At 45.3% G+C, this 144,179-nt stretch overlaps 2 protein-coding genes and 1 long non-coding RNA gene across 7 annotated transcripts; 2 read left to right on the top strand and 1 right to left on the bottom strand.

The window, feature by feature from the left end:
* Positions 1–1,375: 1,375 nt before the first annotated feature.
* Positions 1,376–22,871, bottom strand: SAMD4B (sterile alpha motif domain containing 4B). The gene is made up of 13 exons (XM_089479362.1): positions 22,745–22,871; positions 13,671–14,101; positions 11,681–12,163; positions 10,659–10,901; positions 10,212–10,321; positions 8,914–9,000; positions 7,641–7,953; positions 6,557–6,642; positions 6,334–6,452; positions 4,954–5,152; positions 4,199–4,322; positions 2,931–3,014; positions 1,376–2,669 (listed from the first exon to the last, which is right to left on the bottom strand). The coding sequence occupies exons 2-13, from the start codon at positions 13,864–13,866 to the stop codon at positions 2,641–2,643; spliced, it is 2,073 nt and encodes a 690-aa protein (XP_089335488.1). The 5' UTR covers positions 13,867–14,101; positions 22,745–22,871; the 3' UTR covers positions 1,376–2,640.
* A 10,891-nt stretch (positions 22,872–33,762) lies between these two features.
* GMFG (glia maturation factor gamma) lies at positions 33,763–45,680 on the top strand. Of its 4 annotated transcripts, none has more exons than XM_089478429.1 (8): positions 33,763–33,876; positions 35,836–35,960; positions 36,725–36,821; positions 38,350–38,399; positions 41,791–41,840; positions 42,760–42,842; positions 44,052–44,125; positions 45,099–45,680. In XM_089478429.1, exons 2-8 carry the CDS (start codon positions 35,958–35,960, stop codon positions 45,168–45,170), a joined length of 429 nt encoding a protein of 142 aa, XP_089334555.1. In that variant the 5' UTR covers positions 33,763–33,876; positions 35,836–35,957; the 3' UTR covers positions 45,171–45,680. The 4 variants fall into 4 exon arrangements, with proteins under 4 accessions (XP_089334555.1, XP_089334554.1, XP_089334556.1 ...); XM_089478428.1 differs by lacking the exon at positions 33,763–33,876 and adding an exon at positions 33,973–34,056; XM_089478430.1 differs by lacking the exon at positions 33,763–33,876 and adding an exon at positions 34,111–34,347.
* Positions 45,681–53,038: 7,358 nt separating this feature from the next.
* LOC149304657 (uncharacterized) lies at positions 53,039–95,977 on the top strand. 2 transcript variants are annotated; one of them, XR_016271884.1, is made up of 6 exons: positions 53,039–54,151; positions 56,050–56,182; positions 63,765–63,872; positions 66,539–66,703; positions 88,298–88,442; positions 95,827–95,977. It is a non-coding gene; the product is annotated as an uncharacterized LOC149304657 (long non-coding RNA). The 2 variants fall into 2 exon arrangements; XR_016271885.1 differs by lacking the exons at positions 88,298–88,442; positions 95,827–95,977 and adding an exon at positions 78,804–79,181.
* Positions 95,978–144,179: the final 48,202 nt, after the last annotated feature.

A 144,179-nucleotide genomic window follows, 5' to 3' on the forward strand; every position in this document is an offset into this window, starting at 1 on the left:
ATTATTATTATTTTTTTTGTAAAACATTTTGTGTTTTTTTTAAATAACGTATTCATGGTTACCAGCCATAGTCATAACAAAAGTTATTCATAATAAAATGTATCTAAAATAACATTTCTATCTGAAACAGGAACCTTGTATCTCTACTTTTCTTTTTTCTCTTAGAAATAGTTCTCTCTGGTCTTCTGTCCTGGATAATTTTTTTTTGTTTGTTTGTATTTTTTGTATACTTTTTTTGTATTCTTTTTCTGTATTTTTTTGGATGCTACTGTTCAGTATATACTTTGGAAAAGGCCTTTATATTTAAAACAGTTCTGGAGGGAAGAACAGGAGGAGGAGGAGGAGGAAAAAGGAGAAGAAAATTCCTCTGTACCTAACAGCTTGCCAAGGTCAGAATTACCCATCATGTGAAGACAGCGGCTGAGGAAGAGCGCTCACATGCACAAGATTGTGTACAAACACACACGCACACAGACACACACGCACACTAAGTAGATTCAGAGGTAAGAAAGACCCAGCAATCCTCTCTCCATCTAGCCTCTTACAGAAAACCTGACAAGCTTTGGTACCCTGGTTTGGCGACCGCTTTGAACTTCATAGAGATCCCTCGACACCAGCATCAATCCTGGATTTCTGGTGTCAAAAGGCCCGGTGGTCCATGCTTTGCTCAAGATTGCATGGTTTCTGGGTTGGCCTCATGTTAAAAAAAAAAGAAAAGAAGGGAGGGGGGAATAAGCGTGGTTAAATGAAAGCTGCGTTGCCCCCTCTTCTTCCTTTCATAGTTAAAACAGCGGTTCCCAAACTTTGGCACCCAGAATTCCTGACCAACCTGGCCGGGGCATCTGGAAGATGAAGTCCAACACAACCTGGAAGACCAAAGTCTGGGAATCACTGAGTTAAAGTTACATGAAAACTAGGAGTTACAGAATGATATCCCAAATACTTGCTCTAGGATTTGGAAGAAGGGGAAGATGCTAGAACCAAGCATTTATACCCCCACCCACCTGTAGTGTTTGGTTTAAAAGCAAATGCCCGCAAATGTTTTTTTCCCTTGCCCTACATGGATCCATATTGGGGGTGGGATGTCTCCCCTTCCCTCCCTGTTAAAAGGCGATGGGTAATCACTTGGTCCCCCAGTGTCTGTTCATTGGATTCTTCTTACCCAGGACACCAGGTTGCACCTGCCAATTCATTATCGCCACAAAGCCCAAATGCTCAAAGACACCGCTGTGTAAGCTGGACTGAAATTTCTGTAGGGGTCAACCTCATGGAAGTCAGACTTTGCTGGGTCCAGTCTGTCTGTATGCCCCACACCCCCTAATGTTAAGGAAGACAGACAGTCAACTCTGCATGCCCCCCCCCCCCCCCGAAAACCCACCTTTGCTAAAGAACTGTAGAAAATTCATGACTCAGCTTTCAAGATTCACCACAGAACTGCTTATCTTATGCCAGTCTTCTGCAAACCTCCCCCCCAATCTTGCCATTACTGGGGTGAACAGAAAAGAATCTTGCATCTATACAAGGAATCCTAAACCAGCTCAACTGAGAACATTTGCTCCTGAACCCCAAACTGCTGACGGATCCCTAAAAACACTCACTTGAACTGCTTCAACAAAACTACACGGAAAACTCTCCCGACTCAAAAGGCAGCAACCTAAGGAGTTAAAAAGTCACATCCTCACTACTAGGGGTTGGCTGCTAGGGTCCACATCTTGCTCCCCACCCTACCACCCATCAGCTTCTCCTCTCCAGGCCTTCTGAGGGGCTTTCCACAAGCAACGCTTCAGAGAATAAGAAATGAAGCCGAGTCGACACCTGCTAATGTAGGCCACCCACTACACCCCCCCCTCCTGTTTAATCTGCCCCTTGCCAACTGCTTTTGGTAGGAGGAAATATTAGAGGCACTTCTTTTAAACATTGTCAGTTACCTGTATCCCCCCTGCTCCCCACTTCTCCTAAAATACCAGGGAAAGACAGCTAGCAGTTGAGTAAGCCTCAAACCAAACTAGTTTTTGCATGCTCCCCTTTAACTAGGCAGTGATGGCACCTTTGCCAACAATGCCAAGTCTTTCCCTCCCATGTGAATGCCTGGCCTTCTGCTCATCGCCTTGGCTCCCCCTTCCTTCCTTCCTTCCTTCCTCACAAAAAAAATAAAAGGAGGAATGGAAGAGGTGGGTCGGGGCACAGAAGGCTGGGGAAAAGTGAGGAAAGAGAAAGAAAGGGGAGGGGAAAAAAAAACCTTGAAGAGGAAAGGGAATAATTACATGGCCCAAATTCAGCCTTCTCCTGCCCTCGGCAAGTTAAACGTCTGGGAGAAAAATCTGCCAACTCCCATGTACATCAAAATATTAAACCAATAGCTGAAGTTACAATAACAATAATAATAATAATAAAAAGTAGAAAAATATTAGAACACAATAAGATGGTAAGATTGTAGTGACAAGCTTTTTGTCCCCTGTTCCCTCCGTCTGCTAGGGAATGCTGAAGGTGGTTTTGGGGAGGGGTAGCAGGGGGACAAGTGGTTCACCCACCCCCACAGCGACAAGTCCTGAGGGGGAAAGGGGAAACAAGAGGAGGAGGAGGAAAAAAATAAACAGCCACCCTAAAGCTTCTTGGGAACATGAGCAGATCCAGCTTCTTTCAAATGGTGGAAGTTTTGTCGGTGCCATCTGCAGAAAGAGAGAGAGAGCAAGAGAAGGTGAGATGGAACAAAGCAGGTGGACTAAAAAAGGAAGGCTAGAATTTGATAGGGAGGGGTGGCTAATTGTGATTTTCTACAATACCCAGAGGCTTTAGTGTCCTACAGGCTCTTGACCCTGCCATGATGGGTTTGTGTGTGTCTATTTTTGGATCACTTTGCAAGGAATGTAATGATGTGCAACACTTTTTAAGACCTGTGGGTGTGGTCAAACTTAAGCCAGGTTCCTTACCGCCCAGCGCATGCTCTGTCATGCTGAGGCACAGGGACTCCAGCGTGGGGTTGATCTCCAGATCTGTCCCAGGGAGCTGGCAATCTAAAGGTGAGAGGGAAAGGTCACAGGAAAGTCCACTGTATGCAGTCCTTACTCAATCCATTCCATAATCTCTGCTGTATCTGAGAAAGTGCTAGGAAGACTGAAAGGACTCCTCCTCTGTGAGGCTCAGGGGCATCCCTAGTTCCAGTAAGGCCCTATCCTAGCCTTTCTCAGAATGGTGCACTGCAGCGATGTTTTAGGATGACGCTGTGTGTGCACGTGTGTGCCGGGGGGGGGGGAGTAGGGCAAGAAGGCTGCCATTTTCTGCTCATAGGTACTCTGGAGCTCCCCTCCTAAAGAGGTTAGACTGGTGCCCTCCTTGCTATCCAGTTGGTAATGAAAACCATTTTTCTTTAGCAGGCGCTGAGGACTGATTACCCAGGAGGAAAGGGAAAAGGCAGGATATTAAAATCATCACCACCATATGATGGTCTGCTATCTATAATCTACCTATCATCTATTGCTGTTGCTGTGCTCAAATCTTTTTCCAACATATGGAGAACCTAAGGTGAACCTATCATGGGTTTTTCTTGGCAAGATCTGTTTAGAGGAGGTTTGCCTTTGCCATTCTCTAAGGCTAGAGCATGTGACTTGCCCAAGGCCACCCAGTGGTTTTTATCGCTGGACTGGGAATTGAACCCTGGTCTCCAGAGTTGTAGTCTAATGTTCAAACCATTATCCCAGGCTGGTTCCCATAATCCAATGATAGTGAACCTTTTACAGACCGAGTGCCCAAACTGCAACCCAGACCCCGTTTATTTATTGAAAAGTGCCACATCCCTCTGGTTTTCTAGTAAGAAACTCTGGTGCACTCTGTGCTATGGCAACAGCATGTGTGCCCACAGAGTGGGCCCAGAATACCACCTCTGGCATGCGTGCCATAGGTTCGCCATAATCTATCAGACAACATAAATGATCAAATCTCTCTCCTTACACAAATGCACATGCACAATAACTATGCTTACAAACTTGTGGCTTTAATATCACTCTGTCAGGACATCTGAAGTAATGGACTGATATCCACGGAAGCTCAAGCTAAAATAAATTAGTCAGTCTTAAAGGTGCCATCAGATACACTCTCCTGCTCCATTTTCCTTTTTGTGCTCTAACAGACTAACAAGGCTATTTCTTTGAAAACATATACACAGATACAGTTAATAATATGAAGATGTTGGCTTGCTTACCCTGTGGGAACATGAGGATGGCCTGAGGGGATGTGTGGACGGGTAGTGAATGGGTCCGCTGGACAGAACTGCGGCTCTGACCAGGCATGCTGTTGCTGCCTCCAGGATTGGCAAACCACAGGTTCTTAGGGAAAAGAGATGAATAATTTAAATAGGAGACAAACAGGAAAGCCAAAACATCCTCTGAAGGCCCTCCGGGTTTTTTGCATTGGGAGCACACAACAGAAGGGAAGACTTCAGTAATGCGCTGCCTGTCCTTCCAGAAATGGACATGCACTGTCACTTTGCAGTGATACCATGAAGAGGGTTGTTTTAAGGTCTCTAACTTTCTAGGGAAAACATATATGCCTGGTAACCACAACCTGAGAAGCCACTTAAGTCAACATGACACCAGAAGCACCAAGAAGGAATGCATAGCAACTCTTTACCTAGAACAGTTTGATGATAGCAAACACATTTCACCCTACTCTATCCTGACAACTCATTGCAGGTTGCCATATTCCTTTCTCCAAAGGCTCACTTATTCTGCTTTTACTCATCTTCACTCCAACTCAAGCCTCCATAATGTTGCCTTACCCTCTGATACCCCTAAAATGTCTGATCTCTATTGAACCCCCAGTTCCACCTTACCTGACCAACACTCCACAGCTTCCCCTCTCTAAACTGTAAAATCACTATGAAAATTGTATGACACCTCTGAATGTTCAGCTTGAAACTCCCAATATTTTACAAAAGTTCAACATGGGCTTTCTTACTTGCCGTCCTTGGTTCCCCAGGTTTGGGCTGGCGAGCGCATGCCGAGGGGAGACCCCTGCAATCCCCGCAGGACTCAGGATCCCCAGGCGACTTGGAGGGATGGCACGGGGGGGCATCTGGAACTGCCGCTGTCCTCTGCGTGCCACCCCTACCCCCACAGATCCAGCTATGGGGAGAGAGTTGGAACCAAAGGCCCATCTAGAAAAGTACCGGGAGAGGAGGAAAAAGAGATCCATTTGTAAACTATACTTGTGAGATACTGATAGTCTTGCTTGCTGCTGCTATTCTCCTCCTCCTCCTCCCCCCCCCAAAAAAATTGGGAAACAAAGTGGCATACAAATTAAAAGAACAATGCAATTAAAAGCATACAAAAGTGAGCATTAAAGCAGAATTAAACTAGTACGATATTAAAACACAAGAAAAGGACAGGCCCAACGCCATTGGGCCTGAAGAGGAAGAGCCCTCCCCTCCCTCCTTCCAATTGTCATCTTCTGGCCTTAGAGGGAGTGAAAGAACAGACCCAACACCATCGGGCCTGGCCTAGATTAAGAAAAAGAGCCCTCCCTCCGGTCCATCTGCCTTGGTCCAGGCCTCAGAGGGAGAGAAGAATGCTGGACCTGACCCCCCCGCCACCATCCCCTTCTCCTTTTGTGTTGTGTCTTTTTAGATTGTAAGCCTGAGGGCAGGGAACCGTCTATTATCCCCTCTGTTGTAAGCTGCCCGGATTCCCAGTGATTGGGCAGCATATAAATAAATCCTATTATTATTATTATTATTATTATTATTATTATTAAGCATTTTGTGCTGAAAATTCTGCCACCTAAACTAGGTTGTCCATTTATTTGATGCTGTTATGTGCCTTGAAGTCAACTCCATTTATGGTAACTCTCATTCGGTTTTATTGGCAAGATTTCCTCCCCAACGGTTTGCCTTTCTCTTAGTCTGAGAGAATGTGATCTGCCTAGGACATCCGATGAGTTTTTGTGGCTGTGTGGGTATTTTAATTCTGGTCTTCAGTTTTTAATAGGTTGTATCAACCAATAAATGTCTCTTTGAAACTGTTCAGAAACTTAAAATGTACATACTTCACCACCCACAAAGAGATGTTTTGTAGGATCCAGACTGAAGTGATATGTTTCTCTTCAGGATAAAAATTAAACAAATGAAAAAAGCCATTTGTGTGGTTAATCAATAATGTTCCAGTTCTGTTGTGAGTTTTAACTGATGACTTCTGAGAGAGCTCTGAGAGTATTTGGGTTTGATTCCCTTCAGCAAGTATTCTTTAGCTTTCACTTAAATGGCAGGTAGACACACACACACACACACACGCAATGTCACCAAACCTCTGAGCTTAAAACTCTTTGCTCCCAGAGACTCACCCTTTCTGTGGGCGGTAGCCTTGCATGTCTAGTACAGCCTTCCTTGGAAAGGTCCGGAGTAACTTCAGCACCTGCTGCTTCCAAGACAAGAGCCTCTTCTTCTGTGTCTCTGTGAATGCCTGGAGAGACAGGACACAAGACATTGGTAGCCATGATAGTAGAGGAAAGAATCCTCTGCATTCTCAGAGCATTAACCCTTTGGCAAATTCAAACTCACACCCACCTCATGCATCAGGCACTTTTCTATCAGCTGCAGATAACTAGTGATGTTCTCCTCATCTGGCCGTGAGACCAGCAACTGCGTACACACTGCAGGAAAAGTAATAGGGAAGATGGTTATGCAATTGTGCCTAGAGTGAGTGGGAGAAATCAGAGCCCTTAAGATGTTTTAAGAACATGGCATTCCCTTGAAGAATGGATTATTCCTACTCCACGAAGCAGATCTTACTCTGCCACAGGGGTGTGTGCAACTGCAGAGAGAATGGGGGGGGGGGGCATCTTTTATCCCAGTTCCCCACCCCCAGGGCCAAATCAACAGGTTTAAGTGTGTGATAGCACTTTTGACCTACTTAGGGGTCTTAAGCGGTTCTGAGGACAAAATTATCATGCTTGGTGGCAGTTTTGAGCTAGTTTTAGTGATTTGGGGGTACACATTTTAAATTGCTGGGGGCTGTGGAAACTGCAAAATGGGGCCCTGTGGGCTGCATTTTCCCCACCCCTGTTCTACAACTTCCTCCCTTCCATAATGGGCATTGGGTCCATCTGTAACCTTTCAGTGAGAGCTCTTACATACAGAGGGAGAAGAAAGAGACCTAAATTGCCCTCATCTAATGAATGTCCTGATCACCTCCACAGCCTGGCCAAGCAGTTCCAGGGCAGCAGCAGAAGTAGCAACAAGCTCCAGCTACTGGGTGCGCATTTTCCAGGCTTCTCACTCTGGGGAGTGTGCCAATCCTACACTTCTGCCTTGTGAATGTACAAAGAGGATTGGCCACCATGGTCATTATGTTGGAGTCAGTGAGGTATAGTGATTTCAGTGCTACATTAGGACTCTGGGTGAAAAGAGTTGAAATCCTCTCTCAGCCATGGAAACCCACTTTGAGAAGTCACCTTCTCTCTGCCTCAGAGGCAGGCAATGGCAAACCCCCTCTGGAGAAAGCTTGCCAAGACAACTCCATGAGTCAGAGTCAACTTGTAGGCATATCACAACAAGATATAAAGAAGGGGATTGCTATTGTTGAAAGAAGATGTCCCATGGACAACAAAACCAGGCTGTTTCCGGCATGAGCTCAACCCCAAGGCCTCACCTTTGCCCATCACCCGGGTGAATTGCCCTGGGATGTCTCCTTCGGCAATTGGTGCTGCCCCTGACTCTCCATCACAAGGGGAGCCTGTTGCAGGTGGGAAGGTGTCTGGGGTCGGTTCCTTGTCCTCAGGACCACTGCTGCTTTTCTCCAGGCCCAGAGGAGTAGCTCCGCGCTGCTGCTGTTCAGCTGCCAGTTGCTGGCTCTCCTTCGATGCTGCCATGGCCTGCAGGGCGTGGAAGGCTTTGATGGGGGTGATGATGATTTGCTGCAGCTCCTGGAGAGCATTCCACAAATTACCACCTTCCAGGATGTCCTGCCAAAAAAAGAAGAATGCAAAGGTTGGGGGAGAAGAAAGAGAGACACAGAATATGCTTGAATGTGGGTGTCATGTGATAGCCCCTTTCTGGATGTGGGATTGGGATTCTGCGTGCATGCAAAATAGTACTCCACCATCAGCTATGTCCTTCTGGCACCTTTCCTCTTTTGGCAATTTCCTGCTAGGCTACAGTTCAGATAATTTGTATTTTCGATAATTCCCTAAGCCAGGCAAACACAAGAGAGCCTCCACTGGAGACCATACAGGCTGAATTAACAACCCAAGAATTCTCTTCTGCCTCTTAAAACCCAACTCCAAAAGGTTTTAAGAGCAACTGGTGAGGTGGAAAATGGAACCTTGCACTCAAGTTCAAGATGATAAATTAATGGAGAGCCTGGGACAGTAATATTAATATTTTTTTATTTATATACCTCCTTTCCAAAGGATCAATGCAGTTACCTAATTTACCTAAGCAATTACATAAAATACCTAAACAACACTTAACATATGCAAACTAAAATTCCATTCCTCATCCCTTAACTAAAATACAGCCATCAAATTCCAATTTAAATTAATTAAATATTTAAAATAGATAAACCTAAAAAAAGCAAGTTATAATTTAAATTTTAAAATAGGTAGGCATAGGAGGGACATTTGGGGTGAATAGGGATGAACTACATCAATGTAGAATTAATCCAAGTGGTGGATTCCACAGGGTGTATAGGAGGGGGTACTTTCTTTATCAGAACTATGTAAAACTGGCTGTTGCTGAAGTTACAACTGCTTTTTGAATCAAATTTTGCAGCTAACAGTTGGAGCTAACAGAGGCCAGGGGGTCACATGTGGCTCGTGGGCTGCCCTTTATCCATCCCTCTTCTAAACAAAGAGTTCCAGGGTCTAGGTTTAGCCTTTCAGCAGCAATGCCTCTACAAAAGCTCCTTTACAGGGTTCTCTTACCTTCTCCAGAGACTTTAGGACACTTTGCCTTTCCCGCAGCTTCTGGATACTGAGGGCAATTTTGTGCCTTGCTCCTTTGGTCACATTCTAAAGAGAAGAAGTGGACGGGGTAGAGAAAGAGAGGTGACAAATACTCCTGTGAGGTATCAGCTTCCCACTCATTTACAGACAACCACTTCCTCCAAGAATACAAGGCATGCAAAGATATTGCCTCTGTTACAGAACAGCCACACTTGCTCATGACACCTCTGACAGAGAGAGCCAATTAGTGCCCTGGAACCAATCTTCTGAACTGGGACCCTTCAAGGGCTACATGGATTGCCAAAAAAATTAGAAAACCAAAATTGTTGGGGGGAAAAATAGGGGCTTGCTGATGTTAAACAGCATGAAGGGTGAGGGCTTCACCTATTTAAAAGATGAACTGCAGACACGGTTCACTTTTTTTTCTGACCAGGAAATGGATAGTCTAAGGAGTATGGTGAGACCAAGAGTTGGGGGGGGGGCACACTTTCCCCATACTGGTGTGCAACCATGACTGAGCTCTGTCATACAAAGGCATGTACATCCTCAGTTTTCCTTTTTGATAGGGTAGATCTGGGGAGGACATGGCAGTTTCAAAATCCAGATAGCTCAGGTCCAGACTATCAGAAAGCCCATATCTCCCCATATAAGCCTGCTCAAGTCTAACGATCTTAAGGGGATGACTTTCTGTCTACCTTCCAACCTCTCAGACTTGGCTGGTGAGGGCCCTCTCAGTGGCTGCTCCTAAGCTTTGGAACTCCCTGACAAAGAAGGTTCAGTCTGTCCACTCTCTGCAGCCTTTTCATTGGGAGGCAAAGACCTTCTTATTTAAACAGGCTTTCAGAAGCCTTGGCTGACCAGGTTAAAGTGATTCACATTTGGGTGTGCCATGTGTTAATAGGTAGCATGTATTTTTAGTGTCTTAATGGTTAATGTCTTAAAAGTAATGATTTATTTGGATGTGTGGTTTAATGCTTTTTTGTACTCTATATTGCTTTAGAGGTTTTGTTTTAATGTATATTGCAAGCCGCTTTGAGTCCCATTCAGGAAGAAGTTAAATACAAATAAATAAATAAATAAATGAAGGCACGCATGACAAAAGAAAAAACAAAACAAAAAACAGAGTCCCTGCTATGAGTCGTTTCACAACATCAAAAGTCAGCAGCACAACATCAATACTAGGCATACTGCAATGGCCTGCCCCAGCCGAGTCTTCAGTTTGCAAAGGAGGACAATTAAAACTGGAGCTCCTTGCTGCAGGGAGGACTCCTGAGTACCTGAGATTCCAGATGCTGCTCTGTGAGTGTCATCATCTCTTCGTAGGTCATTTGGGAAAAAAGAGCTGCATATTTGTGGAGGCGAAGGCTCTTCAGCCAGGAGGGTACATCTGTAAGGAGAGGTCAGGAGGTTCAGACATCTTTTACGATAAGCAAGGCTCATAATTTGCATCTTTTTGGATCCTATTACATTCCATTCCACTCCTACAACTTCATAAACATACTTCATATCCCAAGGCCTGGACATTCCGAGACAGGCAAGAGAAGTGAAATGTTTCAAAAATCCAAATTAAGTCAAAACACAGCTGAACACAATCTTGAGGCCACCCCAAGCCAGGCAGGTGGCACTTGATTCAGTAGCTACCATTCACTGTCTGTACCAATATCTAAATACAACATGGGAAGCAGCCTCCCTTTCCAGCCGCTCTCGTTTAACCCCTGCAATACCTTTCATGCCACTTCCGTCCTCCTGAAAGGTGTTGCGACTGCCAGACTGTTCCTCTGTCTGCTCGCTGCCTGAAGAGGCCACGCTGCTCTGGGGAGAGAGGGGCGCATGCTCTCCGCCGGAGATGAAAGTTGGCCGGACACCCATTTCGTCCACGCTCATCCACTCGCCGGGGACCTGCTGGCTGGTGGGGATGAGGGACATGGAGCGCTTCAGAGGGCTGGGGTGGATTTGGCAGGGGAATGCTGCAACCAGAGAGAGAGAGAGAGAGGGTTAGGATCTGCTGAGGACAACTTGAGGCTCATGTCATGAAATAATCAACAGGATGGATCCCATTCTTCACAAAGAAAATTTCTACCTGACAAGATAAGACTCCAGGGTAAGAGAATGTATTATAAATTGATTAGTTATATTTTAGAAACTTACTATAAAGACTAGACCATGAGTTTGTCCCACTCAGGACAACAAAAAGGATTTCTGAGCAAGAAAACATTACCTGTGAGCCTAGTTAGCATGTGCAGAACATATTCACTCCACAGACACAAATCATGCCTCCACACACCCACCCACCAGCACCCAAGACTGTTAAATGGCTGTGAAAAGAGAGGTGGAGGGACACTGAAGATTGCCTCTTTCCCCCTGCAGTCCATTATAGGGGCAAGAGGTACATCATTCCTCTGCCTCTTTCTCTGGCAAACTGCAGGGGGATGAGACACACTGCCTGGTCACCTGTCACCCCCTATTTCAATTCAGCAGCAATCCCACATGGCTTGGCAGCTGCCTGAAAATGGATGCTTTCAGACTGGGTGCAAGAGGCTAGTGTATAGCCATTTGTGTACAGCACCTGGTTTCCTACAAGCAAGCCATGCTTCAGAAAGTGTCATTAATAGAGCAAAATCCACCAGAATTTTTTTTCCTTTACAAGGAGGGATTTCTCCTTGTAAAGCTCGCATCCAATCTTCCTTGAGCTTCCTAAGGAATTGGGCTGTGAACAATGCCAACTCAACAGCCCAACCTAACACACCTGTGTTTGTGCTGCTCCCAATGCTGTTGATAGCCGACGGCACGGAGCCAGAAGGGTGGAAGGACATGTGACCATTTTCCCGCGGTGGCTTCTCCTGCCAGCCATGTCCCAGGTCTACCAGGCCTGTGTCCACTGGCCCTTGCCACTCGTCGGAGCCTTGGCGCGAGTGATAGGCTGTGTCAGGTCGTCCCCTTCCTTGGCTGGAGTAGCTGCTGGAAAGGTGTTCTTCAAGGTGGTTGAGCCAGAGGGCCAGGGAGTTGCGGTCGTCCAGCGTAGTTGCTGGGTGGATGAGGGCATAAGAGAGGAGCTGCCTGCTCTCCTCTATGAAGCCGTTGCTCTCGATGGAGTAAGCCAGCACCTTCTGCAAGAGCTTCATGTACTCTGACTTTGCATCTGTGTTGCCAGGCTGGAGAAGAGGCAGGTGGGATAAGAGTAGGGAAACCACCTTTTCTTTTGACTCTTGATGCCACTGACTGATGACAGCTGTCAGAAGGAGTGAAGGAGAGGAATAGAGAGAATGGGGTCAGAGAGGTGTCTAGTATCCTTGAAGGCCAAACAAGAATTTAAAGGTGATTCATAAGGACTCTCTACACTGAAGCTGGTCCCTCACACTAAGTCATCCTTCACAGTTTGGGAAGTGTTTACATGGTGCTAATCCTATACATGGCAACAGCAGACAAAAGAACCAGTGGCATCTTAAAGATAAACACGTTTATTTATTTTTCTATAGTGCTACACTTTAAGATGCAATAGGACAATCTGGCACTGTTTATTACACCTGATATTTCACAGAGTAATACCAGCAACTAAAGAAGAGACTGATCCCTGACTCAAGCTTACAAACCAACAAAGCTTCAGCCTAGCTTTGTTTGACCACTGCCTTTATCATTGGACTGGCATTAGTAGTTCTTTTTGGGCAAATAAGAGCAGTAAACTGCAAGGCCTTTAAAGTCAGACCAAAAAGGCATTTCATATGTTCAAACCTCCACACAGCTCTCTTGTCTTTAAGAGAGCTGGTTCTGAAAATCCCCATCAGATCCATATTTGTTTGCCCCATCCTCTGACTTCTGGGCTTTGCTCTAGTTAGAGAGCTAAAAGAGGTTGCATTTTTTCTTGTTTCAGGAAAAATGGAGAAACAAGGAGCTGTCAGCCCTAAAAGTAGGGATGGCAGCTTGACAGAGGGGGCTGTGAGGAGAACAGAGGTTAACTGAATGGTATGGAGTTCACACAGATTAGTGAGATCCGATTGAACTTGTGAGGACACTTGGGCCTTATTAGTGGCTAACTGAGAGGAGACAGATGCCACATAGTAATCACTGTCAATGTATATGCTTTATATACTCTTGGACCAACATCCTGAAATAAACAAGAGTATGTCCACCTTATGACTATGTATGTCTTTTTCTTTAGGTCGTTGCAGCTCTTGGTATTCTCTTCCACCCTTTGTAATGACCAAAGCCCTCATGCCGGACTCACAACTTTGCTGCAATACCCTCCCTGAACGGCCATCCCATGGCTGGTGGATAGTGTGGGGATGAGAGAAGCATTTGCTATGCCCCATAGCAGATGCAGACCAATGACATGATCTGCTGAGACCCAACAGATTTCCATGGAAGATGTCATGTCTATGTCTGGTTATAGGGCCACAGCAGATGTTTTTTTCAGTCCTCTCTCCTGTTCACCACCAGCCATGGAATGGTTGTTTGTGAGATTATTGTGGCAGACACTCGAGTCCTGGAGTCCTTTTTCTTTTGTATGGGGATGAATAAGGACTGCTACTACCTTCCTGCCCTGTTTGTGGATTTTTTTGGAGGCATGTAAGTGGCCAGTTAGAAAGGGACTGTTGGACTAGAGAAAATTTTAATCTGATCCTGCAAGAATTTCTGACAGAGACCCAGTAATCATTGCCATATGAACAGAATTTTGGCATCTAATTTCCCAGGCATGAGAATGTTAGCCTTAGACTCCAGGAAGCTAAATGTTGGCTTACCTGCATTGTTGGCCTCAGCTTCCAAAACATGGATTTCGGTGCAGTCTGCCAGTGAGTGCTCCAGGCACAGCTGCAGAAAGCGGGCTTGGGTGCGAGAGATGCGTTTGAGGAGGGAGAGCAGAGCCACTGTCTGCTCGCATTCATTCCAGCCTTTGAACCAGCCAGTGAGGATGCCCACCTGGTCCCGGAACATCATGGTTAGCAACAATTTGCCCACCGTGAGGGTCAAGGGAGGCACAGGGGGAGAAAATCCCCTCACATGTTTTCAACTTCAAGTCTTGGGGTTCACCACAAGAGCACAAATCAAAATGCTGATTTCCCTGCTAGTAGACACACAGGATGGCATGGAAAAGCAGGCGTCGTTGATGCAAAGAGCTGGATTTCTGTGGGTTTCTTGCAATTCCTCCTCTTTATCAGGCAGCTTCAGACCCCTTGTAAGAGACAATGAAAGTCAAGGATAAGAATCTTAACATCCCATCCCTCTGCACCCCAAAAAATGTACACTAGGAACATAGTACATAAGGCTTTAATGTCATGGTTCTAGCCCATGGAATCGTAGGATCTGCAGTTTATTGAGGCACTAAAGCAATATGAAAGAGAAGACTAAATAACTCACATAACTACAAATCCCAGAATTCCATGGCATTAAGCCATGGCAGTTAAAGCAGTGTCAAACTGCATTTATTGTGCAGTCTAGATGCAGTGCTGAAAAAATCTAGTATTTACAATGCAGTAACAAGGGATTATTCGAAGCCAGAAACTTAGAATCAAAGACTCTTAGAGCTGGAGTGGACAACAAGGGTCATGTACATACGATATTGTTTAATGTTTTATTGTATTGCATAAGGTTTGATAGCCTACTGTGAATACTACAAAATACAGACATTTCCCCCTCTAATAAAGAGTACTGTCTGAAAAGCATCTAAGCAATTTAGAATCACAGAATCCTAGAGTTGGAAGAGAACCCAAGGGCCATCAAATCCAACCTCCACTCATGCAAGGATACATAACTAAAGCGGTCTTGAAAGATGCCCATCCAACCTCTACTTAAAGAATGTCAAAGATGGAGGGTCCATCACCCTCTATTTCACTCTGTAACAGCTCTTGCAGTCAAGAAGTTATTCCTAATGTTTAGGAAGAATCTCTTTTCTTCCAGTTTGAATCCACTGGTTCATGTTCCAGCTGCTGAAGCAACAGAAAATAAGTTGGCTCCAAACATTTAAAGATGGCACCTCTGTATCTTCTCTCCTCCAAGCTAAACATACCCAGCTCCTGAAGTCATTACTCATAAGGTTTGGTAGGCCACAGAAGAGGTCAGATGGAAGTTAAAGTGGATGGATCTCGATATCTGGAGGACAAATAACAAAATAAATCCAGACTTTTTATTTCTTCATCCAGTCAGGATGTGACTGGAAAGTTGAGAATGAGGGTACTGATCAACTTAGCCAATTCTCTCCAACCCACCGCTGCAACTGAAAGAATCAATAAGGAAAATATTGCTTCCAGGAGGGTATCTCTACCACTACAGCCCTCTGCATAGTATCATAGCCACTGGATCTTTGATGAAGGAGGAAAAAAGCATCCTTTAAAGCTATGTTTCTATTAAAGCTCTTGTACACACACACAGAGAGAATACACATCTGTGTTTTTTTTTTAACTGAGGAAACGGCTGTCTGGGTCCCTCTGTCCTCTGGACACTATAATTAGGGCTAAACTGAAGCAAACATATTCCTCAAAGAAAACAGACAGAAGAAGTCTGCAGGAGAAACCAGGCAGCTGCCCTTAATTATATCTTCAAATGCAGGAGACAACATACGAAAGGCCATCCATGCTGCTAGCATGGGTGAGGGACACACTGCTCTGAAAGCAAAGATGAGAAGCACAAGGAACAACTGTTGGGAGCAAAGAGAAAGAAAGCAAAGCTGAAGACTGGAAAGTAAGATCTGAAGACATTGCTCTACCAATACATTTGCCCTACTCAAGCAGGGCTAGACAAGCACAGCTATGAAACCTGCCAAGTTTTAAAAGATGACAGCAAAACCTGACATTCGGACATTTTCATCGATGTGCCATAAAAGAACCTAAAACTTTGAGACTAGGAATTAGAAGTTTGCCCCAGGGATGGAAAAAAGTTCCAATGACATAAACAAGCCAGAGCTAGAAGCCTGAACATCATATATCATTCCAGTGAGTCAAGTACACAGCAGAAATGTCCTCCTCAAAGAAGCAGAGGTGGCACTGCCAGTCATCTTCCTTTCTTCAGCCCAAAGGCGTGAAGTTAAAACAGTCTGCTCCACTCACAAGTAATTTCGCTGGAGCAGAGGGATGCAGAAGACGGAGCCTATGGATCTGCCTCACCTCACCATCCAGAAACATCCATGACTGTTTCAGTGGAGAATCAAAACCTGGAAAATGTGGCTGCCAAGTGTCACAAACTGGACATGTAAAGCACACAAGCAAGCGGATGTTCCAGTTCACCTCCAGATACCCTCATTCAGAAAGACGCTTGAGGAACCACAAGTGACTCCATAAAGCTACTCTGAACACTAAGGACTACTGACACTGGAGTCCCAGTTCCAGAAGCGGGTGGAGCGTATGTGTCTATGTACCTTCAAGTTGCCTGTCAACCTATGGTGACTCTATCAATTTCACAGGGTTTTCTTAGGCAAGGAATCTTCAGACTTTGCAAGTTCCTTCCTCTGAAATAGGTCCTACAGCACCTGGTATTGGTTGGTGGTCTCCCATCCAAGTACTAACCAATGTTGCCCCTGCTAAGGCAGGTGGAGGTCACCCGTCAAACAGAAGATCTAGGAATGTGCATACTCAAGCTTCTAGCCTGTCAAAACTGTGTCTCTGTGTCAAAACATTTTTGATAAGGGTAGGTCTGTGGAAGACAAGATAGTTGGGCTCAGAATGGAAATTCTCCAGACCCTTTACTATGCATGTGCTTCACTGAAATTGACATAAAGGAATGAGTCAGGTGTAAGAGAAAACAAAACAAGACTCTATAAAGTAAAAGAAAAACAAGGTCCCCTGAACTGTTTGTCCATGTGAACATTACAGGAATGAGGAATGTCTACCCTGCCCCTTCCCGGGGGGAATGTGTACATGTAGTGTAAGAAGCAGAGAAGGCCCTGGAATATTCCACCAGCATCAACTCAAGTTCACAGAGGTTGGTACTCTCTGGAGAAAAATATCAGCTGTTTAGCCTTAGTCTTAAAATCAAACCTTGGGAACCTGCAACATCAAAAATCCAATTTCTATCCTTCCTAGACAGCTTGGCCAATAGCGAGGTATAATGGGAGCAGTAATTCAACTTCAAGAGGGCAAATGTTTTTTCATTGTTGAACAAAATCTATGTGGACAGTACAGGAAACCAAGCAGGGCCACCAGGATGATCCCTAACACTGCTTACGTTCCTTAAAAACAGTGAAGCCAAGGAATACAACTTGCCATGAAGAGACGATTTGCCAAAGTTGCTTGAGGAAACTCTATCAGAGATGCAGCTTGAGTGGCCTTACCCTGTTAGCAGATAATCTCTGTACAAGCCCAGCCCAAATCACACACCAGCTAGTTCTCTCTATGGCACCACATGCAAGCAAACAGCCTCAGCCCTGAGTCTTGTAGAGGAAGTGCAACTGAACAGGCAGCTCAGATGACCAAACTACCTGCTAATCTTGGCCTATCACACTTGCCATCATTCACATAACAGATGCAAAGTGGCTGATGGGATGACAGACTGAGGATCAGCTCCAGCTTCCTCATGCGCTCATCCCAATTCCCCCTACACTGCAGAATTTAGTGAATTTTAAATCTCAGCTGGGTTGTGTGATTTATTTCTCCAGAGCAGTAGGGTCATCATGCAGGCTAAAAGATACACACCTTTAAAACAAAGGGTTAGAGTAGTTTGCCACAGAGAGTTTTGAATGAGACCAATTTGCCCCAATTTAAGGGTAAAAACAGAAAGAATGCATGTCACTAACACTCAAGAGCCACATGCCATCTTTTAACATAACACCACAATTTAAACAGGTCATGTTTTTCACCTATATAATAAGCTACTGGCATGCTCTTGCTTCACTCCAACCATCTTTGACACTGATTATGAGTTTGCATTATTAGTGATATGGAGAATTACTGTAACATAGATGCCTTCTTCCAAGTTTCTTAATCTCCATCAGGTTTCTGATCCCAGTTTCTACACAGGCAGAAGAATGAAGGAATCTCACAATCCTGTTATCTCTGTCCTGTCAAATCTAATTATAGGGTATTAACTACAAGATAGGTAGTCTGAAGGGGGGGGGGCAAATAAGAGAGGACCATAAGGTTCAATCTACAAAGAAGGCAAGAAGCTCCCACAATGTGACTGCCAGCATACATCCCAATCTATGCTCTGCAGAAATAGTTTGTACAGTTACTTCCAAACTGTGGACCAGGTTCCTCCAAGGGATTGTCATTCTTAGACAAAATGGCTTTATGTATAAAATGTGTAAAAGCAAGAATACAGCATGCTTCCAACTTTAAATGTTGTCTATAAACCAGTGCCTTAGTTATCAGGGGTGACAATGGTTTGGTTATTTTGAAAGAAAAGGGATAAGAGAACAGAGAGAACCCAGCTGAGTTAAAACAAGAGCTATGAAAGGAAGAGAAGCAAAGATGGGACTTCTTTAGTACTACGAAGAGCATTACAATGCATAAGCAGCCATGGAAGTTATCCAAGAGGGAAAGTATCTCTAGTTCTGTGATGTAAAGAGACAAATAATTCTCTCTTTTTGCTATCTGAAGAATTACAGTCCAGGTCAAAACCGAAGTCTCCTTTTCCCAAATCTCCATTTGTCTATGACTGTTGAAGGCTGTGAAGCCCACAGGTCTTGGAACCAAGAGGGCATCTCTAGTGGAGCAAAGAGAAAAGCTGATTGATATGGATCACCAGGGAATAATCTGAAGATGCAATTTATTCAGACAGCTTGGTCATAAGATCTGTTCTATTCCCTCTTGAAGACTCCCTTCCAAACTCACAAGAACATTCTGACTAGAGAAGAAGCACCTTCCAAACAGGATCCTTGGACGGAAGGCAGAGGTATCTTAATGAAACAGAATTTGGTCTAGAAAGGAGTGGAGACAAAAACTTGGAGGTTATCTCAAGCTCTTTAAACCTGTGACTCTGGCAGAAGACAAGGGAAGCTGTTTGTGGCGATGGGGAAGTTAAGCGACCATGGAAAGTTCCTTAAGTAAGATTGAGGTAAAGAGCCAGAGAAAAGTCCCTGGATAACTGAGTTAATAGTTAATGCCCCAAACAGAGGACTAGGAAAGGGAGCCTTGATTTAGAGTCATTTATTTTTAACCAGCTGCAGTATATGTGTGAATGGAGGAAAGATGACAGCTAAGAGCAGGAAGCCTTGGGGCTTAAGGGACCAGGAGAAAACTGAAGGAGAAAAGAGTTACCTCCAAAGGGAGGTGTTGATTTCCAGCCAAAGGTGTCCACAATGATGCAAGTGATGGGAGGGGAGAGGAAGAAACATTCGTCTAGGGTTAGGATATAAAGGGATACTCAAGCCTCAGGCCAGAAAGAAGTGGATGGAGTTATTCATGGTCTAGTTTCAGAGGAATAAAAACTACAAACCTAATTTTAAATAGGTTTCAAAATAGGAGATGAGGGCAGCAATGCAAAGGACAGAGAGTGCATCTGATCGGACGCTCCTTTAGCCATCACTTCCCTGCTCCAGGAGCCCAGAAAGATGGGCCTGAACCTAACCCCCCCCCCTGTCCATCCTCCCCAGTGTGTCTCTCTGGGCCTTCAAGTCAGGTGCCGACTTATGGAGTCAACATGAACGGAGCTGACTCCATTATGGAGTTGACACATGAAATGCAGAGTGTTTTCTTAGGCAAGGGATTTTCAGAGGTGGTTTTGCCCAGGCCCTCCTCTGAAATACAGCCTACAGCTATATTCACTGACTGTCTCCCACCCAAGTACTATCCAGGACTGGCCCTGCTTATCTTCCAAGACCAGACAGGATCTGGTGACTTCATCTGTTCCTTGTTGTTGTTCCTCCACTTCAATCCATGGGGAGAGGTGGATAATAAATAAACCCTATTACTATTATATATGGTATTTAGACCAGGAGGATCCTCTCCATTGCCAGTAGCTTATAGGTCGATGCAGACTGCCTGTGAATATGGAGGGATAGGAATCTGCAGCCTAAGACGCAGGCTTAGCTAGACCACTCCAAACCAGAGACTGGACCAAACCTGCCTACTCTGAAGAGGGCCAAGAGCAGCTTTCTTCCTGGCAGTGTGTCTGGATAGATCAGCCGCTGGGGAAGGCAAGTGGGAGATGCTGCTGGGCTCACATCCGGACTCTGGGCTTCCAGTGGCCTCTGATGCAGTGGGCTGCTATGCCTGAAAGCTTATCCCAAACAGAAGCTGTTAATCTTTCAGGTGTCACAAGACGTTCCCTTGTTTTTGCTGCAACAGACTGACAAGGCTGCCCTCCTCTGCCTGGAAATTTCCAGAGGCAACCGGCAGATCAGAGCTTTAGGAGAAGGCTGGCCTGCCTGGGCCTTTGGTCTGGTCCAGCAGGGCTGGGTCTTCTAAAAGGAAACAGCCAGAGAAAGGATTTTATGGGCTGGCTGAGATGGCAGGAAAATGGCAGAGGCTGCCACAATACGGATGCACATCACGTCTCTCAACCATCCGCCTCTGGACTTGGGAGCAGAGCTGAACCAAAAGACAGGAAATCGCTCTGTAACCCAGTTAGACAGATCCCTGATCTCTCTAGGCCTATGCTGTCCATTCTTCTTTGGAGATTTTAAAAGAGAGGCTGGGCTGCTTTGGTTCTGTAGTTCCTGCATGGCAGAATGGGGCTGGACTGGATGGCCCCCGGAGTCTCTTCCATCTCTTCTGATTCTTTCCAACTAGCCCTACAGGGCTGACTGAGCCTGGGACCTTCAGCAAAGGCATATGGGTAGCCGCCTTACTGTATTCCAAACCCATGGGTCCATCTAGACCAGTGCTGCCAGGTGCCAGCAAAGGGCTTAATGGGGCTTCAGGTGGGAGCCTTTACTAGTATCCCTACCTGGCCATACCACTGACACGAACTCAGGACTGTCTGCAGATAAACATGGGCTGATGCCTTAGACCCACGAGTCCAGCTAGACCGGTGCTGCCAATGGCTTACCAGTGCTCAGGTGGCCCTATCTGGCTTTACCTCTGACTAAATCCAGGCCTTCTGCATAGAGGTATGGGCAGCTGCCTTGTCCATCTGGACTTAGATTGCCCACACCGACTGGTTTGCCAGGGCTTCAGAAGACAGAGGCAGCCTTTACTATGACTTGGCTACTAGCCTTACCTGGCAATACTCCCTCTCTCCTGGCCAGGGCTTCAGGTGGGACTCTTTGACCACCAGCCTTACCTGGCCATACCATGAACTCAGGACCATCTGCAGATAAACATGGGCTGATGCCTTTACATGTTTTGGCCCAGGAGTCCAGCTAGACCGGTGCTGCCAATGGCTTCCCAGTGCTTTACCTCTGACTAAACCCAGGGCCTTCTGCATATAGCCTTACCTGGCAATACTCCCTCTCTCCTGGCCAGGGCTTCAGGTGGGACTCTTTGACCACCAGCCTTACCTGGCCATACCATGAACTCAGGACCATCTGCAGATAAACATGGACTGATGCCTTTACATGTTTTGGTCCAGGAGTCCAGCTAGACCAGTGCTACCAATGGCTTCCCAGTGCTTTACCTCTGACTAAACCCAGGGCCTTCTGCATATAGCCTTACCTGGCAATACTCCCTCTCTCCTGGCCAGGGCTTCAGGTGGGAGTCTTTGACCACCAGCCTTACCTGGCCATACCATGAACTCAGGACCATCTGCAGATAAACATAGGCTGATGCCTTTACATGTTTTGGTCCAGGAGTCCAGCTAGACCAGTGCTACCAATGGCTTCCCAGTGCTTTACCTCTGACTAAACCCAGGGCCTTCTGCATATAGCCTTACCTGGCAATACTCCATCTCTCCTGGCCAGGGCTTCAGGTGGGACTCTTTGACCACCAGCCCTACCTGGCCATACCATGAACTCAGGACCATCTGCAGATAAACATGGGCTGATGCCTTTACATGTTTTGGTCCTGGAGTCCAGCTAGACCAGTGCTACCAATGGCTTCCCAGTGCTTTACCTCTGACTAAACCCAGGGCCTTCTGCATATAGCCTTACCTGGCAATACTCCCTCTCTCCTGGCCAGGGCTTCAGGTGGGACTCTTTAACCACCAGCCCTACCTGGCCATACCATGAACTCAGGACCGTCTGGAGATAAACATGGGCTGATGCCTTTACATGTTTTGGTCCAGGAGTCCAGCTAGACCGGTGCTGCCAATGGCTTCCCAGTGCTTTACCTCTGACCCTTTGACCACCAGCCCTACCTGGCCATAGTGAGGCTGAACTGGAGACCTTCTGCAGAGGAATGGGGGCAGCTGGGCCCAGCGAGGCCCTTACCCTCCAACTGGCAGGGGGCTCTTTGCCACCAGCCCTATCTGTCAATGCTCTCTTCCCTCCAGAGAGTTGTGGGGCCACAGGAAAGACTGCAAAGCCCAGGTTTCCCTAGCACTGAGCCAGGCCAGTGGGTTGTTTTTGGCCATGTCTTTTGGGCCTCACCACTGCCACGGCTCAGTGCTATGGAACTCTGGGATTTCTCTGAGGCGTTCAATCACAGCTGTCCCTGGAAGAGAGCTGCGGTGCCACAGGACAAAACTACAACTCCCAGGATTCCACAGCAGTTAAAGCGACGTGGTAGTGGGTCATTCCTGCAGTGTGGGCTGCAGGAAAGGGGCCTTTCCCTCCTGGAGACCCCCAATTCCTAGCCAGGCCCCAAAACCTGAGGAAGGGGCTCTGACTGCGGGGGAGGAGGAAGGGAGCGAGGGGCGTGTCCTCCTTAAGCCCCTCCCCTTGTGGGCGGGACCTGCGCCCCTTCTCCTCCTGAGGGCCCACCGAAGAGGGGGAAAGGCGGAGGCGGCGTCTCGGTTCCCCTCGGGGCCGCTTTCCCTTCCTTCCCTCCCGCCTGGAGGCCTCACTCACCGGACCCTCCAGCTCAGCTCCGGCCGAAGGAGAGAGCGGCGCACACACATACATAGGACCCCCTTCTCACATAGACTCCTCAGGGCGGCGCGGTGACGTCACAACGCACGCCAACGTCACTACGCAAGCACGCACTCCGCGCTGGGCCCGCCCACTTGCTCCCTTCTCGTTGGCTGCGTCGCACTCCTCCCTCTTTCTCCCATTGGCTAACGAGAGATGGACATCTCAACTTGGCCAATGAGAGGGTTCCTAGGGAAACGCCTCCCAATAGCAAACCCCTTTTTCTTAAAGTGCCGCCTCCAACGTCTCTCTGCGCTTTTTCCCCCCACCTCCTGTTTCCCGACCGACCAATGAGAGGGCGGCAAAAGGGGGCGGGCCGAGTGAAGTCATCGCCCCGAGCGGCCAATGAACGTCGTGGAGAGAGGGGGCGTGGCTTGGTTCTTCTCCTCAGAGTCGACCCTCAGGGGCTTGCTTTTTTCCCGCCCAAAGCGCCTCTAATTCGTTAAGTTTTAATTAGTGACGAATCTCCTCAAAAAGTCCTAATTTATACTGTTTTACATATATATATATATATATATATATATGACATGGTTTTGAAGTAAATAAGCAGAGACATACTTTATGGACCTTATAAACAAACAAAGTTATTTTTACCTCAGGTTTCGCTTCTAATCCCACAATAAATGGGTACGTCTACATCTAGTAGTTCCCAAACTGTGCCCTTTAAGAGCTTTTGAACTTCAGCTCCCAGAAGCCTCAGCCATGTCTGGGATTCTGGGAGCTGAAGTCTAAAATCCCTTAAACAGCACAGTTTGGGGACCACTGGTCTACACTGAAGAAAATAAATCAGTTTGACACCGCTTTAACTGCCACCACAAACACGGCTGTATGGAGCTTATAAACAAAATAGAAATAAAGAGTTACATTTACCTCAGGTTTACTGTTCTAAAATCACATAACAAAAGGGTGTGTCTACACTGAAGAAAATAAACCAGTTTGATAGCGCTTTAACAGCCACGGCTCAAAAGCTATGGAATTCTGGGATTTGTAGTTCTTGACCGAAGTCGTTAGGATTATGTTTTAAAATGCATCACTTTCGCATCTATTAAAAAGCTTTTTAAAAGTCCCAGATTTTTTTTTTTGGGGGGGGAGTAAATACAACAACAACAATAATAATAATAATAATATTGTTCTTCCCACCCAAAGTGACCAGACGTCCTCCTTTTCCGGGACATGTCCTACATGTCAGCCTTCTGTCCAAGAGGAGTTCCAAAATGTCCTCCATTTTGATCAGGCCTAATAAGCATGAAAATAAGCATGATAATAATAATAAGCATGAACTAATCATAATTATAATAGTAATTATAAGTAATAATTAATAATAATAATAATAATAATAATAATAAGCATAAGCATGGACTAATCATAATTACAATATAATTATATTATAATAATTATTATAAGTAATAATAATGATAGTTAATAATAATCAGGACTAATAAATATGATGATAATAAGCATGGACTAAGCATAATTATAATATAATTATAATAGTAATTATAAGTAATAATAAAAAATAATAATAAGCATGATGATGATAATAATTAGCATGGACTAATCATAATTAAATTATAATAATTATAAGTAATAATAATAATAATAATCAGGACCAATAAACATGATAATATTCATGATGATAATAATAATAAGCATGGACTAATCACAATTATAATATAATTATAATAGTAATTATAAGTAATATTAATAAATAATAATAATAATCATGATGATAATAAGCATGGACTAATCATAATTATAATATAATTATATTATAATATAATTATAATTATGAATAATAATAATAATAATAATAATAATAAATATTCATCAGGACTAATAAGCATGATATTAAGCATGATAGTCCTTTGAGCATGAATCTATTATATTCATATGAGTGTTTTTAATTTTTATTTGGTCCTACGTTTCTCTGGAATGGCCTACATTTTGCAGTGCATCGTCCTCGTTTGATGTGAGGACATCTGGTCACCCTGGGGTGACCAAAGGTCCTCCTTTTCCAGGACTTGTCCTACATTCCAACCTTCTGTCTTGGAGGAATTGCAAACTGCCCTCCATTTGGAGCATGATTAAGAAGCATGAATTTATATTTACAGTATATGAGTGCTTTTAGCTATTATTTGGTCATGTCTTACATTTTTCTGGAATGGCCTACATTTTGCAGTAGGGTTTAATTTTATAATAAATATGCAGAAGCCGCCCTGATCATACCTATGGAAGGGCGGGGTAGAAATAAAATTTATTATTTATTATATTATTATTATTATTATTATTTTGGAAGAATAGCAAGCTATTAAATCAATCAATCCTGAAAGGAGACGTAAACCCCGCATTGCTCTTTCTTTTGCAGTCAGATTCTCTGGTTGTGTGTGACGTGGATCCAGAGCTGAAGGAGCAACTGAAGAAATTCCGCTTTCGCAAAGAGACAAACAACGCGGCTATCATTAGTGAGTCCGTATCCTGTGTGCCGCTATCCCTAATTGCTCCTTGGATGGGGCCATAACAGTGTGACTTAATATACCTGGTATTGCAAAAGAGAGGGGCTGATCCATATAGCATGAGATGAAATCAAGTGCCCAATGTGGTTCCCAAATCCTGATGGGGTTCAAGCACTTGTGGTTCTCATGAGCATGTTTCAAAAAGCATCTCTACCTGTCTTTCCCCCCTTTCCATCTCTTTCTCCCCTCTCTTTCAGGATGAGTACATTACTTTCACAGGATGACGCTTGTGTTTTCTAACCTGAGAAGCCTGCCATGTACCTCCTTAAATGATGCTTGGAATGTTGATACTACAATTGTATTAAAGTGGCCTTTAGGCTGATTGAACAGGGCTGGCCCTACCATTAGGGACAGTGAGGCAACAGCCTGAGACACGAGGGGCTTATCAGACACGGGGAACTGGAAGTAGAATCCAATGGCAATCTGAACGCAATCCTGGGGTTTCACGTTATTGCGTGATAGACTGCCACACGCAAATTTGGGCAATGGCATGCTATTTTTGGGCAATGGGGAGCCAGTTCGAACGCAATGCACATTCATGTAAATTCGCTGAACTAGCGAATTCAGGTGAATGTGTTCTGGCCCCATTTTCTTTTCATGCGAAATTAAGAGAAATGCCTCCCATGGGATAAAGTCCCAGGTACTGTAACAGAAACTTCAGGACACATCGAATTCTAGTCTTGGCAGAGCAGGAAATTAGTAGAGGAGCCAGTCATCTGAAAATCCATAAGTTTATTTTTCCAGTTGTTGAGAAGGAAACATGATCTCAGAGGAATTCAAAGTTCCAAAAACTGAGGCCCCAAAACAATACAAAATGGCTCTTTTCCCATTATTTTAGACAAAGAAGCTTCTTCAATGCACCTGACTGGCTCATGACAGTTTAAACATACAGAATCCTTGCAATCAGGACAGAGAGATATGCTTACATTACAACTGCATTTCCCACTTTGCACCCCTCCTTCTTTTAAGCTTCAACAGCTGCATTTCCTGATCCAAGTTGTGTCTGTTTTGTTGGTGCCAGCGCCTTCCAGGTCACCATGCGCTCACTAGGCCTTCATGCTCTAGTTTTAAGCCTCACTTTAAAACTATTTCTCTGGCTAACAAAAGTGACTCCATCTTCCTATAGCTTTCTATTAGAACAGGAAAATTCTACCACTTTGTTCCCTCCTTTTGATGTTGATCAATATTTTATACTGCATGATACCATCAGCTATTAACCATGTTTATATGACACTTTAAACACAAAACAGAACTTGTCTTGCAGTGAGCATCTTATCATCCCCAGACAATCACATCTTCCAGTTGGTCTAATTTCAGAAAGGCAGCGTATAGCATTCGTCAAACACACAATTTCTCATTGCCTTTTAACCCTTTGACAGTTTTGCTGGATCTAATTCTATGGAGTTTATTCATTCTGGAGACCAAGCTAATCCTCTGTAGTGATGTATATTTGTTTCATGCTCCAACAGGAGAGCTCCACTATAAAGAGTATTGTATCTGCTGTCAGAATCACATCCCATTGAGATACTATAATTCTGAGTCTGATGTTCACAGACCTTTGCCAAGCGACTATGTTACTACCATGCTTCTCTGGACTGCTCCCAAAGCACTAGGAATAGAAGCACCTCCCAGGATGTCAGCCACCATCTTTCAGGTGCTCTTCCACTCCAGGGGCAATATCTTTCCCGTCCCATGCTTCTTCTTTCTGGGAGACCATTATTGACATAGCCCTTGTTGTGTAATGCCATCCAACCAAGTAGGTCTAGGCCTTCCCACTTCAAATGTGTTCAGATGCGATAGGAAGGTCTCCCTCCTTTTTCTCAAGAGCGTCCCGAGAAAACCCACTAGCTTGGCTTCAAATATCATGCCAATTTCACAGTTAACAAAGGAGATCTTGAGTCCTGACAACAAACACAATTAGGATCTTTGGTCATGGAGCTTGACTGCTTCTCCTCATTAGTCTCATTGTGAAAATCTCTTGTGTACTGCTTATGTCAGGGATATATGTATATGTATATGCAGGCTTATGATGTTTGAGATGTGATTGGATTTGGGGATGTGTATGACTGGATAACTTCATTTTGCCACTTATCATTCTAGTTTACCACTTATAACAAACTCAGTTATTAACAGAAGACAGAAACAGAAACAAGAAAAAGAGGCAATGTCTCTGGGAAAAAGACCTTTCTTCTTTGGATGGAGCTTCCTGGGATTCCAAATAGCAGAGCTCAGCTTTGACTGAAGCGCAAGATTGTGCCCAGTTCAGCTTCCGGTGTGAAATGGGACATGAATCTGCTCCTCTGATCTTCATCTGTGGCCCCGTTTTCCAGGTAAGGGAAAAGCAAAACACTGAACAAAACTAACTTATTAAGTTATTATTAGGATGTCATTACAATCTTCATTTAAGAACAACAATTTTTGACTCTGATCCAATGCACCCACAACTTGAATCCAGTTAAATCCACAACAGAATGACAACAGAACAGGGAATAACAAACACACAATTATTATTACACTTCTATGCTTCAGAGTCAGAAAACCAGGTTATGCTCTTTCTTACTTAGGCTTCACTTCTCAGGCCAAATAATGTATTCCAGCTTGGAATAAGGATCAGGATGTTGACTTGAAGTTTATACAGTGTTTTCAACATGCCTTTCTCTTGTCATAATACAGTCCAATACTGTAAACATAATACATTTCTCAATGCTTCCATGTTTCTTTTATTCCATTCCAGAACCACATATAGGTCTAACATTTATTAACAAAATGATGATTTATCATTTCCAATGAGCATAAATCAAATTGAATTGACAATCACGATTTAGCCAGGATACAACAATTATATTCTGGGCTTCAAAATCACAAAAAGAAACATCAGGTGTTTTCAAAAAAATACATTTAGATATTACAAAACTAAAAAAGACAAAATATAAAGACTAAGCAAAACTGGTTCAGGCCAAAACAAGACACAGAACCCCAAAAAGGAACATCCTTGGATGGGGCATCCTCAGAACTTAAAAATAATAACAAAAACCATTTTGAAAAACCTTTAGGCCAACCATCACCAGAAACTTAAAGCAAAAATAAAAACAATATCCAAACCAATTCCTGCCGTCAAAAAACCAGGAATCAAAACAGGAATAATATGAATGATATTCAAGAGCCAAAAAATGGGGAAAAAAACCAAGAATAAGATCTAAAAATCTAACAATAAAAACCCTTCAGTTTATAATTTAAAACAAGCTGATTTAATATTAGCATCAGCAAAACTAAGCCGGGCATCTCTTATTCAAGAGCCAAAATAGGTCCTAAATGTTAAAAAATAAGTTCAGAAACAAAATTCAAAAGGCCAGGAAATAATCAAAACTCATGACTCAAAAATGAAAGAGCTCAGCCAAGTCTCACCAGGCAAAAGCAGGACTTTGCAGGACCTCAGGCGACGGCTCAGGAAGGCAACAGCTGTGGCATTAACACATAGAATTAAAACATCATCCTAGCATTACATTTATCTCAGGCTTCAAAACAATTTGGATCTGATCAATTCCAATTGGAAAAATAATTTAGCTGGCTTGCCAATCTAACCATTTCAAACCCTCAAAACACAACAGAAAAGCTTCTGTGTTTTACATGCATTTAAAAAACAAACATGTCTTTTAAGCACTGCATCATCTCTTTCTTCTCTTTCTTCTCACTAAAAACAATTGCATTTTAAAACATAAAAATCCTAAAAACGGCAATCTAAGGCTCTCTTTTCACAAAAGCCAGGAGAGCCTCTTGAGGCCGGGAAATGAAAAACAAAACCGAGGGCAGCCTGGATAACTACTGCCTATCCTTTTAAAAGGACCCAAAACCTTAGGGCCCATTCAGACTGCACTTTACCCCAGTTCAGGATTTGATTCTAACACGTGACATTCATATTGGGCCCGATTCTGTCGCAATCCATTTCGAGGCATGCGCAAGCAAATGCCCTTTAGCCCGGGACATCCAGATTTGGGGCAAAATACATCTTTTTTGAAAAAACCCAGGTTCCCTGAAATACGAACTTGCCCCTGATCATGAGCGGGGCAAATTCAGGGAGGGATTGGGGTCAGAGGACAGGGCATTCCCTCCTCTTCATCAGAGAAGGAGGAAGGAGCCAGAGGAAGGATACAAAAAAGGGGAATTGGGTGGCAGGAGGCAAAAAAGGGGGTGACTGAGGGGGTCAATGCAGGGCAGGGCAGGGGCCCAGAGCAAGCCAAGCCTCTGCTCTCCAGCAGGGACCTTGGCCTTTTGGTTTTCATTTCTTTCAATTATCTTTCTCTGTCTATGTGCAAGATTTTTTGCTTCAGGTAGATCTACATTTAGATAGAATGTGGATAGCTGCCGGTTCCCTTTCCCTTTCCTTTCCTGGCTTCCAGAAAAGGGGAAAGGTTGCAAATGGCAAGACTTTGTTTCCTTTGCGAATGAATGGTACAATCTGAATGTTACATTAGTTGCTCCTGTGAATTTGGCAAATTGGGAAATAAAGGATACATGCTTTTGCGACTGTCTCTAAGGAATTCAGGGGTAGCCCTGCATTGCTTTTGAAAGCAAAAGAATGCATGGCAATCACATCCTTTTCTGGCAAAAAGGGGGGATCAGGTGAGATGAGGAATTTATTATTATTATTATTATTATTATTATTACTACTACTACTACTACTACCACTACTACTACTACATGTGTATGAGGCATTCTGGGGTGGCAAGGATGCAGAGATGGCATTAGCTTGCATTTTGGGGTTGAAAATGGGGCCAAGGGCAGATCATAAACTGCGCTGACCCAAATGCCCACAACACACACACACACACACACACACACACACACAGAGGAGGTTTTTAAATTTGGCAAGTGGTGCCTGGTCTGTTAAAAAAAAAGGAGAGGGGAAGCACACTTCCGATGCCCCAATGAGTGCCGCAAACGTCACCTATGACCATTGTGGGACTAAATTTGATTGACAGCCAGGCACCTTCACGTTAAACCCGATTTCTCCAAGAGGGCATTCGGGTTAAAATGCCCCTGATTTGTAGCGGGCACTTGCTTACGGAGAGATTCGGGAGCATCCCCCCCCCCCCGAATCTGCCCAGTTCCTTCCAGGTTAAAAGTGCCAGTGAGAATGGGGCCATAGACTTGCATATCTTTGGTCAGGTAGGAAAGTTCAGTTCTGCCTGAATTCCCCACTTGTTCTGTTGCAAGGGGTCTGTCTGGCCCCCTCCATTTCCTTTGCAGCAAGAAAAACACCCCCCCCCCCCAAAGTCAGACTCTCTGTCCCTTTGAGCCAAGTTTGGAGTCCCTTCAGCCGTGGCACAAGGGCTTCTTGACTTCTTTAAGCCCCTTTCTCCCACTCCAGGCTTCTGAAGAGGGACCATGATCGCACAGCACAAACGGCACAGATGGGGCTAGACATCTAGAAACATTACAAGAAAACCAAACTGAAACCAAATTCTATTTCCTAAAGATAACATCAAGCCCAGAGAAGAAACAGCAGCGGAGGAAGAAAGAGAAGACCAGATTCCCACCGGTTAACCAACCAGTGCCCCAGTTTTTCCTCCAATTATCCCCCAGCTCAAAGCAAATATACAGCAAACCAGCACACTGAACAATGTACACTTCCAAAAAGTGCCATTGAAACATGGATTCAACCAGCAACCGGTGATCCCCAAAACGTATATTTAAATGCCATGTAATAAAGGTTCAGTTACATTTATGAATAATTTTAATTGTGGACACTAGAAACGCCTAAACAACTTGAAGGCACTGAACAAGGCCTTTCGCAGGGCTTCAGTATCCTAAAAACACTGGATTCGGATCTATATATAAACCTATAAAGCCCTAAATGGCTTGGGTCCAGGGTACTTGGAGGACCGCCTCTCCCCATATAGTCCACCTCGCACACTCAGAACATCTGGGGCCAACCTATTGGAGGTCCCTAAGTCTCGTTTTGTAACGACCTCACAGAGGGCCTTTACTATCTTTGCCCCCACTTTGTGGAACAAGCTCCCTGTACAGCTTCGTTACTTTCTTTTAAAAAAGATTTAAAAACACACTTATTTCGGCTGGCATTCCCACTTCAGTAATCCTGTTATCTTTTGCCCCAACTACCTTAAAGTTGTTGTCTTATCTTTGCCCTGATATTTTGATTGTTTGCTTCCCGTCCCTACTCCTCTGATGATGTTTTAATTTTTATATGTAATATTTTAACTTGTATTTTATTGTCTTCTTACCTGTAAGCCGCCCTGATCACATTGTGGAAAGGCGGGGTAGAAATAAAGATTATTATTATTATTATTATATGACTAATGCAGTTACTTTTTCCTCCTTTTGTGTTTTTACTTTCCTGCTTTTGTTATACTGGAAGCAACATTATTGTACTGTATGTAACTGAGACTTTGTCTGAATGTAAATAAACTTCAGATTAAGAACAAATACTGTACCCTCAAGGCACCAAATCCTGTCTGACCTGGAAGCCAAGCAGGCTCAGGCCTAGTGAGTCCTTGGATGGGAGACCACCAAGGAAGCCCAGGTGCTGGAGGCAGGAACTGGACAAAAACACCTCTGGGGATTTCTTGCCTAAGAAAATCCTGCCAAATTCATGGCATTGATATATATTGACAGGCAACTTGAAGACAGACAGATAAACATGGGCTGATGCCTTTACATGTTCTAGGCCCAGGAGTCCAGCTAGACCAGTGCTACCAATGGCCCAACACAAGTTCCAGTTAGTCTCCCCCCTCTGACAGCAAGGGTAGCTGGCTGATGGGGTTTTTAATATTGATTTTAATAGTTTTATTGCATTTGTATTATTGTCTTTGTTAATTTGCTGATGTATGTATTGTATTGTTTTTGATTTGCTGTTCACCACCCTGATCATGGGAAGGGTGGTATACAAATAAAATTTTTATTATTATTTATTATTACCAGTGCTTTACCTCTGACTAAACCCAGGGCCTTCTGCATAGAGGTATGGGCAGCTGCCTTGTCATTTCCAGACCCATGGTCCACTTGGACTGCCCACACCGACTGGTTTGCCAGGGCTTCAGAAGACAGAGGCAGCCTTTACTATGACCTACCTGGCCATACCATGAACTCAGGACCATCTGCAGATAAACATGGGCTGATGCCTTTACATGTTTTGGCCCAGGAGTCCAGCTAGACCGGTGCTGCCAATGGCTTCCCAGTGCTTTACCTCTGACTAAACCCAGGGCCTTCTGCATATAGCCTTACCTGGCAATACTCCATCTCTCCTGGCCAGGGCTTCAGGTGGGACTCTTTAACCACCAGCCCTACCTGGCCATACCATGAACTCAGGACCGTCTGGAGATAAACATGGGCTGATGCCTTTACATGTTTTGGTCCAGGAGTCCAGCTAGACCGGTGCTGCCAATGGCTTCCCAGTGCTTTACCTCTGACCCTTTGACCACCAGCCCTACCTGGCCATAGTGAGGCTGAACTGGAGACCTTCTGCAGAGGAATGGGGGCAGCTGGGCCCAGCGAGGCCCTTACCCTCCAACTGGCAGGGGGCTCTTTGCCACCAGCCCTATCTGTCAATGCTCTCTTCCCTCCAGAGAGTTGTGGGGCCACAGGAAAGACTGCAAAGCCCAGGTTTCCCTAGCACTGAGCCAGGCCAGTGGGTTGTTTTTGGCCATGTCTTTTGGGCCTCACCACTGCCACGGCTCAGTGCTATGGAACTCTGGGATTTCTCTGAGGCGTTCAATCACAGCTGTCCCTGGAAGAGAGCTGCGGTGCCACAGGACAAAACTACAACTCCCAGGATTCCACAGCAGTTAAAGCGACGTGGTAGTGGGTCATTCCTGCAGTGTGGGCTGCAGGAAAGGGGCCTTTCCCTCCTGGAGACCCCCAATTCCTAGCCAGGCCCCAAAACCTGAGGAAGGGGCTCTGACTGCGGGGGAGGAGGAAGGGAGCGAGGGGCGTGTCCTCCTTAAGCCCCTCCCCTTGTGGGCGGGACCTGCGCCCCTTCTCCTCCTGAGGGCCCACCGAAGAGGGGGAAAGGCGGAGGCGGCGTCTCGGTTCCCCTCGGGGCCGTTTTCCCTTCCTTCCCTCCCGCCTGGAGGCCTCACTCACCGGACCCTCCAGCTCAGCTCCGGCCGAAGGAGAGAGCGGCGCACACACATACATAGGACCCCCTTCTCACATAGACTCCTCAGGGCGGCGCGGTGACGTCACAATGCACGCCAACGGCCTTACGCGCGCATTGCTGGGCCCGCCCCCTTGCTCCCTTCTCGTTGGCTGTGTTGTCCTCCTCCCTCTTTCTCCCATTGGCTAACTGGAGATCGACAGCCCAACTTGCCCAATGAGAGGGTTCTTAGGGAAACGCCTCCCAATAGCAAACCCCTTTTTTTTAAAGTGCCGCCTCCAACGTCTCTCTGCGCTTTTTCCCCCCACCTCCTGTTTCCCGACCGACCAATGAGAGGGCGGCAAAAGGTGGCCGGCCGAGTGAGGTCATCGCCCCGAGCGGCCAATGAACGTCGAGGAGAAAGGGGGCGTGGCTTAAACTCTAACGAACTTAACTAATTCGTTAAGGTTTAATAGTCACGAATCTCCTGAAAAAGTCCTAATTTATACTGTTTTACATATATATATATATATATATATATGACATGTTTTGAAGTAAATAAGCACAGACATACTTTATGGAGTTTATAAACAAACAAACAAAGTTATTTTTACCTCAGGTTTCGCTTCAAATCCCACAACAAATGGGTGCGTCTACACTGAAGAAAATAAACCAGTTTGATACCGCTTTAACTGTCAACACAAACATGGCTATAATATGGAGCTTATAAACAAAATAGAGAGTTAACTTATTTTTGCCTCAGGTTTCGCTTCTAAAATCCTCTAACAAAGCATCTACACCGAGAAAATAAGCCAGTTTGATAGCGCTTTCACTGCCGCGGTTCAAAAACTATGGAATCCTGGGATTTGTAGTTCTTGACCGAAGTCGTTAGGATTATGTTTTAAAATGCATCACTTTCGCATGCTGTGCCTGTGACGGTATATTCTGTAACCCGCCTTGATCTGTGGAAAGGCGGGCTATAAATAAATATTTTATTATTATTATTATTATTATTATTAAAAAGCTTTGTAAAAGTCCCAGTTTTTTGAGGGAAAGTAAATACAATAATAATAATAATAAGGATTGTTCTTCCCACCCAAAGTGACCAGAGGTCCTCCTTTTCCAGGAAGTGTCCTACATTTCATCCTCTTGTTCAAGAGGAATTCCAAAATGTCCTCCATTCTGAGCATTGGCTAAGATGCATGGATTTATATTTATTTACTTATAGGAGTGTTTATTGGCAGTGTACTACATTTTCCTCGACTGTCCTACATTTTGCGGTGCGTCCACTTCTCCTCTACAGTTAGAACATCTGTCCTCCTTTTCCAGGACATGCCCTACCTTTCAGCCTTCTGTCCAAGAGGAATGCCGAAATGTCCTCCATTTTGATCAGGGCTAATAAGCATGATAGTAAGCTTCATAATCATAATAATAATACGCATGGGCTTATAATTATAATATAATTAAATTATAATATAATAATAATAAGCAGGCCTAATAAGCATGATAATAATAATAAGCATGGGCTAATCATAATTATAATATAATTATATGTTAATCTAATAATAATAGTAATTATAAGTAATAATAATAAATAATAAGCATGTTTATAATAATAAGCTTGGACTAATAATAATTATAATGTAATATAATTATATGTAATAATAGTTAATAAACATCAGGACTAATAAGCATGATAGTCCTTTGAGCATGAATCTATATTTATATGAGTGTTTTTAATTTTTATTTGGTCCTACATTTTTCTGGAATGGCCTACATTTTGCAGTGCCCCGTCCTTTGTGGTGAGGTCTTCCTTTTCCAGGACTGGTCCTACATTTCAACCTTCTGTCTTGGAAGAATTGTAAACCCCTCCATTTGGAGCACGATTAAGGAGCATGAATTTATATTTATATGAGTATTTTTAGCTTTTATTTGGTCCTATATTTTTCTGGAATGGCCTACATTTTGCAGATCCTTGCCCTCCTTTGTGGTTAGGAGGTCTGGTCATCTTGGGGTGAACAGAAGTCCTCTTTTTCCAGGACATGTCCTACCTTTCAACCTTTTCTCCAGGAAAAGGGAATCCAAAATGTCAACCATTTTGAGCATGGCTAAGATTAAGAAGCATGTATTTACATCCATATATGGGTGTTTTAGCTTTTATTTGGTCACGTCCTACATTTTTCTGGAATGGCCTACATTTTACAGTGCCTAGTCCTCCTTTGCAGTGAGGACATCTGTTCACCCATTGGTTTCTTGATTTGGGGTAGCAAATAGGGGACGCTGCTGGTGCCCCTTGAACCCCTTTAGTATGCATCCCATTTTCATTATGTTTGTACCAGTTTTTCCAATTGAGCAACTCAAGAGCAGCAAAGCGATTGCGTTTTCCTATGCTCCACCCATGACTTCCTCTTCTCTTTCCTTTGCAGCTGTCAGAGAACGTCCGTCCTGAGCAAAAAGGAGCCCCAGTAAACTGCAAATCCCATTCGAAGAAAGAGTGCCAGACCCAGAAAGACAAGGTTTCGTTTAGCAAGAAGGCACCTGAGACAAAATGGTGAGAGGGAATGCATTCATTCATTCATTATTTTATTTCCGGGCCGCTTTTCTCTCAAACAAGGGATTCAAATCGCAAGATAAAAACACATTAAAATAATTTTTTAAAAAAGGCAACCAAAACAACCAAAAAATTTAAAACATGCAAAAGTTGCAAAAACATAAACCTTAAAAGTGGGTCTGGGGAGCGCATATTTCACAGATGGGAACTGGCAGCTTGCACCAACTGTGAAGCTGTATGTCGACATCACCTTCCGGTGTGGTTTGCAAAATCTGAAATGTGTGATGTGATATGAGCCAAATTTCAGAACAATGGGACCTTTTGGACAATGGGTGGCATGGCAGTTGAAGAGGAACCAATGGGTATCAACCCAGGACAGATTTAAATGGCTGCTTCTTAGGGGTGCATCCACACTGATGGAAATACCACAAAGTCGCACATTCACATTGGCCCAGGGATAAGTCAGGTTTATTTTGGGTCAACCTTTTGACTAAAGTTTCTAGACTTACACATCCGTATATACACTACAATGCTAAACAATTCCCTCTTTTTTCCATGCGTCCTCCCTGAGGTCAAAAGGTTTAATTAGGGTTTAATTTTATAATAGATACATAGAGAGAAAGGTTTTTTGTCTCTTTTGTTCAGTTTCTTGTGAGTCAACAATCTTGGAAGAATAGCAGGCTATTGAATCAATCAATCAATCAATCAATCAATCAATCAATCCTGAAACGAGATGAAACCCCGCATTGCTCTTTCTTTTGCAGTCAGATTCTCTGGTTGTGTGTGACGTGGATCCAGAGCTGAAGGAGCAACTGAAGAAATTCCGCTTTCGCAAAGAGACAAACAACGCGGCTATCATTAGTGAGTCCGTATCCTGTGTGCCGCTATCCCTAATTGCTCCTTGGATGGGGCCATAACAGTGTGACTTAATATACCTGGTATTGCAAAAGAGAGGGGCTGATCCATATAGCATGAGATGAAATCAAGTGCCCAATGTGGTTCCCAAATCCTGATGGGGTTCAAGCACTTGTGGTTCTCATGAGCATGTTTCAAAAAGCATCTCTACCTGTCTTTCCCCCCTTTCCATCTCTTTCTCCCCTCTCTTTCAGGATGAGTACATTACTTTCACAGGATGACGCTTGTGTTTTCTAACCTGAGAAGCCTGCCATGTACCTCCTTAAATGATGCTTGGAATGTTGATACTACAATTGTATTAAAGTGGCCTTTAGGCTGATTGAACAGGGCTGGCCCTACCATTAGGGACAGTGAGGCAACAGCCTGAGACACGAGGGGCTTATCAGACACGGGGAACTGGAAGTAGAATCCAATGGCAATCTGAACGCAATCCTGGGGTTTCACGTTATTGCGTGATAGACTGCCACACGCAAATTTGGGCAATGGCATGCTATTTTTGGGCAATGGGGAGCCAGTTCGAACGCAATGCACATTCATGTAAATTCGCTGAACTAGCGAATTCAGGTGAATGTGTTCTGGCCCCATTTTCTTTTCATGCAAAATTAAGAGAAATTCCTCCCATGTGATAAAGTCCTAGGTACTAGTGGGAAGGGAAGCCATGCTGACCCTCTAACCATTCCTCATGAGCTCTCCAAACGCACACCCCATCCTTCACCCCTAAAATTATCCTGCTAAACTCAGGGACGGTGGAGGATATTCTTCTATTAATAGTATTGAGGTAACTTTCAGTAGTCATTCCGGTTGAAGGGGTGACGGGGAACTGGACATCGTCTTTTCCTTTGCCCATCATTAGGAAGTACTTTTTGTTGCTCATGAATTACTCTACTCCTTGTTTTTGCAGTAACAATCTGGAGCACAGTTGCTTTTTGCCTGTAACAGCCGCAGATGAATTTAACTGATTTTCCAGTGAAGGAACTGAAAAGTTGCTTTTATTTCAGTTCCTTTACTGGATGTCTGGGCTGATTCATTCTAAGTAACTAGTTTGTTTTAAAAAGTAGCAGTTCAAGCTGTTCTTTTTGTTCAGGTAGTAAAATGTCTTGGGTTGACTTTGTTAGGTAGCTTCTGTTGTCACTTGCATAGGCAATTCATTATTTTACCAAAGTGAAGATGCTGTGACAAGGAGTCTTAGCTGTAATTCTGTTCACTGGAAGTTTCTTCACTGCTCTTGACAGTGGGATTTCAGGCCTAACTTGCAGATCTTTGCACATTTACAAGGGAATATGTCCTGTTGAACTTATGGGGGGATTTAGTTCTAAACTAAGAAAACACGCACCAGGCTGCAAAGTCCACATCTTCTGAGCCCATTTCCCCCACTCACCAGCAAGGATCTTGTATGTATTTTGATTTGGGATGAGTATAAGTCCTTTGTAGGAGTCAAAAACTATCAACAGCTTTCCCTCTTTCCTCTCACCAGTGAAAGTTGACAAAGAAAGGCAGCTGGTGGTACTGGAGGAAGAATTTCAGGTAGGCAAAATTTTTACAGGTTGTGTATCCCTTATTTCACTGCTTTTGCATTTTCTCTTTCCCTCTCCTTCTCCCTTTCCCTCTCTTTTATTTGTATGTGTATACACACACACACATATACACAGGCACACATAGAGGTTTCACTTCTCTTCCCTTCAGTGCACAGCAAGGACCAAATTCCCAGCCCTTGGTACAGCTTGCCTGAATCTGACATAAAGCGACATCACCTTTTCCCAGAAGAAATTGCATCAACTCTTCCACTCCACATTCCTGCGCTCTTGACAGAAAAGTCTGCCCGTGCGTTAGAAATTACAAGGCTGGGTTAAAAGCAAATTGAATTTCAGATCAAATTTAATATCTCGAGGGAGCAATGCGCTGATGGCGTCATTTGCTTTCATATTTAATTCAATATGTTATACAACCCTCTTGCGCATTAGTGAAATGTTAATCAAATGGCAGAATGGAATCTCTGGTCTATTGTGTTTTGGAAAAGTAGAGACTCGGAGGGAGGGATGTGGTCCCATGGAGGATCTTCCTCACCCCATTTTACTTAATTTTACTCTATTTTACTAAGTGAGTGGAATATTGAATTAAACATGAAACCCAAACTTATCACCGGCACATTGTCCCAATGAACTTAGCTATCTTGAAGCCCCAAGTAATGCTATCTCACATTGCTTTGCTTCTCTTGGTTCTCCCCACTTGCTCCATTCCATGGAAAGTAGTGCTTAATGGTTTTGGGAGCAGATCTAAAATGGAGCAGAGAACTGAGGCTCCTGTAGAAATTCATATCCATTAGCAATGGTTTATTGGCCTGCTATTTATATTAATATACAGGTTTTCATGACTGCAATTTAATGAAAGATTTCTCAGAGCAGTCTAAGAAAACTGTATTTTGGTAAGCAGATTTATTGCTTTCACATCTGTATACTACAGACCAGCTACTCCAATGACCTGTATCCTCTCACACTACTCTTTGAAGCCAGGCTCAGAATTTGCAATCCTCTATGCCCTCTTACATTCTGATCCCATTCCCACAACTGTGTAACCGTACTTAAGTACCTGGGCTGTAATACTGTACTCCATCAGTACCTTTGAAGAAGTGGATTAATATCCATGAACACTCATGCTGAAATAAATCAGTTTGTCTCAAAGGTGCTACTCGATTTCTTATTCCCACCACCCCATTTTCCCTTCTGGCATAAAAGACAGGAGACACAGAAGACAGGACTGACCAGGTGCTGGTTAAGAACAGTGAACAATGAATTTTGGCCCTGGATGTCATACTCTCTAACTGTCCTGATTTGGCAAGGACAGTCCTGATTAATCCTCTCTCATACCACTTTTCCAGCTGCTTCTAAAGTGCCCCGGTTTCTCTCTCCTCCTCACATTTTATCCTCTTTGTCTTTAGCTTACTTCCATTGCTGCAAAAGAGTTTGTATTGTACTCAGTTAACTCAGCAGGGGAGAGAGAAGCGGATGGGATGGACTCTTGCCCATCCCAGGAGGCTCAAGCAAAAGAGCCTCTCCTAGCTTGCCTGTTCTTCATCATTAATAAACATTATTGCCATCTTGACCACCTTCTGATGCTGCTTGGCCACAAGTGTCTGTGTTTTCACCTGTGAACTGTTAAGTAGTGCTCTGTTCTCCAGTGGCATCATCCTATTGATATTCAGTCAGCTCCCTCTGGCCAGAGTGCCCAGAAGGCAAAGAGGATAGCCTCTTGCACCTTTAGCAGAGGACTTCCAAAATGTCCTCCTCCTTTCAGCTGCTTAGATTAGGCTCCCCAGTGTGTTGTGCCAAGGATGACTCAGCCGCATCAAAAGGAGCGCATGCGGCAGCCTTGAACAGGGAGGTCCCCAATCCCTCCTGGCTATTTTATTTCATCTTAAGCCACGGGATGCTCTGCTTAATTCTGCATCTTTGCCAGATAGTTCATTACAGGGCTCCCAATCTTTGCTTTCTGTATCCAAGAGGACTGGATAAGTAGGAGGACAACAAAGTGGAGCCACTGAAAGAGAGAAATCAAACCACAGGTCAGTTGGGAGCAACAGGATGGACTGAGCCACTGCGGGGACACGGGACAGTTTTCCCACCAGCGATCTCTGTTCTTCCCAAAGAAGCCCAAATACCTCCATTTTCCTCTGGTGACAGGAAATGATGAATAATGGAGGCATTGGGGTGTTTGTGGGGAGTGAGGGTATTTGATGTATTTTTATAACACACTCAGGAGGCTCTCTTTGGAGGCAAAAGTTGCCTGAAAATTGCACTGATTTTCCTCCCCTCAAATTGGAGGCATTTGGGAACTGGATCTTAAGGGCCACAAAAAAATTGGGGTCCAGAGACCACATGCAGCCTATGGGCTGCCATTTGCTCACCCCTGTTCTAAGAGAAAGAGAACAGCTCTTTTCCTCTCACCCATATGACCATTTTCGTATCTCTGAATACAGCTTGAGGGTCTTTTCCCTCTTCCTTACAGCCCCATAGAAGACAGGAGTGTGTCAGACACCTGGGAGCAATAGAGCCGGTGCATCCATCTTTTATAGTACAGTACTGTCAAGAGTGACAAGGAAGCATCAGCGTTTGGAGCTCATTTGGGTTGCAACTGCCTGGATTGTCAGGAGCAAGAGCTGGGGAAATCACCCGCCTTAAGAGCTGTCGGCACCTATGTGAAACCCGGCAAGGGCATCTGTCACCTGCACACAACTTTCAAGCTGCGCCCAGTCAAAGCAACTTGAGCCCCACACTTGACAGGAGACAGCTGCTGTGATGTCCAAAGGAGAGAGTTGTGCTAAGGGGGGGAACTGGATTTGAATCCTTCCTCCACTGATTGAATCACCTCTGACAAGGCACTGTCCCTCCAATTACAGCTATATGTAATAGTAACAGTAGCAGTAAAAACAGCAGCAGCAACAATATAAAGATAAATCTTTATTCAAATATTTATATCCTGCTCAGCTCTGGAAACCCATTAGGAGACCCTGGGCAAGTCTCACTCCGTCAGTCTCAAAGGAACGCAAAAGCAAATTGTGGCACCAACTTGCTGTTTCCAGTTGCTGAGCTGGAAATTTGCAGCCACCCAGACCTTTCCTTTTACCCAGAGAAGAGCCTGCCAAAATTGGAGGATTTGAATCCTTATTTTATGACTGGGGATGACCAACAAAAACTAGACACTCAGGGCAAGACCCTGAAATCTGGCCAATGCATACACAATTGTTCCTTAAAAATGCCTATCTTTTGCCCTCCCATTACTGCCCAAAGCAACAACACTTGCTCCTACCTTCACTTTCCTAACTTTAGTTCAGTTTTTATAAAGTTCTGTGTATTTTGTATGGAGTAGTGCTAGAAGGAAAACGTTATCAATAATGCATCTTTTCATCTCCTTTCTATAGGATATCTCCCCGGAGGAGCTGAGGAGTGAGTTACCAGAACGCCAGCCTCGATATCCTTCTTGCGCTGTTGGGAGGGAATCTCAATTAGTTTAGGCCTGAAAAGAGACACCTTTTCTTTTAAAAAGAAAAGGACAGATAAGAGAAAGTTGCTCTTTTTCACACACTTGATGTGTGTGATAAGTCTTAAAGTGTTTACACTGTGTGGCTGTAGCACTTTTTGGACACCACTTTAACTGCCATGGCTCCATCTTATGAAATCTTGGGCTTTGTTGTTGTTGTTTGTATGTTAACTTTTCCCAGATTATAGAAGAGCAGTTTCTGGAATAAAAAGGGTTTTACCTGTTTGTGGAAATATAGTAATAAGGGGATCAGTCTAGCCTCTTTGGGAAGCATGTTCCAAGCCTGGGAGCACCCACTGAGAAGGCCCTCTCCCATGTTTCCAACAAATGTATCTGTGAGGGTCAGAGAAAAGGGCCTCCCCAGAAGATCTCAGAATATGGGCAAGTTTATGGTTTGGTGAGGGGTCCTCCTTTGAACTACATCACAAGATCTCTCTGCTGGAGAATTCTACATACTCCACAAAAGTACAAATCCTAAAATTGGATGGGATGCAGACATGGCACTTAGTGGTATCAAAGTGCTATAATGCTCTACTGTAATCAGTTTGGATGGCACACTAGGCAGAAAATCATTAAAAGCCAAATTATGAGCATACTTAGTGGTTACAGGAAGGAGCCAGTGTGTAGTGGCTTGAGTGCTAGGATTCCCAGAGACCAGGGTTCGAATTCTCAGTCAGCCATGGAAACCCACATGGTACACATTCTGAGCTTCGGAAGAAGTCAGTGCCAAACCTCTGAAGAAATCTAGTGAAGAAAATGCTATCTTTTACAGTGTAGGGCAGTGGCTTGAGTTCTGGACTAGGATTCCAGGAGATGAGATTTCCTTTTGGTTCCTTAACTGTGTTTGTACATTTGTAGTCTATAGCTACAAGTACATCCATGATGATGGACGGATCTCTTACCCACTCTGCTTCATCTTCTGCAGTCCAGTCGGTGAGTACCAGTGATTTCTTGAAGTGAGTTTGATGACGGAATCGATCCTCCTGCTTCCAGCCCCTTTGATAATGGGTTTGGTGCATGATGGAGAGAAACACAAAGCCTCCAGGAAGGTGGTAGGGAACCTGTAGCATCTGCTTCTGAGTGGCCTTTGCTAGAGTTACCTCACAGCAATGACTTATTGCTAAGGCCTCTCCAAAAGATCAGCTCATAATGCCAGTTATAGGGGCAGTGCAGCAAAGGAGCTAGTAAAACAGTGAAATCCCTGTTTCTAAAATCACCTCTGCTATGAACACAGAGGGGGTTGTAATACCAGTTTAACCTGTAGGATGGTTGTGAGCATTCATAGACGCATACAATTTTAGAACTGAAAGGGACCACAAGGGCCATGTAGCCTGACCCCTTAGTTTGGCCATGCAGGAACACAAAACTAAAGCACTCCTGAGAGAAGGCTATCCGATCCCTTTATTTAAGGACTTGCAAATAAAGAGAGTCCACCACTCTCTGAGGCAGTCTATTCTAGTGTCAAACAGTTCTTACTTTCAGGATGTTCTTCCTAATGTTTAGATGGAATCTCTTTTCTTGCCATTTGAATCCAATGGTTCATGTTCCAGTCATTGGAGCAACAGAAATGAAGCTTGCTTCAACTGCTGCATGACATCTGTTTAGATATTTAAATATGATTATCATATTACTTCTCACAGTCTTTTCTTCTGCACTCCCAGCTTCTTCATAAGGCTTGGCTTCCAGATCTTTGATCATCTCGGTTGTGTTTCTCTGGACAACCGAGTCAAGGATTTACATCCCAGATACTGGGAATTCCGCATTATCTCTCTAACTAGAAAGAAACGCCATTAAACGTAATCCCCCAGAATACTCTGGGATGTGCGAATACCAAGAGAAAATTACAAACGTCTTACTGCTGTGTTAATCTTCCCAATGGGGTTTCCTAGCTATTGGGAAGCCAATTTTCCAATTGGTTAACAAATAACTGAGAATACTTTTTCCATTCCTGAGATCTGCATTGAAATCTTTTCTCTGTGGGATGAATGTCTTGCCTGGCCTTAGAAAAGTCTCTTTCTATCCTATTCCCCAGAATTACTGTGAATTACACAGCCTTTTGCAAAGTACGATGAATGACAACAACAAGAACAACAAATGGCAAATACTGTAAAGCAGTTGTTCTCACCTCTTTTTCTTTTCCAGGATGTAAACCTGAGCAGCAGATGATGTACGCTGGCAGCAAAAACCGACTGGTTCAAGCAGCTGAGCTCACCAAAGTAAGCCAGGCTTGTTTCCCTGGATCTTACTTCTGATCCTCTTGGGATAGATTTTGCTCCCTCATTTTGCCATGTTGCTTTTCTACCTCCCTAAACTCCAGTTCTCTTTCACATTGACTCTTCTTCCATAGAAATAGATTAGGAGATTGTGACCCATGGAATACACTAAATTCCCCAATGAAGATAGAGGTACCTGTTGTTTTTCTTAAACCAGGGGTGAGTAGGGTATGGCCCCCAGGCAGCATGCAGTCTTCAGGATCATTGTTGTGGCTACTAGTGGTTGCTAGTGGATAAAGAAATTGCTCCAAATGCCCTGTTTATTTTGCTCTTTCAGCCATTTTAGGGCCAAGAGAGGCCCTAAGTGAACACAAAGTAACTTCCACTTGCAAAACTTATCCATTCTTGCACCCAGGAATGAAAGCAGGGAAGATTTACATCCATGGAATAGACATAGAGTAGAATTTATCAGCCATAAAGGGCCTGGGGGCCACTTCCCCCCGAATCTCACAGCACCGTGGCAAAATACCTCTATGTTTTTAGTCACAGTCCAACTCAAGATGGTGAACAGAAATGATGCCATGTCCCTTGTAGTCATCATGCTGGAAAGGACTGCGATGTCAATCAAGGCATTTGTGGGAAGGTGGTGTTTTCATGGGTTTTGGTACACTGAGAGAGCTTTCTACATGTTTTCTGGGTGCAAATCATATGAAAATTATCCCTTTTAAAAATGGAATGTTTGCTTTTTTGGGGGTGAACTGGAAGTGGGACTCAGGAGTTGCAAATCTAGGTTCCTAGGGCCACAGTTTCCCCACCCCTGACATAAATGACAAACAATCCAGTGGGTGTCTATTGTGTTGCCCTATTTCAGGTTCTTCTTTAATGCCTGGAAAAGCCAGGGAAAGACGATTAGGCACTTTCTCAGCATAGGCACCAATGTCACCCTCTCCTTCTCCCTAACTTCTCTCATTACCAGGTCTTTGAGATCCGTTCCACAGAAGATCTGACGGAGCAGTGGCTGAAAGAGCGCCTGGCCTTTTTCCGCTAATGGAGGGGAGAATCCTGGATGGTGCACCTTCACTTAGGGCCCCATCCACACCACATCCCGCAATCTCATTCGTGCAGCCCTTAATATGTGGTGGGACTGCAACTCCCAGCAGCCCTTACCAACATCACCAATAGCAAGAAATAGTGGGAGTTGCACTCCAACCACATCTAGGTGGCTGCTGCTTTCAACCCCGGCTGTAAAGGTAACATCTTTCTATAGATGTGGTGGAATACAAGAAAATGTAACATTAAGAAGTGGAAGTAGGTTGAGAACTTTTAAGTCATAGATTTTATTCCAGAACAAAAAGATGCTGGCTCATGCGAAAGCATTGGGAATTGTAACAGATCCATTCATGTCATCTGGTTCTCCATTTCAAATGCAGATTGATCAGCAGCAGATCCCATAATAACTTCTGTCATCAAGATCTCCCTCACTTTCATGACCAAGACCACAGCTTTCCATTTTTAGAGAAGACATCTAAAAAAATTTAAATAAAGCAGTTGGATCTGATTTTTCCTTTCCTAGAGCTTTGTTCTGAGTTTACGTTCTTTATATGTTCTTAATATTAGATTAATGAGTTTTTAAGGAGTGCCCTTTGGCTGGCCATTCCTGGAGAACAAAGATCACCCTGTGGTCTCACCCAGGAAAGCAACACTCACATTTGTAGTTGTTGTTGTTACCTGCCATTGAGTCTACTTTGACTTATGTCCACTCAATACTGTGGATTCCTCCCCTTCCCAGTTCAACCATTCACCGCCTGGTGTCGCCTTCTACCCATTGGAAGGATGCTGGCAAAATGAAATGGGATCTCCAGATGTTCCCTGTCAAGTTCTATTATGGAACACGGCCAGCCTTCTGATGGGAGAGGAAGCGAAAGTAGCCTTGTGGCACCTTTAAGACCAACCAGTTTATTGCAACATCTGAAGAAGTGGGATGTAATCCAGGAAAGTTTATGCTAAAATAAACTGGGCAGTCTCTAAGGTGCCACAAGTCTCCTTTTCTCTATTCTCCCCCCTTCCTTTTATCCTGGCACAAACCCACATGGCGATCTCTTTTGAAATATCTCAAAGGGCCGGGCAGATGAATGGATTTCAACAGGCACCGCTTTTCCTAACTACTGCAGGATTGTGGCATGTTGGCAGCTTCCTTGGCAGTGGGACAATGGATCAATGCCATGTTTTAGCTCAGATTTCAAAGCTGTGCCCTTAAGGGGCCAGACCTACATGGGTAGTAGAATCCAGCACTTTGCAGAACTTCTTAAAATCAGATTAAAACCTGGTTTTCCCCCCACCTCTCTAAGGATATGAGAAGCTGAAGACTCTGCACCTTGAGCCCCGGATTTCAGGGAAAGGGTGTGTTTATGTGTGCAAATAAAGATAGGAAGAAAATCAACTCATTCCGAGATATGGTGCGGGACAAGAGTGCTGAGGATACTGGCGAAAAGACAAACAAATGGTCCTTGAACAGATCAAGCCTGAACTCTCCCTGGAAGCCAAGATGGCTAAATTGGATCTGTCGTACTTGGGTCACATCATGAGAAGGCATGACTCCTTGGAAAAGCAATGATGCTGGAGAAGGTAGGGCAGTAGAAAGAGAGGAAGACCGTGTGCCAGATGGATAGACTTGATAAGGAGACAATATGGGCCTGAGCCTACAGGACTTGAACAGAGCAGTGGAAGATAGGGAGGCTTCGAGATGCTGTACCCTGGATTCGATTTGTAACACGGAGTATAAGCCAGTGGGAACACCCCCTCAGAGGCAGCTAACAACAACAAATCTCCCTTTATGAACCCATTAGTGCTGGGAAGGTCTTCTGGAGATGCCCTTCTCTCTCTCCCGGCACCTTCTCAGGCTCCTTTGGTGGGAACAAGGGAGACAGGGCTTCCTAGGTGACTGCTCCCAGACTTTGGCTGAATGGGGATTCAAACCCTGATCTCCAGAGTAGTCGTCAAATGCTCCAACCACTACATATAATACAATATATAATCAACCCTTCCTTCCTCCAGCTGCTATTTGCCTCTGAAGCTGCTATTTGCAGCAGGGTGACTCCAGAGTCATCTAATGCTTGACCCACTACACCCCACTGGCTATCATTATAATATAATATAGTGTAGTGTAGTGTAGTGTAGTGTAGTGTAGTGTAATGTAATATAATAAATACTTCCTCTCTCCCGCTGCTATTTCCCCCTGAAGCTGCTATTTGCACAGGGCATTTGGGACAGTCTTAGCCTTTGGATGTGCAACTCTCCTTGTGAATTGTGTCTGCTACTCCCACTTTTATCTATACATAGATCAGCTATTTCTGCTGCCCACTTTCCTCCTCAACCTGCCCACCAACTTCCTGGATTTCCCCTTGGATTTCTTAATACTTTGGGCTTCTTAACACCAACTGAATACCTTGATAATACCTTCTTATCCAGTGAAGTTTCTAGCTAATAGGACAGATAGGAAAAGACAAAATCCTTCTTGATTGCACAACAGAATTCCTAGTCTCTGACAGAATGATGTAGCGCAGTGATCCCCAAAGTTTGGGTCTCCAAATGTTTTGGACTTCAACTCTCAGAAGCCTTAGATAGCTTGGCCAAAGTCAGGAATTTTGGGAGTCAAAGTCCAAAACATCTGGAGGATCAAGGTTTGGGAACCCGAATGTAGTGGATGGCCATTGTTCTTGTTTTGAGCCTTCAAGTCATTTTTGATTTATGGCGACCCCAAGGCAAGTCTGTTATGGGGTTTTTCTTGGCCAGATTTGTTCAGTGGAGGTTTGCCATTGCCCTTCCCAAAGGCTGAGAGAGTGTGACTTGACCAAGGGCACCCAGTGGGTTTCATGGCCAAGCGAGGAATCGAACCCTGGCCTCCAGAGTCGTAGTCCAATACTGAAACCACTATGCCATGCTATGGCCATTAGCAATATATTTAAATATTATGTTTTAAGTTTCAACCCACTGATGTAGGACGATGAAGTAGAGGAGAGGTCTTTCCTTGCCCATTAACTTTGTATGGCTCAATTTACACAGAAATCTCCTTTATAATCTTTCCTAGGTCACATTCTTTAGCCACTTTGGGAAAGGCTCCAATGGAGACGCTGAAAAGAATTCGAAAGGGGGGAAAAAGAAAAGAAGGAAGAGCCAAAGAAAGATGAGGCGAAAGAGAAAGATTTTACGGAGAAATATTAGACTGGTGAGAGTTATTAAACCACTGTGGTGCTATTACTGGCCCCAAAGACGGGAGACGGATTGTGCCCGGCAGGAAAACACTGCACTTTAGAGATCTATCATCCCTCAGAGACCTCAATGGGGGAGAGCCATAGTACTCCAGAGGATTCATATCCTCCGGAGATTGGGGCTAATTATTGCTGCGTTTATATAGATGGAGTGCGCTTCCCTCCATCTCCCTGCCAGATTAATCTGAAATGCGATTAAAGCAGCCTGCCGTGGAAAGTGCTTTGGCTGAGAGGTTTGCTCCTGGAAGGACAAAAGGATAGATAGCAAAGGGAGATGGAGGATATTTGCGTGGGGGGTAGGAGAGGCAGGGAGAGAGGAATAAGTAACTTTTATTCCACATTGGTTTGTGATCAAGCATGGGATGGCCTCTTATTATGGGGAAGTGTCTCTAGCAATGTAGGATCCATCCATAATGGGGAGCCTGCAGCCAATCCCCAAATGCTGCTGCTTGAGAAAAGGCATGTTTCTAGATCTCATGGAGGACTAAGGAAAGGTTTAACAAGGATCCTTATGGTGCTGAAAAAGGAGGTGATGGTTGGAAGGATCGGAATGGCCAGCCGTAAAACGATTTTGCGTGTTTCATTGGAGCCAATCTTAAACTGCCTTGCCATCAGAGAAAGCATGTTTCTAGGGGTGTATCTATGCCCCTAAGATTCAGGATTTCATTTGTAAGAACAGTTCAGGCTTCAGAGAAAAGGGGCAGGCAAAGTTATTAGGGGAATGCATTGTAAACACAGCAAATAAACAAATTCTAAATATTTACAACTATCAGCATCTCATTGGGAGCATCTACACTACTATGAGTGCTGTAGCTACATCCTCCGAAATCCCAGGATTTGTCACTTTGCAAGGTCTTTAGCCTTCTCTGCCAAAGAGTGCTAGTTCCTCATAAGTCTACAAATCCCAGGATTGTGTAAGATGGAGCTATAGCAGTTAAAGGGGTGTCAAGCTGTATTATTCTACAGTGCAGATGCACCCTTAGTCTCATGGAAATGGAGGGAAGTTTCAACAAGGGTCTTGCAGCTGCTCAGGGATGAGATTGTTGCAAGAATCTGAGCAACTTAATTCCACCCATCAGTCTACACTATGCTATGTCAATGTCCAACATTTCACAAAAGGAAAAAAGGCATGGGGAGGGAAGAGGAGAACAAAGCAGCAGATTCCAGCCTTGAGTTCTTAAAAAGGAATAATGGCTATCGCCGTGACCATTTGGAAACTGTTCAAGGAGAGAAGAGAGAACCTGATCGAGCTGATTGTTCACAAAATGATGGAATAGCTCTGCTTACAGTCTTCCACTGCTGCAGCTTGCAATTGTAGTTTCTGCCTAGTGATACTGGAGAGTGAATGAGCTCGACGGAGCTGGTCTTTTGCGGCAAAATATGGAAAAGGCATTGGCTATACTTCCTGTATAAGTCCAAAGTAGGGTTTGGGGTCAGAATTGTGGATTTGGATATGACCCGTGGATAAGTCGAGGGTGAAACTTAGAAGCATGTAACAAAGGATGTAAAGGATGAAGCAAAAGAAAATGATCTCAAAGGATTTGCAAAAGTCTGGCAGGCATAACTGTTTGCGTTCACCCTAACAGTGGGCCCTTATTTCCTGTGGATTATAAAATCCGTGGATGCTCAAGTCCCATTAAATACAATGGCAAAGTGGCAATAGCACAATGTCAGAGTGCTTTGGTGCCTGAACAAACCACAGTTCCCAGAATTCCATGGCACTGTGCCATGGCAGTCAAAGCAGTGTCAAACTGCATTATTTCTGCAGTACGGATGCAGCCAAGTTGACGTTTCCATTGGACTGATTCTTTAATGTGTTTAAAATTTTGCACCACACACTACTCTGCTAAGCCACTTTGGATCCATATTGGGAGAAAGGTGGGATATAAATCAATAAATAGTCCGGAAGAAAGAAAGAAAGAAAGAAAGAAAGAAAGAAAGAGTTGTTGTTGTTGTTCCAGGATGCAGGGAAAAATGAAGAAACAGAATCCAGTGCCACACTACACTCTTATAGCACTATTATCCCACTTTAACTGCCATGTCAACATCCTAAGGAATCCTGGGATTTGTAGTTTAGGGAGGAACAGTTAGAATTCTCAACCAGAGGGATCTTTGGCTTCACTAAACTACAAACCCCAGAATGCCAGAGGAGGCAGCCATAGCAGTAAAAGTGGAATAATAGCACCATAAGAAGGTAATGTGATATTGTCCTTAGTGTTAGTTAGGCTCACAATTTGTCGTTTCCCCCTCCGGTGCTTCAGCTACACTAGTGGCTTATTGCGGCCAGTTGGGGAATGAGTTTCCAAACCAGGCAGATTTCATGGTCTGTGAAAATTGTGTACGAACGGGACGCTTTCCAAGATGGCTCCATGCATAATTCCCCCAGGGCCTAAATGCTGGCTTTGCCAGCCAAAATGTCTACCCTCTCAACCTGCTTTTTTCCCCCTTTCTGAGTGGCTTCCAATAACTTGCAATGTGGATTTTTCTATCCCAATTTGGCTGATCGCATACAATTTCAACAGGAGAGGCTTGTTCAGTCTGGCTCACCTTTTCTAGAGGTGCAAAACAGAACAAGAAGAGATGTACTTTTGCACTATCCTTTGTGAATCACATCCTGCAACATCCCCTAGTATGTTGATTCAGGATGATGATATTTGTAATCCAATATGTCTGCAAGAGGACAGTTGGGGAAAGCTGTTACCAGAGAGAAAGTACTTCCATGTAAAAGACATTGTTGTGTGCCTTCAAGCCATTTCTGATTTACGGCGACCCTAAGGCAACCCTATCATAGGGTTTCCTTGGCACGGTTTGTTCAGAAGAGGTTTGCCATTGCCTTCCCCTGATGCTGAGAGAGAGTGATTTGCCCAAGTTCACCCAGTGGGCTTCATGGCTGAGTCAAGAATCAAATCCTGGTCTCCAGAGCCATAGTCCAATGCTCAAACCACGACACCATGAGACATACATGTTCAAAAAAGGTCAGACTATCTGAAAGTGCTTGGAAAAGTCAGCTTTTTTGTATTACACCTCCCCGAAATCCCCAAGCACCATGGGAGCTACAATTAAAAAGAACAACTTCCCCACGTTCAGAGGTCTGAAGAATGCATTGCAGGAATTTAGGTGATGGGGTTGTATACTGTTTCTCAGAAGCTGCTACTGTATCTTTGTTATGGATACGAAAGAAAACCTTAGGGCTCCTGAGAGTTTGCATGGATCTGTAATGTCCTGCAACTTCTTAGAGAGATCTTGTCTCCAGTAAGAAAATGGGAATGCTGTGCTTTTTTGCAACTTCCACAAAAGTATCCTTTGTGCAATCTCCCACTTCTGCAAAAAGCCAGCTTCTTTCCTCGTTGTGAAGCCAGCCCACAAACACATACAGAGCAAGAGCAAGGCCTGGATGACAGGATAATAGATCACAAAGACACAAACAACCTGCCGAGTGCTACTACTTTTACTAGTTCAAACGAGAAAGCAGCTGTTTCCGTATTTTCCAGCGTTGCACATTTTACAAACAGGCTTAAAAACCCCATGCCAAAATGCAAATATTTCCCATTACACCTTCTCATTTGTTGTTGTGGTTGCGGTTGTGTGCCTTCCATTTGTTTCTGACTTATAGCGTCTGTAAAGCCAATCTATCCTGGTGTTTTCTTGGCAAAATTTGTTCAGAGGAGGTTTTGCCATTGCCTTTGCCTGAAGCTGAGAGAGTGTGACCTGCCCAAGGTTACCCAGTGGGTTTTATGGCCAAGCTGGGAATCGAACCCAGGACTCCAGAGTTGTCGCCCAGGACTCCAGCCACTGCGTCCTGCCGGCTCTCGCTCTGATCCTCTACCAGGACTATTTTTGGCCAACTGCAAGGAAGGCCCTCACTCATTTTGTGATCCGCGGCAATGTCTGCTCATTTCACATCACTGCCATGTCGCATGAAATCTAGATGCCAAGTCAAGCAAATCCAGGAAAACAACACGGAAGATGAGCCTGATATATACATATGAAGATGACAGTTGGGTTCCTGGAGCGTTGGTTTTTGGGGACCCCAGGGAAGGGTTGGAAAAGTGGTGGTAGGGGGACATTTGGCTTGCCTGTGCTACATTCAGGCAATGTGACATTTTCAAGCAATTGGGGTCTTTTGGGTAGATGAACAACAGTGGCAAGCTCATAGGGTAAACAGAAGGGAAGGAAACCAGGTGGAATCATGCAGCCCTTTGGTTGTGGTTGGACTGCAGCACCCAGCAGCCCTAGCCAGCATAGCCAGTGGTAAGGCACACTGGGTGCTAGAGTCCAACCACATCTGGAAGGTTCCCAACCCGGCTGCAGAGATGATGGATCTGGCGTTGCTAGTGTTATCGTGTGGTAGCACAGTCTGTGATGAGGTCCCATGGCTACATTTGGCGCCAGGATCACCTTCTGCGAATCTGTAGGCAGCAGCTTGTGAGCTGGAAAAACACCTCTCCCCTTCCAGAATAACTGAAGAGAACACTGTAGACAAAGGTCTCTCAGATGAGGCTTTTATTTTTAGGAGAAGTACCAATATGTACAGAGCTATCTACAAACATCTAGACAGTCCACCATCCATCAAACAGAGAAAACCACAGAGTCAACTGACTCTAACGGAATCCAGAGCCAACTGCCAAAACCAACTGCCAAGGCCAACTGTCAAGGGAAGGTTCAAATTGCCCCCAGCCAGCGCTTGATGGCTGATGACCCCCGGCTGGTGAATGGCCGGCCTGTTGCTATTAAATCCCACATTGTACAATTTACTATGGACTCTATATCCCAACAATCCCCTCCAAAATGAACAATGTGTATACAAAGCTTAGCTTTCAATATGGAGTGTGTTTCCATGGATCTTCCCATTCCACACAGTACCTCTGGCTTTGAACTTCTGCTCACGGCGCCATGCCCAACTACACTGATAACCTCTCGTGTCTGCCTAACTTTAGGGCCTTTGTGAGGATGTCTGCTACATTGTCCTCCAAACTAATGTTGACCAGATTCAGAACACCGTTCTGCACCAACTCCCTCACATTCTGGTACCGCAACCCTATGTACTTCATCCTATTCTTCAGATTTTCCACCTCAGACATGGCAATGCAAGACTGAGTCCTCATGTACAACCGTTGGGCCTGTGCACTTCTCACCCAAGTCCTCCAGCAATTGTCTCACCCACTGCACTCCTCCTGCCATCTCAGAAAGTGCAGCTACATTTTACTATGGACTCTATATCCCAACAGCTAGCTCAGGATCGTCCCAAGCTTTTGAGATTCCCAAACCAAACCATGAGACATGGATTGTTTTGGAGGACAGTGGAATCTCCATCTTTGGAGGCTTTTAAGCTTAGGTTGAGGAGCATGCTTGAGGGTTGTTGTAGTTGTGCATTCCTGCATGGCACTCCAGTTTGTAAGATCCTTTCATTCTCCAAGGTGCCAGACCTTCTCCTTAAAACAGAAGCAGCACCTTGGATGTCTCTTTTAAAGTTTACACCGGATTCTTTGTCATGGAAATGCCATCCTTCTTGCGAAAGGCAAAGTTTAAGCTAATGGGGGAATGGAAGACTTGCTGAAGAAAGAGAGATTGAGATCTGAAGGCTGAGCTTCGTCCCTTGACCTCCTTGCTTCTCTCTCACCAAGGCATGCAGAATACCGAAGAAGGTTCTTCTGCCCGCAAGACAGTGCCAGGGGCTTGCTTTTGCCTGCTGTGGGCAGCAGAGGGCACGATGCTGCTGTCCTTGGATTTGCAAGAAAGAGGAGCTGGGGCTGGGCTTCAGGTGGATTACAGTGATTATTTTGCAATGCTGGGGAAAAGGGAACGAAATCAAGGCTGGGATTATTTGCAAAAGGCAAGAACTGTGGTTCTTTCCCCAAAAGACTCCCACCCCAAAAGAGAGCACTAGGGTGGCATTCAAGTCAGTCCAGAAGATAGGTCATGAGAAAGGACTTGGTTAACCCTACAGTACAGGTTGGGTTAAGATTCAATGGCTTGGCTTGAGCCCCTTAAGAGGTCCCGTGGCTAGTAGAACCCTAAAGGCACCCAATCCTGTCTGATCCTGGAAACTAAGCCGGGTCAGCCCTGGTTAGTACTTGCATGGGAGACCACCAACCAAACTTCCTCTGAGGATTCCTTGCATAAGAAACCCCTACGAAATCAGATGAACAGGCAGCTTGAAGGCACATAAACACCTACATAGGCCTACATACCCCAAAGGCACCCGATCTTGTCTGATCTTGGAAGCTAAGCAGGGTTAGCCCTGGTTAGTACTTAAATGGAAGACCGCCAATGAATCCCAGGAGCTGTAGGCTGTATTTCAGAGGCAGGAACTGGCAAAACCACCTGAGCTCTGACTTTGGGTGACTCTCTCCTAGGGTTTTCTTGGCAAGATTTGTCCAGAGTTGGCCTTTGCTTTCCTCTGAGGCCGAGAGAGTGTGCCTTGCTCAAAGCTGCCCAATGGGATTCCATGGCTGAGTGAAGATTTGAACCCGGGTTTCTTGGACTCCTAGTCCAACACTCAAACCCCAGGATACCTTGCTGGCTTTCTCTTCTGAATGCGCTAGCACTGAGTCTCTACCTCTTCTGCAAACACATTTCTGCTTCGCTCCTCTGTTCTCATCCCCAAGTAAAACAAAAGCCTGATTGAATTAATTAATCTGTTCAATTAAAATAGTTTGCCACGCCTTTCCATCTGTGAAAGCGGCGAACGTACAATCAGACGTTTAAGGGGGGGGGGAAACACATCCTCCAGAGCAGATTAAAAAAATAAATACTATCATTATCGTTACAAACAAAACACAAGTCAGCAGAACTTCAGGGAAAGGAAGCCGCGGAAAGCCAAACAAGACCACACAGAAGAGGCATCAAAACCAAGCCTCGGTTTCCACCAGGATGGAAGTTTAATGAAATAGTAATAATAATAATAATAATAATAATAATAATAATAATAATGTCCTCCACTGAATCTTAAAAATTGGATGTGCGGTCCCCAAATGGATCCCCCCAAAGCACAGAAAATAGGAGCCACTAACAAGAAGACACTGTATTGCAGAAGTAATGGAGTTTCACATTGATTTCCCTGCTAGGGCTACATGGGATTTGTAGTTTGTTGTGGAACCAGAACTCTCTGACAGAGAAGGATGAGTATTCCACAAAGCTACAAATCCCAGAATGCCATAGCACTGAGTCATGGCAATTAAAGCACATTATTTCTGCAGTGCAAATGCAGCTTAAGTAGCTTTTGAGGGTTAGGGGCATCAATCTGCTACAGTTTTAGAAGGTTGTGGTAGATTGTGGCCAGTTTGAGGGCAAACAATGTACCTGAAAATTGTGCCCCAGTTAATTTTGCAGGGGCTGGTGTCTTTGGTGGGCGTCTGGGGGTCCCTGGGGATGCATGTCGGGGCCCTGGGCCACACGTTGACTTTGTTGTTGTGTGCCTTCAAGTAGTACCTGACTTATGGTGACTCTAAGAGGAACCTATTATGGGGTTGTCTTGGAAAAATTTGCTCAGCGGGGGTTTGCCATTGCCGTCCTCTGAGGCTGAGAGAGTGTGACTTGGCCAAGGTCACCCAGTGGGTTTACAAGGTCAAGCCGGGATTTGAACCCTGGTCTCCAGAGTCGTTGTCCAACACTCAAACCATGCTGGCATCTCACATTTTGCCTACCTCTGACCCATAGGTCTGTCCAGTCCAAGTCCAGTTTCAAGACCAAGAAAGGAGAACCAAGAGCCTTGAAATTTCTCGTCCGTTTGCATCTGAACAGAAGATTCAGCTGACACACCAGATGCCTTGCTGCCGACTTCTCCATGACGGTGAGCTGGGAGCGTATTTCTATTTAAATGCTAGCCGCCACTTCCCAATTTGCACATGCCCATATAAATGTGCTCACGCTGCTTCCCTTGCAAACCGGTGTCCTCTTTTGGATTTGCGGTTTCTGATGATGCCGGAGTGGCTGCCCTATCCTGAATCGCATCTCTGCAGGCAGCAGGAGACAAAGCAAGGCCTCTCAGGAAGATCTAAGCCCAGGCTTAGCATCATGGGCAGCTGGGCTTGTTTCATTCTTCTCTCATCTCCCTGGCTTTAAACATACCTGCCACTCTTTGGACTAACAGCCACACTCCGAGTTGTAAGGAGAGGCATTTCACATCACGTGGGTTCTTGTCCTTTTTGGGTACTGAGTGTGAGACTGCCTTCTTCCAGGGTGGCGAGGGTCCTGGAAGGTGCACCCATGGTCCAAGAGATCTGGCCTGTTTAAGGCTGGAGAGTGCTCAGGTGAACTTGCAAAGCCAGTCTCAAGGATTATACAGGGTTGCATGGTCCAGGCAGCCTGAGATCCCAAGGGTAAAAGCAGCCCTGCATCTGCATTGCAGAATTAACGCTGTTTGACACTGCTTTGACTGCCATGGCTCCATCCTATGGAATTCTAATATGTGGCACCAGAGCTCTCTGATAGAGAAGGTTAAATGTCTCACAAAACTACAATCCCCAGAACTCCATAGCATGGAGCCGTGGCAGTTAAAGCAGTTTCTCCCCAAACAGATGTAAGCAACCAGAAAGCGATTTATGGGATGAAGGCATGAATGGTCCTCCTTTTCCCCTCCTTTATTTGGAAATCCATTCTCTTCCTGGCCTGAGGAATTCCCCTCCTTCCCAAAATCTATGTCTGGCTCCTTGTCTTCACAACTACATATGTTTCTCTGTCCTCCTCCTCTCTCTCTCTTTCTTTCTCTCTCTCTCTCCCTCCTTCATCCTGATTTTTTTTTTAAACACACACATACAGGGATGGATGGTGCATCTCCATGGAAACAGGTTCACTTGCGATGGTGGCGAAAGCCATAATAAATGTCTCCTGTCCTTTCCCAATCGCCAAGTCTTCCTGTTTTGCTCTCCACCTTTATTCCCAACCCATCTGTTGCAGATTTGAGGAGGAAGAGTGCAAAGGATGGGGAGGGTCTGACCATGAGGCTGGACTTGATTTCCAAAGGCTGAGCTTTGGACAGAGATTTCAAATCAATTTCGTGCAAACTGGTTCCTCTGCGGCAACTTGCGCCGCCTTCTCTCCGTCTCTCTGCTTGGCTCACAGGCCTCTTACCGAAAGATTGGCCGGATCCAGTTTATTATATCTATAGCCAAGTTTACTATATCTAGCCAGGATGGTCCCAGGACCTGAGGTTTCCAAAACCTAAGTCCTGGGGATGTTATGCCTTATGCATTTAAGAAACAACTGCAGTTGTTCACCACTTTTGTCATTCAAACACCCACGCTGTATATTCCTGTTTAGGAACTTAGGAGAGAAATTTTAGCTAAGGGGTTATTCCCAGATTAAGGTGAAATGAAGCGATGCTTTCTTCTCACTTCCTTAGGAGAGACTGGATCCAAATAAATAGGCTATGATAGATGAGATGGGATAGAGAACATTTAATGCAATATAATGCATAGATATAATATATAAAGGTGGTTCCAGCCAGAAGATGGATTCAGAGTGGAAGGTGAGCCCTGGCTGCCCTACAAGGGCCTGGGAAGCAAAGAAGATACTGAATAAGGGTGCATCTACTACACTGTAGAAACAATGCAGTTTTGACACCACTTGAACCGCCATGGCCTACCAAATACTGGGATTTGTAGTTTGGTGAGGCGCAAGGATATTTTGGCAGAGAAGGCTATAGGCATTCCAAGACTACAAACCCCAGGACTCCATAGGGTGGAGCTACAGCCCCTAAAGTGGGGTCAAACTGCATTATTTCTGCAGTGTAGATGCATTCCTGTTTGCAAAGGAGCACTCTGTCACTGAGGCTGGGAAGATATTGGAAATGGGTTAAAAACGTGTTGTGTGAAAGGGCCCCAAGTCCTTTCTTTCCCTCAAGTGTCCTCTTTTCCTAGATCCTTGGGGACAATGCAGTCACTTTGGTGCCAAAATAGGTCCTGCAAGAGTTTTCCCAAAATATCTTTCTCGCCTCTTGACTCATTTCTGTCTGAACATAATGCCCCCTTGAGACTCCTCCTGCTTTCATCTCAAATATGTGTGAGACAGCTGCAGCGCCTGCTGTATGAGGTGCGGAGATTCAGGGGTCACAGGACTCATGGTCCAAAGCCTGTGGTCCTCTGGTTTATGGGAAGGAACTCTATACATGCTCAAAGACATCTTCTCCCTTCACCCACAAGGCTCAGTGGCAGAGTGCTCTTTTGCAAACAGCTCTCCAGGGGGATGCATCTGCACCGTAGAAACAATGCAGTTTGACACCACTTTGTGGCTCCATCCTATGAAACCCTGAGGTTTACAAGGTCCTTAGCCCTCTCTGCCAAAGTGTTCTGGTGCTCCACCAAACTATAAATCCCAGGATTTTGTAGGATGGAGTCATGGCAGTCAAAGTGGTGCCAAACTGCATCATTTCTGCAGTGAAGATTAAAACTCAGCATGAATCTATGGACCAAAACACACTGCAGAAATAATCCAGTTTGAGACTGCTTCAACTTCCTGGGCTCAGTCTAGGGAAACATGGGAATTATAGTTTGTTGTGGCACCAGAGCTCTCTGACAGAGAAGGCGCAATGTCTCACCAAACTATAGTTCTCAGAATCTCCTAGCACTGAGTCTCAAACTGGATTATTTTTGCAGTGTGTTTTGGACCTATGTCTATCCAACTGGATGCAATGGTTTGCGCACTGACTGGACTAGGACTCTGACCAGGGCTCAAATCCTTGCTCAGCTATGGGAATTCCCTGGGTGACCTTGGGCAAGTCACACACTCTCAGCCTCAGAGGTATAATAAATATTATTATTAAATGTTATTCAATTAAATGCTATCATGTTATATTATGAAACGTTAGACTTCCGTACTTGTTTTGAGAATCACAAACCTGCAATCCAGACCAGGAAGGTTGAGCCATCTGTGAGTAGATGCTTAAACCTAGGAGAGCACAACTTCTCTGATTTTTCTGTGTTTGGAAAGGAGCTGCCTTCCAGCACTTTGGATATTAGCGAGAATTTCTGGATCTACAGACTTAAGACCTTAACACTGCATGGTCTCAGCCGAGCGGATAATGCCTAACACCACCATCCACTTAATAATGTTGACAGTCGAGTGATCTAAACTGCCACCTTGGATGCAGCTCACTTTTATGTGGATCAACTGAAGCCAAATTTTATTAATACATGTAGAAAGTCCTGCTTCTTAATCGCTTACGCACACAGACAGACTTGTCTATCTGCATTTCAGCATCTTCCTTGGAGGTGTTGCTCTATAAGGATTGTTAGGATGAAGGGCTGCACTTCAAACCCAAACACTGCACCATTGCCTTTGGCATGCGCAGCATACCCTTCAACATGACACAGATGGAAATTGGGATGCTTCATGCTTGCGATCCAGCAGCATGAAAAAATGTGGTCCAGATGGTGAAAGTTATTAATAAGGAAGAACGGACAAGCTAGGAGTAGTTGCAGCGGTTTGCTTTTGCCTGAGCCAACTCTTCCTCCCCGATAAGTTCATTAAATAGAAACTATTTGCACCTTAAACCCTGTTTGCAGCAAAAGCTGAGGACAAAGTGGAAAAGTGGGAGGAAGAGAGAGAAACTGGGTCCTTTTAGAAGCAGCTGAAAAAGTAGGATGGCAGAGGATGAATCTGCTTCAGTGAAATCGGAACTGTTGTAGGATATATAATTATGTTGTTATGTCCCATTTATGCTGACCCTAAGGCAGCCCTAATGCAGGGTTTTCTGGGGCTGAGGGATGTATGGGTTCCACTAGGCATAAACTGACATTAGCACCCCACGATATTCTGCCCCTTTTCCTCCCTGGTGAATTAATGGAATGCAAACTCCTTTTGCATTTTGAACTCAGTTTGCTGCAAATGAAGTAGGCTGGAATGAAAGAGGGAAAGTGGGGCCAGGAAAGAGAAACCAGGACATTTTAAATGCATCCGGAAAAGTGGGGAGGCAAAGGATTAATCAGAACGGTCCCTGCAAAACTGGGACGATTGGAGGGCATGTCACACTTACTATAGGACTGGAGTAAAGCCAGTGTGGTGTAGTGGCTTGAATGCTGACAATGACTCTGGGGACTAGGGTTCGATTCTCACCTTGACCGTGAACCATTGAACAATTGGAGGGTATGCCACACTTTCTATAGCACTGGAGTAAAGTCAGTCTGGTGGAATGGTTTGAATGCTGGACTATGACTCTGGGGTCCAGGGTTCAATTCCCACGTTGACCATAAAACCAATTAGGGTGAGGCACAGACTCTCAGCCTCAGGGGAAGGCAATGGCAAACCTCCTCTGAACAAATCTTGCCGAGAAAAACCCAGGATTGGTTTGCCTTAGGGTTGCCAGAAATGTCTTCAAGGCACACAGCAAAATCTCCATGAAAACCCCATAGACCAAGGAGAAGAGGCCAACTTGATGCTACGCAATGAGGTTATTATTAGTATTAATATTTTCTTATATCCTGCCTTTCTCTCAATGTAGGGACTCAAGGCGGTGTTCTGGCACAATTGCCATCCTAGGCACAAAATTATGCCTCATTGTGTGTGTGTGTGTGTGTGTGTGTGTGTGTTTATTTGTCACCGGCCCAAGAGCAAGGAGGATGCATGAGTTTGTCTCTTCTCTTCCAATATCACTGCAAGCCAAAAAAGCATCCCTCCCCTCACACATTTGTTTCCCCTTTAAATAGAACAATGCCGCTGCCGCCTGTTGCCAAGGCAACGGGATGATGGTCCAGCCTACTTAAAAACCACTCTCCATCCCTCCAGGTCTCTGCTTGGTCTCCCTATCTCCTGCATTAATGTTGCCCCATGGGGCTGACCCACAGCACCCTTTTTGCAAGGCGGCCCTGGTTGCAAAAGAAAACCATCACCAAAACTTTCCCAAGCCCTGAAGTGCATCAAAATGGGACACGGAGGGTGCGTCCACATTGTAGAAACAATGCAGCTTGACACCACTTTATCTGTCACTGCTCCATCCTGCATAATGTTGGGATGTCTAGTTTGGCTAGAGTACCAACCCTCTTTGGCCGAGCAAAGGAGAAGGCCTGGTAAAAAATTGCAAATCCCAAGTTTCCATAGGATGGAGCTGCAGCACTTCAAGTGGTGCCAAACTGCATCATTTTGACAGTGTGGATGCTTTGGAGACCAGGGTTCAAATCCCAGTTCGGCCATGAAACCCACTGAGTCACCTGGGGCAAGTCACACTATCTCAGCCTCAGAGGAAGGCAATGGCAAAGAAATCTTGCCAAGAAAACCTCATGAATAGGTTTGCCTTAGGGTTGCCATAAGTCGGAAATGCACCCAAGAACAACAAAGATGCACCAGTGCTGGCTGGTGAGAGGGTTTGGGGCCAAGGGCTCTCACCATTAGGCCTCATTGTCATGCCGTGTCCTCTGGTACTGTTCCCCATAATGGCCAAGCTCAAATCCTGCGGAAAAGTCAAGAATTCAGAGGATACAGCCCTCCCCAGTGGATAATTCCTTCTGGTGACCCATGTCCACTTTCATATCCATCTCTGCTGACAGCTGTCACTCAACCTCTCTTTCCCAGAGCCTTTGAAAGAAGACTGGGAGAAAAGAGCTATTTATAATGCATTTATCTATCCTCGCAGCCGCCAGCAGGTGATTTTCTTTTAGGCTTGGCCTCCTAGTTTTCCTCCGGAGTCTTTCCTCTCTTCCTCAGCCATTGGTGCCTGGCATCTTCTCTGTCAGCGGAGTTATAAATCCGCTTCTGAAATCTGCTTTATTCAAAAGTTTAAAAGACTAGGCTAAACCCTATCTCTCACATTTAGTTCAGTGCCTGGGGTTGTTGTTTGTGGTTGTGTGCCTTCAAGTCGTTCCCGACTTATGGCGAACCTATGGCAAACCTATCATGGGGTTCTCTTGGCAAAGTTGGTTCAGAGGAGGCTTGCCATTGCCTTCCTCTGAGGCTGAGAGAGTGTCACTTGTGCAAAATCAAAAGCACTGAGTTAGATTAAGAGCACATTGCCGCTCCATAGTTCACAGTTTTAGAGTAACCTGATGGTTAATTTGCCTATTTTAAAATTCTGTGTTGGCCTCTTCTCCTTGGTCTATGGGGGTTTTATGAAGATTGTGTTGTGTGCCTTGAAGACATTTTTGGCAACCCTTAGGCAAACCTATCCTGGGGTTTTCTTGGCAAGAGTCTATGCTTTGTGATTTTAGACCATATGCCACTGGAAGGGCTTATTTTATTTTTACCTTCTTTGTATGATTATGTAAAGCACCGTGTGGATCATACAGCGCTATATAAATAAACCATCATAATAATAATAATAATAATAATAATAATGATTTCATGGCTGAGTGGGGAATCGAACCCTGGTCTCCAGAGTTGTAGTCCAACACTCAAACTATTCCAGCTGGTTCTCTAGCTCCTTTGAAATTCAGCCTAAATCCTGGAGTGGATTCATTGCCCCACTGATATGGAAGTGATTTGCCGCAGCAGCCTAGTTTGTGACATTGTTAGTCACTATCTTATCCATCTTTTTATGTGTCTGATTAGACACTTCCATGGAGGGGATGCGAAACGGAGTGGCTCAGTGGAACCTCCATCTTCTGAAGCAGTATGCCACTGAATCGCAGTCTTTGGGCGCGTGGGATGGAGGAAGTCTCCATAAAAGAGACCTGTTTGTGGAGGTCCAAAAAGCTTCGAGGCATACCTTCCAATATTTCACAGACGAAACCAGGACACATGCGACCGAGTCACATCAGAGGATGGTCATGATGACAAAGGTTATTAATGAGGGAGAACACACAAGCGAGGAAAGGCTGCAGCAGTTTGCTTTTGCCGGAGCCTCCTGGGAAGGACCAGATTTCACTCCCTCCTCTCTTCTTCTTCCCTTGCTGAGTTAACTGAACACAAACTTCTTTTGCGCTTTTTGGACTCTGCTTGCAGGAATTGAAGTAAGCTGAGGATAAAGCAGGAAAGCGGGAGGAGGAGAAGGAAACCGGGGCAGCTGGAAAAGTGGGAAGACAAGAGGATTAATTGGGACTGTCCTTGCCAGCCTGGGACAGCTGGACAGTACATAGAAGTTGCTACTTTGAGAAACAAGATGTTGGATTAGAGGGACCTCGATTCAGCCACTTTCGCACACTCTTTTCCTTGTCTCCAGTGACTGGTCCTTCCAACGCTGTTGTGGGTTTGTGTGACACACAAGGAACCATTGCCCAGAGCCTTCTGTATCTTTGCAGTTGCAGTTGTGAAAAAAGTGGGTGAGGATTATGGAAATGAAGAAGCAAGAGGGTCCTTTGGGATTGGAAGCCACATTGGGGACCAGATGCAAAGAGCCTCCATATACCCAATGCCTTCTCCTTTGGGATAAAGCTTAAGAGGGATGTGTAACTTAGCAAAGGATGTATTTCCAGACTTGCAATTTTCAACCTCTTTTTTCTTGGTAGGTTGAGATGCAAAGTCAGAATTCAAAGACATTGCCGTGTTTCTGTCTGGAATATCGGCCTGCAAAGGAATCTTCTTGCCGCACCTTTGAGACGAAACGAGAGAAAGAGGTTGGTAGCACAAGCTTTCGTAGACGTAAGTCTCCTTCAGCAGATGCAATGAAAAATCAGGTTATTATAATTTTTAAAATAAAAGGGGGGGGGGAATAACAGCATTAAACCAGATTTCTGCCCAGCTCGGCCCTCCAGATGCAGGGTTCACAGCCGACTAATGACACTTTGCTTGCAAACGATGGCTGCAAAAATTAGCAATGGTTTGCTTCCATTTCCCTGACTCAGTGCAGAACAGATGGTTCTCAGGGTGGGAGGCAGAGTTCAATGCAATGGTGAGCATGCCTTTAGGTAGAGACCCAGTTTCAATCAGAAAAGTATATTTTCAGCATGATTTTTTTTTCCACTTTTTTGCAGTTTTCAAGCCAAAATGATTGCAGGGGAGGTGACTTAATACTTGAACGCTGTTCTGCCCAGCTCACAAAAGAGCAGGGGATAATCAATGGAGTAACTATTGGGCAAAAGGAGGACGTTATCTCTCCAAATAAAAATCCCCCCCCCAATATTTTTCCCCCTTTAATCCTGAGATTTCTAGCATCGCAGAGAGCGAGACATTGGAAATCGTTCACATCCAGAACTCTTCTATTTGTTGTGTTTGCATTCCCTTGGCATCTCTGCCAGCCCCATTTTTCTCCGGCTGCTGAAACTTTTAAAGTCTGTGGAAGTTTGAAGCTCTTGTTGCAACGCTAGAAATTTGATGTCTGAAGGAGAATTGCATTGGAGGAGGCAGAATACTTATTTATGGGGAGGCAACGCGAGACACACGCAACCAAGCATCTCTCTTATTACTCCTGCAGCTTTTTCATTGCGTGCCTTCAACTTGTTTCGGACTCATAACAACCCTAAAGCAAACCTATCATGAGGTTTTCTTGGCAAAGTTTCTTTATAGGTTTTTTTTTTTTTTGCCATTGCCTTCCTCTGAAGCTGAGAGAGTGTGACTTGCTTGAGATCCTAGTGCGTTTCTATGGCCAGGATGCTGCCCTTCCAGAATCCTAGTTCAATGATCATACATACCGCTATGGCTGAATCTGCACTGCAGAATCAATGCAGTTTGGCACTGCTGCAACTGCCAGGGCTCCATGCTGGGATCCAATTCTGGGATCTGTAGTTTTGTGAGGTATTTTAGCCCTCACTGTCAGTGAGCTCTGGTGCCACAACAAACTACAGATCCCAGGATTCCATAGCACTGAGCCTCAGTGGTTAAATCAGTGTCAAACTGTGTTATTTCTGCAGTTCAGATGCTGCTTTTGCGATGCTGTTTCTATAACCCCGTAGCTATGCCTTTAGAAGTAATCCCCCACATTTGCTTGGATGTGATTTCTGGTGTCTCAGAATGGCAGCAGTGTTGCCTACATCACAACAACAACAACAAGAAAATGGTCCTATGGCTACCCAAGCTTGGTCCCGCCTGGTTTAATCCATTGTACAAGAGAAAATATGGCAAACACATGTGTGTGTATATGTGTACAGCAGCCATTTCAGCATTTTGGATCATGCAAGAGCCCTTTCGCACTGCACTCTTATGAGATCCATTCCCGCTGACCTTGTGTTCAGTTCCAAAGGCTGGGCAAATAGCTTAAAAGAATATGCACCTCATTAAATGCCAGGGAACTTTCTAGGACCAAATTTATTTGTGTAATTACTTCCTTCCTCCAAGAAGCAGGCAGCTGCGAGGCATTTCCAAAACGTATGGGTTAAAAAAAGCGGTACGAGAGGTATAAAGTTTGAAACAATTGTGTTCTTATGTGCCGGGATGGATCATTGCAATAGACTTCTTCCCACTGTGGGAGAAAATGAAGATTCTTCTGCAGGTTTCCCCCTGAATCCCAACATCTGGAAGTAAGAACAGAGGGATTATTCTGCGGAGGAAGAATACATGCATTGTTGGTTCTGTTTGTGTATGTGCCAAAAACTTGGGGGCTGTTCACACTGCATATTTATAGCACTATTATTCCACTTGCATTCACAGCTGCATCCTGTAAAATCCTGGAGTTTGTAGTTTGGTGAAGAGCGACGTTCTCTGGCTGAGAATTCTAAGTACTCCTCCCCAAACTGCAAATTCCAGAATGCTGCAGGATGTGGTAGCTTTTGGTTCAAGTTGACCATAGAGTTGCACTGGAGGACCTAGATATTCCTAAAGAGAACATATTAATCCAATCTGTGGATAATCAAATCTGCAAACGTCAAAGCCACAAATATGGAGGGATGAGTGTACAGTCTGCTTTCTGGATCCATGGGTTCTGCATCCATGGATTCAGCCATCCACAGCTATTTTAAAAATTCCCAAATGCCAACCTTGATTTTGCCATTTTATATAAGGAACACCATTTTATTACATCATTATATATAATGGGACTTGAGCATCCACAGATTTTGGTATCCACAGGAGGGTCCTGGAATCAAATCCCGGCAGTTACCAAAAGCCCACTGTACTCTGTACATATTCTTCTTGGAACATAACACAATGTCAGAGGACATGGATCTTTCATGACTGCTAAAAGACTGCAGAACTAGAAAGATCTCACATCATCTCCCACCTGTGATCCAATGGACACAAAGTTGAACAATGCTTGCACCATTCGAAAGGGTGATGTATCGATGCAATTTACAAATGGACTTATATATTTATATATTTGGTCTGCTTTTATCAAAATGTATCTGTACAGGTTGCCGTGTTCCTAGGCATGGCTTCTTTTGCAGAAACACTGGTACCAGAAGCAGAAATATCGTGGAAAGAATAAGGACAAGGAAAGAAGAAGAGCAGCTTGGAACACGTTTCGGCAAAGCCTTAATTCAAACGTAGCGGTGGTGAAATGAGACAAACAGGTCAGGTAAGCATTGCATGAGGACACAAGGATAACAGAGCTGCTTTTAAAAACCGCGACTAGTAATAGCAACCATTCCTTTATAACTTTCCCAGCCTGAGCTGTTTGGGAGCAGCCACAAATCCTGCCAGTCTTCATTGCTACTTTTAGATGTGAAGTTCAGGTTGGGCTGCCTGTTACATAAATATGAAGCGAGGACACCATTCCTATGCTCAGTGGCACTGCACTTTGAGAAAGAAAGGGCCATTAAGCCCCGACTTAAAATAACTCCTGTTCCCCTGTAATGAGAATGGGATGGTAGTGTCTCTATTGGAAGCTATAGACATATATATATATATATATATATATATATATATACACACACCCCCTCCAAACCCCAACATATACAAGGTCAGGGTCTCTAAAGAAGAAGTGTGTGTGTGTGTGCCCAATTCCGACATAAATCAAAAAGAGACCTTCACTTGACTTTGCAGTGTAGGAGTTGGCATGACTCACTGCCAGTCCTCCTGAACCCATCTTTCTGATGGACGGGTGGGTTGAGATTGCTTAGCCTTGCCAGTTCAGGATCTTCCTAGGCTCTGTAGTTTCCAGATCAACACCGGAGACCTAGGGATGCCCCCTGGCAATGGCATTAAGCAAAGCCACCCTTGCTCACAGCTTGTCATTCAAACACAAACTCACACACCCGCCCACCATATTTTCCTGTTCGGCAATTGAGGCAGAAATCTTTGCTAAAGCGGCTGTTCCCAGATCAAGATGAAATAAGGCGGTTATTAGGGAATTGGGGATATGGCTGACTCTTCCACTTTCCCCCATCCCTCTTGCCTCCTTAGCCAGCTGTGTGGCTGTGACAGACCGGTGCAAAACCCACCGGAGGCCCTCCAGTGCTTTGCATGGCAAAAAAGGTCAGCGGCAAAAGCCATGGCAGACGCACGCAATGATGTATGGGTTCCACTAGGCACAAGCTGACATTAGCACACTGCAAGGAAGAGAGGAAGGTTGGAGGGCAGAGGAAGGAGGTGGCTGTCAGAGGAAGAAGAGGCAGAGCCTGGCAACTACTTCGTCTCAGAGGAAAGAGTTTGGGAGTTCATCACTTGTATATCCCAGAAAAATTGTGTAATTATGCGAAACTTGCACAAAACCCGCCATTAAAGTGGTCGCAAAGATGCATCAACGCGCATCTTTTTACTTTTAGAATTTCACGACAATGCATTTCCGATACCGCTTTACTTGCACAATTGCGTGTGATAATCATTCGCGCAATTACTTGCCATTTTTACATTATTTGCAGGATGCTTTAAATGCACTTTAATCTCTCTCTAATGCCGAAATCAGCCCAGTGTGATAAACTCCAGAGAAGGAAAAGGAAGTCTGGTTTAGGACTGACTGCAAAACATGATACTCCCCAACAGTTCTTTTGGTGCAGCCTCATTTTCTCTGAGCAAAATTAATTTGTTCATAAATAAATGCTGCGCAGGGGATTCTGGAAGCTGCAGTCTAAGGCCAGAATCCTATTATGGCTTTATGCAAGGATGAGGAGTTAATTGAGTGCCAACTATGTTTTGCACTCTGACTTGAGTTTGCAATTGAGCCAGTTTTCAGCAGTAAAGCTGAGGACAAAGGAGGAAGGCGGAAAGACGAGAGAGAAACTGAGATATTGCACAAACAGCCGGAAAAGTGGGAAGATGGAGGATTAAGTGGGTCTCTCCCTGCCAAATTAGGACAGTCGGAGGGTATGGACTCTGTTTCTGTGATTTCTTCCGGTCCTGAAAATACACATTTTTAAAAGCAAGGGGGTGGACTGCAGAGGTTCCCAGGGTGGCAGCCAGCACAATACCAACCAAACCCAATATGAACAAAACTGCTGTAGTGGACCATCCCTGGATCCTTTTCAAAGCTACTCCCCAACATGCAGCGGCGGCTGGGGTTTGTGGATAAATGCTGGGCTCTTCCTCGGTGACCTACTTTAGTCGGTATTGACAACAACCAGGCAAAGAAAACCCAGCTGTGGATTGCCGTGCTCAGCAGAATGTCAGCTGTTGAGAAAAGCAGAGGCGCTGCGATTGAGACAGATAGGCGGAGAGAAGGAGAATCATGTTATTGGCTCATGTTTGTGTGCCCTACATCCATTTCCAGTTTGATTTGGGGACCTGATTTATAGTTGGGGCATTAACCCCTAAAGCAATAAATGGCTCAGCGGAGGATTACCTGGAGGATTGTCTCCTCCACCTTGTCCTCTGCCTTCTCCAAGAGCTTCTAAAAGCAGGGATGTTTCAATGGCAGGGCCCCTGGATGTGAGGTTCCTTGCCCCCCAAAGGCTTGCCTATGGAAGCCAGAGCACTGAGTCTGCAAAATCGGCGCAAGGCAGCTAATATTAGGAAGATTTGGAGGTCTCTCGTACATAGGAGTTTATCACACTGGGGCTAATTTGGGCATTAAAGAGCGATTAAGGTGCATTTAAAGCATCCTGCCAATGAACCGAAATGGCGAGTAATTGCGCGGATGATGATCACACACAATTGCGCAAACAAAGTGATATCAGAAATGCATTGTTGCTGAAATCCTGAAAGTAAAATGATGCCTGTTAATGCTTCTTTGTGACCACTTTATGGTGGATTTTGTGCGATGTCATGTGACATTGTTTTGCATAATTACGTATTTTTCCCCCAGGATATTCATGGGATAAACACCCAATCTCCTTCATGTGATAAACTCCATAGAGTCGCCAAAAGATGATGGTGTTTAGCAACAACAACCAATTTAGACTAATTGGCCAGAGTTCCAGTGCCTCAACAAACTACGGATCCCAGGTTCCCCTGAAATGGAACTGTGTCGGTTAAAGTGGAATCATATTGCGATGTCGTGGCAGTGTGGAAAGGCCCCAAGTTAGGCAAAAGACCAATTATATAGTGTAGTGATGGGAAGGCGAAGGGGAACATCTCTCAGCTGCCCAGGCATGCTGATCAAAATGCAAAGGCATTTGGGAGACCAGAGTCAGACTTAAGAAGGAAGATGAGAAACTGGAAAGGATTCAGAGCAGAGCTATAAAGATGCTAAAGGTGTCTGGAAGACAAATTATAAGAGGGTAGGCTGAAGGAATTTGGTATGTTTAGCCTAGAGAGAGAAAGAGGGAGGGAGGAAAAGGAGAACAAGATTAAGGGGTGACTCCGCGGAGAGTCTTCGAATATTTAAAGAGATGTCAGAAAGAAGCCGAGGGAACATATTTCACCCTATCCATTCAAGACAAGAGATGCCGTAATAGGCTTAAAACTACATGAAACATTTTGGAAAGGGAAGTTGTTACTGCAGAGGGCCGTGTAGAAATCTTGCCTTCCTGGGAGGTTAGCTAAAGTGGGCGAGATGGGAAGCGAGGCGAGATTGATTCAGGAATCCTCTGAACATCTCTGCAGATCAGATTAGTATTATTGCAGGTATTGCTCGGATAATGAAGCAAATGTCTTCCTGGACATGACATCTCAAACGGAAACTCTGGCACCGGAGGCAGAAGAATAAGGAGAGGCGTCTACTCGGCACACACAAAAAAGGCAAGAAGAGGAGTTCAATAAGCTGCAGCCAACTTTTTTTTCCTCCGAAACTTTATGCACATGGGAACTGAAACAACCAGCTCAAGTAAGCCTTGTACATAATGTCAATAGAATTAATATAAAAGCATACCTGCAACAACAAATACAGATAAGTACACATCAAAGAGTGTTCATCCAGTTTAGGAAAAAGTACTATTTTGGACCCCAAATCCCCCATCTAGCATCCCTCTGAGTCTGTAACCATCACTGCCTCTCATAGCAATGAATCCCAAAAGCGAAAAGCAAGGTGACTTTGTTTTGGTTCCCTTCTCTGATGGTGGGAAAAGAGTCGGCTCCCGAAACCAGGCAGACTCCTCTTTGACTCATCCGTCCGGATGGAAGGCACGGCGTTTTAAAGAGCTGTAGAAAACGATGTGCATTGCATTGTACAGAAGTGCTACATACCCAGACGCGCTTGTCCGACGTGCGGGAGACAGTGAGAACTTATGTAAGGCGGTTACTTAAAGGCGGAAGCGTGCTGAATTATTCAGCTGCCATGTCGCAATGCCACTTTGGTGTCCCTGTTTGGGTCAGTAACACAGAGGGACAATATTAAACGCAAGTTTGGAGAGCCTAGGAGCTTCCAGACAAAAAGCCTTCGCAGTTACAAGCACCGTACAGCTGTTCTGCCTTTTAAAAACAATTATTTTACTGTGATGCGTCTTCTCCGGTGAGAAGAAAAGACTGCAGAAACCCAAAGAAAGTGTGGGAGGGCTAAAAACTGAAGCCAGCATTGTCTTGGATTTATGTCACCAGGAGTTTCTGGTACAAGCAAGGAGTGGGGGGACTTATTCTGCTATTCTGGGGTGTGGCATCCCCCCCATTCTGTCCCCGCTTTCTGTCAACTTGCACAAATGCGGCAGTTGTGTGACCACTTCAGTTTATTCATCTTGATTTCTAAGGTGAGTTCAGATCTGATTTGCTCCCAGACCCATTTATTTGTCTTTTTGGGCAGTCCACTAGATACATATCTAACTCTCATCTCCAGCACAGGGTGACCAAATACAAGCTAATAATGGTCATAGAAGTAGAAATCCATGCTTCTTAGTCCTGCTCAAAATGCAGGACATTTTGTAATACCTCCTGGAATGGGGGCGGAAATGTAGGGCTTGTCCTGGAAAAGGAGGACACCTGGCCATCCTGTCTCCAGCATGGCATTTGAAATGAGTTGATTTTCTTCCAGTTAGGTTTCTTAGGCTTTCTTAGTCATACTTAGAAATGGGGAAATCACACAACATTCTTCTAATGCTATTATCCCACTTGGACTGCCAGGGCAACATCTTACGGAGTCCTGGGATTTGCAGTTTAGGGAGTGGCATTTTGAATTCTCATTCAGAGAGCTCTTGGGCCTCACATAACTACAAATCCCAGGTTTCCATAGGATGTTGCCATGGCAGTTCAAGTGGAATAATAGTTCTAGAAGAGTGTAGTGTGATAGTAGCCTAAATATGCACCAGAATAGTAAGGTTGGATCCCACTGTTATGCATTTGGCTGCAAACTGGTTTGTATCATGGTCTTGAACCTGCCTAATATGCGCTTGTGGAAAGATAGACCACAGTAGGGATTGCACCTGAGAAAGCATGACTCCTTGCACAATGATTTTTGCACTAGTGTAGTACCTGAACTATTCCAGTGGCCCAAAGTTTGGGAAATCAGCTCTGCTTGTTGGGGGATTCTGTGGGTCATAGACACCCCTTGCCAAACAACCTTTTCAAGTGCTGCAGCAGAGCAGATACATAATCCCCCCCCCCCCCCCAAATTCTCCCAGGTTTTAAAATGCTTTTTAAAAGAGAACAGGAGGAGCGGCACACAGTCAATATTTATCATACATTATTTTTTCATTTTATTTTTGTCTTTTTAAACTGTCCTGGGAGCTTGGCGATGGGGAAGGAAATAAATCTTTTCAGTAAATGAGCAAATAAATCAAGGCGATGTCTTTGGGATGGCGTGAGGTTTCTCTGTACTGTGGTCTTCGGGAAAGGAATACAAGTTCCAGGCAGAGCTAGAAAGTAGGGGCTGTAGCGCCAGATCAGGGCCGCAGCAACTTCATGCTGCAGTCCCGGACTGGCCTTTTCATGGCGCAAAAGGAGCCGCAAAAAGTGGAAAGGGCGCCATAGCTACCAGCGCCACAGCTTTTCTGTGCTCCCTTGGCACTGCATCATCTGGGTGCAGTGCCAGAGGAGTGCTGCCATGCGGTGCGGTGTGCAATGTCATGCTGGCCTGGGGGCGGAGTTGGGGCATGCGTCGTGCAGATGCCACACCCCCACTCTGCCTCCCATTACTGATTCCTGGGTGTGCGAATTGACAACTGAGTCTGAGCAATGGGAGGAGAAGGAGACAAGTTCCCATGGATAGCTGCCGTGTGCTGCAGCCACGAATCATTGCTTTCCAAGTTTTGGGCATTATAGCTCCAGAATTTCCAAGGCGCAGGATCTGAGTTGGCCACTTGGGGGCAGCAGAGTGCACTTTCCTATATATTTTCTAGTGGTGCAATACTAACAGCAGCTGTAACTTATTAATAATGAGTAACTTGGCAAGTTATCTTTCTGTGATATAAGTAACAGCCTGCTGGGTAATCATTGCAATGTGTAAAGTAATTGGTTCCTTTTAAAGACATTTGAACATCTGAATGATCCAAATAATGGGTAAAGTAATTACTTTCTTTTTAAAGACCCACTCCAGATGCGATTCTAGTGCTGAGCTGAGAGGCAGCTGTTCTTAATCCTTAGATACGAAAACACTAGTTGAAGTGCAGCTGTTTTGGAAGGCTGTGTTAAAATGCCTTCCCTAGGCTTTGGGCCGTATTTTTTAAAGGGCAAGAGAGCCACTGCAAATAATGGGGAATGCTGGGGAGCAGAGAGGGGAGATTTATTAGCATCACATAATAGGCTTGCTTGGAAATGACCTTTTGGGAGGTGAAGGGAAGGGAGTCTCCCACGGAGCAAATTCTTTCCCTGCATCGGAGTCTGGGTCTAATTTAAAATAGACTTTTTTAATGCAGCATTTTGGAAAATTTGAAAAAAATATTAAATCAAATCAAAACATGATTTTTCTGGGGGTCTGAATAGGCTTCAGAGGTTGAAACCAATCCTGCCTCCAGTATTTTCATTCTGGATTTCTTTAACTGTGTCTGGATTCTGTTCATTCCAACTGGCGCTGCCAAAGAAGGTGGAAGCCGAAACGTCTGATTAGTTATTCATATAAATACCTGCAATCAATCATTTCATTAAACTTGTAAATGAAGCAGGGGATAGACGGGTGCGATGCCTCATGTCTCCAGGGCTCTTTCCTCCAAAGGAGGCCAAACCGGAATATGTCGGAAAAACCACCGTGGCCCAGAATGGAGCTAGGAAGAGTTGCTTTTTTGGGATCACAGCTCCCATAATCCCTGAAGCAGAATCTCCAGCCATGCCCTTTAATCCATCCTGGCTGGTGGATCTTGGACTACTAGATTTCTTTGTTTTTGTAGAAAAATAAAGCTTGGAAAAATTACATTTTGGCGCTACAAACTCCCAGGACACAGATGGACTGCTAGCTTAGCTGGGGGATTTGGGGAACCGTTGTCCAAAAAAGTACAGCAATGAGAACCAGATTGATGGAGTGACTCCAGGAGATCAGGGTTCAAATCCCTGTTCAGTTATGGAAAGCCACTGGCTGGCTTTGGGCAAGGCAATGGCAAATGTATTCAGGATGAATTTTTGTCAGCAAAAGGCCTAAGATAGGATCAATGTAAGTCAGAATTCACTTGAAGTGGGAAGGCAACACAGTGTAGTGGTTTCAGTATTGTAGCAGGACTTGGGGAGACCAGGATTCAAATCCCCACTTGGCCATGGAAACCCATTAGGTGAACTGGGCAAGTCTTTCTCTCATTCAGAGGAAGACAATGGCAAACCTCCTCTGAAGAAGCCTTACCAAGGAAAGCCCATGCCAGGGTCACCGTGGGTCAGAATCAATTTGAAGGCACACAAAAACAGCAATGATGGTTTAAAAAAATTGTTTTGTTCATTCCCCATTTTGTTCTCTGTTGCACTTCGAACAGAGAAGACTACTTCTAGAAATTATCGCAGTTGGGGACCATACTTGTCCATGCAATGGCTGGTTGAATGCGTAGGCACCTGGGCAGTGCCAGTGGGGTCCCAGTTCTGGTGAACATTTGCCACCTTGGCAAGCGGTTCTCAGTTATGAGGAACATTTGCCACCCTGGTGGTGCCAAGGGATTCCCAGTTCTGAGGAACATTTGCTTTTCCATGGTCCTGTGATGCTCTGAACTTAGGGAAATGTTGTTGTATTTCTCTGCTAGCACATCAAATGCAGCATTGTCCCATAGGTGAAAGTAAGTAGTGCATTGGGAGGCAGTGAGAGCAGGGAACCTTGGCGGCGGCGGGCGATTGGTTGAGCATTTGAATAGCATTTTTTAAAAACCCAAGTGTTAATCAGGTAGGGTCATGCGCTGTACCTTCCAAATGGTTAGCGAAGGGTTGGAGGAAAGCTCCTCATTGTGCAATTGCAATCACTCAGGAGAGATCTGGAGGAGATCTCTCGGAGCTCACCCACCCTGAGTTCCCCCCTCCATCTCCCTCCATCAGTTTCATGTCGCTTCATCGCATGGGTGCATCTCAGGCACGTTTTTGCGCATCCGCCCCCAGCGAAGACCCCCTCCTGCCCGGCTGAGGCCGACAGCCTGTAATTATCCAGATAACAAGGGAGCAATTATTGTTTGAGCTCAAATACCTCTCTTTTAATAGAGAACGTCTTTTCCCACTCCTTTACACACCTTCGCACACATGCAGACAGACGCACACAATGGAGGTGGCGTTGGAGAAAGGGAGGCAAGGGGAGATAATGCCGCATTGAGCTGCTGGTGCCACCCACAACACACCCCTCGAATTCTGTCCTCAAGTTGGTTTGTTTGGAGGGCTATTCCAAGCTTGGAGTAACCAAGCCATAGAAAATTCACTTTTTGGACTCCCAGCAGGTCCCAGTCAACATGCTCCAAAAATGGGGGACCTTCCCAGTTCCTCCAGTTACAGTCCACTCACTTTGGAGCCCTTCTTCAAATTGCAAGGAACGGTGGCTGCTGGGGTGGGTCTCTGATGTTGAGAAAGTTTCCCAAGATATTGGTCCATGCTTCGGTTGAGTCCAGGGAGATCTGGAAACTATCCGTTTGTTTGAACCAGGGCTGATGAGGAACGCTGGGAGTTGCAATCCTGCACAGTACAAGGGATTGTCTGCCCTGTTGCATTTAGGACATATCATAGTCTCTTTGCTCAAAGGGGGTCAAGGATGTTGTTGTTGTGTGTCTTCAGGTCTTTTCCATCTCGTGGCAACCCTAAGGCAACTCTGTCATGGGGTTTTCTTGGCAGGTTTGGTCCAGAAGGGGTTTGCCTTTGCCTTCCTTTGGGGCTGAGAGAGTGTGACTTGCACAAGGTCATGCAGTGGGTTTCATGGCTGAGCATGAATCCTAGTCTCCACAGTCAAAGTCCAGTGCTCAAACCACTACATTACGCTGGTGTATAAACATTAGAGTAAGTAAACCAACAACAGCAAGAAATGCAGGGGGAAATAACCAGCAGGTTAAAAGGCAGATGAAATCCTTCAGGGATGGCTCAAAAAACCTATGATTTAAGGATAAAAGAGGAGGAACTTCAGCCACTTAAAGTGGGGAAAATGTGGCAGGCCCCAAAATGGAGGAGGTAAAGACACCTGGCATCTATACTGTACAATAGGGTGGCACTGAAGTCGGAGACGAACTATGACTGTAACCATTGACCACGCTGCTTTTTCTGCTTCTGGTACAGGAACCAGATGGCTGCTCTCTCCTCATTGTGAATCCATCAAACCCCTTCCGCCCCGTTCACGCCGTATAATAATCGAGTGGCCATCATTGTACTTTGTGGCAGCCGAGCCAATTTTGGGAATGTTTTATTTAACAATATTTCAGCAATAATCGTCCTGCTTTTCAACTGGTAATAGTTGGCAAAGTGGCTGACAATAATACAGTCGGATTTATAGGGGGATCTTGGTGCCCTCGCAGAGACGGGGCTGGAATACTAAGTGATGGTATGGCAGAAGGGGTAATAGGGAGTTGGGGACTGCTTGATCCTCCCCAAAAAGAGAAGGCAAATGGAGAAGGGGAGCAAAGGAAAGGAGCAATTTCTCGAGAGAAAGGGTGGGCATAGTAAGGTCTGTGGACCCTGGGTGCCATGTCTCTGGCCCCCAAGGCCCACCAATGCCCCATTTCAGCACAATTTCCACATCATTATTGCCTACACAGTAAGTCCCTCATGTGCATAAAACATCCCCATCTGTCCACATGAACATTTGAGAAACAAATGCTATCCCCAAATACCTCCATTTCCCCCTACAGTCCTCAAAATGACTCAGTGTCCCTTCCTGCCACCATTTTGAGAGGGACTGCAGAGGAAAAGAGAGATATTTGGGCTTGCTGTGGGGATGTGTTTTGCATTTTTGCAGACCAGAACCTGCAAGCTTGTTGAGAACCCTCCTGGGACAACATGGATGTCCAAAAAATGTCCCTGAAAAGAAACAAACAGGGGGAAAAAAAACACCCCCAAACCTATTGCAAATAGCTGTAACTATAGTCCTGCTTTTCAAAAAGAGCCATTTCTAAATTTTATTTGTAGTTTATTTATTTTTTGGGTGATTAAAAACATTTCCGTCCTGCCCTTTGTCGCGAGATCTCAGGGCACCATGCAATTATAACAGTCTAAACTGCTTCAAACAATTCCGGAGGAAGAAAAACAACAGAATAATTTAAATGGGATAAAAGCATATTAAACGTATGCCTGAGATTAAAACAGCAGTAAAGGCCAGAACGGTGAAAGCCTCGCGCAGATGAACGTTAAAAAAAAGCAATAGGATTAAAGCCGTAAAACTGTAAAGTCTAATAAAAATATGTTATTTTATTTTAACTTGGAGCCTAAAATAGACCCAATGTTGGTGCCTACTGGGCCTCTAAGGGAAAGACATTCCATAGACGTTAAATGATGGAGCAAGGGTCTGACCTATTCAAAGCTTGTGAGTACCCAGATGAACACACCTATCATCCACAAGGATGGGAAGGGAAGGCCAGACAAGTCCCAAGGCTTACATAGGGGTAACAAATAAAAATGTGGTTCAGACAGTACAAGTTTCCAAGAAGGAAAGCAGTCCTGGGTAACATCCAAAGCTGAAAAGGCAGTTGGTGGAAGATTAGTCCAAAAGTACATACTCAAAGTCAGAGAGCCGGGAAGGCAGAGGCTGCATCTGCACTGCAGGAATAACAATTGACACCACTTTTGCTGCCATGGCTCATTGCTATGGAACTGTAGCAAAGCTCTGGTGCCCCACCAAACTACAGTCCCCACAATTCCATAGCATTCAGCCAGAGCAGTTAAAGCGGTGTCAAAACGGATTGTTTCTGCAGTGCGGATGCAGCCAAAGATGTCCAACAAAGTTGCACAGAGGTTTGAGAGCTGTTGTTCTGCAGCGATGCACTTTCCTTGTCTGAGATAATCTATATCAGCTGGCCTTATCAGTCCAGAGGTATTGAAAGTGGAGCAAGTGTTGCCTGACCTTTTGCTTCCCGCACTTCGATTCCCATCACTTGTGAGAGTGAAATGCCTCTATCTCTTCCCCTTGATCTGCAGATGAGGTCTGGGAGGGACCAGGCTCTGTAACATGGCAGGATTAGAATAAAAGAACCATAGAGTTGGAAGAGACCCCAAGGGCCATCCAGTCCAACCCCATTCTGCCATACAGGAACTCAGAATCAAAGCATCCCCAACAGATGGCCATCCAGCCTCTGTTTAAAAACGTCCAAGGAAGGAGACTCCACCACTCTTCGAGGGAATATCTTGCACTGTTGAACAGCTCTTAGGGTCAGAAAGTTCCTCCTAATATCGAGGTGGGATCTCTTTCCCTGTAGCTTGTACCCATTGCTCCATGTCTCTGGAGCAGCAGAAAACAAGCTTGCTCCATCCTTAATATGACAACCCTTCAAATACTTATATGGAGCTATAATGTCACCTCTTAACTGTCACTTCTCCAGGCTAAACTCCCTGTCGCTGCTCATAAGGCATGGTTTCCAGTTCCTTCTCCATTTGGTGCCCAGCTTGTCAATATTCTTTTTGACTGCAGGCCTCAGGATCCAGCTGGATCCATCTTGACTCTCCCACTTCTTTGTCCAAGGAAGTCTCTTCCAGATAGGCTATGATAAGGCCCTGCAACCTATTTGAAAGGTGACTTGATGCTACTGGCAATCCACCTTCTCCCTGGCCAGAAAAGGGCACTCTAGGGGTCGGGAGAAGTCAAGGGCTGCAGTAACTTTGGGGGCTGCATCCCATCTCACACTTTGTCCACATCTGTTTCTAAATGCGCATGTAGGTGCACAGCAGGTCATACCCTCTCTGAACAAAACATTCTGTTCTGCTGTTTCTCCTCATTCTATTGCCACTTCATTTCTCTACCCGGCTCCTGAAGGCTTTGTGGGTTAACTGAAGTATTTTGATTTCTCCAAAAGATGTGCTTGGGCATTAGCCAGGGAGAAGCCCTTGATGTCTGGTCCTGTCGGTGCATACATTACCGAGATGAGCTCCGCTGCGCTTTCCATGCCCTTCCCAGATGCTGCTTGTCGGATCCCAGCCGCGCCACATAGCAAAAGAGGCAACCGAGACGGAGTGCCTCTTGACTTGTGTGGCAGGTGCCTTGTCCGTCCTCCTTATCACGCCGGGCCTCACATCCCCACAAGTGGCGCAAAGTGGGAATAACAGAGTCCGGCGGCGATGACCGTGGAGAGGGCAAGAACCATCAAGATCGCGACGGACATTGCCAATAAAAAATGCTACAGAAACAACGCCTGTAATCATTAGGGCTCTCCGCTGAATCAGGGTTTCTTTCCCCCTTGATTAATCACCTGCCTTTGAAATGATTAATTAATCTATTAAAAGTGAATATCCTCACATATTACCCCAAACCTCCATCTTGATCTTTCTTTGAGATACTGCGGGTCGTCAGATCATTTGGAAGTTAATAAACATCTAATAGAACGGAGGGTCATTTTAAAGAGAAGGTTTCATTTCGTAACAGACCAGTACCTGAGCGGCCGTGGAACAGTTCTCCTCTCAAATTACAATCGGCCCCACGCGATTAATCAACGCGAGCCTTAATTGGTTTAAGCCATAGATTAATCCATTAAAGCTTGGAGCCCTTCTAATAACAGCTATTAATGCGAGTCTTTAATTGAGTTGAGGAGACTTGGACTTTTGCAAAGCTCTTATTCTTTCCAAGGCAGCCTCTGGCCCTTACGGGATCTATTTTGTTTTTTTGCTTTTACTAAAACCTGAAAATCCCACATCCAGAGCCCAGAATCCTGTTTGTGACTTCCGTTACTGTAATCCCGGCTTGTGCTACAAAACCAACGCCAGTGCAAACGCTTTTCCAGGAGCTGCATAAAGCAGTATCCTATACCACTTGGTGCAACAGCTGTGCAAGTCTCCCAAAACTACAGTTCCCAGAATGCCATGACAGTTAAAGCAGTGCCCACCTGGATTATTTCTGTAGTGTAGTAAACAGTCCTAAATGCAAGCTATCCAAGGTGCTCAGTTTTAGCACTATGGAGAGCTCCTTCAATATGGATTTACCTCCTCCATCTCTATGGATGAATAGCATCTCTATTGCTATTGCTATGGAGCCCAGAGATACCAAGTGGCCTTGCGCCTAATGCTTTCTGAAGCCCAGTGTGGCCAGAGGAGACCAGCAAAGCAGGCAATGGAGCTTTTTGCTTCTCCTTGCACCGAATATCTCTGGCGCCCGCACAGCCCTGCAGCTCCTCAGGCTTAAGTGGCAGCGCCAGCCGCACGCTTTCCACTCAATTAACCTACAGTTGATGCTCACCCGCCAAAGGCTTCATAAAAGGAGTAAATTATCCACCGAAGTCTGTCAGTCTCCCCTTTCCGAGGGTAATGTGGAACGTCAAGATGAGGCCACCGGGTGGGATATCTGGGTCTCCCTCTCCATTGACCCGTGAAGGCCAGGGAAGATACGGTTGTCAGCTTGCCTGAAAGGGACTTGGATGTGTCACCCGTCTTGCTGTGGACCCGCAGAACATCTCTGGGGGCATCCTCTGAATTGCAACTTAGTCCAGAAATGGCTGGATCAAGGGGAAGGCTGGAAACAGAGAGTTGAGGGCAAATATATTGTGGATGATTGAGCTATTACTGGCTACTAGCCATCTTGGTATCTGGGACCCCAAGACCAAGCAAAGAGGTGCCTCAGGTGTCTACTGAAGGATAGATCAGACAATGCCAGGGTAGAATGATAATATATTACTTCCACTACTGGGGATGGCATGCCAGAGCTTGGAAAAGGGAATGTTTTTGGATGACGATTTTCAAAACCCTCAAGCCAATTTGGAAAAGGATGTTTGAAGATGATGACTTCCAGAATCCTGCAGTCACTTTGGAAAAGCGGTGCTTTTGGATGGAGACCCAGTTTATCTGGCTGAGGGATTGGGACTCATTGTTCCAAAACATCCTTCCCCCCAAGATCTGTTCTCCAAACCAAGTGGGAAGAGTGCTTCATTCAAGAAAACAAGGGGGGGGGGGAATCACCTTGAAAAGTCAAAGCTGTCTGTATCCCATGTCAGCAGCAAGATTATAAGAAGAGAGCAATGAGTGCTTCAGGAAATCTCTATAATCTCTGTTGTTGTTATGTGCCTTCAAGTTAACTTGAAAAATTATGGCAGACCCATCACAGGGATTTCTTGGCACGATTTATTCAGAGGAGGTTTGCCATTGCCTTCCTCTGCAGTGGCATGTCTAAGTGTATTTTCCCTGGCTGAGAAGGAATTTGAAACTCGAGGCATGTCTACATGGGCCATTCACACCAGTTTCTCCCTGCCCTCATGCCTAGGGCCAAAGCCCTGAGTACACTTAGGTATACTCAGCTAGGTATACATAGCTACCTAGAGGAAATTGCGGCTAATGGCGAATGCTCTATTTCCAGCAGAGATTGACCATAGAGTTGCACTGGAGGACCCCCAGATGCCTAGAAATACCCTTCCCACTCTGGACCTGGCTAAGTGAAACCGCAGTTACTGTTCCTGCCTATATAGGGCTGGACTGTATATTTAACTAAGTTGCTGATGCATGGTTCCAGCCATCAAGATCATAAAGCCAAGCAATTGAGCCTGTCTTTCCTCTTCCCTGGAACCACTTTGTAGACTCTGCTGTAGCCAAAATGATTTGTTTGCCGGCCCTCTGACATTTCACCACTGGGCAAACAGGGACCCACCTGAACAACCCTGAGCTTCATCCTGAAACACCTCTTCTGCTCACGACTGCCATCAAAAGCTGATGAAAGCGGCTTTTTAACCAGCTGCTTTGTGCTGGTTTCATCCTCTCTGCGACAGACAACCTGTCCTCCCCTGATTTCAAAGCTATGTGTGTGTATGTGTGTTCTTTCTCTTAAAAGAAATGCTAGGGGAAAGAAAAACACCCCATTAATATGGAATGAACAGCTTGGAAAACATCACAGCTGCCTGCCGAGAAAGATGGCAGACAGCAATGGCTTGGTGCAATGCCAGGAGGCATATCTGCACTGCAGAATTATAACAGTTTGATCCCACTTTAATGTATTTTGTAGAATCATAGAGTTGGAAGGGGCCTCATGGGCCACCAAGTCCAACCCACGGCTCAGTAAAGGATCTCCAGCTAAAGCATCACCACCAGCGATAACCCATTTGTTTTATATATTTAATTTATGCCCCCCTTTCTACTAAAGAGGGACTCAAGGCTGGATACAGGAAATTAAAACAGCTATTTAACATTAGGTACAAGACAACTAAACAAGAGAGTCTATTTTCTTTGGAAGCCATGAAATGGTGGAGTCATAGAGAAGAGGGCATGGCCTTCTCTGGAAGACTAGGTCAATATTTGGAAATCAAGATGGTGCCATAGAGAAGAAGGGGGCATGGTCTTCTGTGGAGATCCATGTCATTATTGGGAGGGCAGGAAATGGTGGGGCTATAGGGAAGGGTGTGTGGCCTTCTTTGGAGGACTTGGTCAACATTGGGATGTCAAAATGGGATCATAGAGGAGGGAGCATGGCCTTCCATAGAGGACTAGGTCAGCATTGGGAAGTCAAGATAGAGGAGGGAGCATGGCCTTCTGTAGAGGACTAGGTCAACATTGGGATGTCAAAAGGGGATTATAGAGAAGAGAGCATGGCCTTCTATGAAGTACTAGGTCAACACTGGGAAGTCAAGATGGGAATATAGAGAATGGGGCATGGCCTTCTGTGAAGGACTAGACCAACACTGGGAAGTCAAGATGAAGAGGTCCATTGTTGCCTTCTATAGAGGTCCATTGTTGCCATTATTGGGAAGCCAGGAAATGATAGTGTCATAGAGAAAGAGGAATGGGCTTCTCTGGAGGTCCATAGGGCTATATTGAACCCCAGAAGAGCAGGGAAGGCCTCTCCAGCATTTGGAGACCAGCAGAAAGGAGTCCTTTCCCCCAAGATTTGACACCACTTTCATTGCCATGGCTCCATCCTACAGAATCTATCGGCAGAGAAGGCCGGAGACTTGCCAAACAACCAATCCCAGGATTCCACAGGATGGAGCTGCAGCCCTTGAAAGTGCTGTCAAACGGCATTATTCCTGCAATGTAGATTCACCCAGTGAGACACGAATAACTGTAAATATCTTGAATTTGTTTATTTGCTGTGTTTGCAGCGCATTCCCCTGACAGCTTTTTCTGGCCCCCTTTTTCTCTGGAAGCCCAAACTGTTTTTCTAAATGCTTGGCTGAAGTCTTAAATTACTGCAGAGCTAGAAACGTGAAGAAATATTTCATGAGGGACAGATTTTTTTTATTTGAGGAGGCAATCCCTTCCTTTTCCCCAGCCCTACCTACCCTGCCCTCCATGAAAAATCCTTTCCATCCCCACATTTCTAGCCTTGCAGAGAGGAGTCCCAGGGTCACTTGGCCTGCGCCTTTCCTCTGGAGTCCTAAATTGTAATTCTAACTGTTCAAATGGAGGCTTTCAGTTATTGCAGGGCTAGAAATTTGGGGATGGAAGGAACATTTCATTTTTAATTCTTTTTTTTAAAAAAGCAATTTCATATTTAGAAGAGGCAATGCCCTCATTTTATTCTCTCCCTGCTGCTAGACCTCCTCTGGTTTTCCCTTATGTGCTTTTTCCAGCGAATGGAATACTGCAAATAGAAGAGTTCTAGATGTGGTTTTCAAGGTCTCACTCTCTGCAAGTGCTAGAAATGTGGGGATTGAATTCATCACAACCAGCGCTATCATCATCATCATCATCATCATCATCATCATCATCATCATCCTTTATATCCCACTTTTCCCTGACAAGGCTTGGACTCAAGGTGGCTTCCACATTCAAAAGATTCCAATTGCAAACATCCAAAAAGTCAACACTAAAACCAAATTATAGCCATGGCCATCCTCCGAGGCTGAGAGAGTGTGACTTGCCCAAAGCCACCCAGTGAGTTTCCATGGCCGAGTCGGGATTTGAACCCTATTCTCTAGCGTCGTAGTACAATGCTCAAACCATTACACCACTCTGGAGTAGTTACCTACAAACCAAGAGGCTAGTGTAATGCCCATGCCACCAAGGAAGAAAACTATTTGCATGTGAGGTTAGGCAAGCTGCTGCAGAAGAAATGCCCAAGAAATCCCGGATTTGGAGGCAGAAGGTGTGCCGATGTAAGACGTCCTTCTTCCCTGGCACTCCCCTTCTTCTGGAGAGAGAGAGAAAAGCGGTTCATGCTCCAACAGGCACCAAATAGAGAGGATTAAAGAGGTGGGTGGCAAGAGAAAGCAGTCCTACTAGGCCAGAATAATGGAAAGAAAAAACGAGGGTGGGAAATGGGTGAGAAGAGAGACCCTTGGGGGGCCCATGACTTTGAATGGAGAAATATGGGGGACAGGCAGAACTGCCTTGTTGGTCCCAGTGGCTTCTGAGAGAAGAGCCGCCAGACCTAATTCCCCTCCATCCCTTTTTTCTTGTGCATTGTGACTTTTTAGCTTGTAAGCCTGAGGCCAGAGTCTGTTGTTGTTGTTGTTGTGTGCCTCCAAGCTATTGTTGACTGATGGCAACCCGAAGGTGAACCTGTCATAGGGTTTTCTTGGCACTTTTCTTCAGAGGGAGTTCGCCATTGCCATCCTCTGAGGCTGAGAGAGTGTGACTTGCCCAGAGTCACTCAGTGAGGTTTTCTATGCTCCACCAGGGAACTGAACCCTGAAGTCCAGAGTCATAGTCCAAGGCTCAAACCACTACTATCAAGTTAACAATTATTAATGTGAGGTAGGGGTTTGAGTATTGGACTATGACTCTTGAGACCAGGATTCAGGCATGAAAACTACTGAGTGACCTTGGGCAGGTCACACTCTCTCAGCTTTAGAGGAAGGCAATGGCAAATCTCCTCTGAACAAACCTCGCCAAGAAAACCCCAGGATAGGTTTGCCTTAGGGTTGCCATAAGTTGCAAACAACTTGAACGCACACAACACACAAGCTGCTCCGAGAGCCTTTTTGGTTTAAGCCTGATGCGTAAATGTTCCAGACAAACAGAATGCAACATCCATTGCACTGGATCTGGAACAATTACTCTGGAATACCTTCCCCTCCCTGGCCCTGTGTATCTTTGCAATACTGCAATCCAATGAAATGAGAAGGTTGTCTTTGCTGACTCTGAGAAGTGCTTTTTCCCTTGACGTTGGCCCTGATTTCCTATTCAAATCTTATCACCCGTAAACCTGTTTTAAAAAATTATAATAATCTGAGTGGGAATTGGTAAAAAGGCTTTAATACATTTTTTATTTATCGCAGGCGTGTGTGAGCTCCTGCTGTTGGCATGCTGGCATGCTTCCTGCCGAACGGGGCCCATGCTTATATTAGTTTCATTAATAGCTGCACAATGGGCTGATGGTCACTTAGTTGGGCGATCAGAAAAGGGGAATGAAGCAAAGGGATGGAAGAGAGGAGAGGGAAGAGTTTTGCAACAATTGGATATCAACTGTGTATGTGGATAGCAAAGCAAGTCCCCCCATCCTGTGTATAGATGCAATCACTTGCTAATTCAGTTTTCCAAGGAAGCAATGAGTAATTTGTGCAATTTTCCTCCGCTTCCAGAACGTCATTGAATACTACTCAGCAGCCAAAGACTGCCGTATATACGCAACTAGGAGTTGACCTCATGGATCAGTCAAGGACAGGTTTTGGGGGCCCAAAATGATGGATTTTGATATGACCCATGGGTAAAATTTAGGGACGTGCACCAAAGGATCGAAAGGAGGAAGCAAAGGGAAATGATGCCAAAGGACCTGCAAAATTCCAGCAGGCGTCACTATTTCTGCTCATGCCAAAGAATGGATGGATGAGGGAGTAGATAAGGGTTAGTTTCTCCCCAGGAGACATTACGCTCTTGCCTTTCACTGAGGGATAGTTCCTTTTAAAATAAGAGTTGAAGTACGGGATTTACATTGAACCGTGGATAAGTCAACCTTTTTGGGTCAATTTTTTGACCTAAATTTCTAGACTTATACATGAGTATATATAGCATTCATGTTTCAGGACATGGGTGCATTAACTGCCTGCCCTCAACACATACATGAGACATCTCCAAGAGAGTTGGCACTCAAGAAACACATTTGTTTCCAACCATTTTCCAAATGTTTCCAAATATTCTCAGCTGTCCTGAGTGTTGGACTGGGACACTGGGAGACCAGGGTTCAAATCCTGACTCAGCCATGGAGACCCACCAAAGGATCAAAAGGAGGGAGCAAAGGAAAACGATGCCAAAGGCCTTGCAAAATCCCAGCAGGCATCACTGTTTCTGCTCATGCCTTGCCCCATACCTTGGGCAAGTCATATTCTCTCCGCCTCAGAGGATGGCAGTGGCAAACCCCCTCTGAAGTAACTTGCCAAGAAAGCCCTATAATGGGTTCGCCTTAAGGTTGTCATAAGAAGGAAACAACTTGAAGGCGCATAACAACAACAACAACAACAACAACAACAACAAGCCACTTTGTATCCCAAACTGTGAAAAAAGCCAGGCATCATTATCATGATCATCTGGATAGAATTGATTCTTCAAGGACCCAGTTCTACCATCCACTCAAGAGGATGCTGGAACCCATTTGAAAAAGGGCTGTGAGGTTTCCTTTGCTTTAGACCCACTGCTTCCTCCATTCTGCACCCGCCACGCTTATCCTGTAGCCAAGATGGATGTCTGTTTTAGCTTCTCAATGAATTCTTGGGCAGCCCATTCAGCCCCAAACCCAAGGGACACAATGCAAAGTGGGGTTTGCCTTCTCAGTCGGGGAAGGCCTTGGCGGAGCATTGGGGTGAAAAGGTCCTTGGAACTCCCTGCAACCCCCTGCGAAACCATTTGCCCCGAGTGAAGGAAAATCGCCCTCCGGATCCCTGCTCTCCCTTCCTCCCCCAGCAAATTAAAGTGCTGTGATTATTGAAGGCTTGAGAGCCACGGAGAGCTCCCGTGGATTTCAATTTATAGTGCAAATAGATTTAATGAGCACCTTCAGCTCCTGTAAGCATAAATATGCACCAACCTTCCCCCCTTCCGCTCCTTCCTTTATGGCCTGGTTCACCGAAATGAATTAACCCCATAGATAATAGGGCAGATCTGGGAGGCTCTTCCGCTAAAGCCTTGTTATTAAGTAAATTGTTTCACTTTTCCATAGGTGTGCGCGCGTGTGTTTGCCGTGTGTGTAGGTGTTTTTAAACCCCACGGGGGGGCTGTCAATTAATTTCCTTTCTTCCCTTGCCTTCACATAGGTGAGCAAAGTGCATTCGAGTGGCTGAGGTTGCGGCTTGATTGTATAAACTCCACACCGAATGCATGCATGCGCGCACACACATGCACAGAGCAATTGTGGTCTTGGGGGAATTGAGGTCCATTAAGCTAAATGGTAGAATTGTACCTGATTTGCATAAATTCTTCCAAGTGTGTGTTCCTTAAAAAAAGAAAACCGTTTAAACTAAGGGAATGGCTGCCAGGTTCGAGCTGTATTGCAAAGCTTCTGCCCTTCTGTACCATGGCAGCTTCTGCCCAGGTTTTACTTCCCATCTATGCCCATCCCGGCTCTCCTAGGCTGGCATCCCATTAGGGCCATATGGATGTCTTAGCCATGCTATTCATGCAGGGCCACAAAGTCCATCATTGCACATTCTGCTGATAGATAATGCAGCTGCTCTTGCTATAGTGGCAGGAGCAGAGTTGCACAGACAACATGTTCTTCTTTGCCGCGCCTTTGAATGTTGTGTCTTGTGCTTTGTGTGTTGTGGTTGCATATTGGGCATTGTGGTTGGGCATCCTATAAGGTGCGCTGTGGTTTCACATCCCTATACTTTGCATTGTGGCTGCGCGTACTATATTTTGAATTTTGGTTGTGCATCTTCTACATTGCATTATGGTTGTATGTCCTGTGGTTGAACATCTTATATCCTGCATGCTTGTTGCACATCCTATACTTTGCATTGTCGTGGCACAGTTTGTACTTTGCATTGTGGTTGCTATTCTTCCTGGGGTTTTTGTAGTGCTCACTTAGCTTACTGTCACATGTGAATATTTTACTATGCTATGGAGATGCTGAACTGCAGCCCTGGTGTGTGTTTGTGCTACATATTTTCAACAGTTTGGAACCACTTCAATTGTCATGGTTTCATCCTGCGCCATGCACATTTTGACATGTGGTGAACAATGTTGCTATTCTGTAGGGAGACTGTAGTATGTTCATGTAGCACATATGGGTATTTTTAATGCAACAATAAGAGGCTAATGTATCAAGGCCCAGAGGTATCAGGCCAGCAGCTGTGCTGTCTGGGGTTGATGGGAGATGTAGTCCAAGAAGGCTGGAAGGTGCTGGGCTGGAGAAGGCTGGTGTCCCTGGGATTGCAGCCCAGGTCTAGAGCTGTGAAACAGGGAAACCTGACTCAGTTTATTCCCTTCTTCCTTTCTTTATAAGATGAGGTCCAGAGTGCTCCAAACACCAGATTTCTGTGGCTTGCATCTTCTCCCTCAACCCCAGACCTCGGTTTTGGATCCCGCCATTCTGCTGGAACCACTGGAACCGCTGGAACCAGAGAGCTTCCACTCGACGTGGAACAGTGGTAAGGGACTCTTCTGCACACCTTTGACCCAAGCGCCGCAAAATCCGTCCGGCTTGCCTCTAATCTTTAAAAATACTCTCCTGCCATCCCAGCCAATAAGAAGGCTTATTGCAAAAATCCTTTTCCAAACCAGGGGAAGGTTTTTGTATTGACTCAGCCCCGGCTGACATTTTGCATGGATCGTTAGCCGGAGGATAGAGATGTCTCTGCAGCAGTAACCCAGAACGCAGGGTGGTTAACTTGTGCAAACAAACAGGCACTTGGGAGAAGGAGACGGAGAGAGAGAGAGAGAGAAATGGAGACGGAGGAGGTCTTTGGGGATGCGCTTGGTTTCATGTGCGCCAGATGTGCCGAACCACCACCCTGAGACACATTGGTGGGCACACCGAGACATACATACATGACATAAAGGCAAACAAACATTTACAGACTCACAGCACAGATGCTTGTGCAGACAGCTTTGACTAGCCCTGGAGTGGGGGAAGTGGGGTCTATAGGCCACATCTGGCTCACAAAAACCATTTGTGGGCCACAGCCACATTTTTTCATTAGAAGAACTGGACTGAAGTAGCCCTTGCAGGGCATGGATGGCCATGCTTCTGCCCTCCTCTGATTGTTTTAGCTTCAGGAGAGACCTTTTTATTCAAAGGGAAAGTGCCCATGAGGCATAAGTACCCTGGAAGCACCGGATCTTGTCTGATCTTGGAAGCTAAGCAGGTTCAGCCATGGTCAGTATTTGGAGGGGAGATTTCCAAGGAAGACCAGGGGCTGATTCTCACTACCTTTTAAACCAGATCACAAATTGTTTTGAACTGGTTCAAATGACCCTGGTTCCCACTTCAATCAATTCACTGAAGCAATTCGGAGAGGGGGGGGGGCCATAGACCCATTTAATTCGCATCTTTTTTTACACTGATTTTTTCCGCGTCTTTTTGGGTAAATCGATTTCGCACAAGTGTGAACCAGATGCGGATCAGAATCGATCTAAATTTGCCCTTTGGCTGGCTGGAGCGGGTCCATTTTGAATTGATTCATTTGTCAATGTGAACCACAAGTGGGTTATTTTATTTTATTTTTTGCAGCAAGAAAATGCGATCGGGGCAAATGTAGTGCGGATCACACTCCGATGTGGAATCGATCCATTGATTCAGATTGCACACTGATTTATTTGTAAGTGGGAATGACTTCCAAGTCCTGTAGGCTCTATTTCAGCGGATGGACCTGGCAAAACCACCTCCGAGGAGCCCTTGGCTAAGAAACCCCTGTGAAATTCATGGGGTTGCCATCCATCAACTGATGTCTTGGAGGCACGCACCCGCCTGGAAGTTGTCTTGGTGCTGGCAGGTTTGATTCCCAGATAATATACAAAATAACACACTTTTCCCCCTACTTGTATGCATCTCGATTTACAACAAGTTGCCGCTCTGTTTCTGACAAGCATTTACAAACAAAATAGCTTTCAGCCTGTAAAGAGAAGACAGCACAGAGATGGGTGAAGGATAGCACCACTTGAATATTTGTACTTGCAGGTGCTTTTGTTGCGTGTGCGTTTGTGTATGTGTGTGAAGCCTATCCAAGCATCCACGGTTTGAAAATATTTTAATAATATATACATTCCAAGACATCGGTTGATGGATGGCAACCCCATGAGAGTAGAGTAGACCCATCAAACCAAAGGGATTGACTCACCATTCAACAATGGATTGAATAGCTTTACTGGACTTGTGACTAACCAACAGTTTGCCATCCATCTAGCCTAGCCTTATTTCTGGTTTCGAAAAACAGGTCTAATGAACTCTTGCTATTGCATATGTGGATAAAAGACATTTAAAATAGGAATGATCATTCCTGGATGCTTCCAAGAGAGGCAATTCAAGGGTTATCTAGAGAGTTTTGAAGGACCATGGGCCGCAAAGTAAGCCTCCAAGGCCACATATTGACCATTGTTCTGCTGGTTTGGACCCATCCTGCTTCCATTTGACACCCATCAAATGATTCCCATCTGCTCCCTTTGTAAGGGATCCTTCTGCTTTGACCCAGGCCAGAAAATGGCTCTGTTTTCATTCAGCCCCTTTTGGACCACAATCCTTGCATTTCAATGATTGATTTTGCCTTTTGTGCCAGGGCTGGCGGTGGATGGCAACCTGAACCTTCCCATTGTGAACAGACTGTACAGTGTGCTCTTCCCAAGCCGTCTCCTTCTCCTTCTCCTTTGAAAAGCCCCTTCAATTAGGTTTGGAGATATTTAATCATAACAGGAGGCTGAAGAGGTATTTGTTTAACTGCGGGCGATCTCCCCTGCCTTGCCTTCCCCACGAAGGTGGAACTGAGCCACAGAATAAAACAATTACTTCAGTTCAGGGGCTGGTGCAAAGCAGATCTAGATAGCTCAATTGTTTGCCTCTAAAACACCGAGGCAGGAGGAATTTTCCAGCGTTTTAAAGCTGTGCTCATCAGAGCGTTGTTCCAAAACCTCCTCCCCGCTGCAACTTTTTTGGGTCTCAGGACTGGAGAGAGATGCCCACTCAGGTCAGGATTGTCCAAGATGAAGCCATTTTGTCAGTGGAGGTGAAAGCAACTGTCCCTAGTTTGTACCCAGTTTCCTCCCTTCCAAGGTAGGTAGCCAGAGGTGGCTTGTGGCTTCCATGTACAAAGTACATTTAGCCCAGTGATTCCCAAACTCCAGCCTTCCAGGTGTTTTGGATTTCAGCTCCCAGAAGCCTCGGCCATTTTGGCCAATGGTTTGGGATTCTGGGCGTTGAAGTCTAAAAACACCTGGAAGGCCGGAGTTTGGGAATTACTGGTTTAGCCCACTGGGCTGCAGTTGCCTTGCGGAAACAATGTGTGCATCGTATAATTTATGAATGAGGGCAGTAGGTTAATTTCGCAGAGAAATAAGGTGGCTTTGCGCTGCACCAGTAATGCCATTTGATTATGGTTGGGAGCAACGTTGAGGATTATGGGGGCACCCCATCTTCCATTTTCCACCTTTGGTTTTTAAGTTCACTTTATTTTCCTTCTTGGTGCATCCTCCATGCTTGTTTCAAGAGTCCATAATATGTCCATGATATGTTCCTCCTACCTCCCATCATAAGCTCTTCTCCCACCCCATCTTTTCTTCCGTCCACTTCATTTCCCTTCTTTCCTTCTCGGTGCATCCTCTGTTCTTGTTTCAAGAGTCCATAATGTGTTGTTTTTACCTTCCACCACAAGCTCTTCTCCCACCCCATCTTTTCTCCCTTTGATTATATACTTGGAGTGATTGTAATGGTAGATGTTCATGTGCAGAGTAGTTCCTCTCTCATTGCCAAGGACCAAGTATTATTTTGCTGTCAGACAACCTTACTCCAGTCAGGGATGGCAGGCCAACATGTTTGGAGGACACCAGATCTGGGAAAGGATGCTGTAGGTTAAAGCAAACCCATTTCTGCTTATTTACCAACATTTGGATGAGAAATTTGCAGGGCGTGGAGGGACGGTGGTCCTGAGCCCCCGAACCTGTCATTAACAAAGTATTAACTATATGTTGCAAATGGTCACAGTTTTGCTCCAGGCAATCCTTTGCCCCACTCACACTTAAACTTCCACCAGCTTTGCAACATGGGATCCTGTTGCTGTTGTTTGGAAACCAGGCAAAGCAAATTGCATTCATCAAGAGAATGTTTGCAGAGGGAATGAAGCCTCGTTAATTAGAGAAAAGGGTTAAGAGAATTTCAGAAAGATGTGGCTTGACCCATTTTATTTATTTATTTATTGCATCCTATTTCTAGCCCGCTGGGGGCTGTTGTTGGTGGGAAGTGCCTACATGTCTGTGTTTGATGTGTCTCCCTTCCTAGCGAGGTTATTGAAAGAGCATGGGTGCAGTGCAGCTCTTGCTCTTCCTAGCAGACTGGTCCTCTTGGTGTGATCAGCAAGGGGATAGTAGATGTGTCTAGCCCTCATCCAGCAAGGTTGAACCTTGAGGATAGTGAAGAACTCGTTGCCACTGTGGGGTTTACCATAGCTGGGAGTATGTCAGGATAGCAATCTTTGGGTGGGTCTGCATTTGGGTGCCCCTGGGGTATTCTGGATCTGAATTCCTGCTGAATCTCTGCCCATACCTGCTCTCTTTTGCTGCAGGTTTTTGGCTCTCACAGCAAATGATGGGTGGATGCCTTCCCATGCGGTCCATGTGAGCCATTTGGCGTGCCACTGTCATAGGTGTGAGTCACTCTGAGGTTGGAACAAGGTGCCCAGCACCTCATGCCAACCTCAGAGCAACTCACACCTACAGTGGCGGCAAACCAAATGGCTCACAGGGACCTCATGGGAAGGCATCCACCCATCATCTCCTACGAGAGCCAAAAACCTGCAGCAAAAGAGAGCAGGCTGCAAAGAGAGCTGAAAGGTGATTCATTGAAATGTGGGTCAGAGGAAGGAAGGAAGCCCTGAATTGGATGTGAGTATTGTGAAGCCCAGTGTGGTGAAGTGGTTTGAGTGTTGGACTGCGACTCTGGAGATCAGAGTTCGAATCTCAGCTCAGCCATGAAACCCACTGGATAACCTTGGGCAATTCACACACTCTCAGCTTCAAGGGAAGGCAATGGCAAACCTCTCTGGACAAACCTTGCCAGGAAAACCCCTGGATAGGTTCACCGCCTTAGGGTCACCATAAGTCGGGAATGACTTGAAGGCACACAACGCATACATGGTGAAGACAGTCTGCAGCTGATTTGAGGTTTTGGCCCTGCATCTGGTAAACAGTGAGCCCGGGGGGCATTACAGGGAATTTGTCTATGAGGATTCCCCAAGTCGCCATCCTGTTTTTAGCAATTCTTCTTGTAGGACTACACTCTGAAGCCCTCCTGACAGTCCTCTCTCTCTTTCTCTCTCTCTGTGTGTGTGTGTGTGTGTGTGTGTAACTGCACCTCCCAGTGGTGTGCATATTCCAGTGTGACTAATGAGAGCGACTCTTGGCTCGACTTGTGGCGGCAGTGCAGAGTTGCATATCCCAGGCGATTTGTCACCATTATCCCTCTGCCGCGCACTCCTGCCGACTGCTGCACAGGCCATCAGCACCTTGTAGGGCTAAGGGGATGTGACAGGTCTGTTATTGGGTTCAGGCTTGTGCCGTACTTCGTTCCCGATACTCAGGGCATGGAAGTGCCAGCAGTCCAGGAGAAGTGACTCTAGTCTCCAGATCTAGGAGGTCTAACGCTGAGGCCTAGAGGGTCATGTCAGAAACTCTTTATTTTAAGGGGGGGGGGGAGGGAAGGGGCTGTAATCCATTTCGATATCAATGTAACTGAATCACATGGCCCTCTGGTTTTGCTGGACTGCAAGTCTTGGTAGTCCTAGCCAGATAGCAAGTGCTATCATAGAATCAGAGAGTTGGAAGAGGCCCCATAGTGGGGCCTAACCAGTGGGAACTTCCCACTTTTAAAACGGGTTACAATTTGGTGCAAAAGGTCGTCTGAATGGCCTCTGAATAAGCACAGCCAACCTAGTTCTTGCTGGCTGCAGTACGTTTTTGCTAGAGGACCTAAGTGTGCGGGGTGATTATATGGGATCCCGTAAGCAAGCTGGACTTAAGCCATGAAAGGTTTTAAAGGTTATAACCAACACATTGTACTGTGCCCAGAAGTTACTAGGCAGCCAGTGAAGGGACTTTAATATATGTGGTCACTCCTGGATCTTCCAGTGACCAATCTTCCAGTGACTAGGGACAGATCTTGTTGCTTAGATCTCAATAAATCTCTTACATTTCCCCTCTCTGGACTAAACAGAGGCTAATGAAGCCATCCCCACCTAGTTGGTGGCCTATGTTTGGCTGGTGGCGGGTGCACTGTGGAAGCCCAACGAAGGGAGAAGGAGAGATACCCCTTGAGTATATATCTGCCCTTCCTTTCCCCACTGCCCTGTCCATGTTCCTTCAGTCCCTGCCATCCCCTTTTCCTTCCTTTCTCCTGCTCCTCTCTCAATGGCTCCCTTGTTGCCTGAGATCCACTCTGACTTCATTTATCATGTTTTATGTGGAAGGGAAGAGATTAGCTCTCTCGGCCAATTTCCCTCCTTCCACTCCTCCAGCTTTGGGGGACTCCAGAGACAGGAGTGTCAGAGGCAGATGGCAGAGAGTGTGCTACACTCACACACACACAGAGACACCCCTCGCTCTCTCGCACTCGTCTCCCCACTCTAGAGCTACCAAGGGGCCTGCCATTGCAAGCAAATTGGGCTTGACCATCAGGTGAGGCTCCTGAGCCAGAGAGGATGGCTTTGCAGGAGAAATCTCTGGGCCAGGAAGCTTCTTTCTCAATCTCTCTCTCTCTCTCAACTTCAGTCTCTCTTCCTCTCTCATTCATTAGATGCATCCACACTGCAGAAATAATCCAGGTTGACACCACTTTGTCTGCCATGGCTCAATGATACGGAATTTTGCGAACTGTAGTTTTGTAAAGAAGGCTGCATCCACACTGCAGAAATATTCCAGGCTGACACCATTTGAACTGCCATGGCTCGATGCTTTGGAATTCTGGGGACTGTAGTTTTATGAGACATTTAGCCTTCTCTCTCAGGGAGCTGGGATGTTACAACAAATCACAGCTTCCAGAATCACATAGCATTGAGCCGTGGCAGTTAAAGTAGTGTCAAACTGGATTATATCTGCAGTGCAGATGCAGCCAATGTCTGTTTTAATTGTTGTAAGACATCTCGAATCCCAAATTGCAAAAAGGGAGGATATAAAACAATACTAACAACAACAACAGCCAGTCCTGGATCCAAGTACTGTCTGACATTTGCCTTTCACTCAACACAGGGACGTAGCTAGGATTTTAGGAAGGGGGAGGTCCAGACTAAGTGCCACCATTATAATGGGGCTTGGCTGTGGCAGCGCAGCAGCACACACCATTCATTTTTCTAATGGAAGGGGGGGGTCCGGACCCCCAGAACCCCCCCCCCCGCTACATCCTTGCTCAACAAAAGGAGACTTTTACTTTTGTCCACAATATCTCCTTATTTCATCCACTGCACTCTTGAGTTGAATGCCATTCGCTCTCTCCTGCCTATTCAAATACAGATGCAAAGGGTGATGGATGCAAAGAAGGGCATTGCTGGGAAAAGTTCCTTTTTGGACTGCATCTCCCAGCATCCTGACTCCCGCTGTCCTCATACCATTAAGGAATTGATCCAGTTGACCTTGAGTTGTTCCTCATTCATGCTAGATCGGGGTGGAATACCTGCATTGGTGCATATCTATTTACAGTATCTGTCTATCTGTCTATCTGTCTATCTATCTGGAGAGAGGGAGAGAGAATGAGACAGGGAAAGAGAGATAAATTGCCCGTTGCTTGTTAACTTGGGAAAGGCTTTAGCTGCTGATAAACAACGCTTCCATGACTTCCAGGGTTTCATTTGAAGGAGGAATCTCCTGGGCTCTCCTTTGGAATCGATGCTCTACAGAGGCGCAGCAAAGACAGGAGGCTTGAATGCTCTGATCTTTCCTCCTTCCTTCGCCGGCAAAACACAGGCTTCCTCAAATTGAGATGAAAACAGTATTAAACTAACAGCAGAGTGAAGAATCATTTTAAGTGTTACTTGAAAACAAAGATTAAAAACAGCTGTTGTTAACCGCCATCGAGTTGGCTTTGACTTATGGCAACCTTATGAATGAGGGATCTCCAAATCATGTTATGCTCAGCTCTGCTCAGGTCTTGGAAAGCTGTGGCTTCCTGGCTTGAATCAACCCAATAGTGTGGTCTTCCTCGTTTCCTACTGCATTATTGTCTTTTCTAATGCCTTCTCTTGATATGTTCAAAGGAAAATCCAAGAATCCCAGAGTTGGAAGAAACCCCAAGGGCCATCCACTCCAACCCCATTTTGCCATGCAGGAAAACACAACTGAAGTACTTCTGACCAAAGGCCATCCAGCCTCTGTTTCAAAACCTCCAAAATGGGAAACTCCATCACACTCCAAGGCAGCATATTCCATGGTTGAACAGCTCTTACTGACAAGAGGTTCTTCCTAATGTTGAGGTGGAATCTCTTTTCCTGGAGCTTGCATCCATTGCTCTGGGTCCTAGTCTCTGGAGCAGCAGAAAACAAGGTTGCTCCATCCTCAATATGACATCCCTTCAAACATTTAAACATGTCTATCATGTCCCCTCTTGACCTTCTCTTCCCCAGGCTAAACATCCCCAGCTCCCTAAGGTGTTTCCCATAGGGCATGTTTTCCTGATCCTTTACCATTTTGGTTTCCCTCCTCTGGACACACTCCAGCGTCTCAACATCCTTTTCCAATTGTGGGGCCCAGAACTGGACACAGCATTATTCCAAGTGAAGTCTGACCAAAGCAGAAAGAGGGGCCCTATTGCTTCCCTTGATCTAGAAACGGCATTCCTATTGATGCAGCCTAGGATCATATTTGCTTTTTTAGCTGCCACATCACACTGTTGACTAATGTTTAGCTTGTGGTCTACTAAAACAACCATTTCCACCTTATGGTGACCCTAAGACAACCCTAAAATGGGGTTTTCTCAGCAAGATTTTTTACTCAGAGGAGGCTTGAGAGAGAGAGAGTGAGTTTCCATGACCGAGTGGGGGTTTGAACCCTGATCTCCCAGAGTCTGAGTCCAGCATTCAAATCACTACATCATGGCGGTGCTCAGGTGGGAGTTATGGGGTAAAAAAATCACCACCCCATGCCATTGTTCACCCCTGGTGCATATGAATCCAAAGACCTAGCCTTGTTAGTCTGGCAAATCGGTATGTAAAGGGATCTTGTAGCACCTTTGAGACTAACTGAAAGAAAGAGGCTGGGAGCATGATATTTTGTTGGCTTGAGCCTGCTTGCCCAGATGCATGGTGCATATGCTTACCCTTGAGGAGCTGGCCAGCAATCCATAAAACCTTGTGCTAAGAGAAATGTCTGTGTTTGAACGATGCCACACAATTCTTGCTTGCTTCCCTTTTGACAAAGGAGTAACTGGTCCAATGCCCTTTGAACAAACGAGCCCCGAAATGAAGGAGGTATTAATTGCAAGAGCAAATGTAGTTAGGGAATGAAAACCAAAGAAATCCCTGCCATGGCCCTGTGGCATTTAAGCTGAAAGTGGTGCTGGAAGAAGAGGATTTGTTGGGTTTTGCTGAGGATCCAGACACCCTGACATTGAAACCTCACCTGAGGGCAGACACTCGTCTCTCTGAGCATCAGTCCTCTCTGCCTCTGTATTATGGATGTAATAACATAGCTCTCGCCCACCTAGGATTATGGAGTGATTGCAAGCAAAGGGCTTAGAAGAACACTCCAAGCACCATTTGCGCATGCCAAGGGTCCTTCTGGGGAAGGAGGCCGCATGGTGGCATCCCTGAGAAGGTGGCATGAGCCCGGCTCTCATGGCAAGGTGTGTTATGCTTGCCGCACAAATAAGTGCTAATCCGGTCGGTGTGCAGAACTCTGTACGCTTTTCCTCGCCTGCTCCTTTGCAGTCATTTGTATTCCCTTGGCCTTGATGTACGAAGAGATAGAACCCATTAGGCGGCTTTCCTCTTCGAATGAGCATGGCTCCCCAGGTTTTTTTCTTGCCTGCGCTGCTTGTCTCTCCTTCCCTCCCCCAGCCTTCAAATAACATTTCTGATAGATCCACACAGCCTTGTGCGTCTCCTCTCTGCTGCGCTGCTCTGCCATGCCTTCAATATTTAAACTATGCAAAGATCCTAATGAAACCTGCCAGGAGACCTCTAAATGATGGCAAAGCACAATGCCCTCCCCTTGATAGGGGTGGGCGGATCTGGCTAATTTGAATAGATTTAAATATCATGGGTTAGTGATATTTACATAAGGACTCCTTGCTCCTCATCGGCGACCCCTCCCCTGCTCGAAACCACAGGCCTACAAGCTTTCCAGCAGAGCGAAAGAGAGGGAGAAGGAGTGAAAGAGAGAGAAGAAAAGAGAGCGGAATGATATTAGAATTCAGACCCAAGTCTATCTCAATCCCTTCTCTCCTCAGGGTTCCTCCATGGGTGAGGTTTTGAAGCCAGAGCCCCCTCCTCACCTCCCAAGAGCTTAGGCATCCTTCCCTTGTGGTTTGGCAGAGAAAACAGTAACCTTGGATGAGGCTAGGCTTTTCATGCAGCAAAGGCAGCTCCAGACAAAGGCAAGGATGGAAGGAGAGGGTGTTTTGGACACCATTAACGGTAGCAAAAGACGAGGTGCTGGTCTTCTTTATTGGTTTCTCGGGGGAGAAAAGAGGAAAGGGGGGTCAAGATAAAGGTGCGTACAGCGCCCGTGAGTGTTGAGCAAAGGAGCTGGAGGATGCTGCGCTGGCAACAGCCAAGAATAAATACGGACTGATTGATCGATTGGTTCTATTTCTGTGCTGCCTTGGTTTGGGTCCAAAGGCAGTCTGCAAATAACAAAATTACTTAAAAACATAACAATAAACTGGAAACCCCATGAAAAGATCACCATTTTTTTTGAAACCATAAGTTGAATTAATGTACAAGTAATTGTACAAATGGACAAAAGTGAGAACTAGAGTAGCATCCAAGCCACACACCCAAAAGAAGGCTCCCTGCAAGCGAAAGACTGCTTGGATGTGGAAGTCTTTGGCTGTCAAAAAAGGAGAACAGGGAAGGAGCCAACCTGGCCTCCCATGGAAGGCAATTCCAGAGGCTGAGACAATTCCAGAGGGTTTGGTCAGGCCTCACCTGGAACACAGCGTCCAGTTCTGGGCACCACATTTCAAAACAGATGTTGAGAAGCTGGAGCGTGTCCAGAAGAAGAAGACCAAAATGGTGAAAGGTCTGGAAACCATGTGCTATGAGGAGTGATCTGGGTATGTTTAGCCTGGCGAAGAGAAGGTTAAGAGGTGTTATGTGAGCCCTGTTTAAATATCTGAAGGCATGTCAGACTGAAGAATGAGCAAATTTGTTTGCTGCTGCTCCAGAGAATAGGACCTGGAGCACTGGGTTCAAACAACAGGAATAGAGGTTCCACCTAAACATTAGGAAGAACTTCCGGACTGTAAGAGCTGTTTGAGAGTTCAACACACTCCCTTGGACGTTTCTTTGGAGGTTTTCAAACAAAGATTGGATGGTCATCTGTTGGGGATGCTTTGATTGTGTGTTCCTGCATGGCAGAATGGGGTTGGACTGGATGGCCCTTGAGGTCTCTTCCAGCTCTAGGATTGTATGATTTTGTACTCTTGTCACTACTGAGAAATCCTCCATCAATGTGTCTGATGGGATGCCTGGCCATATGAGGGTTGCTGGGAGTTGAAGTCCTGAAGGTCTGGAGGACCAAAGGCTGAGGTCCATTGTCCGCTAGGAGGTGGCTGCAAGAGCTTCCAGGGCTGCTGTCCAAACTGCTGAATTTGGAAAACCAACCCACCCAAACTGTGTCATAGTAGCAGTGGAAGCTATGCCCACTGTCCAGCGTAGTGAAATCAGCTGGATGGCATACTGAGAGCCTCTGGGCGGGTTTGTATGTGGTGCCATCAACCAACGTTTGGGAGATACACAGTGTACAAACTGCCCCAACCATCACATAGCTAAACACACCTTTTCTGCCGAGATGAACAGAAGGAGGGTTGTATATAGAGAGAGCCCTCCTCTCCGCACCCGCTGCCACCAGCCGGCTGAAGCTGAGCCAAGTTTGTATCCACAATCTAATAAATCAGTGAAATAAATGTGATTGATGTACTAGATCAAATAAGCCAATAACACTTGCATAATTGCAGTGAAATTTGCATCAATTATTTTGCTGGAGGTGAATTTGACTTTAAAAAGTTGGGGAGTGTGGCTTTGGAGAGGGGAGGCAAAGCAGCAGTACCTAGCCTTTATTTAATTTTGCAAGATGGTTCCCCCCCCCAATATACCATTAACCCCACTTCGTCTCACACACCTTCCTTCCTTCCCTCCCTCCCTCCCCCTTTCCCATTCCCATTCGGCATAATCTCCACTGTTTTGGCTGCTTTCGAGCTCCTCTATTCCGCTTGAAAGCGAGAAGCCCGGCTACAGAGAAGACAATCTCTATAATGAAGTGCGGATAATCTTATTAGGAAATGAATTCTCTCTCTATCCCCCCCGTCTCCTCCTTTTGGAGAAGGGGAAGGCAAAGGCAAGAGATTGCAGACCCAGGCAGAGTTTTTGTAATATTAATTTTCAGCAGAAGGAGCTGGAGGGGGATTGGGTGCCAGGAAGGAGCTGAACCGCTTTGATCTGACGTGAAATGCATAAGCATTTGCTTGCACAATTGTCTCACGCAGGACCGCCTGGCCAAGCAGTCTCACCTCAATTCAGGGCCAAAGAAATAGTCCAGACAACAGACAGAGGGATCAGGTTGAAGCCTAGGTGGATGGGTTGGTGGATAGGGCAGAATAGGTCCAGAATTTGTCTGCCAGCACTGGAAAAACAACACCAGAAGGTGCCGTTGTGTAGATGTGACTCCTGTGGCCTGCCGGATCCCACATGCATGCACTTCCAGCCCTAGATGTTTTCGACGCCTGAGGCAGAACAACATCAAGATGGCAGCCTGACCTCTGCCTCCCTGACGCAATACACCTAGAAAATGCCACTTGAACAGAAGTGATAATTCGCTGGCCTTTAATGGCGCCCCAAACATGCCGCCTGGAGAGAGTGACCTGTTGGTGATGAATGTCAGGGCAAGTGCTGGCTCTGTGGAGGGTTGTCATAACTCAGGAGACTGCCCCCAGGTTTCGGTCAAGGCTCAGTACTTCACGGTTTGAACAGAGCAAGGACGTCAATAACAGAATCCTAGACTGGAAAAAGACCATGAAGGCCATCTATTCCAACCCCATGCCATGCAGGAATACACAACCAAAACACTCCTGAAAGATGGGGAATATAATTTCAAGATTTATTCTTCTGCACATTTCTTCAGAGGAGGTTTTCCATTGCCATCCTCTGAGGCTGAGAGAGTGTCACCCAGTGGGTTTCATGGCTTGGGGGGGGATTCAAACACAGGTCTCCAGAGTTGCAGTCCAACACTCAAACCACTATATGCAAAAGGATAATAAGGGTTCTTCCTAATATTTAGGTTGAATTTAGGTTTTCTTGCTATTAGAATCCATTGGTTCCTACTCTAGTCTCTGGAGCAGCAGAAAAAAAGCTCAGTCTGACTTTTGCACGGCGTATCTTTAGATATTTAAAGATGGCTATCCTGTCATGTCTTAGTTTTCATTTCTCTGAGCTTAACAGCTTCTTTAGGCATTCTGCATTGGGCTTGGTTTTGGGATCTTTCACCATCTTGGTCCCTCTCCTCCGAAAACGTTCCAGCTTGTCAATATCTTCTTGAACTGTGGTTTCAATGGTGTTTCAGGGGAAGCCTGACCAAAGGAGAATAGAATGGCACTGTTACTTCCCTTGAGTTGGACACTAGTTTCTTGCCGATGCAGCCTTGAATTGCATTAGTTTGTGGGTTGTTGTTGTTGGTGTTGTTTCTGGAAGAAATGGCACAATACTAGTTGACAATCCTTGAGTCCTGTCTCCAGCTCAAGGCGGAGACACCACCAAATGTTCCTTTTCTTCTCATCCTGGTTTCCTCCTCAATGTGTGCAAACGATACTTTTCGTAAAACGCCTCTCTCGGTGCACAACTCCCGCCTGTTTCCCCTCTGTGAAGCAAAACACACAAAGACAGCAGGCACAACAGAACAGGCTGGTTGATCACAAAGACAGAAAGGACCCATGCCGCGCATCTCCCTTTACTACAAGGCAACGGTTATCACATTTTCCAATACGGCGCCTTTTCGCAGACTGTGCAAAAGAAAGAAAGAAAGAACGCAAAAATCAAATGCAGATGTGTTCTTGGAGAAGAACAATGGGAAACATCATCTCTTCTCCTGGTGGCTTGCATTGAGAAAGAAACCCAAAGTCTTGCACCACTTTCGAAATTTGGGGTGTATCCACACTGCAGAAATAAAAGCAGCTGGACATCACTTTAACTGCCTTGGCCCAATGCTACGGAATTATGGGATTTGTAGTTTTGTGAGATATTTCGCTTTCCTGGTCAGAGAGCTCTGGTGCCTCGTTTTTGTTGCTGTTGCTGTTGTGTGCCTCCAAGTCTTTTTTGACTTATGGCAGCCCTAAGGCGAACCTATCACAGGGTTTTCTTGGGAAGATTTCTTCAGAGGGGGTTTGCAATTGCCATCCTCTGAAGCTGAGACAGTATGACATGCCCAAGGTTTTTATGCTCGACCGGGGACTCGAACCCTGATCTCCAGAGTCAAAGTCTAACACTGAAACCACTACACCAAACTGGCTCTGGTGCCTGACCAAACTACATATCCCAGGATTCCATAGCATGGAGCCATGTGAATTAAAATGGTGTGAAACTGCTTTATTTCTGCACTATGGCAGCAGCTTTGAATTGTGAGGCTCCTCTAAAACCTGGATTAAAACCTTGGCCAGCACCCTGACTTGGAGATGCATAAGTGCAGCTTATGTCTCTGTGAGTCCCAATTTTGGTGGGACCTAAAAGCCTTGCTCTTGCGCTCCATCCCAAAGCCTAGAAGCCTTGCGCTCAATCCAAAAGCCTCCCTCTGCCTGGAAGTTGTCCAGCCACAGGTTGGTATCCAGTTGTTAGGAGCCTTAGTGGTCCAGTGGTTAAATTCCAGTACTTCAGCCACAAGGTTGTGAGTTCGATCCCATAGGGTTCCAGGTTGACTCAGCCTTCCAGCCTTTCGTAGGTCGGCAAAATGAGGACCCAGCTTGTTGGGAGGCAATTGGCCAACATATTGTAAACTTAGAGAGTGTTTAGTACAATAAAGTGGTATAGAAATATAAGTGCTATTGCTATTGATGTTCTCACTTACCAGTGGAGAAGACAGAGAGGGGAATATGATTTGCACTATGAAGATCCAGCTATCTGGGCTCCTGGGGGACGGAAAAGGTGGATCTGCTCCATTTGAAAGTGTGCCTTCATTTCTTCTCCTGGACCCCGCCTGACCTGAGTCCAGCACTTTCTCCATGGACTGAATGGCCTCTTCTCTCCCTATCCTCTCTGCTGCCTCCCCTTCTAGGTTTGAAAGCTTATGGATGGTGGGAGGATGCAGAATTATGCACCAGTATAAAATCTTGGCCCTAGAGCATGGAAACCGACATGGAAACCACCAGCAACCACTGGTGTGTTCCAAGAACATGGCAGTGCATTTTGGAGAAGGGCGCAATGCTGTTTCACCCATTCAAATTGTGTGCCTTAACTCTCCCCTGCTCAGCAGCCTGCCTTTTGAAGGGAAGATATATTACAAAGGCTACTGCTAGCCTCCAGCTCTATCTCCTCTCCAGGAAACAGGCCGCGTAAACGGATGATCAAGGGATGAGGAATATGAAGCTAAACATATATTTGGTTATGAGTTGTCAAGAGGACTCTCGCAGGCCTCTTTCCAGCTCTGTAATTCTTTCAGGTTTCAGTGAGTCATTTCGCAAGTATCAGGGAGAGAATGGATTTGCATGATCAGGATGGGTGCCTTGAGGCAACACTTCTCCAAGACGCAGCAATTGCTTGAAGGCTGGAAACCAGAGAGGCAGGTCTTCACTTTTCGCCCCATTCTTGCTCATGAGAAGAAACCATTTCCAAAGTTTTCTTCTTACTGGGCATGATGGCAAGCGTTACTGAGCATGTTGCAATAGTGTTTTGCATTTCAGATCCCACCCGCACAAAAATTCATTTGCACAACACAACAAGGTTTTGCTCCGAAAAAAGGGTCTTTGGAGAATAACACCCCCGTATGATTTTTTTTTCTCCCCCAAAAAGACTAAGGATCCTGGATGGGACACAGCCATGATGCTGTAGCTATGCTTCCAATCCAATGTCCTAAAACCCACCTTAAAAGTCAGGCGATGGTACTGACTGATAGAGTTTTGCAATGCTGGTGAGAAGATCACTAAAGGATGTGATCTCAATCCATCTTGCAACCGTTCAGAGGGACAAGAGGTATCCGGATACAAGCAGCCCCAGGTCAGAGGCCAGAAATTAAAGTCCAAGTAGAAATAGCCTGGTAGCAGAGTCGTGAAATAGTACTCACAGCAGCCAGTGTAGGCCAGAGATAAACCCCATGTTGGTTTCCAACAATTTGAATGGAGGAAGCCCCCTGTCTTATAACACCATCCTGAACCTCCACAGCCATCTTGCAGAATTCATAGATATATCAAATCTTAGTGTTGGATGGGGTCACAAGGACCATCTAGTCAAATACTCTGTCATTTGGTAATGCAGTATACAACTAAAGCACTCCCATCCAACCTTTGGAGATGGAAAGTCCACCACCTTCTGAGGCCATCTATGCCACTCTCAAACAAGCCTTGCAGCCAAGAAGTTCTTAATGTTTAGGTGGGAATTCTTTTCCTGTAATTTGAACCCACTGGTTCATGTTCTAATCTCTGGAGCAGCAGAAAACAAGCTTGCTTCATCTTCTATGTAACATCCCTTATGTAGCTATCATGGCATCTCTCCGTTTTTTTCCCCTCTGGGCCTTCCTCAGAAGGCTTGGTTTCTAGATCTTTGATCATCTTGGTTGTCCTTCTCTGGACATATTACAGTTTGCCAATCTCCTCCTTAAATTGTGGGGCCCAGAACTGGACATGATAATCCAGGTGTAACATAGGACAGAGTGGCACAACTATGTCTCTTGGTGTGGACACGATACTCCAGCTTAGAACTGCATTGGCTTTTGGGGTGCAACTGGGGCTGAGGAATTCTCCACGAGGAATTGTAAGTCTTTGGAGCCATTTCCCCCAATCCCCTGCTCCAGCCGGCGGATGGCAGGATCGCCAGCCATTGAAGGAAAGTGAAGATCACACTCACACACAGACCATCTGTGCAACTTCCTTTGCGGTGCCAAGCATGTGGCACCTTCTAGGACTGGGTGCTGCCGTGCGTGGCAACTCTTGGCATCAAGTGTCAAGCTGTTCTGTGTATGTGTGTGTGTTCACACTCAGGTGTGTATAGACAGGTGAGGGCATAGGACAGCAGATGCAGCAGGAACAGCCGGCTGGAGCTTTGCCACCTGCCAGGCATCTCAATACCTGTGAGACGCGCCACAAAGCACCTGGGAAACAGAAGCCGCTCTCAGCCTGAATGAGCAGCCGCTGAAGCCGCCACACTTTTTTCTGCACATTAAAAAAAAATTATTGGAATTTTAAAAGAAAAGATAGAGAGAGCAAAAGAAAGAAGAAGGGAGAAGAAGGAATGTCATAGAATAGTACAGTTGAGCCTCCATATCCACTGATTCTTTATCCATGGATCCAACCCTCCATGGCTTGAAAATATTCCCCCCAAATATAATATAGTGCAACAAGAAAACCTTGATTTTGCAACAAGGGACACCATTTTATTATGCCATGGTATATAATGGGGCCTGAGCACCCATGGATTTTGGTATCCAGAAGGGATCCTGGAACCAAGCCCCAGAGGATACCAAGTGTAGCCTTGCAGAATCGATGGCAACTTAATAAATAAACCGATAAGTAAATTCCAGCCATTCGGTGGCTGCACTTTTAAGTGGGGCGAACAATAGGGCTGCAGTCAGTGACTTTCTTAAGCCAGGCTTTGAGAGGAGATTAGGGAAGGGGAAGAATCCATTATGATCCATTACAAAACCTCTTCAGACTGGACAGACACTGGGCAAAGCGTAGGGAGGCATCCCAGATTTTTATGAGCTGCGTCTCCTTCAAAAATAGCAAGGGGAGAAAAAAATTAGGCGTGTTGCCATGGAGATCTTTAGAACGGGCTCCATTCATGAAATTTTAGGTGCGACTCAAGGGCGCTCATTGAGCCAACAACTGAATTTGTCCTGAGTGTCATCTAATTCTTCACCAATTTCCCACTCAAAGGAAGGAACAAGGAGCCTTGGCAATTTTCTCTTTTCTGCAAGGAGGAATATTTGTATTTCCAGGCTTATTCCGAGCGAGCGTCGCATGGGGCTGTTTTGTGCCGAAAAGAGCCGTTTCTGCCCAATGTGGAAAAGACCGCAGTTTCTTTGTGGAAGATGGTTGCATTGTCTGCGTGGAAAATAGTATTTTGGTGCAGGATTTTGTTTCCGTGGCAGAAAATGTATTTTTTTGTGTGTGCAGAAAACCCTGCTTTCTGCACAAAATAGTCGTATGGAAATTCTGCGTAGAATAAATGTCGAACTATTCCGTCCAGGGTATTTCTCATCAGGGTTTCCCAATACTTCTGACATTCTGGCCCTGAACTAATCTTGATAGTAGTATACCCATCAACTGCCCTGGTTTGGCAGGGACAGCCCCGGTTAATCCTCCGTCACCCCACTTTTTCAGCCGTTTCTAAAATGTCCTGGTTTCTCTCACTTCCTCCCATTTTCTTCCTCTGTCCTCAGCTTACTTCAGTTGCTGCAAAATGAGTTTAAAAGTGCAAAAGTGGGAAGAAGAGGAGAGGAGGAGGTGTAACTCTTCCCAGTCGGTTCAGGCAAAAGCAAATTGCTGCAGCCTCTCCTAGCTTGTGCGTTCCTCCTCATTCATAACATTTTCCACCTCTGGAGATGCCAAAGCCACAGATGCTGGCAAAACTTCAGGGATACACTCTTCTAGAACATGGCCACGTAGTCCGAAAAACCCACAAAAAACTATGGATGCCAGCCATGAAAGCCTCCGACCTCACATTTTCCACCTTGTTCACATTCTGATGTTGCTCGGCTACATATTATATCTGTGAAATGTTGGAAGGTATGAAGTTGTCAATAGTCCATGCTCTTCTGCCGATGTCCAGGCTCAGGCCAGACAAGAGTTCTTCCCATGTTCTTTCCAGCCTTTCCCTTTCATAAGGCCAGAAACATCCAGTCCCAGAAGCATCCTCTGCTTTTCCTACAAATAAACATCCCAACCATTTTGCTTGGATCCTTCAGAGCTGGCACAGTCCAAGGCCAACCACTTCTCCCATGGCTGCAGCTCTTTGTAACCTCTGCCATATCTGATCAAGCCAAGGCTTTGGCTCAATCCACTTTGACATCCCCTGCCAGAATGGGATGCGGCAGTGGTCCATCCATCCCTGCATCCCTGCCAAGATGCATTAGGGCCAGTCAGGACCAGCTGTGTGGCAGGCATTAAAGGCACATCTGTGGGAGGTCCTCGGTCGCAGCGGGCAGAAAAGTTTCCAAATAGTTCCTGCAATGCCAAATAAAGCTAAAAATAATTTTGGTGTAAAAAATACAGATTTGAATCCACTTGGTTAGTCCCAGCTACAATAGATCCATTGACTGGACTGTAGGTAAATTCAGTTCATTGAATGGGTTGACTTCATTCAGGACTAACAATAGGATTATTTATCCAGGGGTAGCTGTGTTGCCCATGGAGCAAAGTACAATAACATCCTAAACAATCGTGATGCGCAGAGCTCCTGTATGATTTTTAACATTTTTGCCTGATCAAGAAGCTTTGAGAGCTTGCAATGTGTATTTTCTTTTGCATTTGGTTGGCGTTTGATATCACTGAGCCAGGCCAGTTGAAGAGATCTCAAACTGGATTATTTCTGCAGTGTGTTTTGGACCTAAGTCTGCATCTGCATTGCATAAATAATCCAGTTCGACACCATTGTAACTGCCATGGCTCAATGCTGTGGAATCCTGGGATTTGTAGTTTTGTGAGACATCTTCTCTGTCAGAGAGCTCTGTTGCCACAACAAACTGCAACTTCCAGAATTTCACAGCGTTCAGCAATGGCTATTAAAGTGGTATCAAACTGAATTATTTTCTGCAGTGTGGATACAGCCTAGACGAGATGAATCCATTGACTTCTCTCTCCTTTCATCTTCCATTTTAAAATTGCGACTAAACGTATATAATAATTAAATGTGTATATTTTCCCCACCCCAAGCGGCAAATGTACAGCAGCCCAAATGCTAAGGAAGGTGACAACGGCATTAATTTTAGCGAGTTAACACCATTATCAACTTCCTTATCGTTTTGGCTGGGCTTGCGTGTGATTTTATTACACCGTTTAAAAGCGGGCAATAAAACCCCTACTAATATTACTAAAGTGTTAAATGCAGGCTCCGTGGCTTCAACATTAGTACCTGCCGCTTTGTGTAACCTTCATGCTCCAAGGCGGGTTATTTTAGTCTCTTGTAGTCGGTTTTTTAAATGCAAAATTCACACAGAACTAGACACACAAAGAAGGTTTCCAAATTTGAGCCATGCACTTAATTTCTTTTAACTGAACAAAAAAACAAAAAAAAAAACAAACCCAAAACCCAGCCAAGATTAAGGAATAAACTCCCAACTAATCTATTGACACTGGAGTATTTTTCTTTTGTCTCAGCCAGTTTTATATCTTGCATATTAGCATTGGCAAACCCTTGCATGCCTGTACTTACCATAATAGAGTCATAGAATAATAAAGTCTTACAATTGGAAGGGACCCCAGAATTCGTCTACTCTTACCCATTTTGCCATGCAGGAATACACAAGTAAAGCGCTCCTGAGAGATGCTCTGAAGATCCAAAGATGTAAAGGCCACCGCCACCTGAGGCCATCTATCCCACTATTGAGCCCTTAGGATTTTATCACAGAGTGGGATTTTAACAGACCAAAAGCGTCTTTGGCTGGTACTTACTATGCCATGTCCATCCTGTTACTGCTTTGTATTCCATTCATTTCCATAGTGCACCTTTTCATTGAGGCGCAAAACACATCAATAGGCTTTCAATAGAATGGATCAAGAGAAGTAATAATGTCTAGATCGATGGGAAGTCATAGGGCCACTCTATTCTGCTTTGGTCGGACCTCACCTGGAATAATATTGTGTCCAGTTATGGTCACCACAATTCAAGAAGGATGTGGACAAACTGGACTGTGTCCAAAGGAAGGCGAGAAAAATGGTGCAAGGACCGGAAACCATGTCTTATAAGGAAAGACTTAGGGATATCCTGGAGAAGAGACGGTTAAGAGGTGATATGAGAGCCCTGATTAAATACTTGAAGGGATGTCATATTGAGGATGGAGGAAGCTTATTTTCTGCTGCTCCAGGGAATAGGACACAATGGAGCAATGGATTCAAAGTTCAAGAAAAGGGATTCCAGCTCAACATTCGGAAGAACCTCCTGGCAGTAAAGAGTCGTTTGATAGCAGAAGACTGCTATAAGGATATTACGGATTTGGGTACCTTTTGAAGAGGAAGCGATGATCCTAATAACAATCGCTGTGCCATTTGTGCCAAAGGAGCTTTGACTGTAGCCTATTATTTCTTAATGTCAGTCCTTTGACTGATATTTACAGATCAGTTATCTTTTTTTATGAGTATAGACATAATGTTAATAACTGTTCAGCGGGTGGGATCTGGCGCTTGCTTTTTCGAGAGCGGAGACTGTGTTAATATTTATCGAGATTTCGGGTTCTGATACCATTTCACTTATTTTGCATGGTTTTCTTTTTTCCCAGTAAGCCTGTCTTACTTAAGTGCCCAGAATGGAGATGAGAAGTCCAAATAAATAAAAACAGATGGAAACGAAGACACGCAAAGCCAGCCTTGGAGGAGGGAAAGAGCATCTCCCCAAATAGAAATCGAATCAAGAGACTATTTCGAGAACAGCGCTGGACTCCTTGGAAGCAACAAGTGGCTCCGATCTGGACTGCGACTGAGTGCCATATGTGATCAAAAGCTAATCACCCATTATCCCCGCCCCCCGAAGGACCCCTCGTCCAATGGCCTTCCTCCCCGCGGGGGGCTATTTGCATAGTCGAAAAAATTAAAGGAGAGCGAGCTCATTAATATTACACAGAGGAACGGCTCGTGGTTAATTATGGAACACGATTCCCAGTGTAACTTACACACTATTAATCAGATGTCTTCCCAGCTAAAAGGGGGGGGGGGCTAATTAAGCGCTGGCTAATGAATTTTGCTAATTAAGCCGGTTGTTGGAGAGGGTTGGGGTTGTTTTAAAAGAAAAAGAAAAGAGGCAAGGAGGAGGAGGAAAGAATCTGGAGGAGGAAGAAGTGAGAGGAATGGTTTAAAATGTAATGGATGGGCCCAAAATATCCAAAAAGGGTTGGAGATATCTATATTTATATCTATATCTAATCTATATCTATCTGTATCTATATATCCATTTATAGACATACATACATACTTCTCGTCTCCATTCTGGCCTCGTATGGATGTCTATAAATGGATATATAGATATACCAAAGATATTTAGATGGATATAGGTATACCTATGGTCCACTGTACAATAAAAGCGCGAAGCAAGTCCTAATATTAAAAAACACATTTAAAAAAAATATTTGGACTTGCTTTATGTTTTCATTGTAATTGTCTTCAACATAATGTATGCATGTATGTGTATATGCGCACACACATGCATATATATGTCTACTTCCTCATTTGGAAGAAGCAGACTGAAGTCTCCGAAGGTTCATGCTGCCAATTTCTTTAGTCTCAAAGGTGCTACAAGACTATTAATTCAGTAGGTCTACTCTAACCATCGACTGGGTTTAGGCCTCTGTGTTTGCGCCAAGGGAGAAGAGAGAGGAAATCAGCCTTTGTTTCCAACGAGCAGATGGTGGAAACGGTGGCCCCTGGAGCTCCATCCTTACTTACCTGACGTGGCATGAGATCCATGGTTAGAAACCTCGGCCTCCTGCCGGCACATTTCTACAGCTCCGACAGCTGGCCCAGCTGGAAGAAAATTAAAGCCAGGAAAGCGAGTGCAATTGAGCTGGGTCTGCAAAGGAGGAGGCATTTTAATACCTGTAACCTCTGAAGCTCTCGGAACAGAGAAAGGGTTGCCTCTTTCTTAGCAAAAAGCACTGCAGATGCAATGCAGATGTGGAAAGAATTTGGGTGCAGGAAGGGATCTAGAAATTCCCATGTCAGTGGAGCAGTGAATTCACTCCAGATTGAAAGCTGATCCCCAAAGGTTTAAACCCACCCACCTGATAGGATTCAGCAGGTGGATCCCAAGAGAGTGGCCACTGGTTGTCACACCGAAAGAGCAGCCTATTCCTTTAAGGCAGTGGTTCCCAACCTTTGGGGGTCGAATGACCCTTTCATGGGGGTCACCTAAGACCATTGGAAAACACCTATTTAATTACAGTTATGAAGTAGCAACGAAAATAATTTCATGGGTTTGGGTCACCACAACATGAGGAACTGTATTAAAGGGTCGCAGCATTAGGAAGGCTGGGAACCACTGCTTTAAGGATTGGAGACCACAGTCCAGATATGGAACAACTTGCTCCATCCTCAATGTGACATCCCTTCAAATATGCTGGCCAACTGCATTGGGGCTCTGAGAGATGGCGAGAGTGGTGCAAAACGCTGTCGGGTTTTGCAGATGGCTTAGTTTATTCCATGTCCCCACTTTGGAAATTGATTTCCCTTTGTCTCGTGTTTGTTGTGCGTTTGTTTTGCTTCCGTGCCGGTGCTTGTGACAGGATGCTCCTTTTGTCCCCTTCCTGACCTCTTCCTTTGCCAAAGCGGTGGGCAAGCAAACAGATGCTGCCATGGGTTGCAGTGCGTGAGGGCAATGCCATCTTGGTCCTCCTTTGGCACCATATCGACGCTGCATTTGTGTGGACTGGAATGGCACTTGCTTGTGGGGCTGTCAAATCCACCTCCCCAGATCCCTCTAGAACAACTTTGCAGAGAAAGACTCTTCTTGAATTAAAAAGGCCTTTATGATTCCCAGGGGAGCTCAAAGGCAATTACGGTCTTAATATTTCCACTTCTTGATCATTTAGCATGCTTCCGACTGAAGAGGCTCAACTGCATAGACATCTTGGTGGCTCAATTTTGCCGTATCGTTTCAAGAGCCACTCAGCTCCTCTTGCCTAGCCTTGGGGTCCATGCACTCCTAGGCAAGAAATTGGCTGAAATCATATCTGCGGCAGTGGTTTTGTTCTAGATCCATCCTTCTTAATCATCGGCCACAAGGTGCTCAGTCAAAGTAGATCCAGCAACTGTGCTCCATCTGCAGGCGTGGGCAGCTGAAGGTTGCACCTGCCTTTCCAAAGAAACAGAAGACGACTGCATCCAAAATCACATTCTTTAGAAAACCAGCAAAGGCCAGATGTGTAGCTTTACAGAGGCAAAATGAAAGCACTCCTCCAAGGAGATAATCCTGCCCTCACCCATGAAACTTTACTTCCATCCCCAAATTTCTCGTATTGCAGAAAGCGAGCCGCTGAAAATCCTTCCCACTTAGAACTCTTTATATTTGCTGTGCTTGCATTCCCTTGGTAACTTCACATAACCCTTTTCTTTGGGCGCTTAGACTATATTTCATTTGCTGTGTTTGCATTCCTTTGGTAACTTCTCACAACCCTTTTCTTTGGGCACTTAGACTGTATTTCTCAAAGCTCAGCTGAAGTATTAAGGGACAACGGTGCCAGAAATTTGGGGATCGGACGAGAAACGGGGAGGAGAATTATTACTGGGGAGCAATGCTACACCCCTGAGAGAGACAGAGAGGTGTCCAGCTACGTTTCTATAGATGGACATAAAGCTCAGACATCGTCCTCCAAGATCTAGCGAGAAAAGGCTTTTCCACCATGCCCTCTTCTCTCTGCTTTGCTATTCACACATTTTCAGTAAGGGATTCATGGGGCAGATGCGACTTACCTTGCCTGTTGTAGACAGGCATACATGGACGCATTAGGATTGGCTGGAATCGAATCCCGCTTTTCCCCAGCTCAAGATTTATTGCATTAACCCAGTTCCAAAAAATTATGCCGCTCCAGCCATCTTTTACCATCCTCCTTTGCTGAAAATCTTCCAGTGAGACAAAGGGCAAGGAGGAAAGCTAAGGCTGGACAGGTGAGAAAAGTGTTTCTTAAAAGGAGCTTCTTTGTCTGAGGTTTTGTTGAATGAGAAATGGCTGCAGTCTAAATCCAACCGGGCAGAAGGTGACGGAAGAGAGGAAGGAAGAGAGGCACTTGGGTTTCAAAGGATGAATAGCAACAAACACAACCATGCTAGCAAGAGGGAACCTTCAATGAAACCATCTAATCCCCTTCCAGACCCTTCTAAGCTTAGCGGTCATCTCTTCAACCCCTCCGCTTCGGGGAGATTAATTCCATATGATAATGATGCCTCTTTTTGTTGAAAGAAGCATGTCTGTTAGCGACAGCCACTGTTGCAAAAATATGTGAAGCTGGGGCATTTTGCCCATCATGCCTCCCCTTTGGGTCTTTTTCAGGCTTGGATGTCATTCGCCATTTGGCTTTCCATCCCTCCAATGACAAACAGAGCTTGGTAAGTTCCTTTTCCTGGATAATTCTTAACCATTGCTTGTAATTGCAATTGAGGAAGCATCCATCGCCTTTCCTTCTTCCGTGGTTTAAGTAGTGACTTTGTTCTATCAGTCACTGTAGTCTTGTAAACTCAGGTTGACTTCTATTTATAAGGACCCTATGAATGAGAGGCCTCCAAGTCACCCTGGTCCTCAACTGTCCTGCTCAGGTCTTGCAAACTCAGGGCTGTTCTGGTTTTCCTAATGGAGTCTATCCATCTGGAATATGGCCTTCCTCTTTTCCTGCTCCCTTCTACCTTACCAAGTATTATTGTCCTTCCTAGGGAGTCATGCATTCTCATGATATGGCCAAAGTACAACGGCTGTAACTTAGTCATCTTTGCTTCAAGAGAGAGGTCAAGCTTGGTTAATAATAATAATAATAATAATAGGTTTTATTTATATACCGCCCAATCACTGGGAATCCGAGCGGTTTACAATAGAGGGGATAACAGACAGTTCCCTGCCCACAGGCTTACAATCTAAAAGACACGACACAAAAGGAGAAGGGAATGGTGAGGGGGGAGGGAATCAGGTCCAGCATTCTTCTCTCCCTCTGAGGCCTGGACCAAGGCAGATGGACCGGAGGGAGGGCTCTTCTTCTTCAGGCTAGCCCCTGATGGAACTGGTTAGGTCTCAGACCCATTCAATTGTCTTTTTTTAGCAGTTCAGGGTATCCATAGAACCACTCCTTCAGTCCCACATTTCCAAAGAGTTGATTCTTTCCCTCTCAGCTTTCTTCGCCATTCAGCTTTCACATACTTAGAAAATTATACTATTATGGCATGAGCAAATCCTGACTTTGCTGTTCAGTCCTGACCTTGGTATTCAGTGGCTGTTAAGAGACTCGAACACTCAGCTCCATTACGGCTGCTGGAGAAATGGACTGAAACCTACAAAAGCTCATCCTAAAATAAAGCAGCTAAGTCTTAAAAGTACCACTAGACTCCCTGCCTCCCACCTTCCCTCCTCTTCCTTCTATATCGAAAACCCAAACAGCAAGACTTCCAATTTAAAGCTAGCAGAAAGAGCAAAAGCAGATTAAAATAAGCAAACAAAATCCTAGCAACACTGAATGCATGTTCTTTACAAAATCCCTAACATCTTTGAAAGTGGTAGAATTTCCATGGAATGCCAGAATGAAGGGGATTGGGGTTATCATGCTTTGAGAAGGACCATGCGCATGGACGGCGCAGCAGCAGCAAAGACAACCGAGCCTCCGTGTTCAAAACCACTCTATCTTTGATGACCAAACATTGAGGGCAAACTACAGAGGAAAGCAAGACACCTTGATGAAAAGAATCTTAGACTGATGAGAATCTTTGCAATTTGAGATGTATTTTACATACAATGTGCATATGGTTGCATCTCTGCCATCTGAATCAGAGGATGGACTTCACCTCCCCGCAGCTGGCTGCTTTGGCATGGCTTCTTTGCCAAGCCTGCTTGCAATGTGTCTTTATTTCCCCATCAGTGGCTTGGATGCTGCTCCAGCATCTTCCCACAGCCCTGTCCCTCTGCATCTCCAATATATTAAAAGACTGTGGGTCAGACATGGAGACGGAAACTAAGTACAAGTGCATCCAGCCTATTTTCCTGATGCATTATGCAGCAGGGACCCACATAAGACAAAGGGTTCAAGTTGCCAGCGGGGATGAGCCCACATCTCCACCTGTCTTTACACTGCCTCCTTTCCCTGTCATAGCCAAGTCCTAAAGCAATCATTTAGGCCCCAAGAAGTCCCACCAACTGTGTTTCTCTTTTCTAGGCAGCATTAATTTCCCTTGGAATGCAAGGAATTTTATTGCTGGCACAAGCAGAAGGGCTGTCCCTTTCTCCATTCTCCTTATATCAGCAGCTTGCCAGATGCTTCATAGGAGCTCCAGAGCCTGAAACAATAGCCCAGCAGTTGTGCAAAAAGATAGGCCCTCCTGGATCAAGCCAGAGGCCTATCTAGTCCAGCATTCTGTTTTGCCAGTGGCCCATGGAAAGGGCATGAATGCAATTGCATCCTCTGGTAGGCTGGCTGCCCTGGTCTATGGGCTACAAGTCACTGGTCCACAAGCCCTTGGCTGGCAATGCCTGCTGAGTTTCCAAGAAAGAAAGAATTGTAGTCAATGGGCACAAGCATGGTACAGGTCCCTGGTTTGTTGTTGTTGTTATTGTGTGTCTTCAAGTCATTTCCAACTTATGGCAACCCTAAGGTGAAGCTATCACAGGGGTTTCTCGGCATGATTTGTTCAGAGGTGGGTTTGCTTTTGCATTCCTCCAAGGCTGAGAGAGTGTGACTTGCTCAATGGGTTTCTATGGCAGAGTGGGGACTGAACCCTAGTCTCCAGAGTCATAGTCCAACACTCAAGCCACTGCACTATGCAGACTCAGCTTTAAACCATAGAATAGATTTTTTTTTCCTCCAGAGCTTTTAAAGAATAACTATCTAAATAATGTTTTCAACAAAATTTCTACAGTTAGAATCCTGTTATTGGCAACCTAGATCCATGGAATCCATTGCTGAACGTTGAGTCAATGCACAGATAAATCCCACTGATTCCATGGGTCTACTCTAGTCTGGATTAAGAATAAGATAGACTGCCAATTGCCTGAAGGGCCCTGGCAGGCAGAAAAGCAATTAATGAAGGCTTCAAGTAAATAAATAAGTGTGTTTTACAAAAGCAGCGTCAACAGGGCTTGGAAACAAGACCGTTGCTGCCCTCAGGCTTACCATCAAAGAGAGACAATGCAAATGCAGAAGGGGAAAAGGAAAGCAAGCAAAGTTGGGGGGACCGTTCTTGAAGTGACAAAAGCTCATCGAATTAATCCAATCTGGATGAGTGGGTCTCTGCCTTGGCTGGTGTCCAGCGAGTGCATTAGCTGCCCTGCGCTTGCAGGGGGAATTATTGGACACGGTGCAACAGGCGCATTCTGCTGATGGTGGCAGAAGGGGAGTTGCACACACAGCAAGGCTGTGCATTGTGGTTTCAGAAGGTACATTGCATCATGCCCAGGGTGCAATGGAACCCAGTAACTGAGATCTGCGAACTGGGGCTGGCTACAAGGAGAACACACATCCCTCGCTGGTCTGTTTCTGGTCACAATTCAAAGTGCTGGTGGTGACCTATGACGTCCTATATCTCAGGTCCAGATTATCTGAAGGACCGTAAGATGGGAAGACAGGAGACAGGGCCTTCTCAGTGGCTGCCACAGGATCTGGGCCTTCCTCCCCAGAAAGGCTGGATTGGCACCCTCCATACTATTTTTTCCTTAGATATTCCAGTGGTTCCCAAGTTGAGCACTTCTAATGTGAGTCTGGGGCTTGGGCATTCCTCTTGTGCACCAGTGTCCTGCTGTTTTGATGAACATGAGAGACAGCCCCTGTGTAACCAGGTCACTGGTGAAGTGGTGCCCACTGTGAACCAGGCCACTACAGGTCAGTCATACCGCCGGCTATCATTTTGCAACAGACGCCCGTACATTGTAATATCACAGCAACCCCTAGGTTTTTGCCATTCCGTTTTATGCACATGTAAGGCCATTAATGAATTCCCAATAAAAGGCCAGACAACAATAAATAATCAAGCCTTTCGCAGGCCATATTGAAAGGCAACAAGTGAACAAAGCAAACCCTAGGGGCCTGATACAACAGTCCACGCCAATGGCAAAAGCTTGCAAAGCAAGAAGCGTAGCCCAGTTTATGGGACTCATATAGGTCTCCTGGGCCTTAGTCTTTGGGCTGCTGAGAGGCCTTTTCTTTCTGGACATCTGGAGGGAGGATTCTGCTGTCCTTAACAAGCTTCCTTGAATTTTTGCACCAAATGGGACTTACAAAGGCGGCAGCACCCTTCCCGCCTCCCTTTGTGCCCCCATCCCTGTCACTGTCACACAGGCAGCTGCCTAGCCGTCTCCCGGATTAATTAAAACCAGCTAAATCGAGAGCGTTAACAACTCGGTGCCGAGGCAGGTGAAGGTTTCCGCCGTCCAACCTGCTCTGGGGACAACTTGGAACATGTGGAGTTCAATTAAAAACAGAAAGCCTTAAAAAACTTGTTTTTCTCGTTAGACAGAGATGTCAATTTTTCCCCTTTTTTGAAAAAAAGAAAGAAAAGCATTAAATTAAAGGCACTTCTGGCTTTCCAGGGGAGAAGGGTGCCAGGGTGGCAGCGGGCAGAAACGCAACGGGGGAAGCTGGTTTTCTGCTGCTCCAGAGAGTGGCTTCATCTGCACTGCAGAAGCAAAGCAGTTTAACACAACCTTAACTGCCATGGCTCAATGCTATGGGATCCTGGGAGTTGTAGTTTGTTATCGCACCAGAGTTCTCTGACGGGGAAGGCTAAATATCTCACAAAACTACAAATCCCCAGAACTGGGTCTCAGAGCGGCTTCACAATATTTAAAAACAATACAATTAAAACTATTGTTCTTAACTGTATTGTATTGTAAACGAACTCTCTTTCTTTGGAGGTCTTTAAACGGAGGTTGGGTGGGCATCTCTTGGGAGCGTTGGAGTAATGGCCCATATGATTCTATTACTTGTAGTCCACATGCCCTGAAGATACCAGCTTGGGAAAAAGATGTTCTTCGGTGATGAATGCCATCCAAACTCTGACCCATCTCTGGCCTGGCTGATGCATTAGGTTGACTAACTAGAAGTGCGCTAAAGCGATCGGCAGCTGCCTTCCTGGCTGCACAGCTGTACGGCACACTCCCAGCTCTTGCCAGCTGATCTTTCTGGCAAAATGTGCTCCACTTGGAAGACGAACAACACACAGGTGCATGCAAGGTGCGTTCTGGAGATCGGAGAGAGGGAGAAAACGTCTGTCTTGGTGAATTGCAAGTACAGCCACCTGTTAGCCCTGGTTTCACCTGCTTCAGTAGAAGAAAAAGGAATCTTGTTTAAAAACCCCAATCTTCAACCAAAGGTGGATGTATTGGCATAGTTTTGTAGCCAGGAGTGAGATAGAATGCCCATCTATTGAAATCTAGCATCCCGATCCTCATCTCTTCCTCTGAATTAGACCAGAGCCTCCGTTGAACACAAATGAATTTAAAAACTTGCACAGTCTTGTTGCCGCTGTTTCATCTCCTGAGCACACAACAGAAGAAAAGAGAAAATTGGGGTGTCAATATTTGGCAACACAAACACACATACACACTCCTCCATCCCTCACCTACTGGATGGCAGCTTGTGCAGCAGTTACTATATCACATGCTGGATTTAGGATATTATAATTGCTGAGGATTTATGTGTACAGTCATGAACAACAAGTGTGAACCCACAAACCTACCCTTGCCATTGGGCAGTCCTCCTACAGAAGTGTTTTTGTGGTGCTGGGAAAATGGCATCTGTGGCACACTCCGGGTCATCCAGTGCCCTTGAGACAAGCGGTTGTGGCATCTCTCCAGTTTCTTGTCTACCTTTGATTTTCAGTCTTTTGCTTCCAAACCATGTGGACATCCCCTCAAACATGCAGGGTCATGACTGTCTCCCCCACCAAAACCACCAAATACCTCTGTTTTCATCAGAGTCCTTCTCAAAATGGCATCAGGAAGGGATGTGACATCACTTCCAGCCACCATTTTGGAAAGGACTCAGGAAAAAAAAGATCCAGGCATTTGGGAGCCAGGATGATTAAGTTGAGGCTGTTGTACTTTGGCCACAAGAAGGCACACTGGAAAAGACAATAATGCTAGGAAAGGTAGAAGGCAGAAGAAAGAGAAGAAGGCCACATGCCAGATGGATGGACTCTATGAAGGAGATCACTGGTATGAATTTGCAAGACTTGAGAAGGGCAGTAGAGGACAAGGAGTCTTGGAGGTGTTCATCCACAGGGTCACCATGAGTTGGGATCGACCTGAAGGTGGATAACAACAACAACAAATTTGGAAGCATCCTCAGGGATTGTAGCCTATGGAGGTGTGTGTGGAGGGGGAATTAGCCCTTGGTTAGGGTTGGATACTGAGCATCATTAGCCAGGATATCCCTGTTCATCATGATTGAAGGGCCATGCAGAAGAGCATTTCCATGGATGATGATCTGTGCTAGTTTATGGAGACGGAGGAACACCGTAAGGCCATTTGGGGACCTCTTCCTCCATCTCAGCTTGGAAACTGTAACTTGCACTATTTAAAAAGAAGGAGAAGACGACGACAGAAAGCATAGACATTCTTCTGTGCGGCTTAATGTGGCAAGACTAATCGGCTCCCCAGGCCTTGCTATAAGAAATGGGACGGAGACGAGGAATTAACACTCGTTGGGCAGAATCCTGTTAGCCGTTTATGTGGGCGTGTGTCTCTTTATTAGACAAGGTGCTGGGGGGGATTATTCTCTTGCCCTTTATGCCCCATCCAAAAATGTCCAACTTCATAGCTTTTAAGGTTTTGTAGAAGCCTTTGCTGCAAGTCCTTAGGGGTGGGATGGGGAAGGAGATGGAAGGCAATTCAGAGGAGGAAGAAATGGCTGGTCCTGGTTCCAAGGGGAAAGAAAAGCCTAGTGCACACCCTCATTTCTTCCCCGCTATGAGCCCAGACCAGCGACATATTCCTCTCTTGAATTGCCTTCCCATTCCACTCGGTAAGAAGCAGCCTCCAGGCCTTGGCAACTCACAGGACACAGAATTGTGCAGTTGGAGTTGTTACACACTTTGCCCGCTTGAGGTAGGAACTCTGCCAGCAAATGCCAGTCTTGGGCCCTTGCATAAAAGTTAGCTAAAATAAAATAAAATAACCCACTTGTGGTTCACATTGACGAAGGAATCGATTCAAAATGGATCCGCTCCAACCGGCCAAAGGGCAAATTTAAATCGATTCCAATCTGCATCCGGTTCACACTTGCACAGAATCGATTAATCCAAAAAGACAAAAAGAAGTGGGTTAAATGGGTCTAGTGTGTGCCCTCCCTCTTTAGCGATTCGGTTCAAGTGTGAACCAGGGTCATTTAAACCAGTTCTGACCGATTTGCCATCCGGTTTAAAAGGTAGTGGGAATGAGTCCTATGAAGACAAGGAGGAAAAACTGGATGAAGAAAGAGAAACTGGGATATTTTAAAAGCAGCTGAAAAAGGCAAGGTTGATCAGGTTTGTCCCTGTCAAAACTGGGACAATTGATGGGTACATAATTGCAAATATATTTTCTCTTGGGGAGAGGTGCTCAAGGGATTTTACTTCCTCATGTGCCAAAAAAAGGTTATCTTTCATCCAACTGACGCAGATGAAGGAGGTGCCATTTGGACTCCTTGCTTCAGGTGGCAAAATGTCTGGGGACGGCCCTATGTCCTGCTGGCAGCTTCAGTGTCACATCTCCCACTTTTCCTCATCTTTTTAAAGGACAGGGTCTCCAATAGCCTCCCACCAGCGGCACTGGATCTCTCCGAAACGCCCTTCCCTCCCTCCTTCATTCACAATTGTTTTTCTTCGCCAATGAGACAATTGACCAGATGCACATCTTGTTATTGTATCACTCATGAAGAAGAACGGCTTCATCAATAAAAAATAGTGTCTCCCTCCCCTCCGCCTTTCGCCGGCTCGGCTCTAGGCCCCCCTTTCCCTTTTCTGGGCCTTGTAAGCGCTTGAAAAATACCCGCCATGTGCCAGGCGTTTTATCTCCTCCATTCATAACCATAAGCGGCGCCTCTATCTCCGTGTCAATTCTGTTTTCCTCCGGCTCATACATATGCATGGCTTCTGGAAAGGTCCTTTATTCTTCTCAACCTGGGCCGCTTATTAGCTTGCACAAGAAGACAACCCGCAGGAAAGCCCTGTGCGCAGCTTGTCTTACAGGCAATTCTTGTCCGGAGAGCGGAAAAGCTGTGTTTGTACAGAGCAAAGGAGAAGGGCCTGGCCAACTGAGGACATTGGACGGAAGGAGGTTGGCATGCAAGGCCGGATTATCAATGGTGCTGCCAATGCAATTGCTCTAGGCCTCTCGCTGGCTGCGTAGAAACCCAGCGCAGAAGAAGAAAGGTGCAAAATACGGATGCAAAACGCCCACTCTTTCATCCTTGCAAGGAAAGACAAATCACTTTGGCTATGTGGTTGGAGTGTTAGACTATGGCTCTAGAGACCAGGATTCGATTCCCAGCTTGGCCATGAAAATCCATTGGGTGGACTTGGACAAGTCACGCTTTCTCAGCCTCAGACGAAGGCAATGGCAAGCCTCCTCTGAACAAATCTTGCTAAGGAAACCCCAGCATAGGTTTGACTTAGAGTCGCCATACATCAGAAACGACTTGAAGCCACACAACAAGACCAATGGCCATCCACTCCATCAGGGCTTCCCAAACTCCGGAAACGACTTGGAGGCACATAACAAAACAAATGCTCTCCCCATTGTGGAATAAAACAAATCCTTCCGCACAATTGTCACACAGTCTTGGTGTGTCCTGAAGTGGTTCTGGAAAATATTCTTTGCAAAAGCGCACCTAGGCTGCAGCTGCACTGCAGAGATAATCCAGTTTGACACCACTTTAACTGCCATAGCTGTATGCTATGGATTTCTGGAAATTGTAGTTTATGGTGGAACCAGAGCTCTCTGACAGGGAAGTTAAATGTCTCACATAACTACAGTTCCCAAAAGTCCATTGCATTGCATCATGACGGTTAAAGTGGTGTCAAACTGGATTATTTCTGCAGTGTGGACAGTTCTTTAGTAGGTTGTTGTCTCTCTCTGTGTGTGCATGTTTATATTAATAGGGCTTTGTGCAAGAAACCCACGTTTTTTGTATAAACCCCTACTATTTCCAGAAATACAGGTGGAGCAGTCTGCAAAAAGATCACTTTTCTGTGTAAATGTAAACATAAATTAAAATTTTGTACAAATCCTGTATGTCTGTATTTTTTTAAAAAACAAACACAGACCCATCTGTTTCGCACCCAAAAAAGCCATGTGCATTTATAGAAGCTCTTTTTTTTTTTAGCATAAAAAGGTGTTGTTCACACAAAACCAGGATTTTCACACACAGAAAGCCCTGTTTCCAGAAACCAGGCCTCCCTCCCTCCCTCCCTCACCTCATAAAACCCTCCATTTTGAATGTTCAGATAACACCCATGTGTATTTGCGCATGCAACGATTTCTCCAGAAACACCAATGTCCCAGATGAAAACTTGAACAAAGTTCTCACCTCAGCATTATTCTTCTCATCTGGGTTTTCCACCTGTCAGGAAACCCTTTCTCAATAAATGCAAATATCCTTTCCATTCCACACATATATATGAATTTCCTCACTTGGAATCCTGTGTCCAGTTCTGGGCACCACAAGGATATAGGAAGTTAAAATGTGTCCGGAGGGTGAACACATGTTTGGAGGGTGACCAATATAATAAAAGGTCTGAAAACCAGAGATGAACAGCTTCGGAAGCTAGGTATGTTTAGACTGGAAAGAGAAGACGGTGGCATGATAGCTGTCTTTAAATATCGGAAGGGATGGTGCATGGAAGATGGAGTGAGCTTGTTTTCTGCTCCTCCAGAGACTGGGACATCGATCAATGGATTCATGTGACAAGAAAAGAGGTTCCACCTTAGAAAGAACTTGGCTGTAAGAGCTGTCTGGTGGTGGAACAGAAAGCCTGAGAAAGTGGGGGGCTTTCCTTCTATTGTTGTTGTTGTTGTGTGCCTTCAAGTCATTTCTGACTGATGGCGACCCTAAGGCGAACCTATCATAGGGTTTTCCTGGCCAGTTTTTCCAGAGGGGGTTTGCCATGGCCAACCTCTGAGGCTGAGAGAGCGTGACTTGCCCAAAGTCAGCCAGAGGGTTTCCATGTCGGAGATTTGAACCTTGATTTCTAGAGTCACTGTCCAATGCTACACCATGCTGGCTGTCTTTTGAGGTTGGATGTCCCCTTCTTGGGAGCGTTTTCATGGTGACTTCTTGTGTGGCGTGGGTTGGAATAGGTGGCCCTTGGGTTCACTTCCAGCTCTCAACTGCCAAGGCTCAAGGCGGTGAAGTCCTAAGATTTGTAGTTTGGTGAGCTATTTAGCCTTCTCTTGTCAGAGAGCTCTGCAAACTACAAATCCCAGGATTCCGTAGGATGGAGCCATGGCGGAGAATGTGGTGTTGAATTGCATTATATCTCTAGTGCAGATGCAGCCCCTGTCACTTTGCCTGCCCCTTTTCTCTGGATGACTACATTCTGTTTCTAAAAACTCAGCCAGAGTCTTAAGTGACTGCAATGCTAGATATTTGGGGACTGAAGGTCCTGCAAATTCATACCAGTGGCCTCCTTAATGGAGCCCATCCATCTAGCATGCAGTCTTCCTCTCTTTCTTCATCCCGCTGCTTTTCCTAGCATTCTTCTCTTTTCCAGTGAGTCACGCCTTTTCATGATGTGGCCAAAGTACGACAGCCTCAGTTTCATCATTTTAGCTTCTAGGAAGAATTCAGGCTTGATCTGTCTTAGGATCCATGTGTTTGTCTTTTTGGCCATCCCTGTATCCTCAGCACTCTTCCCTGGCACCACATCTCACATCAATTCATTCTCTTCCTATCCACTTTCTTCGCTGTCCAGTTCTCGCATGGGCTCATATAGTGACAGGGGAATAGGATGGCTTGGGTGATGCTAACTTTGGTAGCACTTTGATACCGTTGCGTTTTAAGATCTTGCCTAGTTCTTTCGCAGCTGCCATTCCCGTTCCTAGCCTTCTTCCTGATTTCTTGACTGCAGTCCCTATTCTGATCAATGTTTGATCCAAAGTATGGGAAATCTTGACTATTTCTATTTCATCATTGTCTAGGTCGAATTTGCGTAGCTCCTCCGTGGTCATTATTTTTGTTTTCTTTACGTTCAGCAGTCAGCCTGCCTTTGCACTTTCTTCCTTGATCTTCCTTCATAGTCGTCCTAGCTCTAACCACGCATGCTGTTCTACAGCCTCCATCACTCAGAGAGAGCATCAGGTGCACTGGGATTTATAGAGTGGATGCAAAATCCTGGCGTTGTTTCTCCATCCCTGCCAACTTGGAAGGCATCGTAGCATCGCTTGCATGCAGATGAAGCTAGACACCCCCAAAGTCATCCTCTTCCCTGCCTTATTTTTTCAAGGTCCCTGATCATCCTGGGCAATAATAGGATTGTTAGCTCTAGCGCTCTGCTGGGGCTCTGGGGCATCTCCTCCTCATCAGCCCTAATGGCTCCTGGGCCATTTGCAATGATTGCCAAGAGACCAGGCGAGCGGCTGGATTGCTAGCCTGGAGAAGGCTCCCTTTCCCCTCTCCTCCTCTTAAACAAAGGCTACAGGACCCCCTGGGTTCCTCTGGCTCAGCAAGGCCTTGACGTGGAAACAAATAAATGAATCATACGGAAAACAATCCTTCCACCTCCTCCGGAGAGGCCTTGTAAGAGCGGAACGAGAAGAGTGTATCGCAGGAATCTAGGTCAGGCATTTGCCTCCCGTTTGGCAGGAAATGTTTGGGAAGCAACACTTTGCCTTCCATGGGAATAGATTATGATGATGATCATTTTTCTGATTGGGCTCATCCCAGAATGAAGAACCAAGAAGAGATCCTGGAAAGGAGGAGAGAAAGGAAGCACCGTCTCAACTCAGCCAGGTTGTTGGAGGGTGCGGCAATGAAAAGAGCACATTTGGGCACATGCAGAGTGCCTCCGCTCTCTAGGTATACGTGGCCAAAGCGTATAAGAAAGCAACAGAGGGGGGTTTCCAGATGGGAAGATCTGACTTGATTTCCTCCCCTCCTCCTGCCGGGAATTATTTTGCTCACCTGAAATCCAATCTGCATATTTCACAGACTCATGTGGCACAGCTCCCATGGGGCTGTTGTACCATTGCAGATGTGGGTGGGAGAGGCCTTCTTGAAGGCTCCTCATGCAACACGCACATTTCCTCCCTTATCTCATTCCCACTCACACGCACAAGCAAGAAACCACAACATTTTTCTCCTTATCTGTAACGCGGCGGAGAAATTGGCTGGGATCCTTTTGGTGATATACCTGCATTTAACCAGGAGTTGTAAGCCAGTGTGGTGTAGTAGTTTAAGTGTGAGTCTGATTCATAGGGTTAAAATACCAGTTCTGCCATGTAAACCCACTGGGTGGCCTTGGGCAAATCACACTCTCTCAGAGTCACTTCCGACTTAGGGCGACCCTCAGGGGACCTATCATGGGGTTTTCTTGGCAAGATTTGTTCAGAGGAGGTTTGCAATTGCCTTCCTCTGAGGCTGAGAGAGTGTGACTTGCCCAAGGCCACCGAGCAGGTTTCACGATTGAGTGGGAATCAAACCCTGGAGGCCCTTCTGGCTCAGTGAGGCTTGAGGTGGCCATGGTCAATGCGACACTATCTCAGCATGGCTTTCCGAAGCAGGTAGCAGGAGTGCCCAAGGAGTGCCGCATCTGTGGCTATGCTGCCTTGGCTCCCAGCCTGACGCCAGGGAATCTTAAGCTGATGTGACAGCGACATGCCTGCTCCTCGCCTTTACATACGGAGCAAAGAGGGGATGTCATTAATTTAAAAGAGCAGACGCCAAATAAGAAAGGGCCCTACGGATGCCCAGGTGGGAAGAAGCGTCTGATCCAGCCGGCATTTCCAGAGCCCCTGGGCTAAAATTGACATTTGGTGGGATTATTCCCTTTGGTCTCTTTCTCTTTTAGTCTCTCTCAAAGAGTCGGGGAAAAACACAACCATAAAAATGATGAGTAGCTTGAAACGCGCATGACTTCCAGATAATAAGAACCAGCCAAAACAGATGCCCAGGTTTTCAAAGGTAAGGCACACACACACACACACACACATACATACACAAAATTAATCTCAGTGAAATTTATTTGCCTCATGCAAATCTTTGCACATGGGATTTCATCTGGGTAGATGCTGGTTTAACTGCCTTTGAATGGAGAGGCTCAGCATTTGTATCCTAGAAACATGATCAAGTGCTTAGTCCTTAGGAACACAATTTGGTGCTCAGAAGAAAGAATGCGAAGGACAGAGACTGGGATCATCTCCCCATCCTTGATGGGAAAAGAGGTTCCCAACAGCCGGGGTTCTCATTGTTTCAGACTATTTCTGTATGGAATTGGACCATGCCAAAACACGCCGAGCCTTTTTTCCTTTTTGTGCAGAAAATGTGGTGGGATTTCTCAGCAGAAAGTCATGTTTGTTATGGCACACATAAAAGTTGGCGTGGGAAGGCCTTGCGAAGAGGAAATGGTGAACAATGACTAGGCCTTGAGAACTGCACATTTTTCAGGACTCTCTTGCAACAAGGGAGAAAACTGATAAAATTATTTCTATTGCCTTGGAAAAAGTAATTCATGAGGGTTTACATCCGCCTTGGAGATTCCTCCTCTCCGACTCCTCTTTCTCCTTTTCTTTCTCTTTCTTTTCCTGCCCACTTGGCTGAGTGCCTTCAAGTCATTTACAGTTGAGAGAAATGCCTTCTTAGGGTCACCGCAAGTTGAGAAAATGACTTGAAGACGCACAACAACAACAACAACAAAGGTGAACCTATTCTAGGGTTTTCTTGGCCAGATTTCTTCAAGGGGCATTTGCCCTTGCTTTCCTCTGAGGCTGAGAGAGTGCAACTTGCCCAAGGCCACCAAAAGGGTTTACATAGCTGGACCTGGATTTGAACCCTGCTCTCCAAAGTCATAGTCCAACACTGAAACTACAACACCACCATCTCTCAACTCCAGGTTACATGCAGGTATGTCACCAACAGGATCTACCAGTCCTGGAAGGCATCCATCCAGTGACATCTGACATGCCACCCAATGCAATTCGCAGCCACAGCTGAGGTCTCTTCAGATGAAAGAGAAATCATAGAATCATAGAGTTGGAAGAGACCGCAAGGGCCATCCGGTCCAACCCTATTTGGCCATGCAGGAAATCTCAATCAAAGCATTCCCAACAAATGGCCATCTAGCCTCTGCTTAAAGACCTCCATGGAAGGAGACTTCACCACTCTCCACATTTTAGAATAACTAATAATAATAATAATAATAATAATAATAATAATAATTTTTGCTATTGTATTCACTCATTCAAAGTGTGGGAACTAAAATTCTACAATCCATTGGCAATGTCAAGTTTCTAAATTTCTGAATGCCGGGAGCGTGAGCCCAGTCTGATCGAGAAGAAGCTGGCATTCCTGAAGCAGACCCTCCTCCGTCCTGGAGATTTGGAGGAGGAGATGGCGATTTCGGACCCGGTCTTGTACAGCTAAAAGGCCAAGAAGAGGAATACCAGAAAGAATATCTTCTGCTTTAAGGAAACTATTCTGAGTTAAGAAGGCCAGATGTGTACTGCTGGCTATAACTGAGCTCAGCTAAGGCTGTTCTGCTGCTGCAAACACTAGATCCCATGCTTTTTGGTGAGCTTATTTCTGGGTTTCCTGGATCTCAGAGCCCTGGCATTTGGCCTAGTCTCTAAATTTGGTCTAAATTTAATTGTGTTTAAAAACTTAATACTTGTGCTTTTGAATTTTTCAAATTTGTTATGCTTTTACATTTGTTATTACACATGTTGAGTCCCTGTATGGGGAGAAAAGTGGGATATAAATAAAATAGTAGTAGTAGTAGTAGTAGTAGTAGTAATATAGTAGGTGTTTGGTATCTGCTGGGGTTTGATTTGAGGACCCCCCCCCCCACCCTCCATGGATGCCAAAATCCATGGACGCTCAAGTCCCATTACATACAATGGCATAGTAGAGTGGCACACTTGGGACCTCCCTTTACATCTCCATGCAGATGTTGAGCACTTCATACTCACTGTAGTATATGACTAAAAATATTTTGTTTAATTAACATGTGCATATTTTTATATGCACGCATTCACGTATATTGGTATTTTAACATTTTTATAAGGCAATATAGTTCAAATCAGAACAGTTTTACTTAAGCTAAATATACACTTGTGTGAATTTTGCACATTAAAAAGTTTAGAAAGAGTCAGGGACTTTAAGTATTGCATTCCCTTTGAAGAAGGCTTGTCTTCCTGGGTATCCTGCTCCACCATTTGAGAAGCACTGGCATGGCAAAATGGTGTGCCTTATATAAAAGGACAAAAATCAAAATTTGCCTTTTGGATTTATATATATATATATATATATATATATATATATATATATATATATTTTCAAGACATGGATGGTTGAATCTGTGTATGCAGAATCCATGGATATGGAGGGCTGATTGTTATAGTAGTAGTAGTAGCAGCAGCACAGTTGGCCCTCCTTATCCACATACTTTTTATCCATGGATTCAGGCATCCACGGCTTGAAAATATTCCCCAAAAAGTATAAATTTCAAATAGCAAATCTTGATTTTGCCATTTGATATAAGGGACACCATTTTGCTATGCAATTGTATTTAATGGGACTTGAGCATCCATGGATTTTGTTATCAACGGAGGATCCTGGAACCAAACCCCAGCTGTAGTAATAGCAGTAGTAATGATCCCCTTGGCCAACCAGCCCTATCCAAACAGGATCCTGCTGTGACAAGGAGGCGGACGTATTGTGCAATGGTTTTCTAGGAGCTATTTGGGCGTTGAACGTAGTGGGGGATGTAATTCAGGAATGCAGATAGCTCCTTTAAGGTCATGGATGTACCCAGGAATGGATTCGCCATTTGTCTGACATGGAAACCTGTGGCTGGCCTTAGTGCTTTGGGATCCTGCGTTAGCACATCCTTGCCTTGGGGCAGGAACAGAGAGGAGTCATGTTATGTTGAATGGTAATGGCAGAGTACATGATCTAGTCATGAAAGACAAGTGCCCGCTGGGAGATGGTGAAGTGCTTCCAGGCATACCTGAAAAACACCCAAATGGCAGGCGTACAAGGTTTCAGATACATATGACACCAAACCCAAAGAGCCGAGAGGTGAGAGGAAATGAAGAATGGTGCGTGCTTTTAGTGTCCTACTCCTTCTGAGCAGGACTCATGCAAGAGAGGCCTAATGGGCATGGCATGGCAGCTTTGGCGCAAACGGGTGCCTTTGCTCATGTTCATGTTATGTGTGATTTGGATGCGGCAGTGGAGAAAGTGATAGCAGTGAGGCCATCTTGGGTCCCTCAGAGTAGAAGCCTTCCTCTCTGGAGATTGAAATGAGGGTTGTTAGCATCCCTATTCCCTTTGATCCACTCTCTTCAGTCTTAGAGATGTTGGAAGGATCTTCCCATTTTCAGATCCCATCCAGTTGTGATCCAGTTCTATTAGAATGCAAGGGCCCAGGCTGTTTTTTGGGGTCCTGAGTGCTTCCCATTGTTTTGAAAACATGCGAAGTTGAAGGCTTTCGCAGCCGGCGTCAGTAGTCTTCTGTGGGTTTTCCAGACTATGTGGCCGTACAGTATTCTGGAAGAGTTTATCTCTGACGTTTCTCCTGCATCTGCATTTTTGAAAACATGTTTTAAAAAATAAATGACTTGCTTCAAATGCCTGCAAAGACTCCCTGGGGAGGCCCAGGTGCTGCCTATCCTTGTGCTAAGAAGGTCTAATATCCTTCTCCTTCTTGCAAAGGGATCTTGTGGCACCTTTGAGACTCACTGAAAGAAAGAAATTGGCAGCATGAGGTTTCCTAGACTTAAGTCTGCTTTCTCAAATGCATCTGAGGAAGTTGATTGAAATCTAGGAAAGTTCTTGCTGCCAACTTCGTTCTTTCAGTGGGTGCTAGAAGATCCTCTCTGCATACTGATTCTGCAGACTAACACGGCTATGTCTTTGGATCCTTCCTGTAAAGGAGAGGTTGTGGTGAAGAGACCCCTACTATGCCCCATTTTGGGAGGAATATGGGATTGCAATCCAGCAAATGAATAGGATAGGTTTTTTGTTGGTTTGTTTGTTTTGGAAGGCTTGGGTATAGAGCAATATAATTTCCTGGTCCATTTCATTTTGGGCAACAGGCATGGAAGAAGGTTTGTTCCTTCACAATCTCTTTCCAGCTCTAATTTCGGAGGATTCGGGGGGGCTTGGGATTGACTGGCTGCCATTGCACTTTGCCCAATGTGGAAGTAACTGCTTTCATTAGGGGATAGTTTTGCGGAGGCTGATTAATTCATTAACAAACTCAGTGTAGACTTGAGTTCCTCAATGTTGCCTCTCTTTGACGGAGCCAAATGAGCCAATTGCAGAAAACTGTTGGCATCAATATCGTTTGGAGAAATCAAATTAATTGGGGGCAGAGATCATGCAAACATGCTCAAACGGTTAAATGCAAAGTGTACGAGGGGTGTGTGTGTCTCTGCACATGTCCATGTGTGTGCGCACACATCAGGGAGGGGGACACCAAAAGGTTCTCCAACTTCTGTAATCTCACTGCAATCAAAGGAAAATGAATCGAGCCATCCCTCACCGCTCTTCAATTCCTCTTGCCCCCAAATACCTGATATCACACCTCCAGGAAACCTCATAAGCTGTTATTACCATCCAATGACATGATCCACTAAGTTCGGAAGGAGAGAAGTCCCCATGGCTATGTTGGAATGAATCAGGAGACCCTTCTGGAGGATTCAGCTTTATTGTAAGAAATGCATTTCTGTCGCACATCCTGACAGTTTGCTGAGCGGGAGGAGAGCGCTGAACCCTTGGATCACACCAACTAAAATAGTTTTCTCCAAGAAAAGTAACAGACACTGTGCGTGTCTCTGGGTAACTTCCCATTCAGCTGAATAATCACTTTATCTCTGAACAGTCTGAAACAAAGTGAAGCCGAATCTGAAAACTTCTGCATTATCATTGCATGTTGGCTCTCACATACTGTGTGAAACATCTGAGTCAAATATTAAAATCTTATGGAACTTAATGCTCCATCTCAGTACTGAATGTTTGCCAAATATCCAGGAGATCTCTGGAAGGGCATGGTTTCTAGTGGACAATTTAGAGAGGAACCCAACAGTTTAGATGGTCTGTCTAGATATACACCTTCATGTTGGCTGGTCCAGCCTGTCATCTCTCTCTTTGGCTGAGTTTGGGGAGGATCCTTTTTGGACTACAGCTCCCAGAATCCCCCTGCCAGCATGGTCACTGGAACCACACAAATCACAGAGATGGCACCAGTGAGTCCAAATCCTTGCTCAGTGCAGGTTCTCTCTCTAGATACTGTTGGCCCTCCAGATGTTTTGGGCTTCAGCTTCCAGGAGCCCCAGCCAGTTTGGCCGACAGTCAGGAATTTTGGGAGCTGAAGTCTCAAACATCTGGAGGGCCAAAGTTTGGGAACCACTGAGCTAGAGCATCCCTAACAAGTAGCTGTCCAGGCTCTTTGTGAAGATGTCTGGTGAAGGAGACTCCACCACTTCTCTGGGTCATTGGTTCTCTTACCTTCAAGATATTCCCTCTAATGTTCAAGCATAATCTACCATCCTGGCACTTCAAACCATTAAACCGGATTCTACTCTCTGGGGCAGCTCATATGTAAAGGGTATTTAAAGAGGGCAATCATGCCACCCTTCAGTCTTCACCAGGCTGAACATGCCCAGCTCCCTCAACTTTTCCTGTATTATTCTCCATACCTCCTATCATCCTTGCTACCCATCTGCAAACCTTCTGCAGCTTCTCTATTGTTGTGTGCCTTCAATTCGTTTCCCTGAAATGAACCTGCCACTGGGTTTTCTTGGCAAGCTTTGTCCAGAAGAAGGTTTGCCTTTACCTCCTCTCTGAAGCCGAGAGTGTGTGACTTGCCCAAAATCACCCAATTTGTTTCCATAGTTGACAACACATTTGGACCCTGGTCTCCGGAGTCTTATGCCTCATTCCCACTACCTTTTAAACTGGATCATGATTCAGTTCGAACTGATTTAAACAACCATGGTTCCCACTTAATCTGAATCACTGAAGCAATTTCAAAAGGGGGGGCATGCTCTAGACCCATTTAACCCATGTCTTTTTGATGCTGATTTTTTCTGCTTCTTTTCCGATAAATAGATTCCTTGCACATGTGAACCACAAGCGGATCGGAATCCATTCAAATTTCCCCTTTGGCCGGCTGGAACCAAATCACTTTGAATAGACTCTTCTGTGAATTGGAACTACAAGTGGGTTATTTTGATGCGATTACATGATAGAAAATGCGATTGGGGCAAATGCAGTGGGAACCACGATCCAATGTCAAATCAGTCCATCTATTCAGATCAGAGGCAGATTTATCTATAAGTGGGAATGAGGCCCTAGTCAACACTCCAACCACTACATCACAGTGGCTCTCTTGTCTCTATCCTCCTTAAAATGCAGGGGAAAGGACCCATTTTTCTAGACTCTGGGTTTTTTGGGACCTCCAGGGGTCTGAGACTCTGAACCCAAGAGAAACAAGGCCTTTTCTAGATCTGCTTTGGAAACCCCACCACCGTCTAATTATGCGCTCCTTCCAGCCAACTGCTTTGTTAATGCCTCATTAGCACCCCAGTGGGAGGTGGGGACATGCTGGGGAACAGCTGATGTGGCTTCCAATGGCTCCAGCTTTGACTAATTCACAGCGTTGCTGTTTTCTCCTACCCAGGCGGCCACCCTGGCGTGGCAGCCCTTTCAACTCTCTTCCCGGGCTTGTTGAGAAGCTTGATGTATTAATCAGAGGCTAAAAGGCCCCTGATAATTATGGGCTCACCAACAATGTTTCCTTTTGGAGCCAAAGATCTCCAGATCGGCTGGGTTCTGCCGCTGGAGAACCAAAGGCTGGGTGCTCCTCCTCCAAAGCAGGCCGCTGCCATTGGAACTGGGGGAACCCTACCTGTTGGATGCCCACCTGTCATGACACAACAGTTGCAAGCACAGCACCTCCATTTCATAACATAGTTCCTTTGTTATAAGGGAAGCTCCTTATCTGAGAGTTGGAAAGCTGGTCCTTTCATACAGGCTGAATGTCTGGGGCTCAGATGCTGTGCCAAGATGTTGGGCGACCTGACTTCTAATATCCACAACGGTGAGTTGTCAGGATAATAATAATAAAAATCATCAGGTGTTGGGATAGGACTGTCAGGTGTCTTTTATTATTTCTGAAGCTTGGAAAGCCTGGCCTTTACAGGACTGATGGCTATTCCTTATTATAAGAGAAGTTCCTTATTTCCATGTCAGAGGAGGGTTGTCGTTGCCTTCCTCTGAGAGAATATGAATTGAAAACTGCATTTTCTGCCTAGGAATCATCTTTTCGGCACAGAAAAATGGCCTCTGTATGTTTCCCTCTTGGCTTTCTGATTACCAGTTCCTTTTCTGGCTCCTCTGACCAACTGAGGTGCAATAGGTGAGGCTGGGGGTATATCCGCACTGCAAAATTAAAGCAGTTTGGCACCACTTTAACAGCCATGACTCTTATCCCCCAGAATCCCGGGACTTGTAGTTTGGTGAGGTATTCAGCCTGGTCTGTCAAAAGAGCTCTGGTGCCTCACCAAATTACAAACCCCAGGATTTCATAAGATAGAGTCATGGCAGTTAAAGTGGTGCCAAAGTGCTTCAGGTTTGCAGTGTGGCTACATCCAAATGTGTCGGGCCTACTCTGTAATGGCCCCTCCACTCCAGAAACCTCTCCCAAAGGAAACCCATTGGTCACCTTTAAGATCGCCGCTCTGTCTTGTCCAGACAGTGCACCTTTTCCTCCCTTCTGCTGCTTTTGCAAATGGCCTCTCCTCCCTTTCTCTCTTGCCTAAGGCTGTCATTCTTGGCTGACTGTTTTATTTCCTGCTGTTTCCTATTGTGAAGTTTTAGTGGTTGTTAGGTTTTTAGTTTGTATTTTATTTATTTTATATTTTTTGGACCGTCGTCATGTTTTGTCTTTGATTCTGATTGACGGTTTGTTGGTGCTTATCCCTTTTTCTAGTGCTTTGTTGTGAATCGCTTTGAATTTTTGGCTTCAAAAGGAAAAGGGGATATCAGTCTTCTAAAATAATAAGAGGAGCAGGCAGAAAGGCTCAGCTCCTTTACGTTCTGCTTGCAAACAACCCAAGGCACAAAAAGGAAGGAAATCAAACCCTAATGACGTGGCCTGTTTTGCCCACGCCATTCTCCAAAGTTTTACCAACTGGCAACTCCAGGCTTGGCATGTTGACTGGCTGCTTCCCTATGGCTACCCTCCTAACCTGTAAAGTCCATGTGGGCTATTGCTCTTCCTTTGCCCACATCTTAGGAAAGCTATTGTTTCGGATTACAACTTCCAGAATCCCCAAGATAGCAGCTATGCTGCCTTGAGATTCTGGGGGTTGTACTTCACAAGGTAACTTTCCCCTAAACTCTATGTTTGCCCAACTTACTCCTAAGCTATAGCCAGCATAGTTTTGAGTGTTGGACTATGACTCTGGAGAACATTTGCCGCATCACTTCTAGCTCCCAATTTTCCCAGTGTTAAAGGGATTTTTAGGGGACTGGATTGGGGGAGGCTATGGTGGGGGGGGGGGAAGTAAACCTGGGGCTTGTCTACATAGATTATTTCCTCCAAATTCTGCCTGGGATTACTTCATATTGTTTACATGATGCAGGGCCAGGAGCCTGAATTGGGTGCAAACAGTCTCCATGATATCTGCACCTGATTTGTCCTTTCCTTCCCTTAACCAAATATAAAAGGCTTACCTCTTGCTCTGGTTTTTGGCACCCTCCGCATCAGTGACAGGTGCCTGCCTTTCCATGCAGTCCCTGCAAAGCCAACCTGTGCCACCGCTTCAGGTGCAGTTTGCTCTGAGGTCAGAATGAATCACCCGGTATCAATAACATGGCCTTATTGTGAGCTCAATGGTGGCGCAAGGCAATGAATGGAGATTGCGTGGGAAGGCAGCCACTCATCATCACTGCAGAGCGATCATAAGTAACAGGGGGAATTTAGGGCCAGAATAATCGGGGGGCAGCCCAGGTTATTCCAGCTGGTGAAGCCGAGCCTTTGGTCAGTTTGGCTGGGTTTTCAGATGAAAATTTGGTGCAGGTTTCTTCTTATAAAAACATGGCCTGGCACTCAAGAGCCAGACTTTGGCGTCTCCTGGACCAGATGCGGCTGTGGGGTTCACCTTGTCCATCATTTAAGTAGTATATACAGCTGCCTGCATAGAAAACACTATCACATAATGCCTAAGGATAAGCCTAGAACTAGAAGCAGACATTTAAATGAAGACACTTCAGCATGGCCAAAGGAAGGAAGGGAGATTCTGCAAAGAGTTTAAGGCCAAGAGAGAAGGGTGGGATGGGTGTTGGAACTTAATACTGTTTGGTTAAGGAAACAAAAAACATTTAAATATCCAAAATACCCGAGCCAAGCCTGTTAGGGTCTAGCTTTAAATCAGCAGAGTAGCAGAAACGTGTCCTTGTCTAACTGTGCTTCTCTAAGAACTGAGACCGACTCAAAAACAAGTAGTTTGCCGTTTAAATAAAAGTTTACTAATGGCTTGCATCCACGTATGCACAGAGGCTATTTCCTAACCTAGCAAATGACTAGTTCAGGCGAAGAAGAAATCTTTATCTTGCCATCTTTCCAAAGATGGAGGAAGATGGGGAACCTGACGGGGCAGGAGAACTTCACAAAAGGGGGAATGGCCTGAATCCCATGGTTAGTTTACCAATTTGCAAAGTTATTGCCCTGCGATTTGGTAGGAGCCAATGGGATGTTTGAATGAGGGGAGACAGCAGGAGTTGCATGCAGGGAAATCTTTCAATCTAGGGAGGGCAAGAGAGAATGCAAAAAATCTCACAACAAAGGCAGGACTTTGTCTGCCATCTCTCCCCGGCATATGCTCCCCGGTCTCTCTCCTCCTGATGGGAGAGCCTGTTTGTTAATCATCACCCAGCGCTTCTCTGTCATTTTTTCTATCCCGGAACAACATGAAAAATAAAATATGTCAAGAGAGATGACCTCGATTGCTAATTACAGCCCCAGTAGCTAGGATTCGATGCTAATTGGCGGCACATCCAACAAAGCTCCTGGCAAACAAAAGCATTCCTTCTTGGGCGCTCTTAACACAAAGCCCATGGTATTGGCCTCCAAATTGGTGCGGTTGTTTGTCTGTCTGTTGATCTGTTTCTCTCTGGGGCACTCTTTGCCCATGCGGACATGTCCTCACTGGATGAAATCCATGTGGGCACCGTTAATGCAAAGAGTAGCACCCTTCATCTGGAGCTTCATTCATCCTCCTTCTTCTCCAGGTGGCTATTGAGAACCTACGTGTGTGTGTGGGTTGCTCTGATCATTTACCAGGCGGAGGGGAGAAGTGGGGAAACAGTGACTTATGCAACGAAGAAGCATCCAGTCTTGGAGCTGAGGGGAAGAGAAGGTTGCTCTCCATCTGAAAGAGGAACCTCATTTCTCTTCCCCTTGCAGCTGAGACAGGACACTTATTTGTTATGTGTCAGCTCCTTTCCAACTGGTAAACAGCCCCAGTAGCACCTCTTTCGAGGCTTGACAGCTGCCTTGGGTTTGGGGTTAGATGGTACTCTAAATGCTAGTGAATAGCCCCTTGCACGCCCCATGCAAAAGAAAACAAATATGCATGCAAGCCAGAGTTGCGCATACTTATGTCACATAAGGATCCCAGGCACTGTCTGTGTCTATCTGTCTGTCTACATAGTTACACATACAGTATATATACTCACAGCTGTTTGATTTATTTGTGGGGGTTTTTGGATGCTCAGGTCCTTTTTTTTGCAAAGGCTGGAGATGAAGCAAGGAGCATGTGGCGGTTGCTAGGCAACATCAAGATGGGCTTCCTGGGTATCTGTGGCTTGCTGGATGTGCAGCTGGAGAAAGGGTTGACCAGTGGGGGGTTTAAGGGAGTAGCCCTCTCTGCAAACTGAAATGGGCCATGGTCCTCCGGGAAAGCTTCTTGTCTGTACTCCTCCTTTCTCTATGCGTCCTGTGATTCAGGCCGGTCAAACTTGCAGAGCAGTGGATTGGAGATCTTCGCAGCCCAAGGGAAATTGCATGGAATTTCGTCATGTATTCTGGTTGGTGGCTTCCATGTTAGTAGAGTAGCAATTTGTCCTGGGATCAAGCCCAACCTTTAAGGAGCTGTCCAAACTGCTGACCCTGTTTTGGGGATAGGACTCTGAATCTTGCATTTGTTGTGCTGGTGTACCTTCAAGTCATTTCCAACTTATGGTGACTCTAAGGTGGAACCCATCAGTTGACAGGCAACTTGAAGGCGCATACACATATAATGACCAGTCAACACACACACACAACCCTGGAAAAGGGAGTCACAACAGGGCCTACATGCCTTAAAGATGCCAGACCCCATCTGGTCTTGGAAGCTAAGCAGGGTCAGCCCTGGTTGGTGTTTGGATGAGAGACCATAAATGAATTGTAGGCTGTATTTCAGAGGAAGGAAATGGCGAAACCACATTTGAGGATTCCTTGCCCAAAGAAGCTCTGTGAAATTTATGGGGTTGCCATAAGTCTACAGGTGACTTGAAGGCATACCTCTGCACATGCCATAAGTCATTTATGGAGATATACTTGTAGCCCTTATGAAGAGCATGCAGGAATACCCCGTCTTATATTCTAAGGAGGAGGAGAACATAAGTTGGAGAGCAGCAGGGATGGAACAAACATTTTGAAATATTCACAACTATATTGAAAAATATTCACAAAATTGTTATTTTTAGTTTTTTTTTAGTGTTGAGAAGCCCAGACAGAAAGAATCCTTGGCTCCTGAGAATATTCGTTTGGGAAATGCTGTTTTCTGTGCAGAAAAGGCTGTTTTCAGTGCCAACCCCAACCCACTTCCCATGCAAACTTTGTGCAGAATAAGCTCCGAATTGCAAATTGGCTTCAAAAAAAGATGTGATTTTCTAAAACTTTGATACAGTGGGAAGAAAATGGTTACAATTACTCACTGTTTCCTTTGCGATGAAACTGAGTGAAAAATTATATCCCTGGAGAGTAGCAATCTACAGATCAACAAGACGTTATTTTAAAAAGACCCAGCAGGGAAAGGATGAGCAAAACCCACATAGCTGTCCGCATGGCTGTCATCCCGACTGCTTTGGGATACTCCTCACAGAGTTGATGTGTTAATTGCAAGCACCCACAACATTGAGGAGTTGGTCGCCTTGGCATGTGCCAATGGCCACTCGCTCCGTGGACTGAATAGGAACTCATCTCTCTATATTTGCGGCTTTGATATTTGCGGATTTGATTGTTCATGGATTTGATTAAGATGTTCTCTCTAGGAATATCTAGGTCCTCCAGTGAAACTCTATGGTCAACTTTAACTAAAAGTCACATTGAAAGACCTAGAGATTCCTAGAGAGGACATTACACTAGGCCTTTGTAGCTCCTCCAGTGCAGCTCTATGGTCAGTGTCTGTTGGACGTTGACCACAGAGTTGCATTGGAGGACCTAGAGATTCCTAGAGTGGTGTCATCTCACGTTAAAACATGGTGTTTTTGTTATTTGTGGTTTTCCCGTATCCACGGGGGTCTCCATAACCCTAGCAAATATGGAGGGACAAGTGTATTTGCAGGAAGGTGGAGCCATTGAGACCCATGGGCCTCAGGAGCTATATGCAGCATCCAAGCAGAAGTAGTCTACTTCTGGGCTTAGAAACACATCCCCGTGGTTTTGGGCTACAGCTTCCAGAATCCCCTGCCCAACATGGCTGATAAGGGTGAGGACAAACAGCAAAAGGTGTGTATATGGGGCAAGGTTCCTAGAGCTTGTGGGTAGCTTGAGATGGGTACCAAATAGAAAACAAGATGTGAAGTTGAAGGCTTTCATGGCCAGCATCCATAGGTTTTTTATGGGTCTTTGGAGCTATGTGGCCAGGTTCTAGAAGGGTTTATTCCTGACGTTTTGCCAGCATCTGTGGCTGGCATCTTTGGAGAAAGATCTCTGAAGATGCCAGCCACAGATGCTGGTGAAACATCAGGAATATACTCTTCTAGAACATGGCCACATAGCCCAAAAAGCCCACAAAAACCTATACAAAACAAGATGGTATTTGGTCCAAGACATAAACTGCTGTCTCTAGGTTTTGTGTTTTGACTTTGCTTTGCCACTAGAGGCAACAGAGAGATGTCTTATAGGAAGGTTTTTTATCCCTCTCTGCAGGATGGAGGAAGAGTTGGCATTGTGTGTGTGTTGCTGTGTTTGTGTGTGTGTTTACCTCTCCTGCTCTTCTGTTCTTTAGCAGAAGCCGTGATGCAAGGATTAAACCCAGAGGCAAGCCTAGTATCAGTGAGGCGACAAATCCACTCCGCGTTTCAGTTTAAATGTTAGGTAGCTATCCAAGAAAGCAAACCTATTCTGAAGATAAAACTCCGAACCTTGGACGGTTCTTTTAAACTTCAAACCGAAAGCCGGTGGGGAGTCGCTGCCCCGCTGATATGGCAGTCACCAGGCACCGTCGATTAAATCTATCCATCTTCTCTCCTCTTCAAGATGGATTAAATCTTTAGCTCCTGGGTGACTCCTTTTCAGGTTGTCCTTGAAGATCCTGACCTTGGCCCCCAAATGTTTGCCAAAGGTCTCAGCAAATTGGTGGGGCAGATGTCACAGAACGTAGATAGGGTTGCCATTTCCCCTGTAAAACCTGGAAAATCCTGGGAGGCTAGGCCAATTGAAGCAGAAAATCACACATTTCTCCTTCATCGCAGGCCAATGGGTGGGTTAACATCTTGCACTACTGATGAAGCAGACAGTTGTGCAAGAAGTCTGGCACATGCTTTGGTTGCCACTGCACAGATGTAGCATTGCCATCTTATTCTACCACTCTTCCTCTCCTCCAAAAGAGCATAGAAAACCAATATGTATTAAAAAAAACAATCAATTCATAATTAAAATTTCATAATTAATGATAATGAGCTCTTTTCTCCAGTAAGAGAAAGCCGTTTTGGTTATCTCGGTCTTCAGCTTTTAACTGTTTGGGGGTAGTGCAGCGTCCGTGCTGGTTTTCAATGTGAAGGATTTTAAGTGTTTTAAAAACTGCTCCAAAGCAATGCTTTAAAGTTGCTTGTTGTATAATCCTCTTTTTAAAAAATAAATCTTTACAGCTCGTTTTAGTTATATCGTTTTAACATGCCCTTCTGGCGTTTTGATGTGTAAGTTGCTTTGGGAAAGTGGGGAAAGTGGGCTATAAATTAAATGAATAAAATAATAAAATGGGTCAGAATTCACACAGACATCTTTGGAAGCAGATTTACATCTGCAGGAATTAGAAGTGGATAGTTCTGTAACAGAAGGGACTGATGTTAGGTTAATGTATAGAAGAGCCAGCAATGTGACCATGCGACTGATGCAAAATGGGATCTAATGCACAGTGTGACTGATGCACAAAGACCCAATGCACAGTGGGACACTGTCTAGAGAACGTCCATGTGTATCGGGACACTTTTCCCATTGCGCATCTTTGCATTGTCAGAATTCCTGACCAGGCTTTCTTAGTGCCTCTGCTACACAGCTAAGTATATGTTGAGGTTTGTAATGTAGACTCTGATGGAGGATTCCTGCCGAAGCTGGCAAGTGCTTCACTCTAAAGCCGACAGATTTGGCGCAAATGTGCCCTCCAGTCCCCGTTCGATCAAGGACACACGGATGCACTTCCACAGCATGAAGAAGAGATGTGATCAGGGTAGCATCACAAATGCTACGACGGCTGTGCTTCTCCCCCAGTGGGATTGGCAGCTTCTCTCCACACACAACCCACCAGGCACCAGAGAGAAGCAGTGCCTTCCTCCTGCTCCGTTTGCCTTTCTTTCCTTCAATTGCTCTTCCTCTTGCCAGGAACAATGAACAAACATGTGTGTCTGATACATCAACCCACCCTCCCATATGCACCCCAACTGGAAACCAGGAACTCCTGTCTCCAAACCCCATGAGCTTACATGTATCCCCTTGCCTCCTCATTCTCCCTCCCCAAGCAATTGATTTGACAGAAGGGTGGGAATCATTCTATCTATGGGCTGCATGTGGCCCATGGAGAGGTCCAATGTGACCCCTGTGAGACCCACTTTCTCCCCAAACCCCAAAACCCCCATCTCCCCCCCCCCCCACCAAGACAAAGATATTGGTTGCTGTTTTGCATGGGACCTAGGGCTTTGTAAATGGTCTTGTGTCTGTGCAAAATTGAAGGAAGCAATTTCACATGCATATTCACCCAGGGGCTACCATGATGTTACAATGAGCAAGCATCCATTGTGCAATGGCACACAGGGGAATGACTCAGGTGCCATGGCCCAATGAGCAACTGGTGCTGATGCTCATCAAGGTGCTCCCCATGCAGATACAGACATTGGCTAGGAAGTGCTGGAACACAACAAGAGCACCCAGTGTGTATTAGAAGCACCCAGTGAACATCAGAAGTGTTCAGTGCTCATCAGAAATGCCCAGCGTGCATCAGATGTTTCCAATGCACATCAGAAGCTACCAATATGCAGCAGAAATGTCTAGTGCACATCAACAGTACCATTGTATAGCAGAAGTGCCATGTATGCATTGGCACACACATGACAGTACCTGATGTGCATCTTTGCAATTCACTAACGGGTTTTGTTGTGTTTCTATAACATGGCTATGGATTCATGATGTCGGACTGTAATGTATAGGTCTTAGCTTGTGTTTTTATATCTGGGAAGACCCAGAAATCCCACTGATGTAGTCATGCCCACTGTTGACTTAAAGAATCCTTCTGTGACTTCAGAGCTAGAACAGAGCTTGGTGTGTGTGACCCTTTTGGGATGGACAATGGCTTTTGAAATTGCTGGCTATGCTGGCTCAAGGATTATGGGAGTTGTAGTCCCCCCAGAAAAGACCTTTCCCAAGTTCTGGTGTATTATCAGTCTTGGTGGTGGTCATTATCATCACCATCATCTACAGCAAGAACCGTAATGATTTGTCTCCCTTTAAAACATGCTGTGCCTTTCTTTTCTTAAATGATTCTGCAAACAAGACTCAGATGTTTTCCTGACCTCTCAAGTGGTTGATATGAATAATTAATTGGGGGAGTGGAATAAAATAATTTGTATAGTGCGACCGCCTAATTTGGGAGAGTGTTTGATATGTGTAAATATGTGGATGTGTGCATCTATAAATGTGTGAGTGTGTGTTCACTCACACATACAAATGGCTTGTTTTATTTGGATTACTGTAATGCTTTAAGTGAATGGGAAAGATGCTTTATAATTAGGACTATTTTTAAGCACATACAAGGCAGCAAGCTGGCAAGGACTTGACAGAACATGGCTTGGCTCCAGGCGATCTGACAGACCGTATTTCCCAGGCTGCCTGGGCCAGGAGAAGAAGGCCTTCCTTGACTCCCATGGCCTTCGCAGGTGGGCTGCTGGGGACTCCATAGAGGGGCTTCTCAACGGCTGCCTTGGTCTCCAGCCTCCCCTTCTAGGGAGCTTCAAAAGGCCCCTTCCTTGGTGTCCATCTGCTGGCAGACATCTTTCTCTTGGCAGGCTTTTAGAACTGGAGGGTTTTGAAATGCGCTGCTTTAAAACTGTTTCTTACCGTCTCCTTAGAGTCTGCAGTTGGCTCTCCATATCCATGCATTCTTTATCCACGACTTCAAGCGTCCGCAGCTTGAAAATATTTTTAAATTATATATATATATATGAGATCCAAAAAGCAAACCTTGGTTTGGCCATTTTATACAAGGAACACCATTTTACTAATATTGATGCTGATGATACATGATATGCTACAGATCTACAGTTCTTGTTGTTCTTGCATGCCTTCAAGTCATTTCTGACTTATGGTGACCCTAAGGCAATCTATCATGGGGCTTTTGTGGTGAGATTTGTGCAGAGGAGGTTTGTCAATGCCTTCGACTGAAGCTGAGAGCATATGACCTGCCCAAAGTCACCCAGAGGGTTATGTATGTGTAACTGAGGTCTGATACAGACAGGCCAAAATAAAGCTGTTTCGAGTCGCTTTGCAAGTATGCTGTTTAAATGATACATGTGTCCTAAAAGTCCAGAAGCCGCACCAAAGCTACATTCCAGTCCTAAGGACTGGAGTGCAGCTTTGGTGCGGCTTCCAGACTCTTGGGACACATGCATCATTGAAACACCATACCTCCAAAGTGACCTGAAGCAGCTTTATTTTGGCCTATCTGTATAGGGCCTGAGTCACATTTCCGGGCTCGACTCTCCAAACCCACCTTTAACAGCCAGCAGCAGCCACATCAAGTGAAGGAGGTCTGTTCTGCTGTGGTTTGAGGTAGTGATGGATGAGATTTCCAGTCCCCTTCTATTCGCAAGTGAAGCTGCAACAAGGCATTGCAATGGGGTCCTGGGTAAGAGTGTTGCAGACTCACTTGCTGGTGGAGGAGGATGGAAACATCTGCTCCTTGAACCCCAAACAGCAGCTGAACATACTTCCTTCACTCAATCCAGCTGCGGATTCTTAAGGTGGCCTTTATGTAGCCTTAAAGGAAGACTACACAGTCTTAATGAATACAGAGCAGTTATGGGTCTGTAACTCTAGATTATAAATCCATAAGTGCAGTACAAAAATAATAAATGTAAGCCGCCCTGAGAGCCATTAGGGCTGAAGGGCAGGATATAAATACCTAAATAAATAAATAAAATAAATAAAATGGCAGCCAATAGTAATTAGGCTGTGAACCTGGGATACCAACCATTGCGTCTCAGTTTGGAAA

Source organism: Sceloporus occidentalis, unplaced genomic scaffold, assembly GCF_023333645.1.
Source record: "Sceloporus occidentalis isolate IW3139 unplaced genomic scaffold, rSceOcc1.0.p SCAF_13, whole genome shotgun sequence".
Taxonomy (NCBI): Eukaryota; Metazoa; Chordata; class Lepidosauria; order Squamata; family Phrynosomatidae; genus Sceloporus; species Sceloporus occidentalis.

Excerpts from the sequence above, each read along its gene's own strand:
- SAMD4B (XM_089479362.1), bottom strand. The coding sequence starts at position 13,866 with ATGATGTTCCGGGACCAGGTGGGCATCCTCACTGGCTGGTTCAAAGGC. Across the intron at positions 12,164-13,670 it reads AGCTGAGGCCAACAATGCAG|CTGTCATCAGTCAGTGGCAT; the intron begins GTAAGCCAACAT and ends TCCTTCTGACAG. Across the intron at positions 3,015-4,198 it reads CATCCTCATGTTCCCACAGG|ATTGCCAGCTCCCTGGGACA; the intron begins GTAAGCAAGCCA and ends TCTCACCTTTAG.
- GMFG (XM_089478429.1), top strand. Across the intron at positions 36,822-38,349 it reads AAACAACGCGGCTATCATTA|TGAAAGTTGACAAAGAAAGG; the intron begins GTGAGTCCGTAT and ends TCCTCTCACCAG. Across the intron at positions 38,400-41,790 it reads TACTGGAGGAAGAATTTCAG|GATATCTCCCCGGAGGAGCT; the intron begins GTAGGCAAAATT and ends TCCTTTCTATAG.